Genomic DNA, 122,193 nt, shown 5'->3' on the forward strand with positions numbered 1-122,193 from the left:
GAACATGGGCTAGTCCTGGAGTCTGGGGAAGGGTTGGATGAGGGCTCTGCATCAGAGACAGAGAGGGGACCAGGGCCATCTGGAAGTAACGTACTGCCTCTTGGGTCTCTAGAGTCAGACAGCAGTGAGGCAGCGGAACAGGTTCCCCCTATTCCCAGTGCGTACATGCACAGAGCTGCCAGAAGGCAAGAACAGTTAAGACAGACGGGACGACTCGAAAGTAAGGCTTGGAGGTGATTGGCCCCTCCCATCGGACATAAAGGAGGAGCAAAGGCACATGAGCCTTTGCAGGAAACAACTTGATTCATGCTGGTCAGTTTGCCTTCTAAAGTTCCGTTTTGACTCTTTGCTCCATGTGGCCTTGACAAGGTAATTGCCAATTAAGTCTTTGGCAGCGTATCATGGAAGATAAAGGTGGGTGCTTATCAGCCTTATCCCGAAAGACTTTGGCGGCCTACTGTAGGACTCTTTCCAACTATTTGGGACTCATTATGGGCTGTGAATGAACATAATTCACAGCCTTTGAAATAAAAAGGTTTTTGGGACTAAGCGCGTGCATTTTACTGTTTCAGGAAGCCTAGGTCAAAACACAACCATGACCTGGATGATTGAGAATCTCTACAGACTATTCGGGATTTCCTGCCTCCTCCAAAATAATGTTATTTTCTTTTCAGTTGCTCCTGCTTTCCGTATGCTGGATGGCAGGTGCAGTTCAGCTATCCACTTTTTCCAGCAGTGCCTTTAAGAGAAATATGTATACGTGAGGAAATGAATGATTCAGAAGGTGTATAAAAGATTTATAGGTATAAGCATGTTATATAATGAACTGAATTTATTATTGATGGAAGAGCATTGTAAGACCATATAGATCAGGCGGCGTTTCCCTTTATTCTGCAACCACGCTCCATCTACACCCCACCTCCCATAAGGCTTCACACTATCCATCAAGAATAACATTTCAGTAATAATATTTGTAAGCATTTTGAGTTACCCATCTGTTCTGACCCCCCCTACTCCGTTCAGGAACGAAAGCCAAAAGCCACGTAACTAAAAAGGTTTTTTTTAATCAGGCAAGACTCTCGTTGGCTGCAAGCCACATAAACAAAGAGATAAGCTCTCTGGCAGCAATTACTACGAACCTAGGAATGCAAATAAGCTTCTCACAGCAAACCACTTATCCAAGTTGGTTTCTCTGAATCATGAAGGTGAGCGAGAACGAGAAGGTTGACTCCTGCAACCAGGGCGTGGCACCAACAGTCTCTTTTATACTCAGGAGAGGATCTTAATCAGCATCAGCTAAGCACAATCATCTACAATTACGCAGTTGTTCTTTACCTTGAGTAGCCCTTCACTTGCATGCATCCTGAAACAACTCCCAAATGTTTTCCTGAACATTCCCTTTGATCCAATGCTCTGCTGCCACCTGGTGGCCAACCAGTCTCTCCCTGCCCTGCTCAGAGTTGACATCCTGTGCAGGGTCCTCCACCTCCTCCAAGGCCGACTCATAAGATCCCTCGCTGTCAGAGTCTGGTGGCAGCTCCAATGGTTCCTGCCGGGCCACAACACCAATCCTTTATATTTGCATGCAGGTAAAATAGGAATGGAGAGCCTAAGAATGTGGCTGACTTACAATTGAGGGCCACCTCACCTAGGAAGACCAACTATAAGGAATCAAGTAGAGATTTGTTGAGTTTGCATTTGAATGCAACCTTATATTATGCTATGTGTTGGAATGAATACATGTACCAAACTGTAGGAGTGATTTGAAATTCACAATATTATTAACGTTTGCCATGCAGCTTCCCAACCTTTTGAAACAGAAAAGCTTAGAAAAATTCATATATTGAAATGTTCCCAGAACATTACTTGAAAATAAGCATTTTGCAAAAAAAAAAAATGTGCACGTTAGTCAAGATGACAAAGAAAACGTTCTATTAGGCCAGAGGTATATCTAAATAATAGGGACGCGATGGCTCAGCTTGTTGATTAGAAAGGTTGGCAGTTCAGCGGTTCGAATCCCTAGCGCCGTGTAACGGAGTGAACTCCCGTTACTTGTCCCAGCTTCTAGCAGTTTGACATGTAAAAATGCAAGTAGAAAAATAGGAAACACCTTTGGTGAGAAGATAACAGCGTTCTGTCCGTCTTCGGCATTTAGTCATGCTGGCCACATGACCACGGAGACATCTTCAGACAGCGCTGGCTCTTCGGCTTTGAAATGGAGATGAGCATTGTCTCCTAGTCCTGGAAACAACTAGCACACATGTGCGGGGGAACCTTTACTTTTACCTATATCTAAATAATTTACTGCACAATATTTTTTTAAAAATAAAATGCTTAAATAAGTGAAACTGAAGCTTGAGCTGTTCACAAAGCTGAGAAACCCCAGTGTTATATAGTCACCAAAAAATACTGTCGTCTAATTCATCCATCTCTGATGAAGGGTGCTGGTAGTTGTCATTCAACAATATCAGAGTTCAATATTTTCTTTGGTGTTGGAAACAACAATTAAGATCAAGAAGTAGAACAGGGCCAATTGCCTCGTATTTGAATTTTGAATTTTGGGAATGTGGCAACAGTAAAAACCAGCCTGTCAGGCCTGCAGCCATCTTTTCTTTTGGATCTTTGGCCTGCCACCCTTTCTACTATTCTATTATGCATTTTCTATTGTGGGAAAATGGGAGGAGGGATTGTAGGAGTGAGATGTAGCCATAACAAAATTCTTTCTAGAAAATCAGGGTCGTCCTTTGTCTTTGCACCTCTGCACCTGACCAGAACTGGGTGGGTGGAACTGCCAGCATTGCCGTGGGAGATTGGACCATGTGATGGACTTGTGGGCGTGGGGGCAAGATCTTGAACTTTCACCTGGGTGGGGAAAACCGGGAAGCTTTCAGATTCAGGTTTTCCCAGATGTGCCAACATGGCTCTCTTCATCAATTGGAACTTTGAGCAATACTTTGCCTTGGACTCTGATTTAATTTTGGATGCTATTTGGGACGCTGAAACAGCCATTACTGCAAGTCATTTTTTTTAGTGCTGTTGTTACTTTGAACAGTCACTAAACAAGTGGTTGTAAGTCAAGGACCACCTGTAGTAGGCGGGGGGGGGGGCGGAAAGAGGCTCAGAAGAGACTTTCCCTCATTTCTGGAACTGTAAAGAGTTGATGGCGGAGAGAAGATGGTGATTTCTAATGTAGCTGTCAGGCCTGGAAGCCATCTTTTGCATTGGGCCTTCAGGCCTCCTGTGGGAAAATGAGAGGGGGGACTACATGGAATATGGGAGATATACAGTGGTGGGTTCCAGATCCTGTTGCAACCAGTACAGTACAATGTGGCCCAGCATCCACCACATGAATGTGCGCAGCATGCGTGTACAAGCATGCACATGTGCGCAGCGTGTGCATGCATCCTTACCTCCTGTGATGCTCTGTGACGCCTGCGTGATGCTGCAGCTGCTCGGCGGAGCATTGTGCAGGTGCTGTATGCTCCGTGCGTGTGTGTGGAAGCTCCGAAGAGCTCAAATACAGGTACGGACAGCGGGCGGGTAAGTGGCCCCTACAGAGCACATACCGGAATGGTACCCGGTGCTCCTAGCAGGCACCAGTATTTGGGCGTACCGCCTGCAACCCACCACTGGAGATATATAATCAAAATAACATTCCTTTCTCAAGAGAGTCAAGGTCACCCTGCCCTGCACCTGGGGTGGTGTGACTGGGAGGCATTTCCGGTTGGGGCAGTGCCTGATTGTGCCACATGACGGACATGTGGGTGGTGGGCAGGGGCTTGGACTTTCTTTTGGGTGGGGAAAACCCAAAAGTTTTCAGATTTGGGTTTTCCCAGATGTGCCAACATGACATCTCTAATAAAATAGAACGTTGAGGGACTTCAAGCCTTGGGGTCTTCTTTCGGTGGTGGTCTTCTTTCGCGGGTCTTTATTTTTACAATAAAAAAGAATTCGCTCACCTGGTTGTGAGGCCTATCTCGTTTACCCCATGAGCCAACAGGAGGAATCTCCCTTCGAAGTTTTCTAAGGAACCCATTTTATGACACAGCAGGCACCTGATTGCACGCTGGTATCGAAAAGTGCTCGAATCTGGTCTGGCTCTTGTGGCTGGTACACTCCAAAGGATGGCAGGTACCAGCATTCCTCATCATTTCTCGGAGGTGGAGCAAGCTCTACGTGTCCGTTCTGGACCATTTTATTCATGAACTCTACTAAATTAGCTATCATTTCATGCTTCTTGTTCATGATTTGTCTCAGATTGAAGAGGTGAGAAAGAGGTTGCTCATAGTTTTTTGGCAACTGTTGCCTTGGTATGCAAAGAGGTATTGGAGCCAATACCTTGGTGGCCTTCTGTAGGAATTCCTTGACCATGAGCCTCAGAAATTCTTTGTTCTCTATTGACAAGGCCAAGCCATTGTCTTTTCGTGAAACTTGTTCATCTGAAAGGTGCTACAAAACTGCCGATTCATTGCATGCCAAACTGGCTCTAGACTTTTATAGCTATAGTAATAACACTTCAGATCACAGTGCTTTACAGCCCTCTCAAAGCAGTTTACAGAGTCATTATATGGCCCTCAAACAATCTGGCTCCTCATTTTACTGGCCTCAGAAGGATGGAAGGCTGAGTCAATCTTGAGCCAGTCAGGATTGAACTTCTGGCAGGGGGCAGAGTTAGCCTGCAATACTGCATTCTAACCATTGTGCCACCAGGGCATTTTTATGATGGAAGTTTTCAACCTGAAATCTGGTTTAGGGAGAAAGAAGTTCAAGATGGGGGGGGGGAGTTGGATGGCACCCAGTTAATTTTTACTTTTTTATTTGATAGGTTTGTTTCCTGACATTCTTCCTTTTCCTGTTCAGCTTTTAATTGTACCTGGATTTGAACCCAGTTTTTCCAGACTGGGTGACCTCTACATGTAAGACGTGAATTCCCAAACTTCCCCAACCAACATGGTCAATGCTGAGAATTCTGGGAGTTGAAGAGCCTCTATAGGCACCAAACAGCAGACAGATCAAGATTTAAGTAGGCACAAGAACATTTTATGATTGCTTAAATAGATACAACATTCTAGAAAAAAATGTTACATATCTATCTCTATCTCTGTCTCTGTCTCTATCTCTATCTCTATCTCTATCTACGTTTGTCTGCCTGTTGTCTGTTAACGAGCGGAGAAGGGGAGACAGAACATATATCTCTATCTCTCTATCTCTCTATCTCTATCTCTATCTCTATCTCTATCTCTATCTCTATCTACACACACACACACACACACACACACACACACACACACACACACACACACACACACACACACACATATATATATATATATATATATATATATATATATATATATATATATATATATATATATATAGTTGTGTGTGCCTGTGTATGTTCCACCACAACTCTGGAACGCCTCGAGCAATTTCAACCAAACTTTGTACACAGATGACTTACTCTCTGGAAACAAATACTCTGGGGGTCAGACACCCCTAACATCCCTCGGGATGTGTGTTCTGTTAAGATACAACCTGTTGTGCCTTAAAATGGCTTCTACTGTACTGCCTTAAAATGGCTTCTACTGATAATGGTAGAATGGTTACCATGCTAGAATGGTAACGGCTTCACAGTACTCCACAAGGGGCCTCCCTCTGATAAGGGGGGAAATCCAACATGAAAAATGACACTTCTGGAGGCAGAGGGAAAACAGTCTTAACTAATTTAATTGTCACCGAAATCAGGGTTCAGGGAGAAGTTGCTGTTGCTATCGCCTCTTCAGGAATTGCAGCAACGTTCATGGGAGGAGGGAGGACAACCCATTCCGCATTTATGCCGCCACTTGACATCGCCATTCCTGTCTAATGTAGGATTGGGATAAATAAATATCCGGGCAATGCTAGGTTATCCACTAGTAGGAGTATAAAGTAAGAATTAAGAAGCTTACCAAGAAATCACTGAAGTTAACTGTGCAAAGTCAATAGATGGGAGAGCTTTTAAAAACGATTCAGAAAATTCAAGTCAAGAACATCCTCTGCCCACTGCTTCAACCATAAAGGAGTCTGGGCCGGCGTAATCAGGTGCCCAGCAAATCAAAGGAAAATTATTGCTGTAAAAGCAATTACTTATTAACATCCAGATGCCAGATGTGACCTCACTCACGAATGTGTTTCAAATATTTATGGGGGAAAAAAATATGGTAATTATTTTTTTTTCCAGGATGTTTGACAGGAAGGAAAAGAAAGAAAGAAAAGTACAAGGTCAAAAGCAAAGAACGGTGGGCTTTGTTCAAACTTAATTAGCTGCCCAGTCTCAACATCAAAGAAAATCTTACACACACAGCCAGGTTCGGAAAAGCGCATCGATTGTAGGATGTGGATGGATTCAAGAAATCGCAGACCCAAAGGATATTCCCAGTGCAATTCGCCATTATTATAGCGAGTGATCGCACCATCAGCCAAATAGTTAGACTGGATTTGGCAAGAGCCACAGTGGCGCAGTGGTTAGAGTGCAGTACTGCAGGCTACTTCTGCTTATTGCCGTCTGCCTGCAATTTGGCAGTTCAAATCCCACCAGGCTCAAGGTTGGCCCGGCTTCTCATCCTTCCGAGATGGACAAAACGAGGACCCAGATTGTTGGGGGCAACAGGCTGGCTCTGTAAACCGCTTAGAGAGGGCTGTAAATCACTGTAAAGTGGTAAATAAGTCTAAGTGCTATTTGTTAGGTAAGCTCCCCATTGGGAGAGCGAGTATGTTCAGAGAAGCATTGTGAGAGTGTTGTTGGAGAACACACAAACCAGCATACAGAGAAACTGCAGTTTAAATAGGCTTTTACATTCGTGGAAATAGAGGTATCAAAGTCCATCAAACAGTCCAAGTCATACACGGATACGACAGTCAGTCATCAATGTCTTTCAGTTAAGGGATAATCCAAATAACATAGTCCAGTTATCATAAAATCAGTCCGGTACACAAAGTTTGCAATTGCAAAACTTACAATAGCTCACAGCACTTTCTAACAGCCAGCTTCCATGGATGGAAACTGACCTAGGAGAGATTCAACCTAGGAACAAGGAGGAACTTTCTGACAAGGAGAGCAATCAACCAATGGAACAGAAGCTGCCCTCGGAAGTTGTGGGAGCTTCATCCCTTGAGACTTTCAAGAAGAGACTGGACTGCCATTTGTCAGAAATGGTGTAGAGTCTCCTGCTGGGGTGGGGGTGGGTGGGCTTGATGACCTATAAAGTCCCTTCCAACTCTGTTGATGTGTTAATCTGAGATTGCACAACCCTTTGTCCGAGATGGTCTAGGGTCTCAAGCTTGAGTAGAGGGTTGGACTAGAAGACCTCCAAGATCCTTTCTGAATCTGTTATTCTGAACAAGGGGTGGGATTTGATGGCTTAGCAATAGCAATAGCAGTTAGACTTATATACCGCTTCATAGGGCTTTCAGCCCTCTCTAAGCGGTTTACAGAGTCAGCATATTGCCCCCAACAACAATCCGGGTCCTCATTTTACCCACCTCGGAAGGATGGAAGGCTGAGTCAACCCTGAGCCGGTGAGATTTGAACAGCCGAACTGCAGAACTGCAGTCAGCTGAAGTAGCCTGCAGTGCTGCATTTAACCACTGCGCCACCTCGGCTTAGCTTGCCCCCTTTCAAAGTGGCATTGACCAATTGGCTTCTCTCTCCTAATTACAGCAATCGGCTACCCTTACGTGGGCTCAGAAACTAAACTGGTCTGGTTTTTGGACAGGAGATGTCTAAAGTATCTCAAAGCAGTAGCTGAAATTGGGAGGTTAAAAAGTGGCCTGGGAAAAGGCAATGAGAAGCCACTTCTATTGTGTTGCCCCAAAAAAGGAAACACGAATATGTCCCATGTGTCTCTATAAGCCATTTGATTTCCACCTGCCATAGTCAAAGGACTTTCAGTAGATGACAATCACATCCCATTAAATCAAAACACCCATAGTACAAACAGTGAGAATAAATAAATGGGAGGGGATCTTTACATTCTAATGTTTGACTTTCTCTGGTTTGTAGAAAAGGAGAGTCACTTTGGCTCAGCAGTTAAATTTCCAGGCTATTGCATTACTCAGGTGACCCTGGGGACACAGATAAACTTCCAGGTGGCCTCAAGGACTCTCTAAAACAGTGGTCCTCAACCCTGTGGGCCGGGACCCCTTTGGGGGTCAAACGAACCTTTCACAGGGGTCGCCTAAGACCATCGGAAAACACATATTTTTGAAAAAATGCGGAAAACATAAAACAACAAGGTCTAGTCAGTGCTGGATTGCTGCCAAGGTCTAGTCTGTGTGTTAATAAATCCTTGAAGTATCTGTGTCTCGGTGTGCTTTGGTGTATGAAGAGGGGGGTCAGAACACACCGTGACCCGTCAAAACCGCGCTCGACTAAGCCGTGCCCGATTAAACTGCGTCGCTGACGTCATCAACAGGGCAACAACAGCCAGCGCGGAGAAAGAAGGGCGCTTTAAATAGCGCTTTGAAAGCAAACCGATTCAACTTAAGGTAAGGGTTAGGGTTAGGGTTAGCTTTAGGGTTAGCTTTAGGGTTAGGTTAAGGGTTAGGGTTAGGGTTAGGGTTAGGGTTAGGGTTAGGGTTAGGGTTAGGTTTAGGGTTAGGTTTAGGGTTAGGTTTAGGGTTAGGTTAAGGGTTAGGATTAGGTTTAGGGTTAGGTTAAGGGTTATGTTTAGGGTTAGGTTTAGGATTAGGTTTAGGGGGGTTAGGTTTAGGTTTAGGGGTTAATTTTAGGTTTAGTGTTTACAGCGTGCTTCTGTCTCCGCGCTGTTGTCGCCCTGTTGATGATGTCAGCTACGCGGTTTCGGCGAGCGCGCTTTAGTCGAATGCGGTTTTGTGGTGGAACCAGCTAGCCCAACACTCTTTTCCATCCCTAAGAAGCAAGCAATGGCAAATCCCATCTGAAATTTGCCAAGAAAACTACAGGACTAGTCCCACAGTCACTAGGACAGTGACGTAAATGTAGTGCAAAAACATGTGCAGGTGTGCGCTCGTCGGAGCCACGCTCCAAAAAAGATGAACTTCTGGGTTTTAACATGCATGCACACCCGACAATCAGCTGGCTGGTACTCATGCACAGGCCGATTTTCAGTACTGCCGCGTGCACAAAGGGATCACACTCTGGAAAAACCAAACCTCTGGATTCTGGCATGTATACGCACCCAAGAATCCGTTGGCCGGTGCACATAGGCACACTGGTTTTCAGCACTGCCGCGTGCACGAAGGACAGCTGACTGTCATGCGCGCGTGCGGGCCAGAAACCCAGAAGACAAACAGGCAAGGCCGTGCGTGCCATAGGTTTGCCATCACGGCCCTAGGAACGGATGCTGACTTGAAGACAAAAAAAGGCATCCAAGCCAGTAGAATTGAAATTGGCCAGAAAGCCATGATCTACGTGAGAAGAAGTTGAAATCTCAAGGTTCTTGGACTAAAGAGAGGAATTGGATTAAATGACTAGGACAGTGATGGCGAAACTTTTTTGGCTCCTGTGCCAAAAGCGGGGGGGGGAGCGCAGAGTTTGTGCATGGGTGTGCCACACCCATAATGCTACCCCCCCCCGCTTTTGGCATGGTTTTTTCACCCTCCCCAGGCTCCAGAGGCTTTCTAGGAGCCTGGGGAAGGCGAAAACAGCCCCCCCACCAGACCACCAGACCACCAGACCACCCGACACCCACTGGAGGCCTCAGGAGCTTCCTTGAAGGCTCTGGAGGGCGAAAAATGGACCTATGAGGAACCCGGAAGTTCGAGAATGGTGACTTCTGGTTTGTCCATAGGGGCAATTTTCGACCTCCGGAGCCTTTGGGGAAACCTCCTGAAGGCTCCGGAGGGCGCAAAACGGTCATATGAGCAAACCGGAAGTCTGTTTGCAAAGGAAGCCTCCGGAGCCTTTCAAGGAAGTCTCCGGAGGGCAAAAAATGGCCTCAAAAGAAGGCCAAAGTCAGCTGGCCAGCGCGCGCGTGCGCACTGGCCAGCTGACAGGGCAGCGCCTCGCGTGCCCTAGCAAATGACTCCGCGTGCCACCTGTGACATGTGTGTCATAGGTTCGCCATCACGGGACTAGGATAAAGACTACTTCTGATTCCTGATGGTGCTCAAATAAAGTTGGCGACATCTGTCAGATTCTGGTCTTTTGAGTAGAGATGAGCTGTGAAGAAGAAGAAAATTCCAGCCGACAGTTTCTGAAGCCACTTTCTAAATCTGTTCATTCTTCCTAGCTTCAGTTTGCTTGTTTCTGGATGCATTTAAGGCAAGATGGCTTTTTATGGGCAATCAACATTTTCCACTGGACTTCTTGAATGATATTAGGAAGGTGATTCCCCATTGGATGCATACTCAGTACAGCTAAACTCTGTGCTATTTTTATTTAAATGTCTATCCAGCTGATTCCCTTGAGAAGCCCATAATCCTGGGAAGGGTGGAAGGAAAGAGGAAGAGGACAACCAGCAGCAAATTGGATAGACTTAATTACAGTGCCAGAAGATGTTGGTAGACCTGAAAGTTCAGGTTGGGAAGATCTACCTTCTGTGGTCACTGTGAATCAACACCAACTTGATGACATGAGTCAGTTACCAAGCATCAGAAGTTGTGGGCGCTTCATCACTGGAGCTTTTTAAGAAGAGACTGGACAGTCACTTATCTGAAATGGTATAGGGTCTCTGTTCTGACCCCCCTCGTTCCACACCAAAGCACACTCCGAGCCAGAGATAAATTACAGCATTTAATTAACAGACACACAGGTCCTTGGCAGCAACTCAGCACAGACAAGCTTGGGCAGTAATAAACACAGATAAGGCTTGGCAGCAATCCAGCCTGCCAAGCTCATACAAAGTTCTCCAACATTCGATTCTGTGTTGACTTCTGCAAAGAGGGGCGTGTGCACAAGTAGCCTTTTTATAGTCTGGAGAGGAGCCTAATGAACACCAGCTGAGTGCAATTACCTCCTGTAATTGCGTAATTGTTCCTGACGCCTATTAGCTCTTTGATGCCGTGCATCCAGGAACAACTCACTACTGGCTTCCGGCTCACTCTCCCTTGTCTCCTTCCCACTGGTCCAAGGCTCAGGTGCCTCCGGGTGGCCAACCAGCCTCTCTGCGCCCTGCTCGGAGTCGGAACCCTGTCCAGGGTCCTCCACATCCTCCAGAGCCGACTCACAGGGCCCCTTGCTGTCGGAGTCTGGTGGCAGCTTCAATGGCTCCCGCTGGGCCACAACAGGTCTCTATACTAATACCACTCTATAAAGCCCTAGTAAGGCCACACTTAGAATACTGCATCCAGTTTTGGTCACTACACTATAAAAAAGATGTTGAGACACTAGAAAAAGTGCAGAGAAGAGCAACCAAGATGATTCGGGGACTGGAGGCTAAAACATATGAAGAACGGTTCCAGGAACTGGGTATGTCTAGTTTAATGAAAAGAAGGACTAGGGAGACATGATAGCAGTCTTCCAATATTTGAGGGGCTGCCACAGAGAGGAGGGGGGAGGGTCAAGCTATTTTCCAAAGCACCTGAAGGCCAGACAAGGAATAACAGATGGAAACTGACCAAGGAGAGATTCAACCTAGAAATAAGGAGAAATTTTCTGACAGTGAGAACAATCAACCAATGGAACAGCCTTGCCTTCGGAAGTTGTGGGAGCTTCATCACTGGAAGCTTTCAAGAAGAGACTAGGCTGTCATTTGTCAGAAATGGTGTAGGGTCTCCTGCTTTGGACCAGATGACCTACAAGGTCCCTTCCAACTCTATTAATCTGTATCTGTATCCTGCTTGAGCAAAGGGTTGGACTAGAAGACCTCCAAGGCCCCTTCCAGCTCTACTCTGAATGAATTGTCATTGGAGGTTGGTTTTTTGTGATCTTCCCTCAATAATTTTAGTCTAGTGGTTTGTGATGAAAGAAATGTCCTTCTGGGTTCAGCTCCAAGTGGGGGGAAAAACTGGAGACATGGAGGCTGCTTGGAAAGATGGTTTATTGGTGAACAGGACCACATGGCTTGAGCCCTGAACAGAAAAGGTGTAGGCTGCATTTTGAATCCAGGTTTGGTTGAGTTCTCAGATGCCATGTGGCAAGTTGGGTAAAGGGCCAATATTATCATGCCTTAATCCCATCCCCCTGGAGCTGAAGTGGAGAACTCTTTATTATGTAAAGGGACTAGCTTGGCCTTCTTAATGGTCCATTGACAAAAAGTGGGGGAGGCAGGAAGCCGCAGGAAGTTTCTCTTTCAAACATTTCTCCTTTTCACGACGAGGGAAATATTCTGCCTTTTCAATATTTCCTAGGATATTTCATTTTTCTGGGAGAGGGCTGGGTGATAACTTCCTACATTTGGTCCAGTGGTTAAGGCACCAGGCTAGAAAGCGGATGACTGTGAGTTTGAGTCATGTCTTAGCCATGAAAGCCAGCTGGGTGTAACTTTGAGCCAGTCACTCTCTCAGCCCAACCTCTCCTTCAGGATTCTTCTTGTTGTTGTTGTGAAGAACATAGGAGGAGGAAGGTGTGTTGGGTATTTATTTTATTTTGTTTATTTCATCAATAGCAGTTAGACTTATATATACCGCTTCATAGGGCTTTCAGCCCTCTCTAAGCGGTTTACAGAGTCAGCATATTGCCCCCAACAACAATCCGGGTCCTCATTTTACCACCTCGGAAGGATGGAAGGCTGAGTCAACCCTGAGCCGGTGAGATTTGAACAGCCGAACTGCAGAACTGCAGTCAGCTGAAATAGCCTGCAGTGCTGCACTCTAACCACTGCACCACCTCGGCTCTTACAAGCATGAATTAAATATCAGATATAAGTATAAAACATGATGAATACCTGAAATGGATATGAATAAAAGGGAAAATTAGAACAGGGACGGTAGGCACGCTGGTGCGCTTATGCACACCCCTTGAAGACCTCTTAGTAATGGGGTGAGGTCAACAGTAGACAGTCTAAGGTTAAAGTTTTGAGGGTTTGGGGAAGAAGCCACAGTGTCAGGTAGTGCATTCCGGTTCCACCACAAATGCGCGCACAATAAAAGCGCGCCTGACTAAACCGCGGTGTCTAAAGCGCGGTGACAAAACCGCGCGACGAATGAGCGACTAATTAGCCCTAAAGCGCGCCGACAAAAGCGCGCCGACAGAAGCGCGCTGTAACGTAACCCTCAACCTAACCCTCAACCTAACCCTCAACCTAATCCTCAACCTAACCCTAACCCTAACCCTAACCCTAAACCTAACCCTAAACCTAACCCTAAACCTAACCCTAAACCTAACTGTAAATCTTACCTTAAATGAAATCGCGCTTCTGTCGGTGCGCTGTTGTCGGCGCGCTTTTGAAATCGCGGTTTTAGCGCCGCGGTGTTGTCGGCGCGCTTATGACGTTCGCGCTTTTGATGGGTCACGGTGCATTCCAGGCATTGACCACTCTGTTGCGGAAATCGTATTTTCTGCAATCAAGTTTGGAGCGGTTGACCCTTTTGAAATCGCGGTTTTAGCGCCGCGGTGTTGTCGGCGCGCTTATGACGTTCGCGCTTTTGACGGGTCACGGTGCATTCCAGGCATTGACCACTCTGTTGCGGAAATCGTATTTTCTGCAATCAAGTTTGGAGCGGTTGACCCTAAATGTGCATCTATTGTGTGCTCCTGTGTTGTTGTAGTTGAAGCTGAAGTATTCACTGACAGGTAGGACATTGTAGCAGATAATTTTATGTACTACACTTGGGTCGGATCGAAGGTGGCGAAGTTCTAAGTTGTCCAAGCCCCAAATTTCAAGCCTGGTGGCATAAGGGATTCTGTTGCAAGCAGAGGAGTGGAGGGCTCTTCTCGTGAAATATCTCTGGACTCGCTCAACTGTGTTAATGTCTGACATGCAGTGCGGATTCTAGACCAGATGAGCTGGATTCAAGATCATTCAAATGAGATATATAAACGAGACTGGAAAAAATGGACTGACTATATACAAAATAAATACGGGACCAAGAAATTCCAGTTAGCCTATGCTTAAGATCAGAAATGATTTAAACGGTTAAAAGTTAGTTCAGTAAGAAGAAGCTAAGGTCAATGTAGAATGTCATTAATTTCTTTATTTCTTTTTTCTCAATAGATTTTAGACTGTGTTAGTTAAAAATCCATACCGTGTACGGGTTCTGGGAAGTCGGGGGGGGAAGGAGGAGGGGGGGTGGGGGGGTGGAGGGAGGGAGGGGCACACACACAAAAATTGTACTTCAATGTCTTAATGATTGACAAATGATGAAATATTTGTGTTGTTTTTTTAAAAGAAATTAAAAAAAAAGAAAAAGAATTGGTCTAGCAAAGCTTTGTATGCCCTAGTTTGCAGTTCAATATTACCGGAGAAGAAGCTTTGCTTCTTATCGCTGTTGGAAGAAACGCTCTTCTGGGTTCAGTTCCAAGGGGGGGGGGGGGAGACACTGGAATCATGGTGACTGCTTAGAAAGATGGTTTAATGGTGGATAGGATCACATGGCTTGAGCTCCTGAACAGAAAAGGGACATCACATGCTTCCAGATGTGAAGAACAAAGGAGAGAGCGAGATGCTGAAAGTTCCTGGCTTTTATGCCCTCTCTGGGCTTTGAACTTGATCTTGTATTCTGATTGGTTGTCAGACTCCCATGGAGCCATGCAGGGGCAACTCTCTAGGCTGTGTTTTGAGTCCATGTTTGGTGGAGCATTGCTTCTTCCCAGGTATCCTGTGGTGAGTTGGCTAAAGGGATAATACTATCATGCCTTAATCCCATCACCCTGGAGCTGAAAGGGGGAGATCTTTGTTATGTAGAATAGACCGGTCCAGGATTTTTAGATGGCCCATTGACAAAGGTGGGGGCTGTTAAGACTGAGTCTGTTTCCTGCCTTAAAAAAAACGTGTTTCTCCATTTCTTATCCAGGGAAATATAATATTCTGCCTTTTCAATATTTCCCAGGATATTTCATTTTTCTAGGAGAAGGGTGGGTTTTAATTTCCTACATTGCTAATTTGAGTTAATTGTAAAAATAATAAAGGTGGCTTGCAAACAAATGAAGGTACGTGTAGGACAGGGTTGGGTTCCTGCCAGTTCTCACCTCTTCTATAGAAGAGGTTCCACAAATCTACAGTGCCGTTTAGAACCGGTTCCAGCTCCCTCCCCCCACCCGTCTACACAGCATCAAGATGAAGAGCGAGAGGAGGAATTCTGGGAGTTGAAGTCCACAAGTCTTAAAGCTGTCAGGTTTGAACACCCCTGGGGTTTTTTTTTCTAAAGGGTTAGGGGTGCAAGGGTCTTGTAACTTGACAGCTTTAAGGCTTGCGTGCTTCAAATGCCAGTTTTTGAGCCAACATTTTGGTTGCTAAGCAAGAGCGTTGTTAAGTGAGTTTCACCACATTTTACAAGTTGGCCATGCCTACCCAGTCACATGACTGCCAAGCCACTCTCACCCAGTCACATGGCTGGCAAGCCACTCCCACCCAGTCACATGGTTGGCAAGCCACTCCCCCTGGTCACATGGCCGGCAAGATACTCCCACAAAGCAGGCCACACTTACAGAAGAGGTTCTAAAAAATTTTGAAACCCACCACTGGTGTAGGAGGTTCTCTTCTTAGTGCCCACCAAACTTCAGGAAAGCCTTTTTTTTCTGCTGGTTTGGATAGATTGACTTCCTTTTGAGTTATTGCAATTATCTTTGAACGGGCTTTTAAGAATTCAGTTCTGTTTTTCATTGTGGGAACAGAACTCCTTTTGTTTAGATTATAAATAGCCAGAAACCCTACAGTTGTAGTAGCCATCCGGTGGTCTCATAAACATGAACAAAAACAGAAGAAGAGAGGAAATGGATGCAGTATTTAACCAAAGGCCCTCAGAATCTTTTCCCAAAGAGAGATGTTAGCCAGACCAGGAAATAAATTTCAACCCTTTAAGGCAAGGGTTGGGAACCATCACCCTTTTGTGACTCATGGACTTCAACTCCCAGAATTCCTGAGCCTGCATGGCTCCACAAATCATAAAAGGGTCCCACCCTTGCTTTATATGGGCTGGGCAAACTTTGCCCTTGGATGCCTGGATAATTAGCAGCCCAAAAGTCCGGTTTTTCAAACCAGGATTAGTGACAGATTAACAGAGCTGGAAAGGACCTTGCAGGTCATCTAGTCCAACCCCCTGCCCAAGCAGGAGACCCTGCATCTTAGATCAATGCGGCTTCCCCTGAGCCCTAATGTACAGAATTGATATTTTTAAAAGCATAAGCATCTCTCCACCAGTTTTAGTCCAGGTTGGAGGCGGATGGAGCCCAAATATGACTCTGCTCAAAGCATAGAGTAGTAGTATAGCCTCTGACTCTCATAGGGGTGGGTTTCAGCAGGCACTACTGCCGGTTCGCCGGTGGGTGCACTTTGCCCGTGCATGCTTGATGCATGCGTGCGCGCATGTGCAGTACAATGAAAATTGTTGTGTGCATGCACAGAACTGAAAAACAAGATGGCGGCATGTTGTGGCCCAGCAGGAGCCGTTGGAGCTGCAAACAGACTCCGATAGTGAGGGGCCCTATGAGTCAGCTCTGGAAGATGTGGAGGACCCTGGACAGGGTTCCGACTCCGAGCAAGGATCAGAGAGGCTGGTTGGCCACCAGGAGGCACCTGAGGCATGGAGCGGTGGTGAAAGCCAAAGGGAGTGTGTTCCTGATGTCACGCCTTGGAGCAGTGGGGAGGAGACAAGGGAGTTGGTCCTGGATGCCCGGCAACGGTGGGCAGATAGACGTAGAGAACAACTACGCAGATGTAGAAGATAATTGGACCCAGGTGGTTGTAATTAGGCTCCTCTCAAGATAGTATATAAGGAGAGATTTTGTGAGGAGGCTGGTTGCAGGATTCAACGTAATTATCAACGCTGGAGAAGCTGTTATCTGTATCTGTTGGAGTCTGGGTTGCTGCCAAGGTTCTTTATCTCTTTGTTCGTGTTTGGGCTTTCAGCCACCAAGATTTATAGTCCTGCTAAATAAAGTGTTGTGGCATTCCAGCTAAGCTTGTCTCGGTATTCGTTACTGAACGGAGGAGGCGGTCAGAACAGCGGCACCTATGGCACTGCCTGAAGAACTGATTTGGGGGTGTGGCAGGCGGACCCAGGCCGCCAAACCACTCCGGTTCGACCAAACCAGTGGAAACAGGTAGGAACCCACCACTGCTCTTTCAATGCCCATAGAAACCCACAACTCTGAACGTTCAGCCTTTGGTTTTCCAAGAATTTTGGGGAAAGTAGTTTTTCCCCCTTGTTCCTAATATGCTCTCTCTAGAGCCTATGCAGCATCACTGCAGAACTACAGCTCCCAGAATTCCTTGGATGGCAAAGCTTGGTCCAGCCCTTGCAGCCCCAGGCAAGGCAATTTGAAGTCGTCCGACGGCGGCGTGATACAAGCCGGGTGGGGGATTGGAGTCGGCGTGTGTCCAGTCACCAGTTTTGGCTTTGACTACTAAAGCCTTTGGAATGTGGGAATCTGATTTGGTGCAATTTTAAATACACTTAGTAATGAGGATGCTTTGATATGGCCTGTAGGCTAATCAATAAAGCTATAATCTAATCTAGTAATGAGGAAGGAGCTTGCGTTTAAAGCAGTGGTAGTCAACCTGGTCCCTACCGCCCACTAGTGGGCGTTCCAGCTTTCATGGTGCGCGGTAGGGATTTGCTGTAACTCTGCTTTATAAATTTTATAAAGTAAAGTTACTAATTTTACTGTCGACAGAAATACAAAAGTGGGTGGTAGGTATAAAAAGGTTGATTACCCCTGGTTTAAAGTAAATAGGTAGAAACATATTACTGCTAGGGAATAGCATATTTCTGACTTATTTTCTGAATTCTGCATATGAAGCCAGCTGATAAAAGCTTGCAAGTGTTTAGGCAAAAGGAGATGATGATGACGACGATGATGATGGAGGAGGAGGAGAAGAAGAAGAAGGGGGGAAAGGGAAGAAGAAGAGGAGGAGGGGGAAGAGAAGGAGAAAGAGCAAAATACAAAGAGCTATAAATAGAAATAGAACGACTGTGACAAAGGCAAACAAGGGTAGTACCAATAGTAGTAGGCGCCTTGGATGTTGGGGTCCCTGGACATCCGTCGACAAGTGGGCTACAAGCGGACCAGCCAACAAAACGACAAAAATATAGTGCAGATGAAAACCGTGCCATAATGGCCTGTTACTACAACTCAGAGCCAGAAAAAAGAGGTTAGAAATTCAACGACTATGGCACAAACCAGCAGTGGTAATTCCAGTGGTAATTGGTGCTATTCCAAAAGCACTGGAATTACATTTAAAACAGTTAAAAATTGACAAAATCACCATCAGTCAAATGCAAAAAGCCGCACTGCTTGGATCTGCACGCATATTACAAAAATACGTTACGACGTCCTAGGCCCCTGGGTGGGGCCCGACTAGTAACCAATGCCAAATCCGGAAAAACAACTGGCCGCTGTGATACAATTGTATAATAATAATAATAATAATAATATAAACAGAAAATGAGAATGGGATGAGAAATAATGGCAAGTGTGCAATAGATAACCATATCTATGTATATAGCTTGCATTCCAAAGAACAGAATTACACTACATAAATCTGCTCTTTGGAATAGAAGATTGCAGGATTGCAATCTGTCAAGTCGTTTGACAATGAGATGGGCGGCGTATAAATTTCAATTTAATACATAAAACACAATCAAGTCAGATAAAACCTAACACACATTGTAATCTGGAAACTGGTCAAGGATTGTTGTGCTTGTTATTTTTGTGTTAATGTTTGTATACTACAATCCCGGCTATTTTTATTGGACTGATCTAGGATTCTTGCTTTGTTTACCATACTTTGGCAAAGGCATACAAGAAATAATTATCATTGGCTAATTTCAAGATTAAGAATGTTATGCACAACCAACCCGTTGGGATAGTTTGTTTCAGAAAGTGGGTTAAAGTAATCATAAGTTATATATTGACTGCAGCCACAGGATTCCTACGCACTATATGATGGTTTCATAAAGCATATTTCGTGGGTGAGGCCACAATTTGCCGAGTTTACACAATACACTCAGGTTGTACAATTGAGGCAGGGTTTATGCAAAACACTAAATCAAATAAACCATGTACGTATGTGCAATGTGGATGTGCACACCTAACACCAGTCCTAGGACAAATCATGGCTTATACTGCAGACCAAGTGTGTTCAATTTTGGCCACTTTAAGACTTGTGGACTTCGACTCCCAGAATTCCCTAGCCAGCAATGGACACCCTGCTATAGACTAAAATTTATATCTTCATCTGGCTTAGTGTGTTCTGAGAGCCATTGGGTCATTTGATAAATTATAGGTTCTTGTGTCAACACAAGCCCTGTTATTTTCTCCTTATTTATGTATGTATCTATTTAAGCATGCAGCACTATTGCTGACTCTCTCCATCCACTTATTTTCATAAAAGGAATGTTTTTCGAGATCCAGCTCATCATTGAGCAGTTTCAGAGTGAGGTCTGCTAACCACTGACATTATATTTGGCCTTGCCCACAACAGCTTTGGGATGCAGTGGCTCAGTGGCTAAGACGCCGAGCTTGTCAATCAGAAAGGTCGGCAGTTTCACGGTTCGAATCCCTAGTGTCGCGTAATGGAGTGAGCTCCCATTACTTGTCCCAGCTTCTGCCAACCTAGCAGTTCGAAAGCATGTAAAAAATGCAAGTAGAAAAATAGGGACCACCTTTGGAGGGAAGGTAACAGCGTTCTGTGTGCTTTCGGCGTTTTGTCATGCCGGCCACATGACCACAGAGACGTCTTCGAACAGCGCTGGCTCTTCTGCTTTGAAATGGAGATGAGCACCACCCCCTAGAGTCGGGAACGACTAGCACATATGCGCGAGGGGAACCTTTACCTTTACCTTACAACAACATTGAAGAAGTAAACATCGCTTCTACACTGCAGAAATTGGAACTACTCCATGCTTTCCACATTACAGGAATGACCCTATTGCAATAAAAATAACAATGCATTAAATCTGAAACCTCACTTTTATATGGGGAGAAAAAGCTCTCCCTCTTTTGCACTGGTAGTCCTCGACTTACAACCCCAATTGAGCCCATAATTTCTGTTGCTAAGTGAGACAGTTGTTACGTGCTAAGTGCTCCATTGGTACCACTTTTCTAAAAGCCAGGGGGACACAGTGGTTAGAATGCAGTATTGCAGGCTATTTCTGCTGACTACCAACTACCAGCAATTCGGCACTTCGAATCTCCCCAGGCTCAAGGTCGACTCAGCCTTCCATCCTTCCGTTGTCAGTAAAATGAGGACCCAGATTGTTGGGGTGCAATATGCTGACTCTGCAAACCACTTAGAGAGGGCTGTCAAGCACTGTGAAGCGGTATATAAATCTAAGCGCTATTGCTATTGCCACAGTTGTTGAGTGAATCACTGCTCGTTGTTAAGTTGTTCAGTGAAACTGGCTTCCCCATTGCCTTGGCTTGTCAGGAGGTTGCAAAAGATGAACATATTATTCCCGGGCCAGTGCAACCATCACATACCAGTTGCCAAGTCTCTGAATTTTAATCACGTAACAGGAGAATGCTGCAACGGTAGTGTGAAAAATAGTTATAAGTCTCTCTTTCCGGCGCTGTTGTAAACTATCACTAAATGAATTGTTTTCAGTCGAGGACTACCGGTACCTTAATCTAAAGAAAATAGTCATGGTTATTCCAAGTTTTCATTCATTACAGAGGCATTATTTCAGCCAGGGCAACTAGGAGCTATGTTGTTATTGCTACAATCTTAAGAATGTCGTGACCCGTCAAAACTGTGGTCCACAAAAGCGCGATCGACGAAAGCGCGCATTTGACGTCATCACAGCGCGATGAAAAAAATTAAAAATTGAAATAAAAATTAAATTAAAGCAAGCCGATTCACATAAAGGTAAGGGTTAGGTTTAGGGTTAGGGTTAGGGTTAGGTTAAGGGTTAGGGTTAGGTTTAGAGCGTTAGGGTTACGTTTAGCGTTAGGTTAAGGGTTAGCGTTAGGTTTAGCGTTACGTTAACGGTTAGGTTTAGGGTTAGATTTAGGGTTAGGTTAAGGGTTAGGTTTAGGGTTAGGTTTAGGGTTAGGTTTGGGGGGGTTAGGGTAAGGTTTTCGCTTTATTTTTACATTTTTTGATCACAGCGCGATGTTTTCATCGCGCTGTGATGACGTCAAATGCGCGCTTTCGTCGACCGCGATTTTGTCGTCCGTGGTTTTGTGGTGGAACCAAGAATGTATTAATAGTTTTGTTTTTTTCTGTCAATGATGCCACCCATCCTTTTCTTCCCCCAGAATGCCCTTCGTTGGGATTCCTTGTGAATTTGATTTGAGGGGTGGGAAGGGCTTCTGTATTAGAGGCTTCCTGGCCCCTTTCAACTGCGTCCTGCCTCCATTCGAGAGGATGTTTTGTGATTACATATTTAATTTACTCCGTTTAGATACCGCCTGACTAAAAAAACAGCCCCGGGCAGCTGAAAAATCCCGCAAAAGAAAACTGACGCCATGCAATTCTAAAAGAAAACAACCCCAAGATAAAAAGGGAATTGTTAAAAAAATAAATAAAAAGCAAGACGCAACTTGCCATCGAAGGCTTCTTTCCAATACGCCTCCATCGCCTCTTGGCCCTGAGCAAGCTACTTAATTCTTGGCAATGCCAGTACATCTGATAGCATTCACACATGCACACACACAAACACACACACACCCTTTCCATGAGCTCCCTGGCTAGGGAGTCGGTCATGGAGACGGAGAAAAGATGGTTTCAACTCAACCAACCCAGCAGTCCTGTGTTAACCCCTGCGGACATTTACCACGTCAGCAAAAAAAATTAAAAATAAAAAGGGAGAGGAGGATGAAAAAAAGGAAAGCCAAAAGCCACGCCTTTGAAAGGCAGCTGAAAAGCCGGGAGTCAGCCAGTTTCCTCTGTTTCTCATTCGGCAGCTGCGGTGGCAGCCGGTAGCAGCCATCCCTTAGGCAGGGAGGGGTGAGATGATGTAAGAAATTTGGCATCCTTCACCGCCATTGCGAGGCTGTGCCTTCTATGCAAAAGAACAGGACTGGCCTTTAAGGCAGAGGCAACAGAGCCAGAAAGCAGAGTGTATAGATGCTACCGAAATGACAGGCATTCTTGTCTTATTTTATTTTATTTATTTATTATTGTTATTATTGCTACTACTAAATTGGTGGGCTGCCCATCTCGCTTCTAAGCTTTTGCAGGATGGAGGGCTTATCAAACTCTTATTAAAATGCAGTGGCCACAGATCAAAGCAGTTTAGCAAGGATATACGGCTTGCATCTCTGGAAGACAATCCTGGGCAAATTCCAGCCTAAATGCTGCCAACTGTCATGGAGGGGAGGAAAAAGCAGGGGAAAAAACCCACCAAAGGCTTAGAAAAAATCTTCTCCAAATGGGCAATTAATCACAATTAAGGAGGTCATTTTTTAATTTATTTTTCACTATAGCCTCTTCAGTAGTGGGATTCAAATTATTTAACAACCAGTTATCTGCCCTAATGACCAATAGCAGTAGACTTATATACCGCTTCATAGGCCTTTCAGGCCTCTCTAAGCGGTTTACAGAGAGTCAGCATATTGCCCCCAACAATCTGGGTCCTCATTTTACCCACCTCGGAAGGATGGAAGGCTGAGTCAACCCTGAGCCGGTGAGATTTGAACCGCTGACCTGCTGATCTAGCAGTAGCCTGCAGTGCTGCATTTAACCACTGCGCCACCAGCTGGGTAGGCATGGCTCGGTGGTCATATGACTGGGTGGGTGTGGCCAACTCACTGTCACTCACGTCGATGGGCGCTTGGCCTTAGCTGTGACAATATAATAAAGGTTAACCGGAGAGGCAGTTTCTGTAAGCAGGGCAATAAAGATTAGGCTAGAAACGATAAGAACTCACAGGCTGGGCCTTCTCCGGATGCCGTCGACCGGACAATGCCGGCTGACGGCCCCTCGGGGGAGGGCCTTCTCTGTAGCTGCTCCGACCCTGTGAAACGACCTACCCGCAGAGATCCGGACCCTTCCCACTCTCTTGGCCTTCCGAAAAGCCACTAAAACTTGGCTATTCCAGCAGGCCTGGGGTTGTTGACTTCATGAATGAGGTCCAGCCCCACCCAGATTGAGTGTATGGTGCGTTGTTTTTTAAATTGTTTCTTTTATATTTAACTCTTTATTTTAATTTATTTCTGTAAGCCGCCTGGAGTCCTACGAGATTGGGCGGCATATAAATTTATTAAAAGTTAAAGTTAGAAACACCAGAATGTTTCCCCACCCAGATTGAGTGTATGGTGCGTTGTTTTTTAAATTGTTTCTTTTATATTTAACTCTTTATTTTAATTTATTTCTGTAAGCCGCCCGGAGTCCTACGAGATTGGGCGGCATATAAATTTATTAAAAGTTAAAGTTAGAAACACCAGAATGTTTCCCCACCCAGATTGAGTGTATGGTGCGTTGTTTTTTAAATTGTTTCTTTTATATTTAACTCTTTATTTTAATTTATTTCTGTAAGCCGCCCGGAGTCCTACGAGATTGGGCGGCATATAAATTTATTAAAAGTTAAAGTTAGAAACACCAGAATGTTTCCTTCCTGCCTTCTTTTACAGGGTTAGCCCTGTAAAGTGGTGGTGGTGGGGGAGAAGATTTCTTCCAACAACTTGTTCTCCCAACTGTTTAGAAAGTTAACAACCGGTTCTCCCAAATAGTTGTGAACTGGCTGGATCCCACCACTGAGCCTCTTCTGCCTGAGTCTGAAACTAGTAGGGTCAGAGTTTCCCAAAAGAACCCGCTTATGTGAATGTAATGAAGAATCAGGAGCAACGAGAAGAAATCAATCCTTTTGGTAAGCCAATTCAGGGTTCCCTGATGGAAAGAGAAATAAAGATTCAGGGGAATCCACCAGCCGCTTTCTTCAACTTGTCCTTGTTAAAACAGAAAGGACAAGACGACTCCCCAGCCTGCTTAATTGAAGAGAATAAGGCAATAGTATAGCAATAGCAATAGCAGTAGACTTATATACCGCTTCATAGGCCTTTCAGGCCTCTCTAAGCGGTTTACAGAGAGTCAGCATATTGCCCCCAACAATCTGGGTCCTCATTTTACCCACCTCGGAAGGATGGAAGGCTGAGTCAACCCTGAGCCGGTGAGATTTGAACCGCTGACCTGCTGATCTAGCAGTAGCCTGCAGTGCTGCATTTAACCACTGCGCCACCTTGGCTCTATATAGTATAGTAGTTCTATGGACTAATTCAGTGATAGTGAACCTTTTTCACCTTGGGTGCCAAAATCATGCGCGTGCATGCTATTGCGCGTGCACATCTGCCCACAACAATAATTTAATCACAACCCCCACCCTGTGCCCCCTGCACATGCACATGCATGCATGAACACCCACCCCTGCTGCCCCACGCATGCGCGCACGTCCTTTTTGAAGCCCGGGGAGGGCAAAAACGGGCCTGGCCTGGCCTGGCCCTTAGAGGTCCTACAGAGGTCAGTCAGAAACAGCCCATTTACCAACTTCTGGTGGAGCCGGTAGGTCCATTTTTCACCCTGCCCAGGCTCCAGAGGCTTTCCTGGAGCCTGGGGAGGGCGAAAATGGCCTCCCCTTCCCCCTGGAGGCCCTCCGAAGCTGAAAACGCCCTCCCGGAGCCTCCGTGCGAACCCTATACTTACCTGGCATCACGTAGATCCTCCTAGGAAGGGAAAGGCAGCATGGGAGGGCCAGTCGAAAATCAGCTGGCTAGCGCGCGTATGCCGACCCTAGGGCAACGGCTTGCATGCCTGCTGATATGGCTCTGGGCGCCACCTATAGGTTCGCCATCACGGGACTAGTCAATTGGCCACATTAAGAAAAAGGAACAGGAATTGGCAATAGCTTGCAGCCCAAATATTGTTTTGGTTTGTTCTAGCTCAGGGGTGTCAAACTCGATTTCAGTAAGGCCCCCAATCATGATTGTATTTGAGCTTGGGAAGTCAGGGTGGGCATGACCAGCTCCACATCACTCGTGTCAGGGGCACCTGTGGTGGCCTGAGTGCTGCCAGCGAAAATGGGCTCCTGGGCTCCATTTTCAGCTGCAGTGGCTTCCTGCAACCCTCTGCCTCTCCATTTTCACTGGCAGAAGCACCATGGGCCGGTCCTTCACTGTTTCGAGGGTGGTCCCGTGGGCCAGTTCTAAGCACCCTGTGGGCTGGATCTGGGCCCCGGGCCTTACGTTTGACACACCTGTTCAGTGATGGGATTCAGCCAGTTCGCACCTATTTGGGAGAACCGGTTCTTAACTTTCTAAGCAGTTCGGAAAACCGGTTGTTGGAAGAAATCTCATTTTGTTTCCCTCCCCCTACTTTACAGAGCTAATCCTGTAAAGAAGGCAGGAAGGAAACATTCTGGTGTTGTTTCTAGCCTAATCTTTATTACCCTGCTTACAGAAACTACCTTTACAGTTAACCCTTGTTACCTTGTAACAGCTAAGGCGAAGCGCCCATCGACCTGAGTGACGTTGAGTTGGCCATGCCCACCAAGTCACATGACCACTTATCCCCTCCTACCCAGCTGGTCATCAGGGCAGAGAACCAGTTGTTAAATTATTTGAATCCCACCACTGCCCCTGTTCCAGCTCAACCAAAACATGGCTGGTTGGTGTGAAACCAGGTAGTGTGGAATGTAAACCATGCCTTACAGCTTAAAATGAAGTGAAAGTCGCGAGTTAACAGTTGTGAAGCAAACCGTGCTATAGCAATATGTGTGGATCAAGCCATTGGACGGGTTTACACTTTCTTAATTACAATTTGCTCAATAGCACTAGCAGTTAGACTTATTTACTGCTTCATGGTGCTTTACAGCCCTCTCTAAGCAGTTTAGTATTACTCCCAACAATCTGAGTCCTCGTTTTACTGACTTCAGAAGGATGATGACTTTGACATAATTTATCACTTATGTCTTTTATGTACACTGATAAATTCCTTGTGCGTCCAATCACACTTGGCCAATAAAAAATTCTATCCTATCCTATCCTATCCTATCCTATCCTATCCTATCCTATCCTATCCTATCCTATCCCATCCCATCCCATCCCATCCCATCCCATCCCATCCCATCCCATCCCATCCCATCCCATCCCATTAAAAACTGGGTCAACCTTGAGCTGGTGAGAATTGAACTGTTGGCAGTTGGCAGAATTATTCTGCAACACTGCATTCTAACCACGGAATGATGGAATAATCAATGAAACATTATCAGCTGGATTCATACAACACTTTACGCCAAAAATCGTAGCCTTGGGGCCACCTACAGCCCACCAGTTATGAGTTTCCAGAATGGAAAAGGCTAAATATTTTGGGTTGGGGTGTTTTGTTTTGTTTTTTTGCAAAAGAGGGGCTTACAGATAAAAGGCACTCATTTTACTTCTTAAAATTCCATAAATCTGTGAAAATGTATCTTGGCCACCCCTACATGAGATGGTCCTTGACATACTGTGCAAAGCTTCTAGCCTGTGATAAAAACCAGGCGATTGTGGGGTTGAAAAATTTTAGCAACCGGTTCTCTGTCCAGTTGCGTGGTGGGCGTGGTCATGGTGGGTGTGGCCTACCTGGCCTCCTCCACCAAGGCAGGGTGGGGGTTTGCCCTCTCCAGGATCCTCAAGGCTTTCCTTGAGCCGCTGGGAGGGCGAAAACGGCCACCCCAGGCTCCGGAGGCCCTCCAGAGGCCGGAAACGGGCACGTTTCCAGTCTTCTGGAACTTCCAGGAGGCCCACTTTTCGCTCTCCCGGAGGCTCTGCACGGGCCCTGCACTTACCTGGCATCCAAAACGGGCCCCATGGAGACTCCTGAGAGGAGCAGAGTGGGGTGGGTGGGGCCAGCCAGTCCTTGGAACTACCAGTTCAGTGAACCAGATGTAACCAGTTTTCCAGAACCGGTCCAAATTGGCTGAATCCCACCCCTGAAACCAGGGGTCCCCAACCCCCAGTCTCAGGACCGGGACCGGTCTACAGCATGCCAGAAACTGTGCAAACAAGTGTAAACCAGTGAAGCCCCACCCCAGTGGTGGAATTCATCCAGTTCACACCTATTCAGGAGAACCGGTTGTTAACTTTCTAAGCAGTTCAGAGAACCGGTTTTTGGAAGAAATCTTTTGATTTTTTCCACTTTACAGGGCTAATCCTGTAAGGAAGGCAGGAAGGAAACATTCTGGTGTTGTTTCTAGCCTGATCTTTATTGCCCTGCTTACAGAAACTGCCTCTCCGGTTAACCCTGATGACACTGTCACAGCTAAGGCAAAGCACGCCCATTGACGTGCGTGACATTGAGTTGGCCATGCCCACCCAGTCACATGACCACTGAGTTCCGCCTACCCAGCTGGGCATTAGGGAAGAGAAGTGGTTGTTAAATTATTTGAATCCCACCACTGCCCCACCCGTAGTATGCAGACAGCATGCGAAACCACATTCCCTTTGGTCAGCGGAAAAACCTCTCTCCACGGAATCAGTCCCTGGTGTCCAAAAGATTGACGTAAACAACGGTTTATACCAGGGATCTCCAACCGTGGCAACTTTACGCCTGGTGGACCTCAGCTCCCTGAATTACCCAGCCAATAAAGCAAATCTGGCTGGGTAATTCTGGGAGTTGAAGTCCGCCAGGCTTAAAGTTGCTAAGGTTGGAGAGCCCTGGTTTATACATCACAATGAGCTACAGTGGCACAGTGGTTAGAGTGCAGTACTGCAGTTTACCTCTGCTGCTTGCCAGCTGCCAGCAGTTTGGCAGAGCAAGTCACGCCAGGCTCAAGGTTGACTCAGCTTTCCAACCTTCTGAGGTTGGTAAAATGAGGACCCAGATTGTTGGGGGCAACAGGTAGACTCTGTAAACTGCTTAGAGGGGGCTGTAAAGCACTGTGAAGCGGTATATAACTCTACGTGCTATCGCTATTGCTATAACGTCAAGTTTCATATCCAAATCAGAACCAGTTCAGTTCAGTTTATTGGTCTTGTATGCCGCCCACTCCCGAAGGACTCCGGGCGACTTACAACAAACAAGGGAAGGGGATAAATAGACAAAACAACAATTTAAAATACACAACATTCATAGTTACCGTGAGCCTGGATACTTCAACAGCCCCCCGGCCTGCCGGAGCAGCCAGGACTTAGTGGCTTTGCGGAAGGCCGGGAGGGTAGTAAGGGTCCGGATCTCCACGGGGAGCTCGTTCCAGAGGGCTGGAGCTGTAACAGAGAAGGCTCTCCACCGGGGAGTCGCCAGCCGACATTGGCTGGCAGATGGGATCCGGAGAAGGCCTAGTCTGTGCGATCTGATCGGTCTATGGGAAGTAATTGGCAGGAGGCGGTCTCTCAGGTACCCAGGTCCTCAGGTACCCACCAAATAAACCCTTTCTGCTTCAGCGTGGTTTAAAAGCTCGGCCACAGCATCTGAAATATTTACAATACCTCCAGGCTCAGTGAGATAAACTCTATCAAGGTAATAATTCAACCCTGCCAGGTGATGAACCAAACGTCACAAGGGAAAGAATCAGACAATGCTGCAGTTCTGGTGGATTTGTGTTGCCAATTTTAGCCTTGGGAAGGAAGCCAAGTACGCCACCTTCTCTTGTGAACCCTAGCATTGTGTTCACCAGGATAATGCCACAATGGACATCCAGTTTCGACACATGTGAGCATTTGAGGCCGGATAAGAACTGCCCGTGTAACAAGCTAACATTGGTGTAAATAAAGGGACGAGACTGGCTGTGCTTTGAATGTTTACATTTGTTTTGAGGGGGCTGGGGGTGGTGGGAGGCAGGTGGGGGGGGCTGGGTCTGGACCAAATGAGCTGTAACTGGAGCGTGAGTGATGGATCTGGCCACTTGGTTCTGCTTGGCTGCTACCAAAAGGAGCAGCTCGCTTGGCAAAGAAAACCAGGAATGGGCCACCTGGCTAGTATAGGGCCAATGGAGCATCTGACAGGCTCTGTCGGCCATTTTTTTTTTCATTCCAGAAAAATGAATTTTTGTTCTTGTTCAGCTGGCTTCCCCCCCCCCCTCCCATTAAGTAAGAAGAAACACCCTCCTTTTCCAGTCTGTCTGAAAAGGATAAAAGAGGCTCTTTCGCAGTGGCTCAATGGACACCAGATTCTTTCTTGCTTCCTTTTCAATGTCCTTCACTCCCAATGGGCACAGCGTGTCCCTTCTACAACATCTGCCTGCCCGAGTTCCTCGTCTCTTATAATGAGCACCAAGTGGTGGGATAGTAGGTTGGGGAATTAAAAAAAAAAAAACCCAAGCTCCAGATCGGACAATTGATGTCGTTCAGGGACTTGCTTTAGTGCCTGGAGGTGCTGAGGATCTGGATAAGGAGGAACCAGCTGCAACTTTGCCTTTGCAAGACAAGAGTGGCTCTGGGTTTGAATCCTGACAGCTGTTGTCTTGATGAGGTAGCGATCGTCTGGTGCTCAATTTTGGAGTCCTGAGTTCCTGGTTCCAACTTGAGGAGTAGATAGCAGCCATGGCTGAATTGCACTAGTGGTAGGATTCACTTACCTTCCCTATCGGTTCGCAAATGTGAGCGCAAACACTGAGTCTGCACATGCGTGCCGCCTTTTGTGCATGCGCAGTGCTCGCACATTACATCGGGGCAGGTGGGTGGAGCCTCCCGTAGCTGCCACTACTGATTCGCCCACACCAGAGAGAACCGGCTGAATACTACCTCTGAATAGCATCCATTCCTGGCAGGGATGAAATCAACTTACCTTCGCTACCGGTTTGCAAATGTGAGCACCTCTGTGCATGCGCGGGACCTTCTGCACATGCGCAGAGCATCAAAAATGGGACGTGATGATGTCAGGTGGGTGGGCGGAGCATCCCACCGCCACCACTACCAGTTCGCCCGATCCAGATAGAACCGCTGAATTGCACCACTGGTCCTGCTCAAGGTTATTCCCGCCTTAGTCTTTTCCTAACTGGTCTACTCTGTTGCATTCCATGTGGAAAGTTTCAAGGGGCCAGAATGCAGTGACATGCATTTTGGGGTTATATTCCAAGATTTGCTTTGGGTTATGCCACTATTGCACAAGCTGTGCTGACTCCTAGTCTTTTAGGAACAATTCAGGTTTATCACCCTGAGGATACCTGCTCATCCCACCAAATCAGATAAGAGGACTATGCTCCAAGACCCTCTATTAAATGATGTCATCTGGTGGGACCCAGAGGCATATCTTCTCTTTTGACTTGGCTGTGGATAAGAAAAATGTTGGTGGGCTGTTCCTTGATCTATCTGGATGATACGGTTGGCCAAGATATAAAAGGGTTAATCTAACCCCAAATTTCAAACCAAAGACTGTTTCCAGCTAAACCTAAAGTCCTTAATTGGCTAAGATTTAATTTTTCCCAGTTGTACAACTGGCAGGGGTGGGCTGCTGTGAGTTTGGCCAGGTTCGGGAGAACCTGTAGCTAATGTTATGGCCAGTTCGGAGAACCTTCAAATCCCACTTCTCCCATGCCATCCCCCCTTCCCTCCCAGGAGTTTCCACACAGCCTGTTTTGGATGCGAGGTAAGTGCCGGGCCAGCACGGAGGATCGGGAAGGGGGAAAGTTGGGTGTTCTGGAAGTTCCAGAAGGCTGGAAATGACCCCGGAGGGCCTCCAAAGCCTAGGGGAAGCAGTTTTCACCCTGCTTTTGCCCACCTTTCAAGGAAAGACTCCGGAACCTGGGGAAGGCGAAAATGACCCCCCTACCATGGTGCCCTCGTCACCTCAAGACTGGATTACTGTAACGCGTTCTACATGGGGCTCTTACTGTAACGCGCTCTACATGGGGCTGCCCCTGAAGAGTGTTCGAAGACTGCAGTTGGTCCAGAATGCAGCCGCGCGAGCGATATTGGGTGTACCTAGATAGATCCATGTCACACCCATCCTCCGCGAGCTGCACTGGCTCCCCATTGGTCTCCGGACGCGCTTCAAGGTGCTAGTCGTTACTTTTAAAGCCCTACATGGTTTAGGACCTGGCTACTTGAGTGACCGCCTCCTGCCACTTACCTCCCAACGACCAATAAGATCGCACAGGTTGGGCCTCCTCCGGGTGCCGTCGACCGGACAATGCCGGCTGGCGGCCCCCCGGGGGAGGGCCTTCTCTGTAGCTGCGCCAGCATTGTGGAACAATCTACCCGTAGAGATCCGGACCCTTCCCACTCTCTCGGCCTTCCGTAAAGCCACCAAGACCTGGCTGTTCCAGCAGGCCTGGGGCTGTTGATCAATATCCAGCCCCACTCGGACAGAATGGATGATGTGTAATTTTAATAATTGAATCTTTTATCTTATATTTTTAAATGCTTTTTTAAAATCTGCCTGTAAGCCGCCCAGAGTCCCAAGGGAGTGGGCGGCATACAAATTTTATTAAATTGAAATTGAAATTGAAAATTGAAATTGACTAGGCCATGCCCATGCAGTAGGCAGGCAGAGAACCCGTTGCTGAAATTTTTGAAGCCCATCCCTGACAACAGGTTAGCCCCATCTCCACAAACTAGTTAATTGTGACCTATCAATAGGGATAAAGCATCAGTATCTTTTCAGAGACCAATCTAGCTTCCAGAGCTTCAAGGCTGTTTACATATTTTTATCAAATGAAAGAAAAATGACTCAACTACCAGAAAGGCAGGAAGATAATATTTATCTGGGAAGAACAATATCTTGCAATTTGCATAAGACAAAGGCAGGCGAGGAGAAGAAGATCCATTTCCAAGTTAGCCTCTGCAAGTTTCTTTCAGGATACTTTTATGCAACACACTCAGCCCTAATCTAGATTAACCAACTACCATCGTGGGCTTCCCCTTTATCATTTATTATGGTTTTCTTTAATAGAATAGAATTCTTTATTGGCCGAGTGTGATTGGACACACGAGGAATTTGTCTCCGATGCATAAGATCTCAGTGTACATACAAACAACAAAGGGATAGGTCATAGATCATGAATCATAGCTACAATCATTAATCATAAGGTACAAACACGATAAATCATAAGATGCAGAAAGATGAGAAGATGAGAAATGAGAACGAGAAGATGACAAGGAGAACAGCAATACAGCCTACGACATGGGTAAATATCTTTAGGCCTAAAACAGTGCTGGGGGAGTTAAGTGTTCAGAGTGATAGCACCGGGGACGGATGGACTATCTTTGTGTCTGGTTGTTTTGGCATGCAATGCCCTGCAGCGGCATCCTGAGGGGGGAGAATATACATATGCTATGCTCATATAATATACATTATGATCATATCAGGAGTGGGATTCACTTACGTTCGCTACCAGTTTGCAAATGTGAGCGCATTCATGAAGGTCACACATAAGAGCAGGTGGGTAGAGCCTCCAGCAGCTGCCGCTACCAGTTCGCCCGAACCAGTAAGAACCGCTGAATACCACCTGTGGATCATACATAATATCAGAGGTGGGTTGCTACCAGTTTGCACCTATTTGGTAGAACCGGTTCGTCAAATCTACCGAACCGGTTAGAAGAGGTTCCACCAGTGGACCTGGAAAGCAGGCCACACCTACAGAAGAGGTTCCAAACGTTTTTGAAACCCACCCCTGGTCCTTGGAAGGATGTAAGGATGACTATTGTGTTTGTGGTCAGAACATTGCGCGTGTTGAAGTTGTTTTAATGCAAACCAAAGATGCCTTTTAAAAAACAAGTTTACATCATATTCTTATGCATGCCAGTGCTGTGCGTGAGGTAATTTAAGGTGGTTCTGACAAGTGTCGTCGGCATCTTCATTTCCGGTCACATGGGCGGCAAGCCACCCCCATCCGGTCACATGGGCGGCAAGCCACTCCCACAAAGGAGGCCACACCCACAGAGTAGGTTCGAACAATTTGTGAAACCCACCACTGCATAATATGCAATGATCACAATAGAAACCATATTGTGACTTAAGACTTAGGTTCTTACACCATACAAGTTGGCATAATATTTTAATGTGAGATTTCCTGAGATTTGAATCTCTTTCTGTATGAGCATGTATATGCAGTCCTTGACTTGGGGCTACAGCGGAGCCACAATTTCTGTTGTTAAGTGAGACATTTGTTAAGTGAGTTTTGCCTCATTTTACGACCTTTCTTGCCACCGTTGCTAAGTGAATCACTGCAGTTGATAAGTTAGTAACCCGGTTGTTAAGTGAATCTGACTTCCCCACTGACTTTGCTTGTCAGAAGGTCACAAAGTGGGGATCACACAACCCCGGGACTTTGCAACCCTCAAAAATAGGAACTAGTTGCCAAGTGTCAGAATTTTGATCACGTGACCCTGGGGATGCGGTAACGCTCATAAGTATTAAAAAACTGTTTTCACTTTTTTCAGTGCCATTATAACTATGAACAGTCATGGAAGGAACAGATGTAAGCCAAAGACTACCTGTGTATGAATAAATTTGGGTGGTCAGTAAGTACTGTACTTTTCGGTGTATAAGACACACCTTTTTCCCTCAAAAAAAGAGGGTGAAAATCTGGGTGCATCTTATACACTGAATGCAGCATTTTTGGCCTCTCGAAACTCTGCCCCATTTGCAAAAATAGCCGTGCATAGCCTTTAGGAGGCTTCCAGAGTGATCCTGGGGGCTCGGGAGGGAAAAAATGAGCAAAAACGGGCCTTTTTTTGCTCGTTTGGGAGGGGGGCTAGTCCCCAGGAGCACTCTATAAGCCTCCTAAAGACTATGCATGCCCTTTTTTTGACAAAAAACGGGCCCGTTTTCACGAAAAACGAGCCATTTTGGGGAGGTCTGCAGATTGCAAAACCTTTTTTTTAATTTGCCTCTTCAAAATCTTGGTGCATCTTAAACGCCGAAAAATACGGTAATAGTTCTGGATGGCATCTATAGACATTTACTGCCAATTTCTGATCTATATTGGGATATGCTAAATTGGGGAAGACCCAGGTTGAAATCCAATTAGATGAGGAGAAATTAAATTCCCCCCCCCCCCCCAATCTTTGTTACTTTGTAGGTAAGTCAAGGTTGCAAACCTACCAAATAGCATTTAGGCTTGCAGATTGCTTCACAGTGCTTTACAGCCCTCTTTAAGAGTTTTACAGAGTCAGCCTATTGCCCCCAACAATCTGGGTCCTCAGTTTATCCACCTCGGAAAGATGGAAGGCTGAGTCAACCTTGAACTGGTGAAAATTGAACTGCTAAGTGCAGCCAGCAGCCAGCAGAAGTAGCCTGCAGTACTGCATTTTAACACTGCTCCACCATGGCTAATGCCACTACCGCAGTACTCCCATTTCCCCCATAACAAAGTTGTGAAAGGGGCCCAAAGTCACCCAGCCAGCTTTCATGCCTAAGGCGGAACTAGAACTGGTGGATTCTAGGCCACCAATTTAGTTGCTGCATCAAACTGCATGCTAAGATGGGGTGGAGCAAGGTGTTGGAATAAGAAGAAGGCAGAATGTTATATTATCTTTTCAAACCCTGGAGGAAAAGGTGAATATAAGTCTAGGTTGAGACAAGAACAATAAAATCTGGAAAAAGTTAAGCAAGGTCACAGCTGTGAAATATTGTGCTAGAGAAGTAAAAAAAAAAAAAAAAAATCCCGAAAGATGGCTATGGCAAAATATATAAGTAGAACTAACAAATAAATCACTTCGCTGTCACTGGCAGGAAAATTGCACAGATGTGGCAACTGTAGGAAGTTAGTACCTACCCTTCTCCTAGGAAAATGAGATATTTTAGGAAATATGAAAAGGGCAGAATATTTCCCCTAAAAGGGAGGCAGAAATTCACCACCACCTCACCTTTGTTAATGGCCATTAAGGCCTGAGCCAGTCTATTCTACATAACAAAGATCTACCTCCTTGAGGCAGAGCGATAATAGGAATCCCAAAGCCCTTTCATTACATCATCACCCAGCAAGAGTCAACCAAGCTTGGGACTCAGGACAGGCTGTAGAGTTGCCCCTGCATGGCCTCATGGGAGTCTGACAACCAATCAGAATACAAGCTCAAATTCAAAAGCCCAGAGAAGGCATAAAACCAGGGCATTCTCAGCATCTCTTCCTTCCCCCCCCCCCCAGGACCTTAAACCATGTGAGGCTTTGCAAGGAGGACTAAACCCCAGTTCCTCAAGTCATCTTCCAAATGGGGAAAATAGTCCCACTCAGAATGGCATCGCTTGCTGGAGCCCTTGGTATCTCTGTGAGAAGATTGCCTGCCCATCATTTATAGACTTCTATACTCAGGAGAGAGAAAAACCTCCAACTAACTTAACCATACAAGGCCTCACTAATAGTCAGCCATGATATGAAGATGGATATTTAGAATAGAATAGAATAGAATAGAATAGAATAGCAGAGTTGGAAGGGACCTTGGAGGTCTTTTAGTCCAACCCGCTGCTTAGGTAGGAAACCTATTTCAGACAAGTGATTATCCAACATCTTCTTTAAAACATCCAGTGTTGGAACATTCACCAAGTCTGGAGGTAAGTTGTTCCACTGATTAATTCTTCTAACTGTTATGGAATTACTTGCATAAAGTTCAGTGATAGGGGCCTACTGATGCCCCCCCAAAAAAGAAGTCAAATACATTTTGGAAGAGGACTCTGGCAAAAGGTCAACTTATCTACAGCTTTATTGTCAAATTCAGCCTTAGAATTAAAAAAAGATATCCCATCTTTGTTCTTGAAGGACATTTCCTCAAATCGGGCAATACCTCATTGTAATATATAGCAGCCACATTCTGTGCTTGGAGGGGGGGGAGAAATCACTGATCATTTGCGATGCAAAGTAGAATATTATCCACAACAGCTTTTTCCTCTCCTTTTCTGTAATCATTTATTGTAAAATCCATCTCAAAACTTTGCAACCTTCCACAAATCTTAAAGACTGGGATTTGAGAGATGGGAAATGTGGCAGTTTTATTTTGCCTTCTTTTCTTGTTTTATGTGATATTTGTTCTCTCTTCCTCAAAGCCCATTCATGCATTTTAACTTGGGGTGTATATGTGGATGCCGAAGGAAAATAGAAACATGGTGGTGGTGTTTTTTTTTCCTCTTTCCTTTTCTCCTTTCTGGGTGTCAAAACAACTCTACCCGCTGTTGTCCTCTCTCTCTTCCAGAGACTAAGCTGGCAAATTATTCTTGAACACAGATCATTGGCGGGCTTAGTCTTCCATTCGTCTCTCAAGCCATTTTGCTAGTTCAGCTCTTTTGCTCTCAAGGAGAATATTTTCCATTTTTCTTTGCTGTCCTTTTGGCCAATGTCAACATTGTTATTATCAGGGGTGGGATTCAGCCGGATCGGACCGGTTTGGGTGAACAGGTAGTTCCTGCATTCAGTTGACTCCGCCCGCTTGCCCCTGCACTAGTCTGTCCTACATTTCCTTTGTTTGAATCCCAGCTGATAGTCGCAACAGAGTGGATTGCCGCACCTCAGCTGTTTTACTCACAGGGGCTGCAGTAGAAGGTAAGTTTTAGAGATGTTTTGAAACGCACCATGGGGTGCACGCAAAACTTATGAAGCATGCAAAGCATGCGCTCAGCAAACCAGCTGTTACACCAGTTGAATCCCACTACTGGTTATTATGGTTTGTCACACTGTCAGTAAGATATTCAGACTGGATTTGGCATTTTCTTCTGTCTATCAAGTGTTTCTCAAGGACCTCGGGTAGTCATGTGGATGTTTGATGGCTGAGGTATCATCAACATCACATATTGTCACAGAATATATGATTATTGTTGTTGTTGTTACTATTACTATCCTTATTATATGTACTTTATTCATTAACATGAAACTTAGCCAACTGAACATTCAAAAATGCATCACAAATACCATTGACTGGTGGTAATGGCCGATACGGGTTGCTGCCAGCATCCTAGGTATTAACCAAGTACCTTCTTAAAATATAGGATATTGTTGTTGTTGTTGTTGTTGTTGTTGTTATTATTACTACTATACTTTATTCATTAAACATGAAACTCAGCCAACTGAACATTCAAAAATGCATCACAAATACCATTGACTGGTGCTAATGGTTGCTGCAGGTTGCTGCCAGCGTCCTAGGTATCAACCAAGTACCTTCTTAAAATTTAAGATGTTCCGAAAAGCACAGTTTTTTGCAGTTCCTCTGGTGTTATTGCAGAAAGCTGCAATTTGTTGATGTATCTTATAAAATTCTTGGACATGGTGCCAAGTGCCCCGATGACAATGGGTATCACTATTACAGGCTTCATCCATAGCCGTGTAGTTTCGATGGCCAGGTCGCGATATTTCATTATTTTTTCTAGTTCTTTTTCTTCGACTTTGGAATGTCCTAGTACAGTGATATCAATAAACTGTACACTTCGGCCCTCTACAAACGTGATATCCGGCATGTTGTGCTCCAAATGACGATCCGTTTGTATTCGAAAGTCCCACAAGATCTTCACCTTCTCATTTTCAGTAACTTTTTCCACTTTATGTTCCTATAACTTTCTGGATGCAGGTAAATCATATATTTTAAATAATGACCAGGGGATTAATTTAGCAACTCGGTCGTGTCTAGCTTTGTAATCAGTTTGTGCGATTTTGCTGCATTCACATATTAAATATGAAACAGTTTCAACTTTGTTATTGCAAAGTCGGCAGTTTAGATTGTCAGTGGATTTTTGTACCTTCGCTTTCATTGCATTAGTTTATAGTAATAGTAATAGTAGTTATTACTATTACTATTATACTGTATTCATTAAACATGAATCTCAGTCAACTGAACATTCAAAAATGCATCACAATCAAATACCATTGATTGGTGCTAATGGTTGATATGGGTTGCTGCCAGCGTCCTTGGTACCTTCTTAGAATATACGATGTTCCGAGTAGCGCAGCTTTTTGCAGTTCCGCTGGTGTTATTGCAGGAAGCTGCAATTTGTTGATGTATCATTGTTATCATCATCATCATCATCATCATCATCATCATCATCATATCTGGTGGAAAAGAGCTGCAGAAGAAGCAAGTAAAATTTACAAATATTTGTTTTTTTGCAAGTGTGTGCATTAACATACTTTGTAATGGAAAGTCAGGAATTGGTTTTCTACAGATCAGGCAGAGACTATCTAGAGATCCTAGTTGGAATCTGCATACTTTTCTGTGTTCCTTATCCCAAGTCAGCTGGTATAATAATAGCATAAGGGTTGTGAGCTGCTCATTATAGCCAAATCCTGGCTTGAATAAATAACAAATGCCCATTATTTTTCCATTTGAGGACGGGGGAGTCAATTCACGTTTTTCTAATAGTCCAGATGAGATTCATTCTCTGTGGTGTTCTGGATGGTGTATCACATTTCTCTCTCCTTCTTTCCATTGGCAGGTTTATCAACTAATCAGCAGCGACTTCCTGACCTTCCACAGCGGCTCCCTTAACATCTGTGGTTCAGTGGAAGCTACATAATAATATCTTTTTTTGGCATTTGATAAGAGGAAGATGATAGTTCCTTCCTTATAGCTTTCTGACATAAGGGATATGCTATTGTAGAAAAGGCATTGACCTCAGGTGTGCAATCAACAGCATCTTTCCATAATGTTATCTTTGCTGAGGTAACTCTCTTCTTTGTCTAAGAAAACAATTCACTCATTTGAGGTGTTTGGGAACATGATGAGGAAAATCCAATTAAGAAAAGTGTGCCAAGTCAGCAGAATTGAAATCATATTCATTCAAAGGGGTTTTGCTCCCTCCTCTTTGCTGCAGGCAAAGTTTCTCCCTTCTATTGGTGAGAATAGCATAGCATAGCATGGCATGGCATGGCATGGCACAGCACACCACAGCATAGCCAGCAGTGGGATTCACTTACCTTTCCTACTCATTCGCAAATGTGAGCACATGTGCCACATCTGCGCATGCGCACTGCCTTCTGTGCATGCACAGTGCTCGCGCATTATGTCGGGGTGGTGGTGGGTGGAGCCTCCCACAGCTGCCACTACTGGTTTGCCTGAACTGCAGAGAACCGGCTGAATACCACCTCTGAGTATAGCATAGCATAGCATAGCATAGCATAGCATAGCATAGCATAGCATAGCATAGCATAGCATAGCATAGCATAGCATAGCATAAAACAGAATAGGTTCATTTGGCCAAGTGTGATCAGACACATAAGGAATTTTGTTTCTGGTGCAGAAGCTCTCAGTGTACATGCAAAACAACAGAGTAATAATAATAATAATAATAACAACAACAACAACAATATCCTATATTTTAAGAAGCATACTCAGCTGCTGTAAAAAAATCGCGCAGACTGATTATAAATTGCGGCACAATTCAGTAGCACAAATGATCCATTGGAATTTGTGCAAAAATTATAATATTAAAACAGCAACAAACTGGTGGGAACATCAGCCTGAAAAAGTCACCAAAAATCAGATGGTCAAGATCTTGTGGGATTTTCGCATACAAACAGACAAAATACTGGCGCATAATACGCCAGACATCACACTGGTTGAGAAAAATAAGGTCACAATCATAGACATTGCAATACCAGGTGATAGCAGGGTAGCTGAGAAGGAACATGAAAAAATTGCAAAATACCAGGACTTAAAAATCGAAATTCAACGACTATGGCACAAACCAGCAGTGGTAATTCCAGTGGTAATTGGCACACTGGGTGCTATTCCAAAAGCACTGGAATTACATTTAAAACAGTTAAAAATTGACAAAATCACCATCAGTCAAATGCAAAAAGCCGCACTGCTTGGATCTGCACGCATATTACGAAAATACGTTACAACGTCCTAGGCCCCTGGGTGGGGCCTGACTAGTAACCAATGCCAAATCCGGCGAAACAACTGGCCGCTGTGATACAATTGTATAATAATAATAAAAAAGAAGAAGATGATGGTGATGATGATACCAAATAATAGAAAAGATGAGAAGGGTTACGGTGATACAGCCATCCTTCATGGGTAAATATACTTAGACATAAGACAGTACTGTGGGAATTAGGTGTTCAGCAGAGGGATGATATGAGGGGAAAAACTATCTTTGTGTAGAGTTATTTTGGCAGGCAATGCCAAAAAAGCGGCATCCCAAGGGGGAGGTGTTTATGTCCAGGATGTGAGGGGTCTGCAGATATTTTCTCAGCCCTCTTTCTGGCTCCTGTATTATACAGATCCTCAGTGGAAAACAGGTTGGTTGCAATTGTTCTTTCCGCAGTCTTAACTATCTTTTGGAGGCTGTACCTGTCCTCCTTGGTTTCTGAACCAAACCAGACAGTTAAAGGTAAAGGTTTACCTAGCACATATGTGCTAGTTGTTCCCGACTCTAGGGGGCAGTGCTCATCTCTGTTTCAAAGCCAAAGAGCCAGAGCTGTGCGAAGATGTCTCCGTGGTCATGTGGCCGGCATGACTAAACACACAGAACACTGTTACCTTCCCACCAAAGGTGGTTCCTATTTTTCTCCTTGCATTTTTACATGTTTTCGAACTGCTAGGTTGGCAGAAGCTGGGACAAGTAACGGGAGCTCACTCCGTTATGCAGCGCTAGGGATTCGAACCGCCGAACTGCTGAGCTCTCTGATTGACAAGAACAGCGTCTTAGCCACTGAGCCACCGCATCCCTTTATATTCTATAACCAGACAGTTATAGAAGTACAAATGACAGACTCAATCATTACTCTGTAGCACTGTTTTCAACAGCTCCTGGGGCAGTCTGAACTTTAAAATGTTTTTATAATAAAATGGTAAATGGTAAAAAAATATTTTTTTAAAAAAATAAGATTACTTTGTCATAGACCATATGGGGCAGGATGAGGAAGAAAACGTAGAAATGAAAACTGAAGAAAACATTGTTACATTATATTAAGGGACACTTAAGAGCAATGCTAATGTTGAAAGAAATGTCCTTCTGGGTTCAGCTCCAAGTGGGGAAGAAGACACTGGAGACATGGAGGCTGCTTGGAAAGATGGTTTACTGTTGGACAGGACCACATGGCTTGAGCCCTGACCAGAAAAGGTGATCATATGTTTCAATGTTGATGGAGAAGAAGAGAAGGGGTGAGGAAGGGGCTTGCTAAGCTTTTTATATCCTGTTTAGTCCCACTTCTCTGTTTCCTGTTCCTGTGTAAGAAATGTATTCTGATTGGTTGTCAGACTCCCATGGTGCCATGCAGGGGGCTACTCTCTAGGCTGTTTTGAATCCATAGATGAGTTCTCAGATGCCATGTGGAGAGTTGAGTAATATCCCTTCCCCCTACCGCTGCAGTGGGGGAAGTCTTTATTATGTAAAGTGGGCTAGCCTGGCCTTCTCAATGGCCTATTGACAAACTTCCCACACTAATTATAAAAATGTTTAGGAAAACCAACATGTGAGCAGCAAAGAGCATTCCCTAAAGTCCTACAATTGTTAAAATGTGTTCCTTTTTGTAATTCTAAATGGTGTCAGCCACCAATACAGTTGATTGTGAAAGTGGACGGGGTAAATTAATTTTTGATTTTGGTTTATCAGTTTCTACTAGTTCAGAGAGCCTCATGTAGCCCTTGATGGCTTCTTTGTTCCCTGGAAAGCTGTCATTTTTATTTTCTAAAAAAGCTTACAGGCTCCATTGGGGTTCCAGATGAATTCCAAGAAATGAACACTTTAGTGGCAACTTGCTTTGTAACGTAGTAGAAATCCTTTCCTTATTCTGTTCACAATCCCATTGCCGTCTCTTTTTCCATTGAGTGACTTTGGGTTCTGGTATCCCTTTGATTGCCCTAAAAATTGTGGATGATGGGCGCTTAAGTCCAATAGCATCAGTGGTGGGATTCAAATAATTTAACAACCGGTTCTCTGCCTGGGTGGGCGTGGCAATGGTGAGTGTGGCCAGAGTGTGTGACAGGCAGCACTTGGCCTCCTGCACCCCCCGGGAGCAAAAACGGGCCACGAGGGTGGGGGGCTATACCTCCCCACATCCTGTTTTGGCCTTAGTAGGCCTCCATATACACCCGGGAGCAAAAACGGGGCATGTGGGGACTCCTGGAAGGCGTAGAGCAGAAAGGGGTGGGGCCAGCCAGCAATTTAACAACTGGTTTGCCCAAACCGGCCCAAACCGGCTGAATCCCACCACTGAACAGTTTCAAAACCGCAAGGGAAGCGTTAATCCCTCCTGGACATTTTGCCTTTCAGAGGTGCACAGAGACCCCCGATGAAGTAAATGTGCTGAAGAACAGCAATTCCTTCTGCCAAGAAAGGCATCTGGGAAAACTGTCTCGGCTCTCTCTCCATGGGCTGGAGGGAGTGATAGATGGGGAGCGACAGAGAAAGAAAGGAGTAAAAAGATTGCTTGCTGCAATTATCTAAATGGCTTAGGTGAGCAGAACATGGAATGGAAACGGGAAGGAATTTCTCATTTAAAATTGTCCCAAGCCCAAATGCTGCCAGGCATATACAGATCTGATGCGATCTTAAAAGGGTGGGGGTTTTTTTGGGTGGGGAAAATAGGAAGCATGAGTTGAATACACACGCGTGCACACATTTTCTCGCTTTATATATGTAATTACACACACATGGTAGTTTCAAACGGTTGCACAGCCAGAACTATTTAGGACCCAGTTTTGAAGTCCCAACAGCAACCCCCACTCTCCTCCCATCACATGATTGCATGTGGCCCGCATTCAGCAGATCGCAATTTATAATGGGTACTTTTTTTGGCCAAAAACTGGCATTTACTTCCTGTTTCTGGCAAAAAAAATAAAAATAAACCCTTTGGCTAAAACGGGCTTGCTTAACAGCTGCAGTGTTTGCTTTAGTGACCGTGACATTTGTTTAATGACCGCTGCAGAAAGGTTTGTAAATGGGACACAGGCATGTGCTGACCTGTTTAACAACCAGCATGACTGGACCATAATCCCAGGCTCAATTACTATCGTTAAGTCTGGGACTATCCATCTATTGAGCGATGTGTCTTGTCTGTGTACCTTATGGGATAAAATATCACCACGATGATTTTTTTTTTTTTAATATTGCTGTCCTTTCAATGAAAATGGGGTATAGTGGAAGTTTTTTCAGGTTTCCCCTCTGAGATTGGGGCTAATGCCTATCTATTTAGCCTTAGGAAACAGGTGAAAAACTTTCCCCCTTTTGCAGAGTTTTTGGGGTTCCACCACAAAACCGCGGAGGACAAAATCACGCTCGACGAAAGCGCGCATTTGACGTCATCACAGCGCGACGAAAACATCGCGCTGTGATCGAAAAATGTAAAAATAAAGCGAAAACCTTACCCTAACCCCCCCAAACCTAACCCTAACCCTAACCCTTAACCTAACCCTAAATCTAACCCTAAACGTAACCCTTAACCTAACGCTAAACCTAACGCTAACCCTTAACCTAACGCTAAACGTAACCCTTACGCTCTAAACCTAACCCTAACCCTTAACCTAACCCTAACCCTAAACCTAACCCTTACCTTTATGTGAATCGGCTTGCTTTAATTTTAATTTTATTTCAATTTTTAATTTTTTTCGTCGCGCTGTGATGACGTCACATGCACGCTTTCATCGAGTGCGATTTTGTCCTCCGCGGTTTTGACGGGTCACGGTTTTTGGGATTTACTGGAAATTTATTGGAGGATGGATTTTAAAATATTTCAAATGATTTTAATATTTATGGATATTTTAATGAATTGTTGTAAGCCCCCTAGATTAATTTAAGTGGATACTGGATGAATAATTATAATAGGTATAGAAATAAATACTGTGCCTGGACCTATGCTAAGTATGAACTTTTCTTGCCAAATCCATCAGAGTGATTGTGTAGGTTATTTAATTAGAACCAGTTATTGACTCCTAAAGAAAGAGATTGCCAACCCCATTAACAGAATAATGGAGAAGGAAGAGACCTTGGAGGTCTTCTAGTCCAGCCCCCTGCTCAGGCAGGTAACCCTATTTACCATTTCGGACAAACAGTCTCTTCTTAAAAACTTCCAGTGTTGGAGCACCCAGAATTTCTGAAGGTAAATCATTCCACTGATTAATTGTTCTGTCAAGAAATTTCTCCTGAGTTCTAGGTTGGTTCTCTAGTTGATTAGTTTCCATCCATTGCTTCTTGTCCAGCCTTCGGGTGCTTTGGAGAATAGGCTGAGCCAGTGGTGGGATTCAACTAATTTAGCAACCGCTTCTTTGCCCTAGTGGCCTGCTGCGTGGGCATGGCCATGGTGGGCATGGCCAAGAGGAGTGACAGGCAGCACTCAGCCTCTTGGGAGCAAAAACGGGCTGTGGGGGACCCATGTGGCACTCTGCCCCCGTGCCCCCCTTTGGGCCTAGGAAGCCTCCTTGCAGCCTCCTGGGAGCAAAAATGGGCAGTGGGAGGGGGGTGCCACCCCGCGTCCTATTTTGGGCCTAGGAGTCCCCCCTTCAGTTACCTGGGAACCAGAACAGGGTGCGTGGGGACTCCTGGGAAGGGCGGGGTCGTCGGAACTATTGGTTCACCGAACCGGATGTAAAATTAATATCCGTTTCACGCAAATTGGCACAAACTGGCTGAATCCCACCCCTAGGCTGACACCCCTCTTTTTTGTGGCAGCCCCTTAGATATTGGTATACTGTTATCAGGTTACCTCCAGTCCTCTTTTCCTTAAACTGGGCATATCCAATATACTGAACGGGAGTACTTGCTATAAGGGGCATTAGAAGATCAGGGACTGAAATCTTACAAGGAAAAATGTGTGAACTGATGTATTTAACACTTGCGATGGCACACAGAATGCTCCCCCCACCCTCTCTTGCTTCCACTCAGCAACAAACTTTTGGGATGCACAAAAATAAAATCACTGCACTGGTTCAAGCTTATTGGCTAAAGGCAACCATAGGAGCAGATACACAGGTATGTTCTCCACAAAAGGAAATCGGGAAGAATAGCCAAGACGGTGTGGTGCTGCTACTGGTTGCTAATACTTGCTTTCTGAGATACAGGCCTCTCTGTCTTAAAGGTTAGACCTGGCCCTTTTTAAATGGTCAGGGTGGTGGCGGAGGACAACATTTTGGGGCCAAAAGGAGTGCTGGGAGAGAGGGGCTTCCAAGTTCTCAATAAGTGTGATTAGCCCATTTTCAAAGTGGGCAGGGATGGTGAATGCACCTGTCTTTCGTAACAAAACAGCAATAGCTATGCTTTGTTTCTTAAGGTGAAGGACGGCAGTTTGAAGACGTGTGGACTTCAACTCCCAGAATTCTCCAGCCAGCCACTGGCAGGCTGACTGGGGAATTCTGGGAGTTGAAGTCCACAGACGTTAAAGTGGCCAAGATTGAGAAATGCAAGCCTATCCTATCCAATGGTAACTTTTGCTAGTGCAGACAGGACATCTGCAGTGTTAGTTTCAGCGGTGGTATCAGCCGGTTCGGACTGGTTCATTTAACAAAACATCCTATGTAGCCTCATTTTCGACCCTGCACACCTGTGTGCAGGCCTCGTGTGTGAGCAAAGCACATGCGTGGAAGGCCTCATGGATGCGTGAGGTGCGCACGCGTGCTCACAGTTGCAAACCGGTGAAGTGAATCCCACCGCTGGTTAGTTTCCATACTTAATTTCATGTTTTAACTGTGTTGAGCAACCTTCGTGTTCTTTCATTGGCAGAGACAGTTTCCTTTGCATTTTCAGGCCTATCGGGCAAAAAGAGTGCTTCCAAGTGCCAAGAATTGTCTGGCACTGATCATAATGATTTATTGGACGGAGGCTGAAGGTGTTCAGCATCCAAGTTGTACTCCAAGACTAGGTCTGTCTACTATGAACTTGCTACTTTGGACTGTGGAAAGTTATCACCCAGCCGTCTCCCAGAGAAATGAAATATCCTAGGAAATGTTGAAAAGGCAGTTGAAAATTATATTTCCCTGGATGTGAAAGGGAGAAACGTTTTAAAGAGAAACTTCCTGCGGCTTCCTGCCTCCCCGCCTTTTGTCAATGGGCCATTAAGAAGGGCAAGCCAGTCCCTTTACATAATAAAGAGTTCTCCACTTCAGCTCCAGGGGATTTGGGATTAAGGAATGACAATATTGGCACTTTACCCAACTCGCCACATGGCATCTGAGAGCTCAACCAAACCTGGATTCAAAACGCAGCCTAGAGAGCTGCCCCTGCATGGCCCCATGACAACCAATCATAATACAAGAACAAGATCAAAGGCCAGAGAGGGCATAAAACCAGGGACTTGGCATCTCAGTCCCTCTCTTCTCTTCTCCACCAACATTGAAGCATGTGATCACCTTTTCTGTTCAGGACTCAAGCCATATGGTCCTGTCCATCATTAAAACCATCTTTCCAAGCAGCCTCCATGTCTCCAGTGTCTTTTTCCCCACTTGGAGCCGAACCCAGAAGGACATTTCTTTCAACAGGAGCCACATTTGCTTTTGTAGCCAACTAAGTCAAGGATGGAGCATAAGTGTATCTTAACATGATATTATGAAAAACCACACCTTCTTCGGAGTTTTAGACCAGAGCTAACCCTCATTCTTACTATGGGAAAAGTGAAACCTTGTAAAACACACGAGGAAAATCGTATTAATTGCATTTGATTATTTTAATTAGGCTGAAGTTTAAATTACATTTAAATATTGTCCTATCCCTGGAATGCTGATCCAAAGCTGAAAATGGCCCTCAGCATGAAATCCCTTCACACCTGTGACTTGAGGATATTCGTATAATGCTGCATTGTTGCTTTCCTCAAAGTTTAAGCCCAGCCTGCAATTAATATAACGAGCAGCTTTGATTCAACAGTGCAAAAATCAAGTAATAATCATGGCAAATTGTTTATTGCCAATGGGGGGAGGATTGCTTTGTGGGTAAGTAAACTACTAGCCCTTATGTGGGGGATAAACCCCAGGAAAGCACAAAAAGTTTATATTGTGAATGTCTTTCAAAGAATATTACTCTGTGGAGAGCTGTTTCATCCTAGCATAAAATTCGGTACTAATTGTTTCCTCTAAAATTATGTCCTAGCAGGTAAAAGATCACAAAGACATTTCCTAAGCATTAAATGCCAGTCATGTTTCTGGAGTTCGGCTTCTGAAATTCAGGCATGGTTTAAATTATTTTTAGTCACTTTTGTTATATTATTCATATATTTTATTTTTCTTTAAATAGTGCCAGGTGAGCTTTAAAAGAGTAGACAATCATGCATTTTTAGTTGATTTTTGTTCTGACAAATAGCTCTTAGAGCAAGAAACTTGTTTGTGTCCCCACCACCACCACCACCATTATGCACAGAATACTGATGGCTTCAAAACATGTGAGATCTGATTTATTACTTAAGAGTCATTATATATTACTATATTACTATATGTTATAATTCTATGTCAGGAGAAGCTAGGTCCTACTCAGGGGTGGGTTGCTGTCAGTTTAATACTGGTTTGCAATCCGCTCGCATGCACACCAGATGTGCGCTATGCACGTATGCACTATTCAATGTAAATTGTACTTTGCACATGCGCAGAACAAGTTACAGAGAACTGCGCATGCGCAGTCACTAAAAACCAAAATGGCAGCGGCCCAGCAGCGGCGAGGGAACTGGTTCGGGGGCGTGGCAGGCCTGCGTCATTGCTGGTTCTGTGACCCAGGCCTGAATTCCACTACCGGTTCATCCGAACCAGGCCCAACTGGGAGCAACCCACCTCTGGTCATATTGGAAGAAATATCTGTCTGGTTCAGTTCCAAGCTGGGAGAAAGGCACAGAAGATAAAATGGAGGCTGGAGGCTGATTGGAAAGAGGTTTCATTTATTGATGAGACCATTAAGCACGTGTGATTCTGGATAGCTGACTACATGGAGATGAGATTGGTGTGTGTGTGTGTTATACCTTCTCTTTGCACTTGAACTTTCTGTTCTTGTGCAAGAAGATGTATTCTATTGGCGGTTGTTAGACTCCCATTATGCCATGTAGGGGTTATGTAGAGGTCATAGCTGGCTCTGTAGGTGGTCTGAGCTCCCAGGTTTGGTTGAAGTTTGGACTGCTGATGCAATGAAGGGGCTTGCTGGGCAATTCCTTTTGTGGCTGAGGGCTAATCCTACCTTTGTTCCCATCTTGCTGCAGGGAATTTTTGCCTATGAATAGAGCTACCTGGATACTTGCCTTCTTTCAATAAGCTCTTTATCTCTTAAATGCTGACATCTGCTGAGGGCTGCTTTAAAAAAAACACACATTTCTCCATTTCTCATCCAGGGAAAAGTAATATTCTGCCTTTTTAAAATATTTCTCAAAATATTTCATTCTTCTAGGAGATGGGTGGGTGCTAACTTTCTACAGTCCTTAACTGCAAGCACGGAAATCAGACTTAGGTATCCATTTTATGTTAACGTTAATCTTGTTTTTGGTTCAAGGAAACGTAGAAAGATTCTTAAAAGGTGGAATTAGTCTTCCTACTCAGTTCTTTCCAGATGAGATGAGTTGCAAGTCCTGTGACCACAGCTTGCAGGTTATGGCTAAAAGTGTCATATTTTTACAAGGATGTCTGCAGCACTGGAAGAGGGAGAAAGGGAAAAAATAGGAAAGGAATTTATAATACCTTTATCTATTTATTTATTTTTTAATTTATTTGCCAGCTATCTCTCTGTGGGACTACTCTAGGGGGCATACATTAAAAAGGAAGGAAAGGAAAGGAGTGCAAACAGAAGTAAAATAATAGAATAAAATCAACAAACGGAATTGTTTGAGGTATTATGGGAATAATACATCAAAAATGAATAACCAAAAGGATGGATGGGTTTTGCTCCTGAAGGGAAGACGTAGTATAAATGTATTCATTCTTTCTTTTTCTTTCTTCCTTTCTTCCTTCCTTCCTTTCTTTCTCTTTCTTTCCTTATTCATTCATTCATTCATTCATTCAGTTTGTCAAGCATGTATGAGAAAACAAGTCTAAGTATAAATATAACATGTAAACATATAAGCATAAGCAGGTATATGTATATACATCAGTGACGTGCGGTGAGCTTTATGGCTGGTGAGGCAGCAATTTTTTTAGACTTGTGGACTTCAACTCCCAGAATTCCACAGCCAGTCATGCTCAGTTCCGATTTAAAGTGACAGCATTTTTCCCCCTTGCAAAATAAGTTTTCCCATTCTTTTTCTTCTCCCTCCCCCTCCTTCCTCCCTCTCTCCCTCCCTCCCCCATCTCTCAAACAGACACACACACACAGAGAAGTTGGATCCCTCTCTCACTCACTCACTCTCAAACACAAACACAGACGTTGGATTGGATATATTTTCCAAAGGTTTGAAAGCAGCTCCTCTGCCATACCCCCCCTTCCCCTGCTGCCTTCTGATCCGAGGCTTTGATTGCAGGTGAATCACGTTGCCTTTTCAAACTTGTAATCAGTGATATATACTTTTATCCAGCTGTGTGTGTGTGTTTGAAAAGGCAACGTGGTTCTGCATGCAATCAAACTTTTTGAATTCCTCCCCCCTCCCCACACAAGCACCTTTTCCAGCTGTTTTAGAGAGGATTTCAACTCTGCTTTTGCCTGCCCTCATGAAAGGCCAGAGCTCTGAGTCAGACTGAGCTAGTTGCTCCCAGAGAACTCTAAAAGCCTCTAAAAATGCCCTCTACAGGAGGCGAGAGAACACGTGCCTCATTTGCATACGAAATGTTTCGCTTTTTAACCCTTGCTTAACTCTTAAAAGGCGAAAAATTGCTTATGCACAGGAGGCCCATAGTTCTCTCGCCTCCTCCTATAGTTAACACTAAGCAGACTCCAAGTCACTGTGACTTGGAATCTGGCACCTTGGCTTTAATTATTTTTAAAAAATTCTTTAAAATTCTTTCCTTTTCCTCATGACTGGTGAGGCCACGCCTCCCCTCCCTCTAGTGACTGCATGTCCCTGATATACATAAGAGATGAGTACAAATAGATGGGAACAGTAGGATAGGGACGGTAGGCATGCTGATGCCCTTATGTACACCCCCTACAGACCTCTTAGGAATGGGGTGAGGAGTTTACGGTAGACAGTTGAAGGTTAAAGTTTTGGGTAGCTAGCTAAATAAATATGAAAGCCAGATTAGTGTAGTGGTTAAGGCAGGAGACTAGAAACTGGGAGATTGTGAGTTCTAGTTCCGCTTTGGGCATAAAGCCAGCCGGGAGGCCTTGGGCCAGTCAATCACTTTTTGCACCAGGAAGAAGGCAATAGCAAACCATTTCTGAAATATTGCCAAGAAAACTGCAGAGACTTCTCCGGTAGTTACCAGGAGTCAACACTGACTTGGAGGCAAATCCCCTTCCAAAAAATGTATAAGTAAGCAAATAAAGAGAGAGGGGGGGGACATGCGAAAAGCAAGATATTGTTGGAAGAAATGTCCATCTAGGTTCAGTTCCAAGTGGGGAAAAAGACACTGGATTCATAGAAGTTGCTTGGAAAGAAGGTTTATTGAGGGACAGGATCACGTGGTTTGGGATCCTGGGCAAAAAAGGGAAGAGATGCTAAGAGTGTCCTGGTTTTATGCCTCCTCTGGACTTTTGAATTTGAGCTTGTATTCTGATTGGTTGTGAGACTCCCAGGGGGCAATGCAGGGGCAACTCTGTAGGCTGTCCTGATTGGTTGACTCTTGCTGGGTGATGATGTAATGAAAGGGCTTTGGGATTCCTATTATGGCTCTGCCTGAAGGTGGTAGATCTTTGTTATGTAGAATAGACTGGCTCAGGCCTTAATGGCCCATTGACAAAGGTGGTGAATTTCTGCCTCCCTTTTAGGGGAAATATTCTGCCCTTTTAATATTTCCTAAAATATTTGATTTTCCTAGAAGGGTAGGTACTAACTTCCTACAGTTGCCACATCTGTGTAATTTTCCTGCCAGTGAAGGGGGAAGTGATTTATTTGTTAGTTTTAGTTATATATTTGGCTTGAATTCCTGAACAGAAAAGGGGGGGGGGGTCACATGCTTCCAGATGTTGGGTGAAGAAGAGGCAGAGATGCTGAAAGTCCCTGGTTTTATGCCCTCTCTTGCCTTTGATCTTGATCTTGTATTCCGATTGGTTGTCAGACTTCCATGGGGCCATGCAGGGGCAACTCTGTAGGCTGTGTTTTGAGTCCAAGTTTGGTTGAGCATTCTTTTTCCCAGGTGCCATGATGAGATGGGTGAAGGGCTAATACTATCATGCCTTAATCCCATCACCCTGGGGCTGGAGGGGGAGATCTTTGTTATGTAGAATAGATTGGCTCAGGCCTTAATGGCTCATTGGCAAAGGGGAGGGGGGAGAGCTGGGTTTATGTCTCCCATTTAGAGGAAACATTCTGTCCTTTTACTATTTCCTAAAACATTCCATTTTCTAGTAAAGGAGTGGGTTTTAACTTGAATGAAAGAAAAAGAGAATCTGATTTGATTCCCTTCCACTTTGGCTCTGCCCTTGTCAAAAAATAAGATACCCCTTTCCACTTTTCCTTCTTCCAAATTGCAGTGGTGGAATTTTTTCCACAGTAATATAAACTAACAGTGTCTTATTGTATATTTTGACACAATGACAAAAGGACCAATACTGGGGTTGTTTGATGAGTTTATTTATGTAGTAAATCTATGAGGCAGCCAATCTCATATGCATTTATTTTATTAGATTTTTCTATCCCACTTTTATTATTTTTATAGGTAATTCAAAGCAACAAACAAACACACCATACTCATTCCTGCTCCTATTTTCCCTACAACAACAATCCTTTGTGGTGGGTTGGCCTGAGAGAGAGTGACTGGCTCAAAGTCGCTCAGCCAGATTTTACACCTGAGGTAGAACTCAAATTTCCTGCTTCTTGGCCAGACTAACAATTAAAACAAAATAAGAATAAATGAAAACATAACTAGTGATTAAAAACAAAAAGGAGACAGCATAAAATAGCACCCATGAATAATCAAACGTTACACGATCAATATAACCAGACAGTGATTTCACTCACACTTTTAGGCCCTAGATGACAAAAATCTAGTTTTAATGCCTTGCCAAAGGCCAGGATGTTGTTATATGCATAACAGGTTTCAAAATGTTTATAGTGGCTTTGAAAATGTGTGAGTGGAGAAGTATAATAGTGAATAGCAATAGCATTAGCACTTAAGGCTTAACACAGTGCTTCACAGCCCTCAGTTTACAAAGTCAACAGAATAAAATATAATTATGTTTTGTTGTATGCTTAAAAGTTGACTGAAGTTTTGTTACTAATCACCTGTTGCTATAGATAGAAGAAAATTAAATAATAGTGGGAAAGACAATTTTGTCACTGCTTCTATTTTGATTCATAATTAACTTTTATTCTTTTTTCTACCTTCCCTATCCAATTTTCTTTTAATGTGTTCTCTGTTAAGACCGAAATAATGTGGCAGAGCTTGCCTTGTTTTTGTAATTTTTAAAATAGTCTACAAAAATATTACACTATAAAATAGTTTATCTCAATCTTCCCTTCTACTTTCCTGTATTATCTTTGTGTCACATGCCAGATTTTAAGATCACTAGGGTCATATTCTATATTTTGGCAAGCCACTTTAATGATTTCAAGAGATTATTTTGCTAAGCTAAACTTGTGATCAATTTTAACATTTTGTGTCAATGTGCATTTTATTTTGGTATGCAAGCTTCCTGAGGACCACTTATATATATGCTTTAATTAATGTATTTATTTCTGATTGTTAAATTATGCAAGCTTACACATATGTGTGTGCCAGTGGTGGGTTCCAGATCCCATTGCAACCAGTACAGTTGCAACGGGGCCCAGCATCCACATGAACACGCGCAGCGCGCACGCACACACAGCAACACGCGCATGCATCCTTACCTCTTGCGACGCCTCAAGCCTCTGCGATGCTCCAGCTGCGCGGCGAAGCATCACGCAGGGGGCCGTGCACTCCATGTGCGGAAGCGACGAATAGCTCAAATACAGGTAAGGAGCTTGGATGGGCAGGCCCTCCAGAACACCGTACTGGAATGGGCAGGCACCGGTAGGCCTGTACCAGGGCGTACCACCTGCAATCCACCACTGGCACGTGCATACACAAATAAAAACACAAAAGTATAGATCACACAATCTCACTATCAGTAACAGTTAAGTTTGAATAATTAAGATGGCTAACATAATCCTGATTATAAAAGAGTACAAAAGGCAGCGGCCTGCATGGTTTCCTTATTTCTAGGTTGAATCTCTCCTTGGTCAGTTTCCATCCTTTATTCCTTGTCTGGCCATCAGGTGCTTTGGAAAACAACTTGATCCCCTCCTCTCTGTGGCAGCCCCTCAGATATTGGAAGACTGATCTCATGTCTCCCCTGGTCTTTCTGTTCGCTAGACTAGCCATGCCCAGTTCCTGTAAGCGGTCTTCATATGTTTTATTCTCCAGTCCCCAATCATCCTGGTTGCTCTCCTCTGCACTTTTTCTAGAGGCTCAACAACTTTTTTTAGTGTGGTGACCAAAACTGGATGCAGTATTCTAGGTGTGGTCTTATTAGGACTTTATAGAGTGGTATTAGTACCTCCTTTGATCTTGATTGTATTCTTCCGTTAATGCAATTTAGGATTTTGGCTTTTTTGGCTGCTGCTCCACACTGCTGGCTCATACTTAGCTGGTTATCCACTAAGACTCCAAAATCCCTCTCAGTCACTACTATTAAGCGTGGTTTCACCCAGTCTCTATGTGTACTTTTGGTTTTTCTTACATAAGTATACAACACTTTTCTCTACATTGAAATTGAATTAATTTAAAACCAGAGTTTAAACAAAACATGGTTGCACCAATCGTATCATCCAGGGGTGAAATTCTATTTTTTTTATTACCAGTTCTGTGGGTGTAGCTTGGACTTGGTGGGCATGGCAGGACACTGCAAAATCTCCATTCTCACCCCATTCCAGCCAGAGGTGGTATTTGCTGGTTCTCCAAATTGCTCAAAATTTCCGCTACCAGTTCTTCAGAAACTGCCAGAACCTGCTGAATTTCACCCCTGGTATGGTCCCAAAGGTGCTTTTTTCAAAATACAACTTTGTCTTTATGATGTAACCTTTTAGGGCTTGCTGGGAAGTTTTAGCCAGGCTTCTCTGCTCCTGTTCCAATATCTGTACCTATTTTCTTTCCAGATTGTTTCAATAGGGATTGTCACTGTGCACTTTACTGTCTGTTTTCGTGTTTCTCGTAAATGAACCGACTGAAGGAAGGAAATAAGAGGGAGAGGAGGATGAACCATCTTCCACCAGTCTCCTGCCTTCCATATTGTACCAGACTCGACCTCCTGTAACTCTGGTCTGCAAAGCCGCATTAGCTAGGAATTCTGGGATCTGAAGTCCCGACGTATCTTCAGGATACAAAACAAGGGGAAAGGCTATGGTTTTCAAAAGAAAGGGTAACGAATGACGGCGAATTACAATACATACATCTTTTATTTTTTTAAAGACGGTTGAACAGAAGGAGCGACCGAGACGCAGCAGCGGGAGCAACCGCCTGAAACAGGCCGCGCGGGCTGCCGGGAGTTTGAGTCCCGCAAGCCGCCGGCTCCTTCCCCGTCGCAAGGCACGCCGGGAGGCGGGGCGCTTTAGCTTCCCCAAGATGGTGTCCTGCCTCCCGTCCCCTCCCCTCCCCGCACATGCGCAGTGCTTGAAGCGGGCCGAGCCTGCTCCCTCCTTAGCCTTTCTCGCTCCGGCTCCCTCCCTCCTTCCTTCCTGGCGGCCGGGACGCCACTGACACGGCCGGGGCGGAAAAGCCAGTCGTTGTCACCGCCGCGAGGAGAAAGACAGAAGAAGGCCACCACCACCGCCATCATCACCGCTGCTGCCGCCGCCACCTTCGACGAAGCCGCCGCTTGCCGCCTTTGCTCCACCCCTCCTCCATCTTCTTTCTCCACACAAGCCGGTAAAAGAGACCGAGGAGGGGGGCCGAGACCCCTCCTCTGCCGGGGCGAAACCGCCGCTGCTCCTCACCTCGCGGGAGGGGCCGAAACCGCCACTTGGCCACACACACAGAAAGCAAAGCCCCGAGCCGGTGGATGGGAGCGGCCTCGCAGGCAGCAGCACCACCACCACCACCCGCGGCTCCTCGGGTAAGGCCGGCCTCAGTCCTGAGGGAGGGGCGGCGGCTTGGGTATGGGTTATAGGGGGAGGGGGAAAGGGAAGCTGGCACGGGGCGTCGGGCTCCGCTTCTGCAAGGGCTTCGAGGCGGTAGGCCCCGGCGGCCGCTCCTCCCTCGCCCGCTGCTTTCCAGCTCGCTCTCAAAATGGCCGCCGCGCCCGTTGGGGTGGGGGGGAGGAAGGGGCGGGGGGGAGGATGAGGAACATGAGGGGGGGCTCCGCTCGGCACCCCCCTTTCTTGCCCCGCACCGCCATGCGATGAGGGGAAGGTGTGGGGGGGAACGGAGGTCTCAGACGCCCCCTCGGCTCCAACGCCTGCGCTCCATCCTCCCCGGATCGCAGCGACTTGGAGGTACCGTCATTGACTCGGTCGCGGCGGGGGAAGGGTGTGTGTGTGTCGGTATTGTGGGGAGGGGGGAGACTTGAGGTCTCGCGCACTCGTGGGGGGAGGGCTTCTCCCCCCCTCCCTCACCCACACATCTTTCTTTCTCCGGGCTCGCCTTTCTCTCGCTGCTGTCATTTGCCGACGGGGCGTCCTTTTTTTTTTTTTGCACGCCGCCTCCCCCCCCCCCCCGGCCCGCATTTCCCCGCTGGCTGGGCGAGGAGAAGGGGACGGATGCTTTTTTTGGACTACAACTCCTATCAGCCTGGCCGAGCGATCGTGGGGGTTGGGGGGAGCCTCCTTGTCTGGGTCTTTACAAAACAACCCCAAAACCCCGGGTTATCTTTCCTGTCTTTTCAGAGCTCTTACAATGGATGGGGCTCTACTATAACAATCCTCCTTGCTTCTGATTCGCCCCCCCCCAAAAAAATAATAATCCCGGCTTCTGTTTGTTCTGGCCTTATTGGCCCACTTCCCAGCCTCCCTCTTTTTTTTTTCCTCTGGGTGATTCTGGGAAAGTGTGGCTGGGTGTGAAGGGAAGGTTGAGATAAAGAGGTTAAGGCAGTGGTTCCCAACCTTTTTGGGGGGCCCCGGGCCCCACCTAAGCATCTTTAAAATCCTGATGCCCCCCCTTCCATATAATTCTTACTTTACTCAAAAAAGTGAACACTACTCATGTGGAGGAAGCCTAAAAGGCTATTGACTTGGTTTAAACAAGGTTCAAATTGCCCCCATTACAAATCAAATTGCTCCCCTGTGGGACGTGGGGCCCACGTTGGGAACCACTGGGTTAAGATTTTGTGTGGAGATGGTATTCCCCCCCTTCTTGTGTTGCCGCACATCTTTTTGTCTTAAACAGACTCCCCCCCCCCATTTTCCCTTTCCCAGCTTCTCTGACTTACACCTTTCTCTTATTCATCCTACGTGCACCATTCCTTCATCCTCCAGCCTCCTCTTCACCATTCCTTCATCCTCCAGCCTCCTCTTCAGTGTTTGTCTTACCCTGCATATGTTTCCTTCTTCCTTGAGTCTTTTTGCCACACACTTTTTTGCTTTCTCTACTCTTTATTGACCAGATCTTTTATTTTTCCTCATTCGTTCATACCATAGACAGCAGCTCTGTTTTTCTTTTTAAAAAAAAAAGCTTTCTGTGCATCTCTCTTGCTCTACACAAAGCAGCTTCCACATTTTTTTATTCCATCTGGCTCTCCTCCACCACTGACCCCATCTTATGGGATGACTTATATCTTGCTTCCATCTATCAGCCTTTCAATAAGGTGTAGATGAGTGTCATGACCCATATGCATAGGTGTCTAGTAGAGTGCCCTTTTTCAGTCTGTAATGGGATTAAGGTTATTTTCTCTTTCATTTTATCTGTCTTTCTTTTTTAAAGAGAGGTAGATAAGTGACATTTTTGAATAGGATTGTAGATGTCCCTTGTTGCTCCTGGGGGCTTAAATATCCCTTATCACTCTCATATATACCTTTTTGGCAAGGAATATTTCCCCACTTTCTAATAGTATGTCTATTAGAAAGACATGGGTCTCCCAATTTCTGCATTTCTTTAGAAAGTACAATATTCTATGTGTATGTGAGGATACATCTTATCTTTTGAATACAAGAATACAACAGCCCTTTTCTCCTTACCTTGCTTCCTATGATAGGTAACAGGTAACCTTTAACTTTAGAAAAAGTCCTTTATCAGTATATAACCCTTTTAAGAGATAGCTATTATCTTCTTTTAAAAGGTTTCCAAGGTTTGAGAGAGAGACTTGTATTTTATATCATATGTTCTGATGTAACTTGGAACATGTTTTGCATTCACCCAGAATTCCACTTCAGCCTAAATATACTGTTAAGTGTATTGTTTCCTTTTCCATTCCTCAAGCCCCTCAGTTGTATCACATACAATCCTATTTCACTGCATTTCTCCTCCCCTTCTGTACACACCTCTTCTTTCTTTACCTAATTAAGTAGTAAGAGATGGCCATCTTCCACTATTTACTCTCAGAACCCGCTTACTCGCTTACCTTTGAGGACTTAATTTGCCAATATCCTCTGTTTTCCATCCCTACAGCCTTTCTGTTTCATCTGTTTCCCAGGGCTTTTTATTTATTTATTTTTCATCTTGCAACTGCTTTGTCACTCTGAAATCATATTTCACTGCCCTGCTTCTAGGCCTTCTGCTTCCCGGCATTGGCGTTTTTAACTCCTAGCACAGTAAGCGCACCTTAGTGCATCAGCGGAGACTATTATAGTCAGCTATTCCCAGCTTCCTTAAACTAGTATGCAACCTTTCCCAAGTAGCCCCTTATTTTTTTTGACATATCTGTATTATGTGTTGCTCCAGCTTTCTGTAAACTCCACATAATCAGACCTTCATCTACCACGGCTGTATCGGTTGTCACTCAGCTCGTTTTTCCTGCATCTTCCACTCCCAATGCTCCAGTTCCATACTTTGCCATCCTGTAATTTAGTCTCGCCTTCCTATTTTCCTCCTGCACATAGTCTGTTAATTTTTTTTTCAGCCCAGTGTTTCCATTAGCTTTGTTTCCCAGCCCATAGACCCAGCATGCTGCAGTACTATACCTAGCTCCATATTTTTAAGGGGTCTTCGCTGTGTTTATCATCACCTCTCTTACTTGGCTATCTGGGTTTCTTAGTAGGGTTTTTTTCTCACGGTGAGTTAGCAATAAACGAGCGTTGAGGAGTTTAAACTAAGGTGACTGTTACAAGCGAAATAAAGAAGGGTGGTCTGGTTAAGAAAGGATGTACCCCGTGTTCCTTTTTCATCCACCCTCTTGCTTTTGTTTATGAACTTCTTCCTTTTTTAAAAAATGGGAGGAGATTGATTGTAAGGTGGCACAACTGTTTAAGCAAATAAACAGAAGAGCTAAAGGTTAATGTGTTGGTGTGCTATAATAAAGGGCCTGAGGATTTCAAAATACAGAGCCGTCTGACAGCTCTAATCTGGTCTTCCAACAAGAGGCCCTTTTTCCCACCCGTCTCCCTGCAGTGACTGAGCAAGAGAAAAATCATTGATAGGAGGTGGCTCAAAGCTTCAGATTGAACCGCAGCAAAAATGGGAGGAGGATGTAGTGGAAGATAAAGAATAGGGAGATGAGATTCCACACGTTTGGGGCTAACGTTTTATTGCTACCATTTTAAAGATTCAGTGGTTCTTTTTTTAAAAAAACCTGCTTTGATTGCATAAGGGGAAGGGGAGATAATAATATTGGTAAAAGGTCTTTTTCCCTGGAACTTGTTCAAAAGGGAGCTTTTAAAATATTACATTCTGTGTTGTCTTTCATTCCTGACCTCTGGGGAAGAGCTGATGTGGCCTGTAGCTTTTATAAAATACGTATATATTAATACTATTGCACTTGGTTTGCTTTGCCTTGCCTTGATAACAAAAATCTCTCTTGCTAATGCTGCAGTAGGATTTGATTGTTGCAGTTTAACTTATTTGGCAGTTAATTTTCTAGTTGGTCACTAAAATCTATTTGCGTATACATCTTTCTGTAACATGTGGAATGGCATCTCCTTGTAGAGATATATTTGTAGGTTATACCTGTCAGTGCATATGCACACACAGTAATGTGTGTGAAAAGTGGCCTTGATCTCCATTTTCAGATTTATTGCTAAATATATATATACTGTAATTAAATTGTCAGAGCAGATACCCAGTTATATTCAAAGTAGTTCAGAATATTCTTGCAATAACTGAGATGCTGAACAAAGGAAGCATTTTTTAAACCGTGGTTTTTTCATCAGAAAGCTAGTTCGTCAGGAATGTTTTTGTTGTTCTTGTTCGGTTGGATTGTATTTGTGGAGGGCGAGTACAGCCTTTGAGCGAAGGAGAAATTGGGTGGAGTAAGGCAGAAGCTGTGAAACACAGCTAGATACCCTTTCATAGCATTCCCCCTTCTGCTTGTGTTTTTGCCCGGTGGAGGGAATAGTAATTGCAGTAACAATGAAGTCTGTTCTTTAGGGAGGAGTCTAGTGATGCAGAAATCAGATGAATGTAGGATTCTGTATTTGTTTTTTTCCTCCTTTAGGGTGGATCTTGATTTGTCTGGCATTAAAGTAACCAGCCACTGTTAGAAAGCAGGGATATTCTTTGAGCAGCCTCCTGAAAATTGGCCTGGATTTTTTTCTTTCTTCACTTGTTCACCTGATGTTAAGTAGTTCAGTATGAAATTAAAGATCAAAATGTTATTTACTTAAAAGACTATGTCATATTTCCATATTGTCAGTTTGTACTTTCATTGATTCACACATGCTAGATAGGTTTCAGAACTGCAGCTATGCCTCCTTGTCGTGACTGAATTGAGTGTAGTCATGAGATAGTAATTTTAGGTGCTGGTTGCTAATGCCTCACACAATTTAAAAGAGCTTGTCCAAATGCAGGATAAAGGGCGTGGGCAATGGAATGGTAAACAAAATATTTCTTTTTTCTTTATACTTTATACATGCCTAATGAAGGATGGTGTATTTTTTAATTGAAATTCAATCTTTGTCATGGAAGATTCAGTTCTTAAGGGTGAAAATACATAGATTTCATTCGACCAAGCTGAATAATTTGATTCTTTTCAATATAGAGTATCATGGATCAGTACGTAAGTTGTAAAAATCTGTTGTGGAATTTAATCAATGGCGTGTGGGGTGGAGTTGTTTGCTAGGATGCCCCACACCACAGGATAACACTAAGATAACAAAGCACATTGACCTTGAGATTTGTATTCTCTCTTATTGAGCTTGACAAGAAAAAAAGTGTGTATGGGTGGGCAAAAAAGGAATTTGAGAGTTATTAAATACTATGGAAATTTTTTTTAAAAAAATATTACAATTTCAAATATTCCATACTTGATTACATAGATTACTTCCTTTGGTCCGACGCACTTTCTTTTGATGCAATATTTAGATTGTACTTTTTATTTTCTGTATTATGCAGTAGAAAACCTCTGGCTGCCAGGCAACCATGTGGCCTTTAAAAGCTTTGGATGCAGCCCCCAGAGATCTCCAAAAGTTGTTACCAATTTGTAATCTTAATGTGGCAGAAGGGGGGGGGGACTATTAAATATATGCTAAAGAGTAATTGAATTAACTATTTAAATTAAATTGGAAAAGACAGCTGTTAAAGAAGTGGGTGCCTTTTAAATTTTCTAAATAAATAATTAAGTTACGTAAATAAAAAAACTCAGTTTCTGTCAAGATGGATTTGATTTAAATCTCTAAACACAATTTATTCACTAAGGGAGATTCTTTAATGATTTATAGTAAGTGTTTATTTTTGTTTGACATAACATGAATGCTGCCTATATCTTTCTCTTATCTGAAATTATTTGTAGGTTTTAGTTTCAGAAGGTATGGACCATATTGCAGTAATTCATTATCTACATATTTGTGGCATCATTAAGGCCTGAATCAGCTTATTTATTTATTGTAGGTATTGAATGATCTTTTTGTAGTATTGTGTATTGTTACACAACAACCATCACCAGATATTAAATTGTATTAATTGTATTGCATTTTGCATAAGTTTTGTATAATTTTGTCTTTTTAATAAATTGCCCAAAGTTAACCTGTGATACGATGGGCTCCCAAGACATTTTTAAAATAAATAAATAAATAAATAAATGTTATTTCACTGTTCCTTCCTTTTGCATTTTTAGCCAGTCTTTAGTTAATACTGGTAGGTCTCCATGGTAGCAAATAAGATATTATATTTAGAAGTTATGATCATAGTTTTACAGTTGAATTCTTAATATTTTAGATAAGGTTTTAAGAAATAAGTTCAATTTAGATTTTTGAAAAATCCATAAAAATATTTTTAAATTGGTTTTTGTCCTGGGTGCTGCAGACACTGCTTTGAAGTGCAGCCTTTCATATAGCACTTAAAGGCCAAGGGTTTTAATGTGGATGACAGTATGTATCCCTGTGATGTCTCCATAATATGCCTTAATTATGCCTCTCTCTGCTTAGGTATTGTTTTTTTCCTTGTGTTTACTATAGACTTGGATGGTTTTACAATTGATTATTTTGTCTTTTCTCTGTTTTAGAACATTTTTAACGGATACATCTTTCAAATGTTTTGGTCTCATTACTTGTTTAAAATATACTAACTCTTATGTTACACAGGTTACTGTTTTTCTACAATTCACTAATTTCATCTGAATACTTTTTCATGGATGCCAATTCATGCAGACTGATTGCATGGATTCTCTTTTAACTGGCCTAAGGCACTAGCATTCAGAGAAATACAAAGTTGAACTCTTTGCCCCAACCCCACTCCATCCCTACTGATAGGTAGATTATTTGTGATGTGACATGGCAAATAAGGAACAAAGGTCCTGATCAACTAGCTTTACTATAATAACCTTATCTTGGATATGAGGTTGAAATGATACCACAAGACTTAATTATATGCTGATATTCAAGTAAGAAGCACTGCCCATGAATGAAATGAATGAATAATGAAAGAGTGGATCCCAATTAATATGAAAATATTTCTGGTTTGTGTGATGCTGTATTTTTAGGTAATTTTAATTCAGCTTCTTGGGAACTATTCTAAAACTGTATGATTCATCTTTTCCTTTGAAGCAGCTCTGTAAGATAGGTCATAGATACAGCTAGTAGTGCTTTCTAAATTATTTTATATGGAGCTTTCTCGCTACAAGGTAAAATTGTACTATTGTAATCTGGGGATTGAAAGATGATGCAAGACTTTGTAGAGAATAAAATAAAACACCAAATTTTGTATGAACTACACCATTTCTTAATTTATCTTTGCTTACCATTTTAAGACAATCCTTTAATTACTGTCCCTGTCTACCCGTATAAATTTGTGATATGGCAAACATATTCTGTATGAATACTTCTAATTCTTTATTAAAGTGTATTTCAGAGAATGATTATGGAATATAATACATAAATGTCATGTAGGTCAGTTAAAAGTATTAGGTGGGCATGGGTGTGTGTAGTGTGGCAGGATAAGGCCATCCTGAGCTGTAAAAAGGCATTGGTTGACTTGAGCCAATAATTATTTCTTAAGACAACAATACTGCTGTTGGGGAAAAATTGAGAAGTGAACTCAGGCTTCCTGGAGTTCTTGAATGAAAGGCAGGCTAAAAAATAATGACTTCTTTTTTGTTAAGCAATTATTTTTTATTTGTTGTTTAGTCCCCATCATGTTTCCAGTACATAACCTTCCAAGACACACAACTCAGGATTTATTGGTTAAAAATTGTCTACTGAACCCTGAAAGAAGAATACCATTTAAGAGGTTGTGATTAAAAATGCTTGCTTTTTGTAAAGATCTGAAAATATTTGGTCTTAAATGTTATTAAATACTTCTCTTTTTAAAAGTACGTACTTTAGTCTAACACTGTTTACAGATTAGCCACTTAAAATTTTATAGTGGGGATGGTAAAATCAAACCTAGAATGATTAATGAGAAATTAAAAATGATAATATATCAGAATAGGATAGTCCAGTTATGTCCTTTTATCTTGTATGTTACCAGACTGGAATTCCACTTAAATTCTTATAAATTAAGAAAAAAAATGCATATCACAGATGATCTAATAAGTTCAAGGTTATGTCCTTTAATCAGATGGACATTGGTAAATAAGTATAAGTATAACCTTGTCATTGTACTTAAATACAACGAAATTTGTTTTAACCTCACTGGTGCAAAATTATAACAGAAACGAAAAAAGAAAGAAAGAAAAAACTAGCGTGTGCATGGAATGATTGTGGTTGTATTTAAAAGTCTCACAGCCCAAGGATAGAAACTATCTTTAAACATGTTTGTTCGGCTGGCTATACTTTGATGTCTTCTGCCTGATGGTAGAAGTGCAAAGAGACACTGACCAGGGTGTGAATCATCTCTGAGTATCTTCCTTACTCTGCTAAAGCAGCGAGATCTGGCGATGTCATCCAGTTGTGTCAGAGGGCAACCAATGGTTTCTTGTGCCGAATTGATCACTGTGGACTTGAGTTTCTATTTTGAAAGTTGTTTATTAACCTAATCTGGTCTAGTGAGATACTTGTAGCATATGCATAGTATTGAAAATTAAGATGAGATTCCAGATTAGCTCATGTTGGCCTAACCTAGGCAGTCATTATGTTATACAAGAGGAAAAATAAATACTCACTAGGAGTTTCTGCAAGACTTGATTAATAAAAATGAAGCTTCACTTAATGAAAATAAAAGCAGAACTAAGAATGTTTTCATCCAAGATTAGCCATGTAATAACAGTATGATAAATGAAATTTATGTTATATTGTCTATTAAAAGAATAGGATAGGCATGATTGTTCAAATTATATTAATTACTAAATTGAAACATAAGGGATTGGTCATTTTCTACATATATTGTATTGCAAATTTCTATGTACATACAAAGATGCCAACCAATATTAATTACTTGAAGGTGGAAGATGCAGATCCATATATTTTTATTGCATAAAATAGGGGATAGAATTGCATCACAAAAGTACCTTTTCACAACTTTTCTGGATACAGATGTTTCTCCATAAGAAGAGGTATCTGTGTTTCTTGATACTTATGCTTATTTCTAATTTGAGAAATGAATTTCTGTCTCTGTAATTAGTATAAACTAAATTTAATCTAATGTTTTCATTAAACCACAGTATATCAGCTTTACCACATAGAGCTGCCAGAAGAGTAAAAGCAATGCTGAGTTCCTTGTGGGAAGAACAGTATAGAGATGTTTTAAATGCATTTATAATGAAAAAAGTTTCTTTTGACAAGCATGAATAGAAATACCTTATTAATATTTGAAAAACTGCAATGCCAGAAGAGAGAGATCGTGATTATTAAACATGTCCATCTTCACAACTGAACATCCTGTGTGAGGAGACTGATTAAAATATTCTACTTCTCGATCAGTGATTAAAGCAATCAAATTTTCGTTCCTGGGTTTATTTATATATTTATTAAACAAATGTATACAGCCACCCAACTCTTAGGCTTAGAACAGAGGTGTCAAACTCGCATTGTCACAGCAGCATCACCTGATGTATTGCGCCTTTTTCCCCCTTTACTAAACTGGGCAGGGGTGGGGCCAGCATGTGACGCATTTGGCCCATGGGGCCACGAGTTTGACACCCCTGGCTTAGAACATTAAAAATCCGTAGTATCTTCTGTTCTTTTTTCCAATATATTTTAGACTGTTTTTGTTAAAGATTTATACCGTGTATGGGTTCTGGGAAGTCGGAGGGAAGGCTGGGGGGAGGTTGGGGGGGTTGAGGGGGGGAGGGAGGGATATATATCAGGTTTGATGAGAGGTGTTAGATTTTAATGTAATTTGATTCCGCATGTATACTGTCTTCTCTTATTTTTTTCTTCAAAACTAGGATATGTTAAGTATATTGATATGGAAGTGGAAATACACCAATGAGAGGAAGAGTGGGAAACAGAAGGGAGAAGAAAGATGGGAAGAGAGGGATAGGAGAGAAGGGTAAGGGGGGAAGATGAGGAGGATGAGGATAAGGAGGAGTGGAATGTAGAGAGAGGAGAAGGAGAAAGGAAGGGGAAGTAGAGTAGGAAAGGATGATGGAGGGAAGATAGGAAGTAGGAGAGAGGTAGAAGAAAGAGGTGTATGGAGAGCAGAAGAGCTAATAATGGGTTTTAACTTTTTGGCGTTGATGACAAGAGGAACTGATGTAATCATTATTTAATACTATATGATACGGTCTATGTATAGTATACATATGATTGTATGTTATGAAAATGGAAATAAAATATGTTTATATAAAAAAAATCCGTAGTATAAAACAGGGAGCCCTAAAATATCTAAAACACATACACACAGCATATGGTAACAAAAACAATCAAACCAGTGATTTGATTGGCACATCGTATCAACGTAAGGTCCCAGGTCTGCTGACAGAACCATCTCTTCTGTGGGGAACAGCTTGCCCTGCCTTCCCACTCCTGTGGGCGGGGTAGACATTACTGGGGAAAGGCAGTCCTTCATATAACCTGGCCCCAAGCCATACAGGGGTTCAAAGGTGATAACCAGCATCTTGAAGTGCACCAGAAGCAAATTGGCAGCCAATGCAGCTCCCACAAAAGAGATGACAAATGCACAAATCTGGGCTCCCTCAAAACTGCTGGCCGCTATGTTTTGAAACAACTGAAGCTTCTGGATGCTCTTCAAGGGCAGCCCCTCTAGAACCCATTACAGTAGTCCAAATAGGAGTGATTATTGGCCATGGTGCCAATTTTTTTAAAAAAATGTATGTATGATGATCTAGAGCAGTGGTTCTCAACCTGTGGGTCAGGACCCCTTTGGGGGGTCGAACGACCCTTTCACAGGGGTCGCCTAAGACCATCGGAAAACACATATTTTCGATGGTCTTAGGAACTGAGACACCAATTTTATGGTTGGGGGTCACCATAACATGAGGAACTGTATTAAAGGGTCACGGCATTGGGAAGGTTGAGAACTACTGATCAAAAGCAAACGTTTGGTCATTGTTAAACATTAATTGCTGAAACTAGACTTCAATGCCTTTTTGAGCTTTGATCACACTATAACTGCAATTTATAATGGAGGGATGTCCATACAGCATCAAACGTTATAGAATAATTCTTGTGATAATGCTACAGTTCTGTCCAGTCTAGTGCAACTTTCTTCAACCTGGTTCTTTCCAGATGTGCTGGGCTATACTTCTTATTATCTCAACTTGCACATGTTTTGTATATATGGGCTAGGTTATTGGGCATTGAAACTCACACAGTGCAAGAAGTCTGTTCCAGGGCAACCAACCTAGTATATTCTCCAAAGCAAGATATTTTATTATTCTATAGCCAATCCCATTAATTCAGTCGATCCAGATGAGTGAGCTGTGTAGTAGTCATGAATTATGGGACTTGCTAGCAGACTTAAAGGGAGGGTTAAAATTCCTTCAATGAATCAAGAGAAAATTCTAGCATGACGAACATTAGATACTGTATGTATATACTTGGAGGCATGTGAGCTATATACAATGGATTAATTGCATAGAAATTTAACATTTCTTTGTCCTCACCATCCATACTACCTAATGGATACAAAAAACCTTTCCTTTGTAGCAGTAATAAAGAAAACCAGCATGATGCAGTTGTTTAGTTGCTGGATTAGGAGTGTGGGAACCCAGCTAGGGGTGTGTGACCTTGAGCCAGTTACAAGTTTTGTAACCAGAAGGTTGCATGGAAAAATAGGAAAAAGGAGCACTATTGAAAGGTGGAATATAAATTTAATAAATAAAAAACAAACATTTTGCATAGAAATCAATAATCTATTTGATTTCCTTTATCACAATGGAAGCCACTGTGTTTTTAAGTCCAATGTACTAATAATATAGCTATAAAATTAAAGAAAGATTATCTACTGTATATATACACTTCTCTTTAGATAACAATTGATTAAATACAAATCTTTTCTAGTTACAAATAGTCCTTGACTTCGAACAGTCAGTAAACGGATGGTTGAAGTTACACTGGCATTGAAAAAATATTGCATTTATGACTGTGCAGCAACCCCAAGCTCATACGATCAGATTTTTGGTGCTTGGCAACTGGCATGTATTCACGGCTGTAGCCCAAAACTATGTAATTGTCATTTGCAACCTTCCCAGCTGGCTTCTAACTGAAGCAAGTCAATGGGGGAAGCTGGATTCACTTAAAAACCATGTGATTCACTTAAATGGTCATAAAATTGGAGGTCACTCACTTAACAGTCTTGCTTAACAATGGAAATTCTGGCTCCAGTTTTAGTCATAAACTGAGACATACCTATATTACAAACCATATTTTAAATGTAGAACTTAGTAAATATTTGTCAACTCACAATCCCTCCTCACCCCTTTGATATTCCTATTGTTTTATAGATTCTTGCTGTTTCAGTTGGGGAAATGCTACCTCTGGGAAAAAATCTACAAGCAAATATTTTTTAAAGGACTGTTTAATTTGTGGCAATATTGTATTTATCCAAAAAAAAGTATTATTGAATTTCACCTTAAATATAGATGGAATATTATCCTGCATTGATTTTCCATCACAATTGTAGATCAACAGGGCTTTTCCTATCTTCTGCCTCAAATGAGAATAAAGACACTTGTCTGGAGTCTCAAAATCATAGATTTGGAACCATCTATAGATCTAGCTATAGATCTATTTAGATAATCAATTCTGAGCCCTCTTTTTGTACCGAAAACCAGATTTACAGTAGATGGCTATTCAATCGCTGTTTGAACTCATCCAATGAAAGACCACCTACCATCACACTGGATAATCAACCCCATTGTGATTAATTTCTGTATTTCTAACATCTTTATTTCCCTTCTATGATCTTGTCCCAGTTTATATGAATCATCCTCTAAAGCAGCGGTTCCCAACCTTTTGGGCATCAGGGACTGGTTCTGTAGAGAGAGGTTTTTCCAGGGACCAGAGGGGGTGTGGTTTTATGTGCTGCCTGCATCCCATGGATGGGCTTCACTTGTTTGCGCGACCCTGTTGCTGGCATGCCACGGCCCGGTGCCGGTCCATGGATCAGGGTGGTGTTGGGTTTGGGGATCCTTGCTCTAAAGCATGTTGCCAAGAATTGAAGACAATACTTGAATTAGATTGTGACTATTGTAGGTTTAGGTTTAGTAGATTTATATGCCGCCCTTTTCCCAAGGATTCAGGGCGCCGTACAACTTTAAAAGAAACACATAATACAAAAGTTTAAAAAAATTAAATAGAATATCCCAAACAAACCCAATTAGAATTGACAATAACATTTTTTAAAAAAAATTCGAATTAAAATTAACAATGATCAATAATTTATTTTGTTTTGTTCAGGCCGTGCTGGCTTGCTGGAAAAGCCAACTTTTTAGGGCGCGTCAGAAGGACCAGAGGTCGGGGATTATATGAAGCTCCGCGGGCAGCTCATTCCAGAGGGAAGGCACTCCCATAAAGAAGGGTCTCCCCCTGGGGGTCGCTAGCCGACACTGTCTGGCCGACGGCACCCTGAGGAGGCCAACTCTGTGGGATTGCACTGGATTGTAGGGATGTGGTGGCTCAGTGGTTAAGATGCTGAGCTTGTTGATCAGAAGGGTCGGCAGTTTGAATCCCTAGTGCTGCATAACGGAGTGAGCTCCCGTTACTTGTCCCAGCTTCTGCCAACCTAGCAGTTCGAAAGCACGTAAAAATGCAAGTAGAAAAATAGGGACCACCTTTGGTGGGAAGGTAACAGTGTTCCGTGCGCCTTTGGCGTTTAGTCATGCCAGCCTCATAACCACGGAGACGTCTTTGGACAGCGCTGGCTCTTTGGCTTTGAAACGGAGATGAGCATTGCCCCCTAGAGTCGGGAACAACTAGCACATATATGCGAGGGGAACCTTTACCTTTATTGTAGAAGAAGGGTATCATTTCCCAAATACGTAACATTGTCCAGGGCCAGCCTTGGCTAACAGCAGGGCAGGAACTGGATTACCAGAAATCTGGTGATTCTGAAATTACACCAATTTTGATACTTGATGGATTGTAAGGTTAGAAGTTGTCATGGACCCATCACTCAGGATGATAGAGCATGCGGGTGGGGCGGCCAGGAGGGCCTCTACCAAATTAGACTGATGTATCCGTTGCAACCTTATGGAAGTATAGGAGGCACTCCAGATGTCTCTTGGGCCTTGTTGTCTCTTGTTTGGATTACTGTAATTTAGTTATATGAGCCCTCCTTGGAGACCACCCATAAAGTTCAACTGTTGAAAACTGCAGTTGCCTGTATGCTAATTACAGCCACGTAACACCGTTGCCATGGGAGCTGCTTTGGCTACCTTTGTGTTCCCAAGTGCAAATAAAAATGCAGCCTGTCCCTATAAATTCTTCGATGGCTCAGGGCCTGGGTATCTCCAGGCGTGCCTTTTCCATCTTGTCTCTATCCAGTCTGAGTGAACAGAGAATACTGGCTGCCTGTTTTGGGGTGTGATTTAAAGAAATCCACTTTTGGGGGGAGTTCCCCTCATTTGGAATAATCTTCCCACCCAAGGAAGGGTGGCTCCCTAACCACCTTTCAAAAGCTTGCTAAAACTTGGCTTCTTCAGAGGGTCTCGAGGGATTATGATTTTCCCCCCCTACAAATATACTTGGTTTCCCATTACTTATTGTTATATATTGTTAGAAATAATTGCTCTTTTATGTTACCATATTGCTGTTATGCGGATGACCTAAGAGTCTTTTTAAAAGTGGTCTATAAATGCTATAAATAGATACAGTGTATACATTACTTGCCGAAGGGAATATCATTTAGCTCATTTTGTTCAAGAAACCTGAATGAAAGAATAATATCTTATGGCCTCTGTCTACACATCTATCTAGTGTTATTGATGACCTTGAATTAGGTAGAATCTCTATCGGCAATCTTTAAAATAATCTTTTTCACTGACTATGTTAGTGATTATGGAAAATATAGTTCAACTACAGTTTAAAAAAATATTCAAGAGGCTTTACAATATTTTCTAAGCAATTGGAAAAATGGATTCTGAAATATTTCCTATTATTTCCTTTTTTAAATTTATATTAAATTATTGAGATTTGACACAAAGTCTATTGAAAATGTAAAATAAATTAACATGAAAATGAGAAGCTTTATAAGTGTAGGCAACCTTACATGAAGGATTAGAGGAAGTACAAATTGCTGATAGGCAGTATTTCAAATTCAGGAGTTATTGATTAGTGTTTCAGGTGGTTCACATTTTCCTGAAAAGTTATGCTTTTTAGTATCTGATACAGTTATAACCATAAATAATATCTTTTTTGTTTTGCTGTAATCTGTTTTTCTGAGTTCAAAAGAAATAGTCACCTCCACATGTTTGCAAAAGATACATCTCTGTTTTCATTCCTTAAGCTTTAATAGCTTGTATTTTTTTAAAATAAATATTAACATTTTAAAGCAAATTCAGTCTACAAATCTGTATTGTAAAGATAATACAAATCTGTATTATTCTTTACAGTTTTATCTGCCATAAGGTTCAACCAGTTATATAAGGAAGATTTTATTAAACAATATAGCTTTACAGTGATATAAAAATGAATATTGTATATATTTCAATTTTCCCACAAATTTACATTATTATTGTTTTTTAAAAGTAAACTTTTATTTTTCTGATCTCCAAAACATCTGATTGGTTTCAATTTGTTACATTAATTTAGTAATGTAATAAAACAAACAAGACAGCTAGTAAAGAGACAGAACTGTATATAAAACACCAAAAACTTCAATATTTTTCCTTTTCTATACTGTATTATGGAAGATGATTCTTTTTTTAAAAAGTGAATAAACCCCATTTTTGATCTCTTGCTTTTCTATTTTCTGGTCACTCTTAATCATTATTATAGTTAGATAAAGAATACAGGTAGTCCTCAAATTAGGACCACACTTAACCTCCACAATTTCTTTTGTTAAGTGAGTTTTGCCCCATTTTACGACCTTTCTTGCCACAGTTGAAAAGTGAATTGCCACAGTTGGTAAGTTAGTAACCCGAATGTCATAAATATGAATCAGTTGCCAAGCCTTTGAATTTTGATTGTATGATCATAGAGATGCTGAAAAGATTGTAAGTGTGAGGAATGGTCATAAGTCACTTTTCTCAGTGTCGTAATTTTGAATGGTCAATAAATAAACTGTTGTAAGTTGAGGACTAACTATACTCTTTCTAATTACTATGACTAATTTTAGTGAAAGTCACCATTCCAGAATTGATTCCCATTTGATTAATGTTGAATCAGTTAATTAGGTGGATATTTTAACTGGATTTTGCTCTAGAAATTATGCTCTTTTAAACATGTTGAAGAAAATGGATAGAAGGGGTGAATGAAGAGAGAGACTTCAGCTGTTACATTCATGTGTGTAAACACAGCTGCTTTTTTTAAAGCTTAGAATCCAAGATCTGAATATGAACTGCAATTGACAAATCTACATACTACAGTAGTTTTTTTTTAAAAAAAACAAATTCTTCATTTCAACTGGTGCCACCCATTCTTTTATTAACATACATCTGTAGCATTTATACATAATTATTGAGTTTTAGGAACTATTAACTGTCTACAGCACAATTCTGAGCAAAATGAAGTAAGTTTCATTGTATCAATTGTCCCAAATACTCATGTTTTGGGTTTTCATTTTGAAAGATATGATGAGATAATGCTATAGTAAGATACATGAAAGTATGGCTGCATATTGCTTGCCAACAGGCAGTTCTTTAAAGTGTGTTTTTAATCATTTTAGTTTGTTCACGTGATCTTTCTTTTTTATATATATATACTATATTTTTCTGCTTTTATGATCTTGGGTTTTATTGCCTTAAATGCTATTGTGCCCAGTGTCCCAATCAAGTCCCCACCCCGTTGACCTTTTTGGCTAGTGAGGTTGCAGAGAGCGATCATGTGACCCATAGATGCTGTGAGGGTCGTACCTGTGAGGATTTGCCATAAATCACCGTTTTCAATGCCATCATAGCTTGCCTAACAAATGGTTGTAAGTTGACTTACATGTAGTCTGGGATTTATGAAAAAATTGTAACATTCACTGATAAGACCCAAGATCGTAGCTTCAGAAAGGTTGTTTCATTAGGGATTTTCAGACCATTTCCTGGCAATTTAAAGAATAGCAAATATGTAGATGAGACAGCAATCAAAAGTATCTACAAAATAAACCAATAAATGCGTGTAATTTTGATGGAAGTCTATACTACAACAGGGCTTACCTGTAGAGATGTATTAATGTCATGATATAAATAAGGGCCAAACTTGGGAAGTGGTATTATGCCACCTGGAATCTTTTAAGAAAACACTTTTAAGTGGAACCTGCAATCTTTATAAAATGTCTTCCAAAACAAATACTAAATGTTCATGACTGTATACAGGGAATTGTTGTTATATCCCCTATAACAGTGATGACGAACATTTTAGACACACGAGTGCCTAAACTGCACACACATGCCCAAACTGAAAGGTTGGGCATGCGTGCAGAAATGTGCACAGGCGCAGCAGAGACCCAAAGATCAGCTGGCTGGCGGAGGCGGGGCATCCCAACACCAGCAGCACGGCAAGAGGTAAGATCTTCTTTCCTGAGCTTCTGTTTCATCATTTGCAGGGAAACAGAAGCTCACAAAAGAAACGCCACGGAGAGCTGAGCTGGGACGACAAGCCCGCACTGGTTCCTTTGTTTTACTTTCTTGCCTGCTAATAAAAGATCAGAAGAGGGAAATGAAGTATGAAATAACTTTTAGATCATTCAAGAGTTAATATGTATGTATTTGTCAAATAGCTTGCCCATCACACAAGTGACTCGCCACTACTAAAACTAGTGATTGCCTAGTTTTAAAGCAAATGAGGCATGGCTTATCAGAGCAAGGTTGTTATTAACATTACATGCTTAGATATGTCAAATTTAATTTGCTGTTTTTGATAAAATAGTTGTAGGATGCTTTTGAACTTTTTTTTTTTTTACTATTCACCAAATAGTATGTTAATGGAATTACAATGAGTGGCATTTAAACATATTTTTTTAAAAAAAATAAATTTGATTACACAACCTTTTTGTAGTAAAGAGGGATATGTTTAGATTTTTAAAAGCCATTTCTTTGTTGATCAAATGCTACAGGTGATTGGCAGAAAATGCATTAAAGAATATTGCAAAATACTTAACAACTAATCTGAAATTGGGTTTTTATCAATTAATGTTAATCAAATATGCTATCATTCCTCTAAGACTTTAGAGTGGGATAAAAACTTAACATAACATTCACAATCATGAATAGAGAGAATAGATGTATACTATACAAAAAAGAAAAGGAGGGCAAACCAATATAATAAGGAATGTAAATAAGCATGCTAACCAGATCCATCTACTTTGTAAAATAAGATGTTTCCCAGGATCATGGATCGGGGTGTAACAGATTACTTTCTGAGATATATTAAGTGCCCTGATGGCCAATTTGGTTGGCCCACATGAAATTATTGTAAAGACCAGCTATCCTTGTATCCAAACATAAAAAGGTGGAGCTGGGGTCTTCGTGGGATGTTTAATCTGCCCTTCCACTCCATAATAGGACTGGAAATGGGAAGAAAAAAAGAAAATAAAGGTAGTCTTTGACTTGCAACCACAATTGAGCCCAGAATTTATGTTGTTAAGTGAGAAACTTGATAAGTGAATTTTGCCTCATTTTATGACTTTTCTTGCCCCATTTGTTAAGTGAATTGCTGCTGTCGTTAAATTAGTATTATGGTTGTTAAGTGAATCTGGCCTCCTTATTAACTTTGCTTGTCAGAAGATCACAAAAGTGGATCACATGACTTCCGGGATCAACTGGGCAAATATGAATCCGTTGTCAAGGCAAATCATAAGACCATGGGAATGCTGCAGGGATCATAAGTGTAAAAAATGGTCATAAGTCATTTTTTTCAATGCCATTGTAACTTTGAATGGTCACTAAATGAACTGCTGTAAATTGTGGATTCCATGTAAATAATTTTTAAAAAATATTGGGAACAATTGGTTTCTAGGGTCCTTTTACCAGGAAGGTGGGCTCTTGGCATACTAATAAAAATGTATTTTGGACGAAGTAGCTTGAGGAGGGCTGAAACCTGCTGAGATTGTAGATGAAAACCCTGAAGGGAAGATCTCAGAGACTTGCACACTATTAAAAGAAGTAGAAATGTTGCTGAAATGGAGCCTATTAAATTACTCAGTGAAAAATCCAAAAGAACATAGGCTCATAAAGTTCATGGTCTTTGCTGCCGACATGGCTGTGGTCAGTGTGAGAAATCAGGTGAGCTGAACTCTTAGTGCAAGAAGGCAAATATAATGTAATCAATATATTTGAGGTCTGGTGGGATGACTCTTAAGATTGCAATACAGCAGTTGTAAAGAACAGGGTGAAATGGTAGAATTATTGTATTTTTCAGAGTATAAGACACATTCCCCCCCACCTTTCCCCCCAAAAAAGTGGGTGGAAATGTCTGTGCATCTTAAACAGTGAATATTGTGGTGGAGGAGAGGGGGGTTGGTGCAGCGCCGATCAGCTGTTCTAGAAAGGGCTGTGGCGGCGGCGATGGTGAACGGGTGGCAATGAACGGGCCAGATGAATACCAGATGGATGCTGGGAGGCAGACACAGATTTTTTTTTCTTGTTTTCCTCCCCAAAAGCTAAATGCATCTTATACTCCGGAGCATTTTATAATCCGAAAAATCCAGTAAATATTATTATCAGAAGAAACACAGAATATCTATTTATTTTGAATGAGTTTAAATGTTCAGAGTCCGATGAACTGCATCCTGGTCATTGAAGAAATTGTCTGCGTTTTCATTGGGTATTCAAGAGATAACTGGAAGATGATGATAACTTTAAGGAGCTGAAAGAAGGCTATGGGGATTAGGACTGATGATGTTACCTTGTTTGGTAATGAAATGTCTGCAAAACACCACCACCACCAAGCTCACAGAGCTGCACAGAACCCATAGTGGACTACTCAGCTTGATGTTGGTACCTGAGAAGATTCTAAAGAAGAATTCTGAATTGTTTTTAAGGAATTTATAGAGCATCAGTGTAATTATTGGAAGGAGCATCATTTTTTTTTTCATGTTGAAGGTGGACATATCTATATACCGTATTTTTCGGGGTATAAGACGCTCTGAAGTAGAAGACACTCCGAAGTACAAGACGAACCTAGATTTTGGGGAGGAAAACAAGGCGAAAATATCTACCTCCCAGCAGCTTGCTTCCTTGCAACAAACAGCAAACAGTACAGACAATATACACTGTTTGAAGTATTACATTTCAGACTATACTTGTACAGATGCTGTTAAAATTGAGGTGTTTTCTGGAAGTATAGTTATTCTCTGCTATTTAAAAGAAGATACAATAGCATTGGGCCTTTTCAGATCAAGCATTTATTTTAAAAAGCTTCATTTTGTTAAGCTGTCTAGAACAATAATAAAGCAGTCTTAAAAAAAATAAGTCTAATAATTTGAACATTCTGTAGTAATGATGGCGAACCTATGGCACGCTGCCCTGTCAGCTGGCCAGCGCGCAGGTTCACCCTTTTTAAAAGCCATTTTTCGCCCTCCCCAGGCTCCAGAGGCTTTATAGGAGCCTGGGGAGGCCCTCCGGAGGCTTCATGAGCTTCCCTGAAGCCTCCGGAGCGCAAAAAACCAGCCCTGCGGGCAAACCGTAAGTTCAGGAACAGACTTCTGGTTTGCTTGGAGGGTCGTTTTGACTGCTCCGAAGGCTTCAGGAAAGCCTCCTAAAGGTCCCTGAAGCCTCCGGAGCGCTCAAAACGCCCCTCCGAGCAAAGCAGAAGTGATTTCCGGTTTGCTCGGAAGGTCGTTTTGACTGCTCCAAAGGCTTCAGGGAAGCCTCCTAAAGGTCCCTGAAGCCCCTGGAGCGCTCAAAACGCCCCTCCGAGCAAAGCGGAAATGATTTCCGGTTTGCTCGGAAGGTTGTTTTGACTGCTCCGGAGGCTTCAGGGAAACCTCCTGAATGTCCCTGAAGGCTCCGGAGCGCTAAAAACGCCCCTCCGAGCAAAGCGGAAGTGACTTCTGGTTTGCTCGGAAGGTCGTTTTGACTGCTCCGGAGGCTTCAGGGAAGCCTCCTGAAGGTCCCTGAAGCCTCTGGAGGGCTTCCGGGGGGGGGGGGCGGGCGGGGAGGCTGTTTTCACCCTCGCCAGGCTCCTACAAAGCCTCTGGAGCCTGGGGAGGGCGAAAAAAGCATGCAAAAAATGGGGGGTCACGCCTGTAGTGCATGCATGGGCACTGGGGGTTGCACATTGCATTATGGGTGCGGCATGCCTGCACACGATCCCCCACTGCGCTCCCCCCATTTATGGCATGCGAGCCAAAAAAGGTTCACCATCGCTGTTCTATAGGCATTTATAGTTATTGACTTCCTTGCAGCAAACAGCCTGATTAGCACAAGAAAAAAATAATCTGCCTCTTCCTCCCATCACTTCGCCTCCTGGTGCAAACAGCAACTTTCACTTTCAATTTCAGAGGGGCCTCCCAATCCTCAGCTGTTTCAGGCTGCAGGGATTGCAGCCAGGGATAGCCTATTGCAGCGGCTCCGAGCCCCATTTTCCCCGAGCCCCATTTTCCCCGTTTGTTGCAAGGAGGTAAAATGTTTGGAGGCAGAAGCCAAATGGTTGGGACCGATGGGTGGGTGGGGCTACATTCAGTGTATAAGACGCACCCAAACTTTCACCCTCTTTTAGGGGGGGGAAAGGTGTGCCTTATACTCCGAAAAATACAGTAATAGCATACTTCAGATAATGGGATGGAAAATTTCAAGAGCTAACCTATAGCGTTTCAGTGGATAGGACACAAAAGTGTTACAGGAAGATACAGTCTAGTTAAACATTGAGAATATTTTTGTTGTGGAAGAATGTCTTAACGGGAATCCGGGACTCAGAAAGATAGTAAATCCCTTTTACTAGAAGCGCTGAGACATAAATTGGGGGCAGCCATCAATCATAGATGCTTTTATTTGGATGAAGTAGGGATTGGAGTTTATTTGCCTAAATGACCCCTTGCATCTTTCCTGTGAGGATGTCATCTGCATAATGACGATCTCCTGCAAATAAACTTGAATTATGAAATAGTATAATTATGCAAAGAAACTTTAGTCAAGTGCTGGACAAGTTTGTTGCATCGAGATCTGTTAAATTGATCTTACATTGTGTTTTCAGTTTGTGTAAAATATACATTTTTGGTATTTGAGAAAATACATAATAGTACATAACTATTTTTACTTGGCAATAAGTTGATTTCCTGTCATAGGACACAGACTGAGAATTAAGGTTGTAGCTGAGCATTTTAATTCATTGTCAAAGCCATAAGAGTCTATGGTAATTTTTGATGGTTAAGAATTTTAATATATTTCTTACACATGAGAATTACAAGGTTTTAAAGTTATTTGACATCTTTGTGATAAAGATTATTTTATTGAAGCCTTCCAATGGTAACCACAGTGGACAATTGGAAAGATGAAGAGGTTACATTGATTAGAAGGACTTCTTGAGCAGACAGAGAATCATAAAATTAAACAGGCTTGATAATTATGCAAGAGGAAAGCTTAGACTAATTAGCCTCTAGCATATTTACAGTATATACTAGCATATATAAACACATAGTTCATTACCTCTTTTTCTTCTTAGAACATTCAGCGTAATGCTGTAAGGTGACTTTGATATGTAAAATTCCATTAAGGATTTCAAAATCCTTGTCAGGTGTATGTGTTTAGAAATTTGGGAGAGAAGTAAATGTTGATTACATCTAATCTCTGCAATTCCCCTGTATGTTGATGAACAGCTCACAGAAAATTCTGGGTATTCAACGGTAACATATAGATGTGGGAAGCTTTGGTCCTCTAGATATAATTGAATGGCAGTTTTTAGCAATCCCAGATTCTGCAATCATTGCTGAATATATTGAGAATTTGAAGTCAACAATATTGGGAGATGGCCATGTCATAATTTGTGGTAGGGCAGCATAGAGGCAATTGGTTTAAGTTAAACCTCTGAAATGTTACATGTATGTGACATGATTTGCTGAAAATTAGGTAATGCTTGTACTTTCCATTAAATATATTTTCATTCTTCTGGTAAGCATTCCATTGCTCTCAGAATTAGTTTGTGTTTACAGTCATCTGAAATATGACAGGATTATTCTATGAAGCACTCAAGAAAGTATTATTAATTGAAGAAACTTTTATTAATTGACATTATGGATTTATTCTTAGGCACAGGTTTTGAAAAACTATTAATAAATTCTTAAGCTTGTAGCAATAACAACATAGCTCCAAGTTGCCCTGGCTAAAATAATGCCCCTGTAATGAAACTTGGAATAACCATGACTATTTTCTTTAGATTAAGGTACAAGTAGTCCTCGACTTGCAACAATTCATTTAGTGACTCTTTACAACGGCACTGAAAAAAAGAGACTCATGATCACTTTTCACACGACTGTTGTAGCATCCCTATGGTCACATGATCAAAATTCAGATTCTTGGCAACTGATTCATATGATGGTTGCAGTATCCCAGGGTCATGTGATCCCCTTTTGTGACCTTCTGACAAGCAAAGTCAACGGGGAAGCCAGATTTACTTAACAACAGTGTCACTAATTCAACAACTGCAGCAATTCACTTAACTATGGCAAGAAAGGTCATAAAATGGGGCTAAATTCACTTAATAAATGTCTCAACAACAGAAATTTTGGTCTCAATAAGTCAAGGACTACCTGTACTTTTAGATTTTTTTACTTTATTTTTTACTTTTGTTATTTGCATTAAAATGTTTAGAGACGATGCTTATGTAATTCCAAAAATTCATTATCACAAAGGAAAAACTGTCCACTAAGAAATTAGAGAGGAATTTTAGAAATCATAAGCGAGTTTACTTCTCCAAATACTATTTCCCACCTCCCGGAAGATTCAAATTATTGCCAAGTGCATAAACAAGAAACAACTAATGTGATTTAGTATAAAGCACAATATTTATTCTAGTTCATTTTGTGGAATCCTATACTGTATCATTCTTTTCCTCTCCCCATCTTTGAATTATAAATTTGAGGGACCCCCTACTCTTCCCAGCGTATAATATGAGTTTAATGGGCATTTTATCTTAGGACAAGAAAGCGATCGAACAAATGACAAACAGTTTTCTAATTTGTGTAGCCAAATTTTTAAGGCATTGGGGATGTTTGTAAAATATAGGAGAGGCAGAACAAACCAAGTTTGCTTTAATTTATATTTAAATTAAGAATTTAAATAAATTAAGAATACAAGAAAGTAGTTATGCAATAATTCTTTTGTATAAAATATTTTTTCTTCTGACATTAAAAATTACCTACCGGTGGAAGTTTAGGAGAAACCTTTTTGGAAGGTGGTACTCTTTAAGCTAAAATTATATGTCACTTAAAATGTCTGCTTATTTTATGCTGCAAACACCCTTCAATTGAAAAAAAAAACTATATTACTGACACAGTCTACAAAATACTATTTTTCTTTTTGTTTTCTAGATGGAATGACTCTTCATTGTTGAATGCATCCTGCCTATTTGCTAGTGTTTACCTGTGGCAACACCTTGTCTTTTGGGTTGAAGCCACTTTGTGGCAGACTGAATTGTGTATCACAGAATTTCAAAGGAGCTTGACGCAGAGGAGACAGCTGGATCACGTTAACCAGACATCACAGCCACAATGGTGCTGTCACAGAGGCAACGAGATGAGCTGTGAGTACTTGAGGGTATCAAATTTTTAATGTTGACTTTGTCTTAAATCAGCTGCTGCCTGCGGTCAAGTTTTATGTTGTTGAATTAACACCTACTGCTAAACACAAAGTAACACAATTGCTAAAGAAAAGATGGTGGCAATTCATAAGGAACAAAGCACATCAGACTGCTCCCAAATTCTAATTTCTCCTTTCATATGGGAAAGTGACTAATAGACATAAGATGGCAGAGAAAGGGGAGCAGCATGTTTTAAATCTACTCAAACCTGGACTCTTCTAGATGTGTAAACTGCAGCTTCCAGAATTCTTAATAAAGATCATGTTTATTATATCTCAAGAATTCTGGGAGTTCATGCTCATAAAGTTGGAGGATTTCAAGCTGCCTTATGCTTCCATCCGAAAGCTTGAGGAAATCTGAACCATATTAATATAAGGGGGTTATTCATAATAAATGTGAGATAATCACACATTTTGCAAATTACTGTAAGGTTTTAATTTGCTACAATATCCAGTTATGGGCATTGTTCACACACATTCGTTGTTAGCTCTTTTTTTAACCCATGTTTTATTAGTTGGCTGGATACAGAACATGTTCACCCAGAATTAAACTGAGTTAGTCTGATATACTTCAGTTCCAGAAAAGAAATGGAGCAAAAACTTGAGCAAAATAAAGGAATCATGAAGACATAAATATTTGGAGAAAAGGTATAATGACTGGCTTCCTTCCTCATCAAAATTAATGGAAGAAACACAGCATATTCACAGTATCTATCTAAAGTTCATAGCAGAAGATCAAGATTATTTCATATATTTTTGAGAATAGCTTCTACAGCGTGTTCATTTAATTAATTTACACACACACACACACACACACACACACTCCGGGCTGTGATTCCATTGTGTATGTTTTACTATGCCTTATAAATAAGTTCATTTTGTAACCGAGTTAAGTGTTACTCTGGAAGTGGCTTTTGAAGTAGCTGCTTGAGGTCCTCCCAAGGTCTCTGGGTACATGATGAAGCAGCTGTCTGAGCCTTCAAGTGGCTATGGCTGACTCATAGCTTTAGTTATGGATCCAGAGGGAACACACTATCCCGTTTGGTGCTGTGATTGAACCAACAATGCAGAACAATCTCTCCACGCAGTCTTGTTGAATGTATTGGTAAGTTCCATCCAAGACCACCCGCTCATTAAAGTAAGCTTTAAGCCTTCTGTCATCTATTGATAGAAGAAAATAATGTTGACTGAGTGAGGCATCTTCTATGCTAGAAATAATATTACAGAATTCGCTTCTGCAGCATTTCCGAGTATGTGTGCATTTTAGTAATGCAGTGTTTCACTTTTCTCAACTCCTGTTCTGAATGGTGTCATATGCCTACTGCTGTGTTATTATTTGTCAATGCTGTGTTCACCTGCAGACTTTATGATTCTTTTATTGTAAGCCATCTCGATTGACCTTGATTGTAGCTAGAAAGGTGGAGCGCCTGTTTTTTTTTTAATGAAGAAGGGAGAACATTGTGGCTACAGCACTTCTGTACTTCAGGAGCATTGGTCTAAAACCATGTAGCATGAATTTATTCAGGATCCTTTTTCTTTTCCTCATCCACTACACATTAACTTGGCACATGGATGAGGTTGATCATGTCATGGGAACAGGATCAGAAACTCAGCCTTCCCCTATTTTATGTCTTTAGGGCCATGATGGCAAACCTATGGCACACGTAGAGCCATGTCACCCAGCACATGCGGCGTTGCCCATTCCTCTTTCAGGGTTTCTAGCGTTCGTGCGTGCACAATGATCAGCTGGCCTTCGTCCATGTGCCAGAAACTGGAAGAACTGGTTTTCTGGTGTGAGCATGTGTGTCAGCCAGCTGATCGGCATGTGCTCATGCGCACCAGTAACTGGAAGACTTGCTGGCTGATGCGCACGTGCATGCCAGAGACCAGAAGTTTGTTTTTCCGCATGCACTTGTCCCCTGGGCAGCTGCTTTTCCTGGTCGTGTCCCAGACAAGTGCATACGCTGCCTTTATGGCACTTGGTCTTGAAAAGGCTCGCCATCACTGCTTTAGGGTGTCTTCAGGGCGCATTGGGCTTCCACCACCAAGCAGCCTCTGCCAACATGACGAATGGCTGGAGAAGGGTCCAAGAAGTGGTGCTGACTATTGCATAGTGTTGCAATGCCACTTCAGTGGTATTTCAATGTCACAGTTAATTCATCACATTACACCAACCATATCTTAATCATATTTTTGATGAAGAGCTGATGAAAGTTCTAAAAGTATTTTTTAGCATGACAGTGTTTGAGAGTGGATAGCTCTGTTTTATGAACCGTCATAAATGTGAGTCAGTTATCAAGCATTCAAATGTAATTCACATAGCCATGGGTTATAAGTGTAAAAAAAACAACAGATCACTTTTTTCAGTGATGTTGTAAATTTGAATGGTCACTTAATGAACTGCTGTGAGTTGAGGACTGCCTGTAGGTATGCATTGGTTTCTCCTATCTAATATAGTGCAGATATAGAGGACTACAACTCTTACAATGCCTAGTCACATTGATCCTTAGCCAACACATCAGGAGGTGGTAAGGATTATAACCAAACATGGTATTACATGCTGTTTACATATTGTCACAATTCTATCCCTGAAGTGGCTTAAAAAAAGAGAAACTTTCTTGGTCTGCTACCAAGAGCACCACAAAGGAGCTGCCAGGTCAAATGATTTAGTGGAAAGACTTTTTAAACAGGACAGTACTACCGAGAAGGCATGTGACAGTCTTCCAGCTACTTAAATATAGCAGAACATGCTCATTGACTTCCATAATTGGCATGCTGCTTATACAACGTCCAACGCTTATAGACTGAATTCACTGGTAGTTTCAGAGGCATAGCATCCTCAACCAATCTTAATGGAGGGTGTTTAGGAATGTTATCTCTGAAGACCTGTGCAGCAGCTGCCAAAAAAGCTAACACAATTCTAGGCTGCATAAACAGGGATAGAATCAAGATCACATGAAGTGTTAATACCACTTTATAATGCCTTGGTAAGGCCACACTTGGAATACTGCATTCAGTTTTGGTCACCACAATATAAAAAGGATGTTGAGACTCTAGAAAGAGTGCAGAGGAGAGCAACAAAGATGATTAGGGGACTAGAGGCTAAAACATATGAGAATGGTTGCTGGAACTGTCTAGTTCTAGTCTGTCTAGTATGTCTAGTTTAATGAAAAGAAGGACTAGGGGAGACATGATAGCAGTCTTCCAATATCTGAGGGAATGCCATAAAGAAGAGGGACTCAAGCTATTCTCCAAAGCACTTGAGGGTAGAACAAGAAGAAATGGGTGGAAACTAATCAAGGAGAGAAGCAACTTAGAACTTAGGAGAAATTTCCTGACAGTTAGAACAATTAATCAATGGAAAAACTTGACTCCAGAAGTTGTGAATGTTCCAACACTGGAAGTTTTTTAGAAGAGATTGGACAACCATTTGTGTGAAGGTGGTGTAGTGTTTCCTGCCTAGGCAAGGGTTTGGGCTAGAGGACCTCTAAAGTCCCTTCCAACTCTGTTATTCTGTAATATCTGACCTTGGGTTCGAAGCTGTTTAAAGTTGAATAGACTGTTCTTGCCATTTTAGGTTGAACATGAAACCAGGATTTATGCAGAGTTAATTTGCTTGTTCCAAGATGACATATTCAGTAGGTGTGTGTGTGTGTGTGTAAAAAGAGCTTTTAAACAAGTTCTGGATTTACCAAGGCAGTTTTGTTCAACAAGGATGTTATTTCTTGGCAAAAATATTGCCGTATAAAATGAAGAAAACCATTCTGCTAGCTTGATGACTCAGCCTTCCATCCTTCCAAGGTCGATAAAACGTGGACTCAAATTGTTGGGGACAATAGGCTGACTCTGTGAACCACTTAGAGAGGGCTGTAAAACCCTGGGAAGCCGTATAGAAGTCTTAAGTGCTATTGCTGTTGATGGTCTCTCAGTAGTAATCAAAGGGTTAGTTGATGGTCAATTAATTGCTGATCAGGTTGCTGTCCTGGTTCAATAAACCAAGTAATGCCATTTCATTTTGGTAACAGCCTGCCAGCCATCATAGCCCTTTTTGAAATTCGGTGTCTTTTGTCCTTATTACTTCAACCTGCTTTTACCAGCTTTTTACCAGCAAATCTTTTGGAACAGAAAAAGCTTTTTTTTTAGACTACAGAATAGCAATCTGCATCCCTTACATGATTGATTGGAATAATAGTTGCATTTATTTTATGCTTCCTTAGAGTGGGGGGAACCCAGAAGGGACCAAAATTGTATTTATATTACTTTCATTTAAAAAATAACATTTAACCAAAATTGGATTACATTTCTGTATGAGTTCTGGGCAGGAAAATAATAAAGTAATCCCAATTGCCAAAAAAATTAGCAGCTTTTAAAATCATAATGATCCAATTGTATATCAGGCTCTGTCGATAGTGCATGGATAATTCTAGTACATGTGAATGGGAAAGTTATCTTTGCAAACAGGCTTAGATAGGGCTTCAGGATCAGGACCAGCACTACGCTGAGCCTGGATATAGACAGATCTCTTAGATCTGATGTTGCCTAATATTTGCAGCTGGAATAAGACAAAATTGCAACATTGATATTTTGGACCAGCTCAGACTTTCAATCAGTTGTGTGTACTGCAGCAAACTGATGTAAGAGAAGGATTAGATGGGGAGATCTCTGAGACTAATCTCAGTTATCAAGGAAAAAGTGCAGTGCCAGAGCTGCTATTTGGGAATACAGGGGAGATTCTTAGATCTGAATCTGCTAGCTCAAGGAAGATCCTGACCTCTGTGTCTCATTAATGAGCTACTTCAATTAGAAATCTCCCCTTCTACAGGTAGTCCTCAACTTAACAACAATTTGTTTAGTGACCATTCAAAGTAACAACAGCACTGAAAAGGGTGACTTCCGACCCGTTTGCCACACTTAACGTTGCAGCTTCCCCATGGTCACATGATTTACAGACACTTGGCAACTGGTTCATATTTATGGGGTGTCCCAGGATCATGTGATCACCACCTTTTCCAACCTTCTGACAAAAGTCAATGGGAAAGCCAGATTCACTTAACAACCGTGTTACTCACTTAACAATTGCAGTGATTCACTTAATCACTGTAGCAAGAAAGGTGGTAAAATGGGGGCAAAATTCACTTAACACCTTGCATAGCAGGATAAATGTTGGACCCTGTTGTGGTCGTAAAATGAGGGCTATCTGTACCATCATTCTTTCAAAACCTGATTTAAGTTTTACATTAATGGCTTTCACCCAGCCCATTTTTAATTCCAGGAATTAATTCAGGATTTCCATTTCCCCATGGTGGGGTTTAAGAAAGAAAAGATGTGTAACTGAATGTTCTTGACACATGCAGTGTTAACGCCAGGTGCTCTGCCACCCCCTTACAATTACTTACATGTAGATTTATTTTTGATTCTGTTTATTACGTTTTTAATGCCACCCATCTCCCCTACAAGGTCATTTTGGGTGGATGTTAAAATTACTGTATTTTCCAGACTGTAAGATGCATCTTTTTGTCTCTCAAAAGGGGGTGAAAATGTCTGTATGTCTTATAGACTGAATATTGCCAAAGCTGCGCACACCTACCAGCCATTTTTTTTTTTTTTTTTTGCCTCTGCATGTTTGTTTTCAGATCTTTTTTTGGCCTCTTTTCGAGGCTTTTTTGGCCCATTTGTGAGGCTTTGTAAAGTCTGTTTTTGAGGCTTTTGTTGGCCTGTTTTTTTTAACCCCCCCCCCACCTCAAAAACGGGCTGAAAGTGAGACACATGAGAACCTTTTTTTCCCTCCTCTTCTAAATTTAGGTGGGTCTTATAGTCAGGTGCATCTTATAATCCAAAAAATACGGTAGTTGGAAGTCCACAATTCTTCCCCCTCCACTGCATAGAACAATTATGATTAATCTTTTGCGGACCAAGTGCCCAAAGCGCAGGCATGCCCCAAACCCCCAAAATCCAATGCATGCACAAACCCCCAAAATCCAATGTGTGTGTGGCCCCAGGCATGCGCACATACCTCCATGCACACACACCCTGCACATGCACACACGGCCCCCCACACTGCTGTCTTCATGCGCAGCAGAGATCCAATGACCAGCTGGCCAGCGGGAGGCACACGTGCAGGTGCAGCAGAGCTGAACTGGTGTGACAGCTTGTGTGCATACAGAGGGGACGCTGCGTGATACCTGTGGCACGCGTACCATAGGTTCTCCATGGGCATAGAATTTAGACATGTATCCAACACTCCTAACTCTGTAAAGCAGTCTAGGGTGACAGAAGAAACAGTTATGCCAGAAACTTCTAATAAGTCCAGGCAAAGACTAATTTCTTTTCTTCTCTAGCAAAATAACTAGTGTTACTACTAATAAATATACTGTAAGGTAAGTTTTATGTTGTACAGAACTATGACAGATATACACACGGATCGCAATGACTCATAATTTCCCTTTCAAACAAAAGGAGACAGTTTTGTCTCCATGTTGATTTTGGTAGAGCAGGTAGTGGAGATAACATAGGTTGTTGGGCACTATTCAAAATTCCTGTGAATATTAATCTGTGAACCAAATCTCTCTCTTTAGAAATCGAGCGATAGCAGATTATCTTCGTTCTAACGGCTATGAAGAGGCATACTCTGTTTTTAAAAAGGAGGCAGAGCTTGATGTGGTGAGTATATTTCTCATATTCCAGCTGGGACAATTCTTCCCACAGTCTCTTATCAGTGTCATATAGTGTCAGCAGTTCGCCCCCCCCCCCCGGTTGTTGTTAGCTGTGAAGTCGTGTTCAACCCATTGCGACCCCATGAATAACATTACTCCAGGCCTTCCTGTCCTCTACCATCCTCTGGAGTCCATTTAGGCTCACACTGACTGCTTCAGTGACTCCATCCAGCCACCCCATTCTCTGTCGTCCCCTTCTTCTATTGCCCTCAATCTTTCCCAGCAATAAGCTCTTCTCCAATGAGTCCTTCCTTCTTATTAGGTGGCCAAAGTATTTGAGTTTCATCTTCAGGATCTGGTCTTCTAAAGAGCAGCCATGGCGCCCCGCGCCCCCCCCCCCGTATAGTATTATGTCCTATAGTCTTAATGTTACTCTTAGCATTAATGATGAATTTAACCAGATTTTGAAAGTTATAGCTACCTGTTGGTAGATTCTGGGCAGTCTTTGTTGAAATAATATTCCTCATCTTGAAGCAGAATAGGTACGAGCATTTAAAATATCTGTATAGCAGTTTTCATTTAATTAAATAATGAAGCGAATTGCAAGAATAATATGAAAACTGCTATAGGATAAAAATAAACCATTAAACTAACTAGACAGAGTTACAGAATAGGAAAGAAACATGACCAAATAGGTGTTTTAGGCAGTGCCTAAAACAGGAATGATCAAAGATATTTGCATTACCATATTCAAACATTCTCATATCCCCTTGTTTCAGATACTAGACAAAAATATGGAAAAATGTTTAGCTACTTCCAGTATAATATAACGGGCTATCTTTGTCTAGTTCAACACTTTCTCTCCCCCCAATCAACTCTACTCCAAAATCCCATAATATTGGAGCTGGATTAAGGTATAGATTTATCTGGGGCATTTCAATACAATTCCCAGTATTCTTTAAAATTCCCTTTTATTGCTATTTTCAGGAGAAAACAGCATATCTCATTTGTCAGTTCTCTGTATCTTCATTTTTTTTTTTAATGGAAAGATTATAAATAGTTATAATCACCAGTTTGTCCTTCAAAGTCTTTGTTTAAAATGCAAAACAATACCAACTAAGCTGTCTATTAATTTCTGTACTAATATGTGATTATTTAACACATCTTTGTCTGCTTTCCACCACTTTACATTCGAAAGAAATTTATAATCCAGCCCACATCTTCACAGGACTTCACTCAATATGGATAGTTATGTCTATATTAACAACATGTTTGGAAATCAAAGTCGCTGTAATCAGTTAAATAAGCAGCATGTAGCTGTAATAATAAATAAAAACAAATAAAATGTTTTATCCTTAACAGTGAAAGTTAAAAGATGATTTTTCTGTTTTTTTTCTTTAAAGATTTGAATGTAAAATAGTTTCCTCAATGGTTTGGATCATTCCTCAAATTGGACAGTTGGATTAGTTTAATAGTTGCACATTAGTGGCATCTACAATAGACTAGTGATTAATTTTAGAATGGCATAAGTATAAGATTCTCATAGAGAATATTCTTGAACATAGTTAGATTTGCTGGAATATCAAACCTGTTTTATCTTTTTTCAAAAACAACTTGTAAAGATGCAAAGAAAATGGGTGTGTGCAGATCTAAATTTCCTAATTATTTATAAGATCTGAGTCCCTGGCGACCTAGTGTGTTACTGATGGTAGCCTTTGTTACGTTGGTCCCAGTTTTCTGCAGGTCATTCACTAGGTCTCCCCGTGTGGTTCTGGGATTTTTGCTCACCGTTCTTGTGATCATTTTGACCCCACGGGTGAGATCTTGCGTGGAGCCCCAGATCGAGGGAGATTATCAGTGGTCTTGTATGTCTTCCATTTTCTAATTATTGCTCCCACAGTTGATTTCTTCAGACCAAGCTGCTTGCCTATTGCAGATTCAGTCTTCCCAGCCTGGTGCAGGTGTACAATTTTGTTTCTGGTGTCCTTTGACAGCTCTTTGGTCTTCACTATAGTGGAGTTTGGAGTGTGACTGTTTGAGGTTGTGGACAGGTGTCTTTTATACTGTTAACAAGTTCAAACAGGTGCCATTAATACAGGTAATGAGTGGAGGACAGAGGAGCCTCTTAAAGAAGAAGTTACAGGTCTGTGAAAGCCAGAAATCTTGCTTGTTTGTAGGTGACCAAATACTTATTTTCCGCCATAATTTGCAAAAACATTCTTTCCAAATCAGACAATGTGATTGTCTGGATTTGTTTTTTTCATTTTGTCTCTCATAGTTGAGGTCTACCTATGATGTCAATTACAGGCCCCTCTCATCTTTTTAAGTGGAAAAACTTGCACAATTGGTGGCTGACTAAATACTTTTTTGCCTCATTGTATATACTTTTTAGAAGATACTTATTGTTCTATAAAGATACCTCATTGATTGGTTTTCTATAATAAAATACTTTAGGTTTTAAAAAAGCCTAAGCAATGTAGAATGCCATCCTTATAAATTAACCTTTTTTAATATTAAGACATTACATTCACCTTCCAGTGTGATCTGGAAATATCCTAGATCTTTAGACAACTCTCAGACTACATGCAATTTAAATACATGTTAATCCCAGACTGTGAAAACATCAAATTCCATTTTCCTTACCAAAATACTCACTTGAGGCTCCAATTTCATTTCCCTACATCTCATTCAGATAATGTCCTCTTGTAACCTCGTTGCTGCTATAATTGAAAACAGTGCTTGATGAGACGAGTGCCGCCTTATCCATCAATCTCATTAAATATTTTTCCCAAAAGGTAAAAAAGGAGAATCTGAATATGGTAAATATTTGTTATTTCAGTCACGAGGGAGGCATTCTCTCCTCGTGAGAGAATAAAATAGAAGCCAGAAGAGAGTGAATTCGGCAAAGAATGAATGAATGAATTTAAAATATTATTTTAAAAATCAAGCAATAGCTACTATTCTTAAAGGAATAAAAAAAATAAGTATCTCCATCTCAAAACAGCCGAGTTAGAAACATTGAGAGATTTCAATACTGTTCCCCAGTAATAAACAAGAGACCAGGTTTTCTTACTGCAGTGCATATTTTAATCAGCTCATTGATTCAAGACTGTGCACTGTTAATGACCATTATCTGTGGGTAATTTTTGCTGACTGTATTTTCTACATTTCATTTTTCATTTGACCTTGCTTTTTATTGCTTTCTTCCTTCTCTCCCTCCCTAACGCTCTTATACATCTAATTCTCAGGAAAATACTCCATGCATCTGATAATATGGATTGAGATTCAAGAAAGTTTATTGGTAATAGACAATTTGTTGGTGTTTTTAAACTACCGTAACACCTCCTGCTTGCTTACCCCAACTGAAGTAAGCATTTGTATCTATGGATTAGGCATATTTTATATAATCTGCCTATAATCTTAACTGCTTTTTGTCAGGTTTATCTATGGAAGCTTCTTAGTAGCTGCATTCTTAAGGCACACTGGTTGACAGTTTTATTTTTCTATAGTGTGGATCAGATTAAGACTTGCTTGCATGAAATGTGTTGATTTTCATCTAGATAATGTTTCAGGCAGTCTGCCCCTGAGAAATGGTATCTGGGAAAAGAATCTAGAGTTTAGAATTTAGAGTTTTTCAGAGAGGCTTCTGATTGCCTGCTGCAGGAAAAATGGCTGAGTTAAGTAGATCTTATATTTGCATGACAGATCAGCACAATATAGGTTCATATGATGATAGTATTAACAATGACTTTTCAAGTTATATACTTCTGAATTCCCATAACTCCTGGTGGGTGATAGTGTTACAAATCATTCACAAAAACCCAGCAAACTTGGTATTGACTGACATTTAACATTGTAACAAGGATGATACCTCAAGTCATACTGCTTTTATTTTACGTAGGGTTTCCAAACGGTAGTAGTAGATTTGTAGTGATACTTCATTAAGTTGCACATTTTCATGAAGCCAGAAGTTGTTCTTCCTTTCTTGTTGAAGAAGAAAAACCAAGCATGGGGGAAACGCTCCTAAAAAAAAGCTTTGATTTGTTTAATGACTTTGATCTCCTTTTTTTTTCCAGAATGAAGAATTAGATAAGAAATATGCTGGGCTCTTGGAAAAGAAATGGACATCAGTTATAAGATTACAAAAGAAAGTAAGTAGAAACTTAAATTGGAATATAACTATGAAGAAAAATGTGCTGAGATTTTTAAGCAGCATCTGCCTAAAAAAAGAATATCAGAAAAAAATAAAGCCTGACATTCGTTAATTTCCATCTTACAACAAAATTTTCTCATTCCTAAACCTGTTGAAAAAGGATAGGGTTTGAGGGTTTTTTAATTTTTTTAAGTGCACCCTTTCCTAGTTCCCTCTCTTTTGATTCTCTGGACACTTAGGTTATGGAATTAGAATCCAAATTAAATGAAGCTAAAGAAGAATTTACATCAGGTGGGCCTCTTGGTCAGAAGCGAGATCCTAAAGAATGGATTCCCCGTCCTCCAGAAAAGTACGCATTAAGTGGGCACAGAAGTCCAGTCACAAGAGTAATTTTCCATCCAGTTTTCAGTGTTATGGTCTCTGCTTCAGAGGATGCTACAATAAAGGTAGGACCTTCATAACCTCTACACTCTATTGTTACTGTGTTAAGCAAATATCTGGTGCAAAGACTGTATGGTTGAATAATGACTACAGGTCCTTTGATATCTTTTTTTATTATTAGTCACACAACCACCTATTTAGGCTTGATTTAGCATTTTTATCCACCTTTCGAGGCCTTTCCAAACCTGGGATATTGAAATAATCTGATGGTTCTAAAGGTGGTGTTGCAGGATGTAAGCTGTTCCACATAAAGCTGCCTTTTGCAATTGATTGGTGCTGATTTGGTCAGTGCCGATGGAGTTCAAGTGGTGCTCCAGATGTTTTGGGATTGTATCCAAGGCGCAGTTACTATTGGTACTGTATTTGCTTTTCTGTCTTTTCCCAAAGTAATTCTATTTCTATTTGCAGGTATTTGTATTTTGTGTTTTTCTCCAGATTTTTTTTCTCTTCTGGAGAAAATGCAAGCCATCAAAAGTTGGGCCTTAAGATTAATTTCTTTTTTTAATTGTCCCAATTGACTAAAATAACAAAAACACATCATGTTTGGTTGTAACAGACAGGGGATGGGAACTAAAACATGCATTCTTTTCCCAATTGTTTACATTTCTACTACTACTTATTATCTCTTCTTTCTAGAATAGAAGAAGGTCATGAGAAGATTACCTTTACCCCCATTTTACTATGCTAACTTAAATTAGGTAGGAACAATGGAAATTATTGGATTAAAAAACCCCTCATCCTATGTGTTTCTAATACAATAGCAGAGTTGGAAGAGACCTTGGATGTCTTATAGTCCAACCCCCTGCCTAGGCAGGAAACCCTATACCATTTCAGACAAATGGCTATCCAACATCTTCTTAAAGACTTCCAGTGTTGGGGCATTCACAACTTCTGGAGGCAAGTCATTCCACTGATTAATTGTTCTCACTGTCAGGAAATTTCTCCTCAGTTCTAAGTTGCTTCTCTCCTTGATTAGTTTCCACCCATTGCTTCTTGTTCTACCCTCAGGTGCTTTGGAGAACAGCTTGACTCCCTCTTCTTTGTGGCAACCCCTGAGATATTGGAACATTGCTATCATATCTCCCCTAGTCCTTCTTTTCATTAAACTAGACATACCAAATTCCTGCAACCATTCTTCATATGTTTTAGCCTCCAGTCCCCTAATCCTCTTTATTGCTCTTCTCTGCACTCTTTCTAGAGTCTCCACATCTTTTCTACATCGTGGTGACCAAAATTGGATGCAGTATTCCAAGTGTGGCCTTACCAAGGCATTATAAAGTGGTATTAACACTTCACGTGATCTTGATTCTATCCTTCTGTTTATGCAGCCTAGAACTGTGTTGGCCTTTTTGGCAGCTGCTGCACACTGCTGGCTCATATTTAAATGGTTGTCCACTAGGACTCCAAGATCCCTCTCATAGTTGCTACTATTGAGCAAGGTACCACCTATACTGTACCTGCGCATTTTTTTTTCTTGCCTAAATGGAGAACTGTACTCTTATTTCTGTTGTAGTCTTAAGTGATGGAGGCCAGATGAACGTTGGGCATCTTGATGAGAATTAGAGCTTTCTTTTGTTTTGTTTTGCTTTGCTTTTAAAACAAATCACTTAGAACCCAATCACTTCTTTCTAAGCAGTTGTTCTAAAAACAACACAACACAACAAAACAAAGCCCAATTGTCGTCAAGATGGCTAGCATGCAACTGTGCTCCATCACTTAAGACTACAATAGAGATACATAGGATGAAGCCTTTTTTTTTAATCAGTAATCTCCATTGTTTTTAACCTAATTTTAATGATCATTATACAGGTAGTCCCTGACTTACGACCACAATTGAGCCCAAAATTTATGTTGCTAAGCAAGACGGTTATTACTTGACTTTTGCCCCATTTTAGGATCTTCTTTGCAGTTGTTAAGTTAGCAACACAGTTGTAAAGTAAATCTGGCTTCCCCATTGACTTTGTTTGTCAGAAGGTTGTCAGAGGTGATCACATGACCTCTGCATGGACATAGCAAGCGTCATAAACATGAGCTAGTTGCCAAGCGTCCGAATTTTGATCATATGGCCATGGGGATGCTGCAACAGTTGTAAGTGTAAAAAATGGTCATAAGTCACTTTTTTTTAGTGCCGTGATAACTTGGAATGTTCACTTAACGAACTCTTGAGGAATTCTCTGAAAATCCTTCCTCCACTGAGCTCCACCCTGCTGCTTCTCTTCTAGGTTTCTGGAGAAGATTTAAGTCCTGATATTCCCCCCCCCACACACACACATCAGGCTCAGGAAGAAGGCATGCTGTGATTGTATATTTGAATATTTGACAGATGTATATTTTGTACATTTTTCTTTTTTTGTGTAATTACAACATATATTTGTTTATTTTATGGGTGGATTTTTTTATTGGGGAGAGGGAAGGTGAGATGTTTCAGCTTGTTAGTTGCCTTCAGTCTTCTGGAATGAATGGCGCACAAATAAATAAAAGGTTGAGGGGCTTTGTGTGCTTCCAGAGTAAAGCTGTATGATCTTTTTTTTGAGGAAATTACATAATGCATCCCTCCGAACCATTGAATTGTTAAGTGTGCTTTAAAAAACAGCTTTTGTTATGTCTTTGTGGCTTCAAGAGTTCTGACTAGTAGAGCTCCTGAGACTAGAACATAAAAGCACAAGAGAAACTCTGGGTAAAAAGCATCATGACAGGAAACTGCTTTTCTTTTCTTTTCTTTTTTTGCTTCTTACGTGCACTATAGAGATTCAACCATTTATATTTTTAGCTGACAGTGTTCTCTGCTTTTGGAGGTGACGGGAATCTCGTATGTTCCTGCAAAATGCACGTGTGTGAATTGACATGCCAAAGTGGAATAGCAGCACTAAACTAAATGTTCATTCTGTCATGTATGCAGTGTTGCTTGCAAACAACGGATTGTTTTTAATTCTTGGGAAGTATATCTAAATCCAATTTGAGAAGTTGTTAACCTTTTAAGACATATCTTAGTGCCCCTCTTTTTTTTTCTCTACCAAAAAGAATCTTCTCCCTACTATTAAATTTTGAGGAGCTGGTTGAGGTTTTGGGGAATGTCAGCATTGCCACCTGCATATTAGATCCTTGTCCCTCCCAATAAATTTAAAACCCTGTGAGAAGTGATCATCTGTTGTCTTCAGGTGATGGGTAACTCATCCTTGTGTTGGCTGCTTGGCTTACTAGGAAACAGTCATCTTCTCTCTCCTCAGGAAACCATCTCTTGACCTAGCATTGGTGGGATTTCTTTTTATCTGTTTCCAGTCTTTCCTTTTGGGGGAAGATTATGGAGAATGTGGTACACATTTTGTGCAATAACTTCAAAGGACTCTGGAAGAAGTGAATTATCTAAGGCAGTGATGGCTAACCTTTTTGCCATCGCGTGCCAAAAGTGGGGTGAATGGGGAGGGGTTGTGCACGCGTGTGCCCACACCCATAATTCTTTGCACCCTGCACATGTGTGCGTGCCCCCCCCCCGGCCCACAGCCTGTTTCCTGACTTCTGGTGGGCCCAGAAGGCCGGAATATCAGCTGGCGAGCTGAACTCGCATGCCCGCCAATATGGGTCCGCATGCCACAGGTTCGCCATCACAGATCTAAGGTCTGCATACAGTACTGACTGCTTGTAGATGATCTTGGAGATAGATATGTGTGTATCCAAGAGTGGTCCTGCTTGATCTTTCCATAGCATTTGATACCATTGGTTATGGCACGGGGGTGTCAAACCTGCTGTGTCACGTTGATGTTACATGATGTATCCCAATGTTTTTTGCCTTCGTTGAGCTGCATGGGACACATCTGGCCCGCGGGCCGCCAGTTTGACACCCCTGGGTTATGGTGTCCTTCTGAATGGTCTCTGGATATTTTGGGGGATGACTCTATTTTGTTGTGTTACTCCTTCCTTTGGGCGAGTTTCTAATTGGTGTTGTTTGGAGGGGGGGGGCAATCTAGGGCGTTGCTCCTTGGAAAAGATCCCAGGCGTTAGTTTTGTGAGGTCCCACAGAATTCGACACTCTTATTCAACATCTGCCTGAAACCATTGGGTATCTGCTGGCGTGGGATTTGGTTCCATCAGTATGCCAATCATACCAAGTTCTATATCTTCATCCTTAGCCAAATATGCAATGCTGTAGAAGCCCTGTCCTAGTGTCTGGTTATGGCTGTGGGTGAGAAGCTTGGCCTGAGCTCTAGGAAGACTGAATAGTCTGGGTTTCAGGGATCTGACATCTTGATTTTGCCATCTTCAGTTCTAGAAGGGATTGACATTGTCTGGGAAAGAACTGGCATGCAGTTTTGGTGGTTCTCCTGGACTTTTGTCTCCAGCTCTACGAGGAGAGGGCAGCCATGACCAGGAGGGCCTTTGTATAATACATTCATCTTCTGTACCAATCACATCCCTTTTATTTATTTCTCACATTTATATTACTGCCTGCTTGAACTAGGAAGCCCTCTTGCAGTCACTCATGCCTTAGTACCCACCTGTGTGGATTGTTGCAACATGTTGTACCCTTGACCAAGCTACAAGTGGTTCAAAATACAGCTATCTAAATAACTATAACTCTTTTGGGTGTTTATAAAGCCATAAATAATTTGGGGGGCGGGGGGTTGACAGGCTTGGTATACAATTGGTTCCATGTTGCTGGTTAGTTGCCAGTATGTTTGTTTAGTTGCCTTCCTTGATGTGCGTCTTTTATTTAATGTCAATTTTGTCCTTTTGTTACTTTTACTTACTTACTTGATGATACTGTATTTAGAATCTTTTCATGATTGAGATGACATAAGCATTGATTAACAAATAAATAGGTATTAAAATGTTTTAAAAGGTTGCTAAGTGAGACAGTTGTTAAGTGAGTTTTGCTCCATTTTACGACCTTTGTTGTCACCGTGGTTAAGCGAATAACTGCAGGTGTTAAAGTTAGAAACACAATTGTTAAGTGAATTTGGCTTCCCTGTTGATTGCGTGTCAGAAGGTCACAAAAACAATCACATGACCCCAGGACACTGCAACCATCAAAAATATGAACCAGCTGATGAGCATCTGGATTTTGATCATCTGACCATGGGGGATGTTGCAACAATTGTTAATGTGAAAAATGATCATAAATGGTCCCTATTCTGGCTGCTGTCTCCACTTCAACAGAGAATGAGCGTATCAGGTAAGAACCAACGCCCATTTTCAGTGTCATTTTAACTTTGAATGGCCACTAAATGGAACTGTTGTAAGTCGAGGGCAAACTGTACTTTTGAAGCAAATGTAGGGGAACAAAATAGTTTGTTGGCAATGCATATTTACCAATTCCTTTCTCTAATTCCTAGGTATGGGATTATGAGACAGGTGATTTTGAGCGCACCCTGAAAGGCCACACAGATTCTGTGCAGGATATTTCCTTCGACCATAGTGGCAAGCTACTGGCCTCTTGTTCTGCAGATATGACCATCAAGCTATGGGACTTCCAAGGCTTTGAGTGCATCAGAACCATGCATGGTAAGGAATTGTTTTAAAAAAATCATTAGCAATAGTTAGATGAAATTAAAAACTAGGTATATACCTCTTCTCTGTTCTGATGATGTTGTGAACAAGAAGACATCACATTCAAGATATTTGTCCCAAGGCTTAGTCCTCACATAGAGCTTGATTACCCATGTATTGGAGTGTTTTGTGTAGCAAGGAGTACTCACATCCTTAAAACCTTTTTCATGCAGTAGTATCTTCTCCACATGAACATCATAGTTTTATCTTAAGCTCCTCTCCAATGTATTAGCAGATTATTTTCTAGGGTGGAGCAAAACATAGGGAGACATGACTCACAGCCCTAACATATGCAGTTCATGCATATGTTAATCACTCTTGTCACTAATCTGCTATGTTGCCCGGTGTATTTTGTTTTCTTACTACTGGCTGCTTACAATTTAACTTTGCTGTACTCTACTGGTATTAAAATGTTACAGGTTTCGTTGCAGTATAATACGTTGAGTGGGAGCAAAAGGCTGTAATGCTTACTGTTTGTTTACTATCTGATGCCGTTGCAACTCAGTCACCATGGGAAGCATCCATTTTGGTTCATTTTTGCTATTGTGGTGTATTCAAAAGCAAAGAAATTGTTTCTCTCTTCAGTTCTTTGAATCAAAAACTTGCCTGTTCTCCATTTCAGAACTGTGGCTGAGAGGCATTCAGAAATATTATTTTTGCTTCCTGACTGTGTCTTTAAAGAGCCCCAATAGGCAGAACATGTTTCTGAAAACAAGTTTATGGCTTCTGGAGGAAGTTGAGTAGCAGTGTTTCTAGCCCAGGGGCAGAAAATGTTTGCTATTTTTCAAAAAGAGCAGCTAAAAATTGTAGCTAACATCCACAAACTTTCTCCCTGGGGATAAAGTGAGTGAAGAGAAGAGATGGTTACCCTCCAAGTGTTGTGATTTTAACCCAATTCCTGCCAGCCTTAGCCAGCATGAGCAACAGCTAAGATTCCTCTTTTCTATGCACTGATGAGATTACCTAGCCTGATAATTAAATGTCTGCAGGGAACCCTCCAAGCTTAGAAAATGCCAAGAACTTTTAGCAGCGTGCATAATTTTATATTTCCGTAATCCTCCTTTCCACTTTAGCAGTTCTGTGTCCTCTTTGGGGTTTCCAGCCCATGATTATTCAGCTACCCTCTTCCAGGCCTGCAGTGACCTTTTTTGAATGTGACAATCAATTTTTGCTATTCAAAATATAACCATCCTTCCCCGGTGCCCATTCAGATGGCGTAGCTTTGATTACAGAGTCAAAGAATAGATGGTCTTGAGGACTGGGAAAAAAAACTGTTTATAGGTTGCCTGAAGTCAAGGGTGCCACTTGTCCTTTTTTAATTTCTGTAGCAATCTTTCTTTCATTTAAAATACTTGGGGGTTCTGGCAGGAGGCCGCTCCCTTGCTATTTCCCCATTCTTTCAATATCTGCAAGGTTACAGCCTTAGGGGCTGTGGCTAGTCGTCACTTATAAAGCCCTTCATGGTATTGGACCTGGGTACTTGAGAGACCGCCTGCTGCCAATTACCTCCCAAAGACCCATTAGATCCCACAGATTAGGCCTCCTCCGGATTCCATCTACTGGCCAATGTCGTCTGGCTACTACCCGGAGGAGGGCCTTCTCTGTGGCTGCTCCGGCCCTCTGGAACGAACTCCCCGCGGAGATTCGGACCCTCACCTCCCTCCAGGCTTTCCGTAAAGCCGTTAAAACCTGGCTGTGCCGGCAGGCCTGGGGTTGACGAGTTCCCTTCCCCTCCTCGAATTGTGTGACTGTTGATTGTTTTTAAATTCTTCTCTGTATCTTGTTTGTTGTGTTACCTTGTTTGTACTCCCCCCCCCCCTTTCTGGGTTTGTTAGCCGCCCTGAGTCCCTTCGGGGAATAGGACGGCATATAAATGCAATAAACCTTCAAACCTTCAAACCTCCTTGCTCAAGTACCTTGGGTGAAAATGTGTATTCTTGAGGTTGAATTAGTATACCACAATTATTCCTCAGAAGCTGTGCAACAAACCATTCTATATAACAGCCAGGCAATTGCCAAAGCATACTATGTGTTTTTTTCCCCAGCATCCCATCTTGTTTGCTTCTTGAGGATTATCATATGGTAGCATGATGACTGAGATTGATGGCAGTTATAAGCTGGCACATCTGGAGGGGCACCCAGATGGGCACTTAGGTGCCATACAGAATTGTGCGAAGGGGTGAATTTAATAATGGTATTCATATACATTGTGACAAAAGGAACGTAATGTTTGCTTTCTTTTTTTCCCTCCCCCTCTAGGACATGATCATAATGTTTCTTCAGTAGCCATCATGCCCAATGGGGATTATATAGTATCTGCTTCGAGGGATAAAACCATCAAAATGTGGGAAATTCAAACAGGGTAAGAGCTTGCAGATACATTTATATGAAGACGAAACTATGCGCCTTTAGACGTGCCTTTTAGGAAATGAGATGAACATTGCAGATGAACCATTGGCTTGGTAGTGGGAAAACGGCATTTCATACAGAAAAACTCCAGATTGAATTCTTAGCATCTCTTAAGTTAACAGGATCAAGAGGCAGGTAATTGGGAAGACCAGTCTGTAGTAGTATGTACTTGGATTTTTTTTTTACATTTCCAACAGTTTGGGGACATATTGCTAAACGTTTTAACCAATCTTGGCGGGGGGAGGGGGTGCCACATATAGAACATTTTATAAAGATTCTCTTTATATGATGTGGCCAATGTCAATTTCCAAATTTCTCTCCCAAAGTAACCCAGGCACATACTACCACATGTAGTGTAAAAAAGTAAGGAAATTTTGGATACAAATGTGGTTAGAAAAATTGGTTAGACAAGGTAGAGAATTCAAACCAGAATCAACTTCTATTAGGCATTATACCAGGTGGCTATGATAAAGGGAAGACCAGTCTGATGCAGAAGCAACAAAGCTGTTCATCAGATGAAGATACAAAGTTTTCTTTGGTTGCCCAATCAGATGACCTTAAACACATGACTGACCTGTGGTTGGGTTAGGATACCACACAACCAAATCTGTTTAAAATACGTGCCAACCTGTTCATGGCTTCCTGGTTCTCCTGGAATATCGGAAGGCAAAGTATTTTCTTTGTCAACACAAACTTCCATATTGATTGTGTAATACCACACACCAGGGCCTCTGTTTGCTCCTGGAGACAACATACTGAACACTCACCTTTGGTCACGCCCTTTCCAATATTTCATAACGTGGATTCCTGCTGTATTATCGCCTTAAGCAGAAGGTTCACTAGGAACTTAAGTGAAGAAGATGTTGGATAGCCATTTGTCTGAAATGGTATAAGGTTTCCTGCCTAGGCAGTGGGTTGGACTAGAAGACCTCCAAGGTCCCTTCCAACTCTGCAATTGTATTGAACACACCAATCTGTGTAGCCAGTGTGGCTGTTACATTTTAGCACAGGGATGACCAAGTGAGAAATAAAGGCAAATTGTCTCTATAAAGCTCTGGGCTAAGTCTGGTGACATTCTTCCTCCCTCTCCCCTACTTTTTTTCTTACGCCACTGTGATACTGAAATTCTGTTCAGGGAGGAAAACATATTGATTTAATGTAATGTCTGAAAACCTTGTACTTTTGTAAATCAGAGGGGAAAAAACCGTTCAGTGCATGGAGAGTGATCGTGTTCATTCAGCTCAACATTGAAATCACCTGGCTTTGTACTTCATCCTGGTTGTCTCAATTTTAAAACATGGCCCTTGGCTTTCCGCACAGAAACCAGGTGTTGCCTTCAACCTGCGGTGCTAGGTTGCTCAATTCCGATTTAACAACTTTGTACTATATAAGCCCAGCTCTTCTCATTTGTCTCATAGGCTGTAGCCCAGTGTGATACCAACATTTCTTTAGACTTGCAAGGAAAGTGATCTCAGTTTTCCCGTCTTTCTCCAGTGTTGGGTTTTGGATACTTTCTGTATTCTGGTCTGATATTGGTGGCTGTCCTGGAAAACCTCCGAGACCATTTTATGCCCCTACTCAGATCATTATTTCTTTAACTTCTCTCTCCCACCCACCCCCAATTGCCTTGTTGTCTGCTTATTCAAAATCCCCATAGTCTTCCCAACCCAGTTTAATAACAAAAATCTCTAAATTGGCAAGACACTACAGGTTAGCTCTTGGGGGGGGGGGGGAATCCTGCAGCCACCTGAACTGTTCTCAGACCACCCATTTTATTGGTTCCATTCTCTGTAGCAATCTTGTACTGATGAGGCATGTCTTCTTTCCTGTGAACAGCTACTGTGTGAAGACTTTCACGGGGCATCGAGAATGGGTCCGCATGGTACGACCTAACCAGGATGGCACGCTGATTGCCAGCTGTTCTAATGACCAGACCGTGCGTGTCTGGGTGGTAGCAACAAAGGAGTGCAAAGCTGAACTTAGAGAACATGAGCATGTAGTAGAGTGTATTTCCTGGGCTCCCGAGAGCTCTTATTCCACCATATTGGAAGCTACAGGATCTGAGGTGAGAGATTCCACTTTGAGAAACATCCTTATTGGTTTTGCAAACTTTTCCACTTGAGAGTTTGACATGCTTTGGATTTTCTTCCAAGGGAAATCTTATTTATCTTCTTTTTATGACTATGACCCATTACTTGCTGTTTATATGTACACCGTGAACTTATGCACCAGAGACAAGTTCCTTGTGTGTCCAGTCACACTTGGCCAATAAAGAATTTATTCTATTCTATTCTAATTTATTCTATTCTATTCTAATTTATTATTATGTTATATGGGAAATGTTTTCCATTGCAAGCAGGATGGGTGATATCAGATTGTCTGAATATGTTTTTGTGAATCATACAAGTAGTCCTTGACTTAAGACCCCAACTGGGACTGGAATTTCCCTTATAAGTTGATGCAGTCATAGAGTGAGTGATGACATGACCGGACCTGATTTTACTACCAATGTTACCGTGGCCATTAAGCAAACCACATGGTCATTAATTGAATCCAGCTTCCCAAATTGACTTTGCTTTGTTGGAAGCCAACTGGGAAGGTTGCAGATCATGATCACATGACCCTCAAGAGGCTGCAACTGTTGTGAATGTAAGCCAGTTGCCAAGCAACCAAATTGCAATTCCAGTAGTGTGACTGTCTTTGAGGACGAGTCAGAAGTTACTCTTTCTCGACTGTTGTAACTTCAGACCTGTGTAAAGCAAATGGTCATAAGTTGAGGACTACCTGTACTATTGATGCATTGCAATATAATTATATAATCTCATTGAGGAATTGTGGAAGCTATAGGGTTAAAACATTTAGAGCAGGGATGGGGAACTATGGCCCTTTTATGACTTGTGGACTTCAACTCCCAGAATTGCTGAGCCGGCCATGCTGGCTCAGGAATTCTGGGAGTTGAAGTCCATAAGGGGGCCATAGTTCCCCACCTCTGATTTAGAGGAATAAATAGCATCAAATTGGGGAAGTCTGGGCACAGCCCTGCTACTTTGGGAGATTACCCTTGTTTTAAGGTAGGTGGTGGAATTTGTTTTTTCATTTGCAGTATTTTTTTCCTGTAAAAAAAAATGCTATTAATGTTTATTCAAACCATTGAATAATGTTTCAGGAGAGTGATATCAATGTTTGTTCAAAATCATTTGTAATTCCCTACTTTCAACTATAGGTCATGGTTAACAAAACAGGCACAAGACACCCCCTCCCTCCACAAACAAACAAACAAACAAAATTCTGACCACTTATAAAAGCTATATGAATTATGCCATGGTGTATCTGTCTTCTTTCATAGACTCAACAATTAAGATTACAGTAAAGGTTTTTTAAAAATGACTAAATTCAAATACAGAACAGTGACAAGTTGGTCATTTGGCCCGCAGAGGGATTGTTAACGCTGTCTGTCCTTAGGTTTTTAGCTTTAGCATTTCAGTGAAGCATCAATAAAACGTAACCGAATGCCTCTAAGGAGATTCTGAGTAGGCCCACCACCGAGAAGTAACCTCTGGCCATAGTATACAAAGGGCCTTAAGTACGAGGCTCTGAATCATGAAATAAATGACCTACTCCTCATCTACGGGGCAGAAGATCGGCAGCAGAAGCTCTTCATGTTGCTTTCCAACCCGTTGGAAGTGAGTGCAAGGGAGCCGTTGCTTCTCCTCAGTGTTTTTTTCCAAATAAACCACATCACGTTATCCTCAGTCTCACACTTACTAGGGCGTGAAGGCAAAGAGCTTGGTAAGAGAAGGACCAAAAGGCTGGATTTTTAATTTGTTTGTTAGTTTGATTTCAATAGCCACCCATCTCTGCCAATTGACTCTGGATATGGTGAAAGTGGGTTGATGTAGTGATAGCTTGGCCACATTACTACATTTTGGGTCAATTACTGCTTGGCCTGAGAATCTGACTACACTCCTAGGGCAGTGTTTCTCAACCTTGGCAACTTGAAGATGTCTGGACTTCAATTCCCAGAATTTCCCAGCCAGCGAATGCTGGCTGGGGAATTCTGGGAGTTGAAGTCCGGACATCTTCAAGTTGCCAAGGTTGAGAAACACTGTCCTAGGGAACCATAACTGCATTGCAGTGCATTTACTATAGCAGATGTAAGCAGTGTGTGACGTTTGTGTTTGTAATGCATCTCTCACCATCCTAACCCATCCTACAGTACCATCACCATTTTGTCTCCCCTTTCTGTGAATAAAGACACGCAGAGGAGGCTTCTGGGTTTTATTCCTATCCATGCCAACTTCTTTGCGAAAATTCATTTACTAAATGACTGGAGATTCTCAATCATCCGGGTCATGGTTGTCCCAAAGGTGCTTTTTTTTTCAAGAGGCGACTGGATTTCCTAGTTTTTCTTTGAAGACGTTTCGCTTCTCATCCAAGGAGCTTCTTCAGCTCTGACTGGATGATGGGGAATGCAAGGATTTATATTCCATTTATATTTATATTCCATTCCCCACCATCCAGTCACGAGCTAAAGAACTGAAGAAGCTTCTTGGATGAGAGGCAAAACGTTTTGAAGGAAAAAAAGCCAAGGGAAAAAACCAAGAAAGTCCAGTTGCCTTTAGGAAAATCACCTTTGAGTAATTTACTAGGGATTTGGGGGTTTTTTTGGCGTAAACATTTAGAATGGCGCCATAAAAGGATTACCACCAGTTTGCCTTTACTGTGATCAGAATTGAAACTTTTTCAGTCTCTAAAAAGGATAGCCATGCATTCCTATGGTGGTCATTTCTCTCAGCTGACCTTATTTTTTCTCCCCAGGCCTGTGCTGGCTCAATTCTGGAATGATAACCACCAGCCTCCAGGGCCGAAGAAAATGTTAGATTCCCAATATCTGTTTACTAAGACCTTATTCCAGCTTTGCTTTTAAAAGGGGCCACGCAGTCAACAGGGGGAAGAGAATGTTCTAGCAAACCTCATATTTTGACTGAACGTAAATCAGCCTTTCCCAGGGTGGATCCTCTGTTTGAGAGCCTCCCTTGAAAAATTCCAAGTCAGCATTGCAAGCATTTCTGGAGGGAACCCACTTGTGGAATGCTGGTTTTAAAGAGTAGCCTTGTGTGTCTGAAGTTCTGTTTTTAATCTCTGACATTTAAGAGTAAATGATATGGTCAGGTGCCCCAGGCTTTCTTCTCCAGCATGCCAACAATTATGACCTGGATGCTACTTAAGTGTCTTTAATGTTTCATGTCCTGTTTATGCTGGATTTCTACATGTTATCTTAAAGGAGCCTCTTAATCCGTTCTTGTGAACCTCTAAATTAAGGTCCACGGGCCACATCCGGCCCATGGGGGTGCTTAAATGTGGCCTGGCTTGGAAACAGCGAAGAACCGGCCTGTAGTGCCTCTGTCAGTGAAAATGGGCTCCCGAGTTCCGTTTCTGGCTGTGACTGCCTCCTGCCACCCTCTGCCAGCGAAAACAGAGCTCGGGAGCTCAGTTTGACACCCCTGCTCTAACTGAATTGGATCTCCTTGAGTAAAGGAGAAAAGAGGCAAATTAGGGAGGCCTTACCATTGATGAATGGAAGATGGTGCATGATACAAATGATATCTTCCCCATTGTGTCTGAACAGAAGAACCGCTCCGTTCTGGTGCAGAGTTGTTTCAGATAGAATAGATTGATGGCATCTTATTTTTAGATCTGCTGAAAAGAAATCCCCAAGTAGTTACCCTAATATTGACCACAACCCTTCAATTTGGATGTTAAAAAGCTGAAGGGGGAAAGATACATTCTGAAGATCAATGGAAACTCCTCTCAACATGGTGCTGTCAGATACCTTGGGTGTTGTGGATCTAACTCACATGAGGACAACCGAGTCAAGGATTATATCGTTCTCGACAAGAAAAAAAATGAGTGAATTATTACATTTGATCTATTTTTGAGACTCAAGAGTTATTCAAGTCAGGTTCTTCCACTAACTGGCAGGAAAAAAAAACCCAAACACAGCGATTCTTAACACGGGCAAAATTATAATACCTAGTCTGGCTGTGGGACATCTTCAAACCATCTTCCTCTCAGTTCTAGAATCACTTCTCCTCAACAGGTCTTCTCTGTTAATGAAAACAGCCCCCAACCAATAAAGGCAGAGTTATCAGTTCGTTAAGTGTAAATGAAGAAAAGAAACACTGCACTGAAGTTTACGATGGAGCCATATTTCGTTAAATTGGACAGATTTCCTGGGTTGGGTTTTTTTAAATTGATAATTTCTGTTCATTGGCTGAACCTTAAGTAGCTGTGTTCTCCTTTTATTTTATTTCTCTACCTCTGTTCCTCCCAGAGGATGCTTGAGCAGTTTGCGAGCGAATAATAAGAAAGTCCTACATGCAACCATCATGAAAAAAAACAACAATGAACACAGTATAAAGATTTTTAAAAAAGAACAAAATTCATTCAATAAAACAGAAAAGCAAAATAACAGGCAGTTATTTGGTCCAGGCACCCATCTTGAGCATTGAAGCTTGGTATAGATTTTCCTTACAACTGGGGGCAACTATGCTTCTAGTGGCAGGTTAAAGTCACGGAAAGCACCCAGTTATGCATGTCTTCATTTGGAAGAAGCAATACCTTCTGCCACAGGGAACATTTTCCTAATCCCTGGGTCTGAAACCCTCCTGTCAACAGGATCTCTGACTTAGAAAGGCACAAGATTCATTAGAAAAGAGATTGACTTGAATCTCATGAGGATGACACAGTCTCCAGACAGTCAACTTCCAGTGGCTCTGGATAGACAACTCAAGCGAAATCTCCCATTAGAAACACTCTGGGGAGAGTCCTACACATAGGAATAAAACTTCCACTGAACCTATATTTCATAACCCACTGAGCTGTTGTAACAAGGTTTCATGGTCAGTGGTGTCAAAAGTTGCTGAGGTAAAATCTCAAGAAAATTGAAGAATGTAGGTTGTGTGCAGGCACCACCTTTTTCTCTTGTTTCCCCTCCACCTCTCTTGTTCTCTCTGTCTTGTTCTTTCTCTCTTGTTCTCCCTCCCTCCCCCTCTCTCTCACACACACATTTTTGTGTCACTTCAAGCTAATCCATTTACGGTCTGTGTAAATACATTCAGACAAGCAAGAGTCATAGGTGTATTTACATCTGCTGAGGCCGGTCCAATTTAACCATCTCTGGTGGATCCTGGCAGCCATGACGGGCAAGGATTCAGAACATACGAAGTTGGCCTGGCATTTTGCCCCTTTTCTGTGATTGCAGTAATTGAATGAATGCTCTCAATTCTCACCAAAGAACAAACCTCCTTATGCTTTCAACACAATCTGCATTGACATCTAATTTACAGTAACTCTGTCTTACTCAAAATTTCTGTGTGCGTAACTCTGCTGTTTCTGCATTCAAGTTGTATTCATCCTGGATATCTGGAAGGGAAAAACATTTTGAGCTTCACATAAGTTTCTACATTGTTGACTTACTTCATACAGAATGACTTAATTTTTACAAAATAATTCTTTTTTTTTCTTCCTTCCCCTACAGACTAAGAAGAGTGGTAAGCCTGGGCCTTTCCTGCTTTCTGGATCTAGAGACAAGACCATTAAGATGTGGGACATTAGTACTGGCATGTGCCTTATGACTCTTGTAAGTTCCCTGAATATCCTTTGCTCTGTTCATCTGCTTTGCAACTCTGCCTAGTTGCTACACGAGGGAATAGATTTGCGCCTCTTACGGGGTGAGCTCAGGCATTCTCTGAGGAATCCAAGCGCACACATCAGAATAAATAGAATTGGGAGAGCTTGAAGGAAGAACAGAAAAACAGGTTACCATTTCCACCCAAGAAGCTCAGCGTGCTGTTAATTCTAGCCTAGAGCCAATTTTGGGGCAAGGAGCAACACGATCTGAACTCTGGATTTCAGATTTGTGTTCTTCCTACCCAGATGTCCCATCGGTGATCTGCTTGTGATTTTGGGCTTTTTCTATTTTCACTTAAAAGGTGGGCCATGATAACTGGGTACGTGGTGTCCTGTTCCACTCTGGTGGTAAATTTATTTTGAGCTGTGCCGATGACAAGACCTTACGTGTCTGGGACTACAAGAACAAAAGATGCATGAAGACTCTTAACGCGCATGAACATTTTGTTACCTCGTTGGGTATGTATATGCATTAAGCGGGTGCAAGGAAATTCCAGTTATTTCTTTAATCGTTGGCATACATATTAATCACAGGTTCCCACCCCCTCCCTCTTAGAGGGAGCTGCTCTTGCTGATCATCACCTCAGGAGAACAGTCAGCCTTTATTTTATTTGTTTCCTGGTTGTTATTATTCCATCGCTAAGTTGTGTCCGACTTGGCAAGCCCCTGGGCCATAGCATGCCAGGCTCCCCTGCCCTCCACTGTCTCCTGCCCAGATCTGTGCCCACTGCACCGATGACGCTGTCTAACCATCTCATCCTCCACTGTCCCCTTCTCCTTTTGCCTTCCATCTTTCCCAACATCAAAATCTTTTTTCAGTGAGTCCACTCCTCTCATTTGGTGGGCAAATGGTTTGAGCTCCATTCCCTCCCCCCCAAAATCAAAAATCCCAACACTGGAAGTTTTTAAGAAGAGATTGGACAACCATTTGTCTGAAATGGTATAGGGTCTCCTGCTTGAGCACCTGGAAGACTTCCAAGGTCCCTTCCAACTCTTGTTATTTTGTAATCTGGTACCCTTTCTTGCTGCCCATAGCATTTTTGGAATACTGTACCTATGGCAGACTGGTGTTACATCTCCAGGAGTCTTAAGGCTGGAAGGGAAACAGTTCCTGGGAGGAAGCAAAGGAAGCATGTCTTTATCCGTTGCTTAAGAAAAGGAATTGTAACTGTTGGGAACCCTGGTAGGAAGATGTCTGTGGAGCTTCTCTGTCATCCAGGTCATCATATATCTCAGGGGTGTCAAACTCACATCGTCATGATGGCGTTTTGTAACGTATAGGGACTCCCCCCCCCCTTCGCTAAACCGGGTGTGGGTGTGGCCAGCACGTGACGCAACCGGCCCATAGGCCGGGAATTTGACAGCCCTGATCTATCTCCAGTCTACAACACAGTCCTTTCAGCAGTTCCACCCATTTGCACCACTCATGATAACCTTGATGACACAGATAAACCTCCAGGTGGCCTTAACAACTCTCTAAAAGAAGGCAGATGACCAGCTGTCTGCAAGGAGTATGAATCTTTCCATCCCTCACCATCCAGTCAGAGCTGAAGAAGCTTCTTGGATGAGAAGTGAAACGTCTTCAAAGAAAAAACAAGGAAGCCCAGTTGCCTCTTGAAAAGAATAAAAAAAGCACCTTTGGGACATGATAGGAAGAGGCAGCTTATATTAGCATCAGCCTTGTGTGTTTTCATATTCCATTTGTTTGATTTGTAGCATTTGATACATAACTTGGCAGTAGTGTCTGCAGTCCAAAGAACCTTATAAGAGAGATGCACGGCAGGCTTCAGACTCATTTCTGAATTGCTTAGGGTCCAGCACAGAGCTTGTAGGAGCTTGCCTGCCTGCGTTCTCACTTGTTGTTCTTGTTTAACTAAATCTGAATGGAGCGTATAAACTTTGCTTTATTGGCAAGCACTTGGCCTTCACCTTAAAGGAATGACTTCAAATCTCTGTAAACCTGGAAGTGAAGAACAGTAAAGAAATATTTGGCCTGGGACACCCAGAGGCGCTTTTTTCTCAAGAGGCGACTGGATGTTTCACTTCTCATCCAAGAAATTTCTTCAGCTCTGACTGGAGGGTGGGGAATGGAACATAAATATAAATGGCATATAAATCTTTCCATTCTTCACCCTCCAGTCAGAGCTAAAGAAACGTCTTTTATGAGAAACGAAGCATCTTCAAAGAAAAACAAGAAGGTCCAGTTGCTTTATGAAAAAGCACCTTTGGGACAACGGTGAACCTGGATGACTGAGAGTCTCCATAGACATATCTCTGGGACAGTAGCTCAACCTTTTAAGATATGTGGACTTCAACTCCCAGAATTCCACAGCCAGCAAATTCCTCAGTCAGCAAAGCTTTAAGACGTGTGGACTTCCAACTCCCAGAATTCCTGAGTCCACACGTCTTAAAGTTGCCAAGGTTGGAGACCCCTGCTTTAGGAGTTACCTGTTATTAATGTAATTAAACATTGATTAATGTTTTATATAAGAAATGACAGTATTTCATTTCATTCAGTAGTCCTTTTAAAAAATTGCCTGACCTAATTTTAATTTCGTGCAGATATGAGGCGTTGGATCACATTCCAAATGATATCAGTTCATAAGCTTTAAAATTCAGTTTCTGTAGAATTACCCTATGCCTACTAGCCTTTTTCTTTTCTTTTTCCCCTTCTTCCTTGCAGATTTCCACAAGACAGCACCCTATGTGGTCACCGGCAGCGTAGATCAAACAGTAAAAGTCTGGGAGTGCCGTTGATTGGATTTACATCTGACCCCCTCCCTCCCCTTCCTCTCCCTCTGGATGCACTCGGATACCATGGTTACCCATTGAGCTCTGTTTAAAATAAATATTGTCCTTTCATGTAAATTATTCTGGATGTAGATTGAGCTTATTAAATGTTACACACAAAGTATTCATGCATGGTGAATCCAAATTGTATACTGTAAATTTACATACGTTGTCTAGAAGTACCATAGGTTTAAGAATTTGGGCTGGCATTGGTCACATCAGACCTAAGAAGGCAAAAGCCGGTTGGTTGAATTAGGGGCACTTAAACTGGTGACAGCAAAATCATTCTGTACTGGATAAGCTGAATCCCCGACTCTACTGTTGGTGGTGCCTATTTACTAAGTGACTCATAACGGGGGTTCTTTTTGGGGGCGGCTGGGTGGCGGGAGGGTTATTTCAGAAACACGTATCTCTGTAACATCACTTAAGTATGCTTAAGAAATCTAAAGATACTAGATTTAAAACAAAGCTGCAACTTAGAATCTTAAATGTAATTAATGGAAACAAATAAAATTTCTGGTTTTTTTTCCCCCCCTGTCATGGTATTTGCCAAATCAATAGGATATATATTTATTTTGGTTTCCTATCACGTTTAAAAGAAGAAGAAGAAAGTTAGTATGTTCATACTAACAGGCTGCAAAATAGGAAGAGAACCTTGGTATGATGTGTGTGTATTTTTTTTCTCCACAATTTGTTTGTCAAGACATCCTTGCGTTCTACCACGTGTAGCTTCACGCAAAACCCATTATAGGAGGCTGCTAGTCTTGCTCTTCCTTAGCTACTACTTGGAGCAGTCAGATGTGAATCTCCCAGTTGACTCCTGAGGGTTCAGTCAATGCCGTCTCTCGGTTGGCTTTCATTATGGTTTCAGATTCGTGCAAAGCCAACTGTAGGGAAAGCCATCATCCCTCTTCCAACCCCCCCCCCCCAAAAAAAAAGCTGCTGGAGGTTTATTAAGTGGGGCAATTCTTCACTCCCATCCTTTTTCCAGTTAGTAACTTCTCAAAGCAAGCAGTCCCGCATTTTGGAATGTTTTGTGGAGAACGTAGCAAGCTCTTATTACGACACAAATTCCTGTTACAGCAAATGAAAAACAGTGATATGCTAACAGACAGCTTGCAAGTTTTTAGATCAGTATCTCTCAACCTTAGTCACTTTAAGATGAGTGGACTTCAACTCCCAGAATTCTGGGAGTTGAAGTCCATTCATCTTAAAGTGACTTAAGGTTGAGAAACACTGATCTGAATCATTTCACAACCACCTTTTGCTCCTTAAAGCCAACCTATTCTCGAGGAAATACGGGCTACAGTCCTATTTCAATATGGAAAATGGGGAGACATTTTTTTTTAATGTTGATATCTTAAATAGATGTACTTACTCTATTTCTTAGCATTATGGCTCAACTGCTGGTTTACTCCCCATAAAGTCTAATTTTTAACTAATGAGGCCAATCTTTTTTCTACCCCCCAATCCCCTACATATTAATGTAGCAAGCTGCCAGTTGGACCTATTTTAAAAGAAATGGTGATTTGCTTTTCTTTGTTCCATGACTTATTAACTAACAACAGCAAAAAGAGCAAAAATATGTCCCTTTAAAACACAAGTCACAGAAGCATTGGAGGATTGAAATGCAGGCCAAGAGAAAAGGAAGTTCCATCACAAATATTGGTTCACCCCACTGATTTTTTTTTTCTGTGTGTGTTTGTGTGTGTGTGTGTGTTGATGGCATTTCGGTTTCTTATCCAGGAACTAGGTGACCAAAGGTACCTCCAGAATAGTGGCTGGATGTGGTTCTGCCATTTTGTGGTCAAAAAGAACTTCCTGTTTGTAGACATTGGATATTGGAGGTTTTCTATTTTAAAGCAAGATGGCGCTTTTTTTTTGAGCATATAAACAATTCCTGCTAACAGCTGAAAAATATTTCTTGGCCAGATGCAGTGACTCTTAATAGTTTTTTTTTTTAAGTGGAAGTAACTGTACTTACATAATCAGTGAAACAAGGGTACCTTACTAATGGGAGCTTACCACTATTGTGTTTTTCTACAGAAACAGCAAATAGAAATCGAAGCCAAATGCCTCCCCACCCCACCCCCTATTTATTTGGGGGCAAAGGAACTTGCAAATTTGCCCCTTAAATTAATAAGTCCATCATCAGTAAAGCATTCTCAGGGATGGTTATGGGTTTAACTAGTTAACTAAGCCACGTTTTTTTTTTCCAACACAAAACCAAATGGGGGAGGAAAAAAAATTGTTCACCATTGAAGCATTTGGTCATTTCGATGATGGGCAAAGTGGCTACAAAATGCCAGATTCCTGTACAGACGGTTCTCTGGTGTCCGTTCAGTCGCAGGCAGTTTTTCTTGAACCATTCCAGAACTGCAGGAGCTGAGGCTGTGCCCGTGGAAAGTCCTAGATCCAGGTTTTTTTTTCGTTGAGGTTTTTTGGTTCTTTCACCTGAAAAAAAGTGCATACTTTTATTTTCCTTTTTTTTTGGGTGGTGGTGGTGGTTTGAACACAATCCAAAAACTTAAGTCAAGAGTGTCCAATTTTGGCAACTTTAAAACCCCTGGACTTCAACTCCCAGAATTCTGGGAGTTGAAGTCCACCGGTTTTAAAAAGTTGACCAAAATGAGATACCCTTGACTGGAGTCTTGGAACAATCTGCACTTTACACTTTTTTTTTGTTTTTGTTTTCAAAGCCGTCCTACTTTGGTGTGTGGTGTGACCAATGATGTGCCCAGAGCACTAATAAAAATTTTAAAAAAATAAAAATAAAAATAAAACCACAAAATACTAGTTGCTAGCAAGTTGTCAAGAGCTGTGGAGAACTGTAGTCTATTGAAAGCTTTTTTGGCGATTGCTTCACTGTCCTCCCCTTTCTCCTCATCCCCCGTATCCCTTTCCCCCTCTCTTCTGTCTGCTGCTCTTTCTGTTTTGCCTCTTCCCTTCCTTTATGTCAGTCGAAGAGTTGGTCAAATCGTCCTTAAACGGCCTTTTCTCGTTCCTCTCTCTGCCTCTCTTCCCGTGACTCCACAACCCCCCGATCCATCGAAAGCGATTGAAAAACGATAATATTTTTTGCCTTGGGTTTGGCACACGGTTGTGGCTTGAAAATCCTGAAATGCATTTGAGAATGTAAAATGGGCCGAATTTGAGAGAGAAAAAAATCCTGAAATGCATTTGAGAATGTAAAATGGGCCGAATTTGAGAGAGAAAAAAATCCTGAAATGCATTTGAGAATGTAAAATGGGCCGAATTTGAGAGAGAAAAAAATCCTGAAATGCATTTGAGAATGTAAAATGGGCCGAATTTGAGAGAGAAAAAATCCTGAAATGCATTTGAGAATGTAAAATAGACCGAATTTGAGAGAGAAAAAAACGACACCTCCATTTATGATTTCAGAGTTAATGTATTTTTAAAAAATATCCCCACGGTACTAGCTACTATAAATCTCTCTTGATGATGGTGTATAAAGTTAGCCAAAGTGATTGGGGAGGAAATAGGATAAGGTTGATTTTTTTTAAAAAAAATGTGGAACTGGATTTAACAAGTCACAACTGAATATTAAGTCGGTTTCCCCTTCCTTCTTTTCTCTCTCTCTCTGTCCTTGTAACTGCTTTCTTGTCCTAAGCACAGCCTTTGAATTTTTCCAAAGTTCTTTCTGGAAGTAATTAGCAAAAAATTGTCCACGTTTTAGAAGTTTGATCCTGACACTGACAAGACACAAGTCTTTCTCCGTCTCTCTTTTTTTTTTCAATCCAGTAAGAGCGATGTAGAAATTGCTATTGGAAAATGTTTCTCCTCACCCCACCCCACCCCCGAATGTAGGAGTTAACTGAAGATATTGACACGATTAAAATTTAAGAAAAAAAAAAACCAGTAAAGGAATGTATATAATACTGCTCTGTGTTTTACAGTAAGATTTGTTGCTCTCAGACTGTGTAAAACAAAATTTATTCATGTTTTCTGCCTATTAAAACAAAAATCTTATTGTACCAATTGGTAAACTATTAAATGAATATAAAACTAAACGTGTTTCTCTTTTGTTTAGGTGCAGAAAAAGATTGGATGAGCTTACGGCTTGCCATCCGTGCTTGCTGTTAAGGGGGAAAAGCAGATGTAAAATGGTCTTGAGCGTCAATATTGATCTGAGCTGTGAAGCCATGTGGTTGTGTTAATGGAGGGGAGATAATGACTCGGGACGGGCAGGCAGCTGAATGAGTTTGGGTTGCACGCACTTCCTTGCCGTCAGGAGTGGCGCTCCTCTTCACCCACTGCTGACATTTTTATTTACACACCATCCTCCGAGGGAGGCCAGAGTTGAGGGGATCCAGAATGCCACTTTTGGCATCGGGCATCAACTTTGACTTCTTCTTTCGGGTGGGAAATTGAGCCCGTCTGCGCCTTACCTATCTGGGCTGCCAAAATTTGATTCTTCCGCACCAAAGAGCACATCTGAGGCCTTTGGAGAAGGTGATGGTGGTGATCCTCCTCCTCATCCCACCATTATATAATGATCCTGCCTGAGCAGCGTGGTGGAGGTAGTGGTGAAGATGCTGCCCTTCCAACCTGGAAGGTTGAGAGTTCAATCCTAGGCAGCGACAGATGTTTCTCTAGCCGGGTGCAAAGAGAAAATGCCTGCTGTGAACTCTGCTTAGGTGTCAAGAAGGTCATCCGGCCAGTAAATGCTCGGCTCCATTCAGTTGCTTGACTCCACCCCTAAGCAAGGGATTATAGCAGTGTTTCTCAACCTTGGCCACTTGAAGATGTCCGGACTTCAACTCCCAGAATTCCCCAGCCAGCGAATGCTGGCTGGGGAATTCTGGGAGTTGAAGTCCGGACATCTTCAAGTGGCCAAGGTTGAGAAACACTGGATTATAGGGTCATAAAAAGAAATATGATTCTGCCTCCTATTTTCCTTACAACAGCCCCCCTACCCCTCCCCATGGGTTGAGGGAGAACTACAGGTCAGAGTCTCCCAGTTAATAGCCCATCACCTTCACCACTACGCAAAACTGCCTTTGAAATATGCACAAATAGCCCCCATAAGCCTCCAGAAATGCTAAGAACTTTACAGGTAGTCTTTGCTTAATGATTGGTTGTTTCACAACCACAATTACAACAGGTGCTTCATGGCCTGTAAAAGCCCCACTGCATGAGACAGCCGCCTGTCTGCATTTCAGGTAAGTCAGTTTTACAGTCAGAGGTATCTCAAATTATGACCACAATGACTTACAACCATAATTCCAGGCTCAATTGCAGTCGTAAGTTGAGGATTACCTGTTGGGGCATTCTGTAATTGCTCGTGGCTTTTTGTGATCAGTGTGTGCAATTTGCAATTTGTTTTTGCTGGTTTCTGGCAAAAAAGAAGCCGATTTAAGTGAACGGATTCACTTAACAAAACAGGCCAGAAATTTACTTACAGTCACAGGTATCTCAAATTATGACCACAATGACTTACAACCATAATTCCAGGCTCAATTGCAGTCGTAAGTTTGAGGATTACCTGTAATCATAGCTGTGGTGTCACAGGATATATTCCCTGTAGCAGGAATTGAAGGTATTGGTATTTGGTATTTATTCGATTTGTAAGCCGCTCTATTCCCCGAAGGGACTCAGGGCGGCTGAACAAAAACCAGGGGAAGGGGAAAAACAAATACAGAAAGTAAGACAAACAGGACAGTGATACAACAGTTGAAAAAAGCACAGCAAATTCGAGTAGTGGGGGGGAACTCAACCCCAGGCTTGCTGGGACAGCCAGGCCTTAACGGCTGTCCGAAACATTGAAGGGTGGCGAGGGTCCGAATCTCCACGAGGAGCTCGTTCCAAAGGGCCGGAGCAGCCACAGAGAAGGCCCTCCTCCGAGTGGTCGAGAGCAGGCATTGGCCGGCAGATGGAATTCAGAGGAGGCCTAATCTGTGGGATCTAATGGGTCTATGGGAGGTAATTGGCAGTTGGCGGTCTCTCAAGTACCCAGGTCCAATACCATGTAGGGCTTTATAAGTAATAACTAGCACTTTGAAGCGTATCCGGAGACCAATAGGCAACCAGTGCAGCTCGCGGAGGATAGATGTGACGTGGGTGTACCATAGCGCACCCACAATCGCTCGCGCGGCTGCATTCTGGACCAGCTGAAGTCTCCGAACACTCTTCAAGGGCTGCCCCATGTAGAGCGCATTGCAGTAGTCCAGTCTTGAGGTTGAAGGGACATAATGATTAAATTGCTGGGCCAAGAACATTTCAACACTTGTGTTTAGTGAAATATAGGGCAAGGTGGTATTCACTTTCTCTACCGGTTCGCAAAGGTGAGCACACGTGTCCACGCATGTGCTCAGCCTTCTGTGCATGCGCCTTGCCTGCACGTGGCTTGCTAACATGCCTAAATAGGATGGCATAGAGCCGAGGCAAGTGGGCAGGCCTACCTGCGATTTCCACTATTGGTTCGGGTGAACCGGTCCGAACCGGCTAAATACCACCTCTGGGTGAGGGGCAAGCTTCTGTGCTTGTTAACCCAGTATTTTTATATTCAAGTTTACCTTCAGCTGTAGGAGTTACCTGGGTGATTTTGGCCCTAGTCACTGTCCTAGCACAAGAGGTAGCGAGGTTTATGGTTTTATTAGAATTTGTAGGCCGCCCTTTTCCCTGAGGGGACTCAGGGCGGCTCACACGAAACTGGGAAGGGGGAATACAGACATTAAGATACAACATATAATAAAATAGTAGGCAACATACATTCATCATTCGGGAGGGGTAGCTATCCTTATCCCCAGGCCTGACGGGCGAGCCAGTTCTTCAAGGCTATGCGGAAGGCTTGGACGGTGGAGAGGGTACGAATCTCCACGGGGAGCTCGTTCCAAAGGGTCGGGGCAACTGCTGAGAAGGCCCTCCTCCTTGTAGTTGCCAGCCGACACTGGCTGGCTGATGGAATGCGGAGGAGGCCTAATCTATGGGATCTTATTGGTCGCAGGGATGTAATTGGCAGAAGGCGGTCTCTCAAGTATCCAGATCCACTGCCATGTAGGGCTTTATGGGTGACTAATAGCACCTTGAAGCGCATCCGGAGATCGACAGGTAGCCAGCGCAGCTCGCGGAGGATAGGTGTTATGCGGGTGAATCGAGGTGCACCCGCAATCACTCGCGCGGCTGCGTTCTGCACTAGCTGAAGTCGCCGGATGCTCTTCAAGGGCAGCCCCATGTAGAGCACATTGCAGTATTCCAGCCTAGAGGTCACAAGGGCCCGAGTGACTGTTGTGAGAGCCTCCCGATTCAGGTAGGGTCGCAACTGGCGCACCAGGCGAACCTGGGCGAATGCCCCCCTGGTCACAGCTGTTAAGTGGTGGTCGAATGTCAGCTGTGGATCCAGGAGGACTCCCAAGTTGCGAACCCACTCTGAGGGGTATAAAATTTGACCCCCCAGCCTGAGTGGTGGAATACTAGTCAAATCTTTGGGAGGAAAACACAACAGCCACTCGGTCTTTTCCGGGTTGAGCACAAGCTTGTTAACCCTCATCCAGTCCATAACGGCCTCAAGACCCCGGCTCATCACGTCTACCGCTTCATTGAGTTGGCACGGGGCGGACAGATACAATTGAGTATCGTCCGCATATTGATGGTATCTAATCCCGTGCCTGCGGATGATCTCTCCCAGCGGTTTCATGTAGATGTTGAATAGTAGGGGGGATAAGACCGAACCCTGAGGCACCCCAAAATTTAGGGGCCTAGGGGACGACCTCTGCCCCCCCACTAACACCGACTGCGACCTGTCCGAGAGGTAGGAGGAGAACCACCGTAGGACGGTGCCTCCCACTCCTACCTCCCGCAGTCGTCGCAGAAGGATACCATGGTCGATGGTATCGAAAACCGCTGAGAGGTCAAGGAGGACCAGGATGGAGGAATGTCCTTCATCCCTGGCTCTCCAGAGATCATCAATCAATGCGACCAAAGCGGTTTCTGTGCTGTAACCGGGTCTGAAGCCTGACTGGAAGGGGTCTAGATAGTTTGCTTCCTCCAAGGACCGTTGGAGCTGGAAGGCCACCACCTTCTCAACAACCTTCCCCAGAAAGGGAAGGTTGGAGACTGGACGATAGCTATTAAGAACAGCTGGATCCAAGGATGGTTTCTTCAGGAGGGGTCTCACCACCGCTGCTTTCAGTGCGGCGGGGAAGTTCCCCTCCCGAAGGGAGGCGGTTACTACCGCCTGGATCCAGCCTCGTGTCACCTCACTGCAGTTAGTAACCAGCCATGAGGGACACTGATCCAGAACACAGGTGGAGGTACTTACAGCTCTCATGGCCTTGTCCACATCCCCGGGGGTAACATCCTTGTTACCCCCGGGGATGTGTGGGGGTTGTAGGGGGGAATTGGGAAGGCACTGCTATCTACGCTGCCTTTTGCTCTTGGGTCAAAACAAGCAACACTAGCAATCTAATCAATTATAAATAAATGCCCTTTTCCTAGTAACCGTTACTCCCTCGGGGGGTTCCACTACCACCAGTGTCGAACCTGCAAGGAGAGACTTGCATTTTTGTGTTAATGATTGAATGCCTATAGCAAGACCAAGTGCCACACTAAAGATAAAGGTTCCCTTCGCACATATGTGCTAGTCATTCCCGACTCTAGGGGGCTGTGCTCATCTCCGTAAAGCCGAAGAGCCAGCGCTGTCTGAAAAGTCTTGCTGTCCGAAGACGTCATGTGGCTGGCATGGCTAAATGCCGAAGGCGCATAGAACGCTGTCACCTTCCCACTAAAAGTGGTCCCTGTTTTTCTACTTGCATTTTTTATATGCTTTCAAACTGCTAGGTTGGCAGATGCCGGGAGAAGTTCCACGCTAGAGCTGAGGAAAAACAACATGGATGGGAAAGGGGCTTAGAAAGCACTCTCCCTGGAGGCTGAGCAGTAGGCTTGGTTTTACCAGGTTTTGCATTGCAAGGAGCAGATCCTTTAAAAGTAAAACTGAAATCGGCCCCCTGGCCAGTGCTGAGATAGAATAGAATCCGTTTGGGAGAAAGATTCTTGCTGAATGAGATGTATGGATGTTGCATATGAGAGAGATTGACTAGCCGTTGCCTCCAGGCCCTGATGATGTATCTATGGTGAGGTCTGTCAGACTTAACAATAGCCTAAAGGTAAAGGCTCCCCTCGCACATATGTGCTAGTCGTTCCTGACTCTAGGGGGCAATGCTCATCTCCATTTCAAAGCCAAAGAGCCAGCGCTGTCCAAAGACGTCTCTTTGGTCATGTGGCCGGCATGACTAAACGCCGAAGGCACACGGAACACTGTTACCTTCCCACCAAAGGAGGTTCCTATTTACTTGCATTTTTATGTGCTTTTGAACTACTAGGTTGGCAGAAGCTGAGACAAGTAATTGGAGCTCCGTTACGCAGCTCCAGGGAATCGAACCGCCGAACTGCCAACTTTTCTGATCGACAAGCTCATCGTCTTAGCCACTGAGCCACTACGTCCCTAAAAACTAATATAGATATATCAACTGCCGAACTTTGATGCAGAAGCTCAGCGTCTTCTGGAGGAATGTGGGCGGCTGTTTTCACCCTCCCCAGGCTTCAGGAAAGCCTCTGGAGCCTGGGGAGGGTGAAAAACAAGCCCCAGGGTTCAACTGGAAGTTTGGGAATGATCCATTTCCGTCTTCTGGAGGGCCTCCGGGGGTGGGGGGGGAGCAGGTTTGCAACGTGCATGCGGGGGTGGGTGGGGTAGACATGCAATAGTGCACACACACACAATTTTGCCACGCCCTTAGAAAAAGGTTAGCCATCACTCCATAATACCAGATAAATAACTACCTAATAAAATGTGGTTTACAGGTGACACACATTCTCCAAAGATCCTCCCAGAGTGACCTTTATGTTTGGGAAGGATCTGGTAGCCAGAAGGAAGCTATTTTAGATCAAGCATGGGAACCAGAATCAGAGAAATGGTTCTAGATTCAGTGCTGGTCATCTTGCAAAAATTAAGAGAATCACAGACAGGTTCTGGAAGGAATTCCTTGGAGAAAGCTGGAGGAAAGCAATCCCGAGGGCACCAGACCATGGATGGGTTTTTAAAAGAAAATGAGCATCTTATTTTTATTTATTTCCCTTTATTTGTATGCCGCCCTTTTCCCTGGGGGGACTCAGGGCGGCTCACAGTTCAAAAAGGGGGGGTGGAGACAGACAATTTCTAATATGAAGACAATACAACATATTAAAAAGAAAACACAACAGTCACACAATTCGAATGGGGTTAGAATCTTAACCCCAGGCCAGCCGGGATAGCCAGATCTTTAGAGCGGCACAGAAGGACTGGAGGGTGGTGAGGGTCCGAATCTCCACGGGGAGTTCGTTCCAGATTTCATCCAAAGTTTAATGAGAATTGGTGTATCCCGCAGGATGGATGCAATAACTAATAAGTAGGTGGCGCCAGTCCGTGCGGGTGGCTGCATTTCAGATCAGTGGTAAGGTCCAAGTGAATTTAAAAAAACAGCCCCATGGAAATCATATGCCAGAATTCTGTGGGATGATGAAGGTATAATCTGCTCCAGGAAGGGCTGCAGTTGGTGTCCCTGCCGAAGCTGGGCAAAAACTCTTTTGCCATGATTTTACACGCTCCATCAAGGTGTAGCAAGAGACTGGTGTTGCATATCTGCTCCCCTTAGGAGCAGTGCCTACTCAATCAATGGGCCCTGCCCTGCAGATATCCCAGGACAGTAAATCTTAGGGAGACCAGAGCAACAAGCCAGATACAACACAGATTGCGATACAGTCGTGGAGAAGGAGCATTTACCTGCCCATGGTTGCTACAACAGTGACTGGCCTAACTTCGGAAGTGGGCGCTCCCATCAATGGAGGTTTTTGTAAGAAGAGATTGGGCAGCCATTTGTCCAGAACAGTATGGGCTCCTCTGCTCGAGCAGGAGGTTGGACTAGAAGATCTCCAAGGTCCCTTTCAATTATGAACTCCATGGTTTTCCAATATATGATCCAATGGTGGGATTCAATATTTTTTACTACTGGTTCTGTGGGCATGGCTTGGTGGGTGTGGCAAGGGAAGGATACTGCAAAATCCCCATTCCCTCCTGATCAGCTGGGACTCGGGAGGCAGAGAATAGATAGGGGCGGGGCCAGCCAGAGGTGGTATTTACCGGTTCTTTGAACTACTCAAAATTTCCGCTACCGGTTCCCCAGAACTGGTCACAACCGGCTGAATCCCACCTCTGATATGATCCCAACACATGGAGTTAAGTCACGCAATACCTAAAGGCCTGCAACTCTCTTAAGAAAAGTCCGGTCATCAGATTTAAGTTGTGCAAATACATGTGTTAATCACTAGCACTCCTGGCTACAAGGGTTTGTTCCAGGGCTTAGATCACAGAGAGGACACACTCGTGGCTTGATGAATCTGCTAGGCAAGACTGGGCATGTTGGGTGAATTGCCCGGGCATATATTATCTGGAAAGTGAAACAGATTTCCGTGCCTGTGAGGTTAATGGTTAGCAGGAATAAATGGAATGCATTTTAACTTCTAGTGGAAAGCCTCAGAGCAGCGATTTGACCCAAATTAAACTAACCCAAATGAATTATGGTGTTAATTGGAGCAGACACCATTTAATTAACCTAATTAGTATTGATTCTCCCACACCGTCTCCTCCAATAAATTGGTTTTTCCTATCTTTGCCTTAATTTTCTACATCAGGAAATAGTAACTTTTGATTAACGCCAGTTTTATGAATAAGGTAACAACTCATTTTGGAATAATCATTTCTGAACAAACCGTTCGGCCGTTGACAGCATAGAGACAGTATTTGTATCTCTCTTTAAGTTGTTGGCTTTCCTTCTCCCCACCCCCCACCCCCGCGCGAAATAATAAGCAAAGAAAACTTGGAATGACTGGCTCTTCTAGGTTGTCCTCAATTTACAACCAATTGCTTAGTCGTTATTCGAAATTACAACCAACCAGAAAAATAGCCTGGATTCAAAGTTCTGATTGGGCCCCCTCTATATGGTCACATTTGGACACTCAGCAACAGGGCCACACTACAGCCATTTGCAGTATCCTAAGGTCACCCTGGGGTCATGTGCCCGGCATGACTAAACGCCGAAGGTGCACGAAACGCTGTTACCTTCCCACCATCGTCCAAAGGCCTCAATCCTTTGAACACTTAAGGCTTACGGTATATACAGCTTCATAGTGCTTTACAGCCCTCTTTAAGTGGTTTAGTCTATTGACCCCAACAATCTGGGTCAATCTTTTTACTGATCTCAGGAAGATGGAAGGCTGAGTCCACCTTGAGCCTGTCAGGATCGAACTTCTGGCAGTTGGCAGACTCAGCCTGCAATGCTATTGCATTCTAACTACTGCGCCGCCAACAAACACATTGTTAGCCAGGTTGCAATTGCGTGAAAAGTAAAACCAGCCAAGATGGAAAATATTGCCAGAAAGTTCTCCCCCAGCATTCCAATATTAAAGATGGACCCAAATGTTCCCAAAGATAAATCAAATGTGCACTTTCCCCCTTCAATCAAATCCTCCCGAGAATTCTTCCCAGGTGTTTGCATCCTGCCATCTTTCTGTAGCAGGACTGTAAAAACATGCAGCGCAAATGCGTCATGCGCCGGCCATGCCCATGCCAAGTGTAGCGAAGGAGGAAATAAGTCCCAATATGTGCCGTGATTTCACACGTTTGACGCCCCTGTTCTAGAGCATCCATCATTTGTTGTGTCCTCACAAGGCCATCACAAACCCACAAATGTGAAGCTGGCAAATTGGCCCGCTCGGATTCTTATTAATATCATCAAATGTATTTGCTACCAAT

The 122,193-nt window shown here is 42.6% G+C and overlaps 1 protein-coding gene across 3 annotated transcripts; it reads left to right on the plus strand.

Moving 5' to 3' along the window:
* The first annotated feature begins 54,546 nt into the window (after positions 1 to 54,546).
* On the plus strand, positions 54,547 to 112,907 carry PAFAH1B1 (platelet activating factor acetylhydrolase 1b regulatory subunit 1). Of its 3 annotated transcripts, none has more exons than XM_087717183.1 (11): positions 54,547 to 54,956; positions 79,439 to 79,650; positions 86,282 to 86,366; positions 90,436 to 90,510; positions 90,752 to 90,958; positions 96,284 to 96,452; positions 98,757 to 98,859; positions 100,743 to 100,971; positions 106,447 to 106,548; positions 106,901 to 107,057; positions 109,282 to 112,907. In XM_087717183.1, exons 2-11 carry the CDS (start codon positions 79,619 to 79,621, stop codon positions 109,353 to 109,355), a joined length of 1,233 nt encoding a protein of 410 aa, XP_087573309.1. In that variant the 5' UTR covers positions 54,547 to 54,956; positions 79,439 to 79,618; the 3' UTR covers positions 109,356 to 112,907. The 3 variants fall into 3 exon arrangements, with proteins under 3 accessions (XP_087573309.1, XP_087573310.1, XP_087573311.1); XM_087717184.1 differs by lacking the exon at positions 54,547 to 54,956 and adding an exon at positions 55,319 to 55,335; XM_087717185.1 differs by lacking the exons at positions 54,547 to 54,956; positions 79,439 to 79,650; positions 86,282 to 86,366 and adding an exon at positions 89,608 to 89,726.
* The last annotated feature ends 9,286 nt before the right edge of the window (positions 112,908 to 122,193 follow it).

Source organism: Thamnophis sirtalis, unplaced genomic scaffold (assembly GCF_051295495.1).
Source record: "Thamnophis sirtalis isolate CommonGarterSnake01/CBP01778 unplaced genomic scaffold, rThaSir2_p1.2 scaffold_6, whole genome shotgun sequence".
Taxonomy (NCBI): domain Eukaryota; kingdom Metazoa; phylum Chordata; class Lepidosauria; order Squamata; family Natricidae; genus Thamnophis; species Thamnophis sirtalis.

Coding starts and splice junctions, on each gene's coding strand:
- PAFAH1B1 (XM_087717183.1), top strand. CDS start 79,619: ATGGTGCTGTCACAGAGGCAACGAGATGAGCT. Junction 86,367..90,435: donor AGGAGGCAGAGCTTGATGTG/GTGAGTATATTT, acceptor TTTTTTTTCCAG/AATGAAGAATTAGATAAGAA. Junction 106,549..106,900: donor GCATGTGCCTTATGACTCTT/GTAAGTTCCCTG, acceptor TTCACTTAAAAG/GTGGGCCATGATAACTGGGT.